The sequence below is a fragment of the Xyrauchen texanus genome, chromosome 37, assembly GCF_025860055.1.
Source record: "Xyrauchen texanus isolate HMW12.3.18 chromosome 37, RBS_HiC_50CHRs, whole genome shotgun sequence".
NCBI lineage: Eukaryota > Metazoa > Chordata > Actinopteri > Cypriniformes > Catostomidae > Xyrauchen > Xyrauchen texanus.
In genome coordinates, this window is record NC_068312.1 from 26,104,662 (window position 1) to 26,248,840 (window position 144,179).

Below are 144,179 nucleotides of genomic sequence, written 5' to 3' on the forward strand. Positions count from 1 at the left end.
ATAAACCACATTTATAGCATAATACCCATGTAATTACCAGTTTTAACCTAAATAAATGTCCTCGTAAACCGCCCACGCACACACGCATGGACACGCACACACACACTTTCTCTTAAATATCTGTTAGGGATAGAGCCTGTGAAGATCGTTTTTGTTACTTTCTCAATGACAATCCCCTTAAACTTCCTCTTGGTCAAAAACAATGATAAATAAACTTCTCAGTAGAAACATGACCTAATAAAATCTTAATTAGTGGTGCTTGCTAAGGCAAGCATCACTGTTAATATTGGTTATATGCAGTATAGGGTTGTGGAATTGAACAAACTCCAAACTTTTAAGTATTAAACTTTGGCACTTAATTCGTCCTGCATCATTTCTGCTATGCCATATGTGTTATTCATTTTCTAAGCAATCAGGCATACAGTTTTCACCAGGCTGATAATTAAATGACCCAATAAAAATCACATATACTTACATTAAAGGAGGACCCAAGCTATATCAACAGAAAAGAATATCTTATGCATAGGGATGGGTTTTTTGACTTGTGGAAGTGAGCTACCACCTGGCGACTAGACAGAACACCCTAACAACTGCATTGTAACGCCCTGGCACCCACCCTGAATAGCGTAGCTCCACAGAGGCTTTAATTTTGCATGGGAAAACACCTTTCAAGTTTTTGGGTGAAATTGTTAGATTATTTATTTACAGCAAAGCAAAACACCACAAGCAAAATTGCAAGCCACAAATTTAAATGAGAAATGGCATGGAAACAAAACACATTAAACTGCAGTATAATGGCAATAGTGTATGTTTGTGTTTGTGTGTGTGTGTGTGTGTGTGTGTGTGTGTGTGTGTGTGTGTGTGTGTGTGTGTGTGTGTGTGTGTGTGTGTGTATTTGTGTGTTGCATGAGAGATTCATGCTTCCCCCAAGTGCTATTTTAAATTAGTTGTGCAGAGCCTTGTATTAAATGTATTAGTTTAATACATGCATGGAAAGACATTGCGTCCCCACAGGTCTCTCCGGTTGCTGCTCAGAGATCCGTCCAGTCCCAGGAAAACAGGGGAAAGGTCACAGTGGCGGAGTCATGTCTGAGAAATATGAAAATCTCTCATTTGTAATTGCAATCACACAACTTTCCCCTTTTGCCTCCAAGCAGAGGATGGAATCACTACAGGAGGAGGCAATCACAACATGTCTGATTACAAATCAAACCTAATGTGGAAATAAGAGCCACCCATCAGACTTAATTATGTTCTCTAGAATGAAAGATACTAGTTGGTGAATGTGAGGTACTATGTCAATGATTATTGTTCTGTAGAGTTTCTATCAGGTGATAGCTGTAAACCAGTCACTAATCAAGCAACTATCAGTGGAAACCAGAAGCAAATTATTTAAGACTCATTGCAGGCCTTCCTGCATTGCAGGCCTTCCTGCATGTGCTATTAGACCTCTCCAAATGATCCAGAATGCAGCAGCACGTCTGGTCTTTAATGAACCTAAGAGAGCACATGTTACACCACTCTTTGTCTCTCTCCACTGGCTGCCGGTTCATGCACGTATTAAATTCAAGGCCCTGATGCTGGCATATAAAACAGTCACTGGGTCTGCTCCAGCATACCTAAAAACATTTATGCAGAGCTACATTCCCACCAGAAGCCTGCGGTCGGCTAAGGAACGTCGCCTTGTCGTACCAAAACAAAGAGGCACCAAAACACTTTCCCGGACTTTCAGTTTCATCATACCACGGTGGTGGAATGACCTTCCCAACTCAATCCGGAAGCTAACTCACTCTCTATCTTCAAAAACGGCTAAAAACACATCTTTTCCAAAAGCACTTAACCGGTCAATAAAAAAAAAAAAAAAATATATATATATATATATATATATATATATATATTTACATTTCTTGTTGCACTTAAATCTGTTTTGTATACTATTATGATGATAGTGAAACTTTGTAATATGGCACTTTTTGTACCACTGTCTCCCTAAGATGATTCGCTGATGTTCTTCCTCTTTTGTAAGTCGCTTTGGATAAAAGCGTCTGCCAAATGATTAAATGTAAATAAATGTAAATGTAAGACTGCATGTGAAGCCTGGCTTCCACTATATATATTTACTTTATATCAGTGGCGTGCAGCCCCTTCAAACCCTTCAAAGAATGGGAACATTATTCAGATAATGGGGTAAGTTTCATCATTACATCAATCTCTTCAAACAAATGGGTCAATTGATAACTTTCCTGTGATGTGCGCATATGTAATTTATTCATTTATGCAGCTCCCGAATAAAATTGTATGTTAGAAACACACCAGAAAATGTGTGACTAAAAATAGACCTACGTTGTCTACCCTGTCTACACTGTATGTTAGTGGTGCTTTTTGTCAAAAGCTAATATGTCCTGTAATAAATCTGAAGTGGTCAACACTGGAAGCGTCCGTTGCTGTGGAGCACCAACAGTAAATGGATGCTCCATTCCATTTTGCGCTGCACGCATTGGCGCTATTTCTGCCAACCAGAAAACCGGCTTGACAGTATAAATAAAGTTTCATGATAAACTTAAATAAAAACACACAAAGAGAAACACATACAGGGCAGCTGCCCATAGTTCTCTCTCTCCATTGAACTGCTGTCTCTGGTCACTCAGGCTGATTGGGGTCCGGGCATACGTCATTCTGGCCTGGCCCCGCCCTCCTCTACGCTACAAATTATAGCCATGCAGCCATCATACCACTCAGGAAGGAGATGCATTCTGTCTCCTAGAGATGAACGTAGTTTGGTGTGAAAAGTGCAAATCAATCCCAGAAAAACAGCAAAGGACCGTTTGAAAATGCTGGAGGAAACGGGTAAACAATTATCTATATCCAGAGTAAAACATCATCCACAGTCATAAATCAACATAATCTTAAGGGCTGCTTAGCAAAGAAGAAGCCACTGTTCCAAAGTCTGCCACCATAAAAAAGCCAAACTACAGTTTGCATGTGCACACGGGGACAAAGATCTTACTTTCTGGAGAAATGTCCTCTAGTCTGATGAAACAAAAATGTAACTGTTTGGCCATACTGTCCAACATTATGTTTGGAGGAAAAAGGGTGAGGCTTGCAAGCCGAAGAACACCATCCCAACTGTGAAGCATGGGGTGGCAGAATCATGTTGTTGGTGTGCTTTGCTGCAGGAGGGACATTTCACAAAACAGATGGCATCATGAGAAGGAAAATTATATGGATATATTGAAGCAACATCTCAAGACATCAGCCAGGAAATTAAAACTCGTCACAAATGGGTCTTCCAAATGGACAATGACCCCAAGCATACCTCCAAAGTTGTGGCAAAATGGCTTAAGGACAACAAAGTCAAGGTATTGGAGTGGCCATCACAAAGCCCTGACCTCCCTATGATAGGAAATTTGTGGGCATAAAGGAAATTGCATGTGCGAGAAAGGAGGCCTACAATCCTGAATCTGTTACACCAGTTCAGATTACACCTAAGACAGGGAATGTTTTCTATTATTAAATGTTAGGAATTGTGAAAAACTTGTGTAAACTTCTGACTTCAACTGTATATGTGTGTGTGTGTGTGTGTGTGCGTGCCTGCATGCGCGTGTGTGTGTACATATTGTGATGGAAAGACCCTCACCTCCCTCTCATCATCGTTGGCCCACCTCTGAGGTCCGTCCTTCAGCCAGGCTCACAATGGAAGTGGGCAGGAAAGAGGATAAGCATGATGGCAGGCTACTCTGTCTCACAGGCTCCATAATGTTAGGATTAGGATGGGGGCTGAGCCACCCTTCCCCTCACATGCTGTGGCCCCAGGGAAGCCGATCTGCTCAAAGGAAGCTGCTGCCCCTCACGCCCAGATCCAGGAGGGGTGCATGTTGCATCTCTCTTTACTCCCCAACTTCACATAGTTTAATTCATCGTGAGGGATGCAGATCCACCTTTATTTCCCCAAGGACATTTTATTCCCTTTTTGAAAATTTTAAGCATATACTGTATGATATGTACATATCGTACTATTGCAATGTTTTATTTGCTTTGATCTGTACAATTCTGTGTGTAGGATTCTGTGTTGCATTTTTTTCAGTTGAAAGTCATATTTTGCTTCTTCCACTAATCTAATAAGATTTACCTTAAAATTACAAAGAAAAACGTTAAATTGTTAGTATGGACATAAACCTTTATATATTGAGCTACTTATTTAATTACAGATAATTATTGTCATTTTTCATAAATTTGTCTGTAAATTTAGAAAACTGAAAAAATACAGTAAAATAATATAGTAATTTATCTGTAAAAAAAATTAGAAATACATGTAAATTGTCATTATTGTCATAAACTGTAAAATTCCATCGTTTCCAAGTCTCTGTCCATGTATACAACCACAGAGATCGTCTCTGTGTCTCTGTCTATGCCCATGACCACAGAGGTCATTCCCAAGGCTCAGTCCATACCCACAACCACAGAGGTCACTCCCAAGACTCTGCTCATGTTCACGACCACTGAGGTCTTTACCCAGTCATCTAGGACATTTAGTTTCGAGCCTCCCACAGCTCCATCTTTCATGACTTGGCCCCACGTCATGGCCGCCAAGCCCAATATTCATGTAACGGCCGCCAGGCCCAAGTTCCATGTCATGGCCGCCAAGCCCAAGTTCCACATCATTGCAGCCATGCCAGAGTCAGTTCCAGGCCATGTCACAGCCACGCCAGAGTCAGCTCCAGGCCATGGCACAGCCACACCAGAGTCAGCTCCAGGCCATGTCACAGCTACGCCAGAATCAGTTCCAGGCCATGTAACAGCCATGCCAGAGTCAGCTCCAGGCCATGTCACAGCCACGCCAGAGTCAGCTGCAGGCCATGTCACAACCACGCCAGAGTCGGCTACAGTCCATGTCACAGCCATGCCTCAGCCTGCTCCATGCCATGTCACAGCCACGCCTCAGCCTTAGCCTGCTCTATGCCATGTCACAGCCATGCCTCAGCCATGCCTCAGCCTGTTCCAAGCAATGTCACAGCCACGCCTCACCCTGCTCCATGCCATGTCACAGCCAAGCCCCAAACTGCTCCATGCCATGTCACAGCCAAGCCCCAGACTGCTCCATGCCAAGTCACAGCCAAGCCCCTGATTGCTCCATACCATGTCACAGCCAAGCCCCAGATTGCTCCATGCCATGTCATAAGCCCGCCTCTGCTCCACGGTCCAGGCCCGCCTCCGCTCCACGGTCCAGGCCGCCTCAGCTCCACGGTCCAGGCCTGCCTCCAGCCCACCCCCTCCCAGCTCCCTCTTGAACACTGTGTTTTTGTTTAGGAGCATCTAGAGCCGCCCCTAGAGGGGGGATGTGTCATGTCTAGATGTGTTTTGTTTTCATATCTTTTATTTTGAAATTCTAGTTCCTGTTTCATGTCATGTGGTTCCCTTGTCATGTGATTTCATGTTTCCCTCCATATTCATGTATCTTGTTTTCAATGGTTTATTGTCTTATCAGTTCTAGTTTGTCGCTGGTTTAAGGTTATTAGTCTTGTTATTTTGTTTATAGTTCTGTCTTTTTATTGGTTTTCTTGTTATTGTTTGACCCAATGTCTGTGTATTTAACTCTTTCCCCGCCAAACATGGAATTTTCCGTGTTTTATGAAAAAACGCTTCCCCGCCAAACACGGAATTTTCCGGGTTTCCGTGTTTTAGGTGTTATACGGTAAGGAAGACCCCTCCGCATGTTTTGAAAGAGTACGCAACTCTTTGATCAAAGAAACAGACTGTGATCGTCTCAAACATGAAGAAGTGGAGTATTGAGAAGCTCAAAATATCAGACATAAACGTGCTTTTTTTATCAGCTTTTTGTCTGAAATGTTGTTTTTTGACAAAACCGACCTCTGTTCAAGTCGCAATAAAACAAGAACAAATGAAGATAAAATAAAATCGTTTTTTTTTTGCCTAAAAGCAGAGGCTCAGATCTTTATTGTGATATATAGCATCTTCATATATTCATGGAAGAAAATATTCTGCGGGCCATTAAATTTTAGCGAAAATCGTCAAAAACCCTGGCGGTGGCTGGCAACTTTTTTTTAAAAACGCTGGCGGGGAAAGAGTTAAGCCCTCATGTGTGCCATTGTCTCTTGTCAAGTATTGTTAATGTAACGCTGTTGTTTTGTTCAAGTCAAGCAATATTCAAGTCATGTTATGTCAAGTCTAGTTCATGTTTATTTTCACGTTTTTAGTTAGGGTTTTTGGAAAATAAACTGCACTTAGGTTCTTCACACCTTCGTCATCATCTTCATCAATGACAGCACCAGCACTTCATTACAGTACTCTAGATGGTGTTTCCAGAACAGTTAAGGAGCATGGTTTACAATAGCGGAGGAGTATGTTGTAGAGCTGTAGTATATTTTAATCAGTGGAAGAGGAGATTTTAGAACTGCAGAGGATGGGGTTCTAGAATAGCACAGGAGGAGATTTTGGAACAGTGGTGGAGGATAATTTTAAATAAGATCCAAGCAAAGATTAGGAGTGGGTTCTATAACAGTTGTAGAAAGAGATTATTGATCAGTATTGGATAACATTCTGGAAGAGTGGAACAGCAGATCATGAAATGATTGTGGAGGGCATTGTATATCAGAACTTCAGATTCCGGAGCAGTAGAGGAGTAGGTCCTTGCACAGAGGTAGAAAGAGATAATGAATCATACATTGTACCTCTGAACTTGAGAAAAGGCACTCGGGCGGGCGATGGCCACCCTCGTGGTCCAGGAGCGCCACCTTTGGCTGAACATGGTCGAGATGCTCGACATTGACAAGGCTAAGTTCCTCAGTGCCTCCATCTCCCAGCTTGGCCTCTTCCACAACACCGTCGACGACTTCGCCCAGCAGTTCTCGGTGGTGAAGAAGCAGACAGAGGTGATTGCACATATCATGCCGTGGCACTGCCCAACCTGCGTGCCCCACGCCCCGCCTGCTCGCCGAGGGCGTCCCCCTGCGACCAAACAACAGCAGGCAGCTCCGCAACCTGGGCTCATCTCTCAGCCCCAGCGTCGAGCACCTCGCATCTTTAGGACCCCTTCCCGGACCATAAAAGCTCCGAAGCGCTCCTGAGAAGGGCAACCCAGGCAGTCGGATGTTCGCTCCGTGGTTGGTACCAAGACCACTCCGTCCCCTGCTGGAGAGCCAGGAGAAGATTCCTTGTTTTCCTTATTTTTATTTGTCGCACCCTCTCTGGGTTGCGGTACTCACGTGTTCAATAAAAGAGCGATTTCCCCACTCCCTGGGTCATCCAACCAGTGTGCGCCATTCTCACGGCACCCCGGCCCTAAAACTCTACAGCCCCGGTTCCCTGGACGCAGCTCCCTCGCCTGACAGGCCAGTGCTGATCCTCCTTAGGATCCCTTTCTCAGTCCTGCTGGGTGCGCAGAGCAAGGTAAGTGCTTTGAGTCTTTTCTCAGCACCCAAGAATTGGGAAGCTCTTTTGTCTCCCGACTAATTATTACCTGCCCCCCACCACGAAGCCCCACCTGGAATGTCAAAAATGATCGTCCCGTTAGTGCCCCTCACACGGAGTTTGGATGCGTGGCTCTCACTTCCCAATCTGTCGAGCTGGTTGGCCAGGACCATCTGACTCGGCTACGTGATTCAGTTCGCCCGGCTCCCACCTCATTTCAGCGGTATTTGCTCCACTCTTGTGGGCGGCCAACAAGCCAGTGCCTTACGAGCAGAGATCTCCACCCTGCTCCTCAAAGATGCGATAGAGCCCGTCCCTCCAGTCGAGATGAAGAAGAATTTTTACAGCCAGGTTGTGACCAATCTTGGACCTGCAAGTTCTCAAACAGGCTTTGTACAGACTTCCGTTCAAAATGCTCACGCAGAAACAGATTCTCACCTGCGTTCGACAGCTAGATTGGTTCGTGGCGGTAGACTTGATGGACGGTTACTTCCATGTCTTCATTCTGCCGTGACACAGACCCTTCTTACGGTTCGCGTTCGACGGCCTGTCATATCAGTACAAGGTCCTCCCCTTCGGCCTGTCCCTGTCCCCTCGCGTCTTCACGAAGTTCGCAGAGGCGGCTCTTGCCCTCCTAAGGGAAGTGGGCATCCGCATACTCAACTTCCTCGATGACTGGCTCATCCTGGCCCACTCTCGAGAGTTACTATGTGCCCACAGGGACCAGGTGCTCAGGTACCTCAGCCGTCTAGGGCTTCAGGTCAACTGGGAAAAGAGCAAGCTCGACCCGGTTCAGAGCATCTCTTTTCTCGGCATGGAGTCTCAATGTCTCAATGACAGCACGGCTCACCAACAAGCACGCTCAGTCAGTGCTCAGGTGCCTCGCTCGCTTCAAGCCCAGCACAGCGTTTCCTCTAAAACAATTCTGGAGGCTCCTGGGGCATATGGCATCCTCAGCCGCGGTCGCACCACTCGGGTTGATGCATATGAGACCGCTACAGCACTGGCTACAGACTCAAGTCCCGAGATGGGCATGGCGCCACGGCACACACCATGTGACAATCACCCCTTCCTGCCGTCAGACTTTCAACCCTTGGAGAGACCTCTGCTTTCTGTGGACCGGAGTCCCCCTGCAGCAGGTGTCCAGACGTGTCGTGGTAACCACAGACGCCGCTCGACAGGGTTGGGGCACCCTGTGCAACGGGCGTACTGCCGCTGGCCCCTGGAAAGGACCCCGGCAGCATTGCCACATCAATTGCCTAGAGTTGATGGCTGTAATTCTTGCCCTATGGAGCTTTCTCCCACTAATCCGAGGCAAGCATGTCTTGATCCGTTCAGACTGCACCGCGACGGTAGCATACATGAATCGCCATGTGTCCCTCCTGCCACAGCACTAGAACTAGCACTGTAAATGGCCGTGCTTCATTTTCGGCTCCTCAGTGCAAAATCCTGACTGGCATTCGCTGCCCTGCTTCCCATTATACCCTTATGTCGGGGCATGCAAATTCTGTCTGCCAACTTGACAGTGGCTTTTTCTCAGGTTCAGAGGTACGATTCATTGTCCAAGGAAGACCCCTTGTGTCACTTCATTCGACACAACGTCTCGTTCCCTCCCTCGGGGAACAGAGGTTACGACAGTAACCATGATGTTTCCGGTTGCAGATGATGTTTGCACCACTCAACATGGTTGGCAGACATGGGACAGATGTAATCAGTATATAGATCCAGAATTAATTAATAATTTTAGTTTAACATGGTTGGAAGTGATTGGATGATGCTAGCCATTTCTGTATCAGAATTAAATTAAAATGTATTTCCTCGCCAAGATCAAATGCTTCAGCATTGTGAAAAAGAGAGCGTTGAAATTTTATTGCCAAAGTAGAAAAAAAAAACATTGTAATATAAAAGTCAAATCAAGTCAGATAATTTGTATCCGTATAATTTTTTATTGTGCTTTTCCCAGTACACATTGGTCCCAAGCAACTTTACAGAGAATGAGCTGAAACATAAATAACCGACACTCATGTAAACATAATAAACAACTTTCTATAACTTGATATTATTTAAAATTTCCCAAATTAGTCTTGGTGTCCTCATATGAGGAAAACAATGTTTAGGGTAAATTATTTGCTCTAATTTAGTTATTTATTTGCATGTTTATTAGAGGCTACTCATTAAAAATTTTATGAAAAATGCACACAGCAGTCATGCTCATGTCTCAGGAGTATATAGCAACGCCCATATCTCTGAACCAGAATATCATAGAGACATTTGGGTGGGCTCGTTTGACACATGTATAGCATATAATTCTGTATTGTATTTAAAATAATTCGATTATGGAAATGATGGTAATTGAAATTAAATTTTTAACATATTTGAAATAAGATGGCAGACTTCTTTGTCTTGCTAAGGCTTATTTAAAGCTATCATTTTATGTATCCTATATAAATACAAATAAATCGTATTTTCACAATGTTTTGCATAATTTGGCAAAATCTTACTTGATTGGAAATTAAAATAAAAATATATTACTATAAAACTGTTTACCTTGTTTTAACTGTTTGTTTTTTTAAACATCGCTTAAATCATATTTAATCTCTAACATGCTCTTTATTGACAATTTTTTGGACTTAAATAACAAATATACTAATAGTAGAAAAAAATATAATTAAGGGCAAAATTGTTTAGAGTGGTAGAAATTAAAATTGTGGACCATCTTAATTTTTGACATTTATGATAATAAAGAATGATTATGGTAATATGTGTTTTGTGCATCATGTGTTTGAAAGATTGTATTTTGAATTGGATTTTCATAGTGTACTATTGTAATTGGGTCTGGGACAAGGTTAAACCAGTAAGTCTACACATAAAAGCCATTTAAAGGAACCTAAAATGAACGATGATGGCAGAAAGTTCTAAGTCAGTTTTAATGTGATCTTCATTCAACAAAAAATAAAAAAGTAGAAATCTGTTGGTTTTAATTGAGTGATTGAAAACTTTAATGATTGAGACAATCAAGACCAATCAATCCCTGGGACACAAAATTGGCTGAAGTTGAAACACCCATAAACTGTATAAATATCAGAACTGGATATTCTAAAACAGTGGAGATGTATGCTCCAGATCAGTGGTACGGAAGGTAAACATTTGTTATAGAAGAGTAGTGGAAGATATTCCAAAACATTGAAACAGTTGATTCTAAATCAGTGGTGGAGAATATAATACACTAGATAATGCGCTGGAGTGTGTATGTGAAGGACAGTCTCTGAAGCAGTAGGCCGTAACTGTCAGGAAGACAGTGAGAGTGACAGCAGCTCCAGGAGGCTGAAGGTATTCTGCGCACCATCTTACACCTGCTGTCCTCCACAGTGATGAGTACGTGGTCTCTGCCTGCATGATGACAATTAATAAATTAACAGCTGGAGTGTGTGGTTTTGTGATAGAGTCACTGAGCATAGAAGTGTGTAAAATGTGTATTTTTGTGTTTCTCTCACATAGTGTATCTGTGAGAGTGTGTGTCCTTTTTCAGGCAGTCTGGAGTGTGTATGCAGCTGTCAAGGAGTGGAAATGATGTGAGTGTGGCTGTCAATTGGTTTCCATGTTTAAATGTGTGTTGTGCCTGAGCAGAATTCAATGTATGTGTGTGAATAAAGAATCCAGAATGCGTGTGCCTGTAAGGAAGTATAGGATATGGTCAGAAAAGGCTTATATGAAAACTGTGGCATGGCTTTCTTAGGACAAGCAACTGGATGCAGAGAAAGAGAAAGTTGTAGAGAGAGAGAGAGAGAGAGAGAGAGACAGAGAGAGAGAGAGAAAGAAGAGTAAATTGCTTTTATGTTTTGTGATATTTACCTTGATTTTATCACACATAATTGCTTCAGCAGCACAAACAGATTGAAAAGATTTTCAAAATCTTTTTGTGTGTGTGTGCGTGTGTGTGAGAGTGAGCGTGTATTTATCACTTTGTGGGGACCAACATTTTTGACGTTGTAGGGACAATTTGTCGGTCCCCATGAGGAAAACAGCTTATAAATCATACTAAATTATGTTTTTTGAAAATATAAAAATGCAGAAAGTTTTTTGTGAGGGTTAGGTTTAGGGGTAGGGGATAGAATATATAGTTTGTACAGTTAAAAAAACCTTTATGTCTATGGAAATTCCCCATAAACCATGGAAACACAACATGTGTGTGTGTGTATGTTTGTGTGTGCGTGTGTGTGTGTGTGTGCATGTGTGTGTGTGTGTGTGTGTGTGTGTGTGTGTGTGTGTGTGTGTGTGTTTGTTGGAGAGAGAGAGAGCATAACAGAGGGACAAAAGGAAAGGTAGAAAGATGAGGCTAATACAAATGTTGCTGAGTAGGCATGTTAGTACCCTGGTCACAGGGGCCACTGGAATCTCACTATAAAGACTGTCAAACCACTGCTGCAGCGCTAATGAAGATCTTAGCAGTGGGCTGGTGGGAATGTAGGCAATAAAAATGCAATTTATGCCATTCTGATTCCATTATCAGTTTGCTAGTGTGCCATTTAACCTGCACATATTATCACTTACTTCTTTGTAGCAAAAACTGATCAATATATGGATAGTAGCAGACAGCAGAGCTCTGCTAGAAGTGTCCAGATTTAGTCCTCATCAAGCAACAAATGTGAGTAAAAACTGGTTTTGGCAAGGAAATAAAACTGGCCAGTGTCTTTGTTAGGATATTATATAATTTTAATTATAAGTCAGATTTTAAGAAAGAACCTTGCTGATGTAAATTAAGTAAGCAAATCAAAGGTATACAGACTGTCTACTAAAGAAAACCCTTAATCTGACTTGTACTTTCAACAACTTTTACCTTAGAGTTACCATAGAATTAGATGGGTCACTTGTATTAGAGGTCGACTGATATATTGGTTTAGCAGATTAGTCGGCACCGATAACAGATTTCTGCCACTATCGGTTATCGACAAAAATCCACACCAATAGTTTTTAGTACCACTGTGGTTATACAGTATGAGAGCGGCCTCTAGAGGCTAAATAAAAAAAATCACTTCACTGATGCCATGAGGTGTTTGTTTTGACATGTGAGACTACAATCTGCATGGAGAGGAACACTTCAGATTTAAAACATCAACAATGAAAAGGTATGTATAAGTACACTACGGTCATATTATTATAAAGTAATTAATTTGACGACACAATTCAGCATTAATAGAGAACAACAGTGTGTTTGCCGACAAGGCTGAGAGGATTCTAACATTAAAGCTCACGGCCACCACCCTTGTGTCCTTGAGCAAGGCACTTAACTCCATGTTGTTCTGGGGATTGTCCCTGTAATAATTGCACTGTAAGTCACTTTGGATAAAAAGTGTCTGCCAAATGCATAAATGTAAATGTAAATGTAAAGCTAACCTCAAGCGATTAGAACAATGTGACAAAAATTCACGAAAGTCCTACCCAAAAGTTTAAATGTCACGATTTGTACCATTTAGTACCATCTATTTACACCCAGCTTGTCACGTTTATGCATTCGTTAGCCAGCTAAATTGCATATTTAAAGCTAGTGTATACTCACTGTAATATGATGACTTCAGATCAATCATATTCTTGCGCTAAAAAAATGCTAGACATAGCGCAACAAATACAGTTTAACAGAAAGCAGGTGTCTCAATATGTTTTTAAAGTTCTTTTTAATTAGACATGTAGAGTATGAACGGAAAATCATGAACTCATTAATTCTGAATGCAATACACACATTCTTGCAAGGGTCCTAAAACCCCCACACACTGTTACTCTCCCCACACCCCCCTCCTTAGATGAGAAAGGAATGTGAGATTTTCTTAGACACACGTTCCTTTCATTTAAAACCCAGAAATGGCTTAATTTTAAGGAAATATGTTTTATTCCCGTATGCTTGGGTATTTCTGCTGTTATATCAAACTAGTTAAGATTGTTTAGTTGTGTAGTTAAACTCTGAGGATATATTCACTTTTAAAGAGTATATATTCACTTTTAAATGTACCAAATACAAGTTTCTTGGTATCAAATTAAACCTTACGTCTCAGCCCTAGCTGAATATATATATATATATATATATATATATATATATATATATATATATATATATATATATATCGTTACATTAAAATGTATTCTGCTATGTTTTACCATCTTTTGAGTGATTCAAACCACATCCAGGACCCTGTCATAAATTAGGCAAATGAGTAGCCTTGAAAAGACAAAGGGAATCACCTCGCGCCAAAACTGAGGTGTTGAATCGTCCTCTTTTGTCCTCTTGCCCTCTTGTTCTTTTATCTCTCTTCAAGCTCTCTTGCTTTTTCTTCCCTTTTTGTGTTACTCTCGTCAGACATGTCTTTTGTTTTATTTGGCGTTTATCTCAGTCTTTTTCTTGTCTTCGGACAAAGCTCAACACTCTACGTTTTTGGAGCAGTCCGATATCCTCCGGGTGAAAGGACTCTCTCTCAGTTTCAACCATGACTCCTAAGATGCTTTGCACTTCCCGCGAGCGATCCATGCTCCGGAAGCACCAACAGATATCCTCCAGCTCACGGACGCAACGAGGACATTCACGCACACATGCAGCCTTGTTCAGCGACACAAAGGTCCATTTTGCAAGTATTATTCCATCTAAATTCAAATGCGTTAGAGTGTGTAATTCCCTTGCTGGCTCTTAAGGTGTAACTGTTGTAACAAGTTTGCTATCTCTAAAATCTCTTTATTTTCCTTCCTGTTTTACTTTGTTTGTTCTATGTTAAATGTTTGTTGTTAAATGTGTTCTATGTTTGTTTAAGTGTAGTGATATATCCTAGTTCCTTGTATTAAACCCAATTATACGCTTGATTGTCTGTGTTTGTTGGTCATAAGGCAAAGCCTCTTTAATGTGTGATCTAAAGCTACGAGCTGATATTATCAAAGTAAGTTAACATGCTTTGATTTAGTAGGCTTATACTAAGAATAAACCTTCTGGAGAATTGATCAAGAGTACCAAGCAAAGTGGTTTGCTGGACGAACTGGTTGGTTGCGGTACGGGTTAATTCCATTAAGGTGTTCTGAAAATTAATACAGCCTGTCTGTATATGATGTATATTCCTAATTAATTATAATTCGTTGTGTTTAATTATCTATATATATCTGAAGCAGACTTTTGGGCTATATAACCCCTGTTTTGGGGCAATTTAGAATGTATTGGTATCTGGTTCAAACCGTATGATTAATCATTGATTACAATCATTAATATTAATTGTACATTCCCCAAACCTGAACCAAGAAACCCTACAGACACATCATCTAAAAACCAACGCTCCTGCACAAAATGCTGAAATAACAAAAGCAAATGGAAACAAAGACATTTGTCTAGTGCCTGTTTACATAGAAAACAAATGGATGCTTGCAAATGCATTCAGTGTGAACAGCCCTTTACAGTAGGTGGAGGTCTTTGGTTGTTGCGTCTGAGAAGTGTTTCTCAGATTAAGCAATCAGTTGTTTAAATTCTTTGTCTGGAAAGATGTTCAACTTGGAAATGTGTGTCTCGAGATCCTCGTTCTGGTTCCAGTCTGTTGTGTTCCATCTGTTTGAACAGCCCCTGGCCTGGGCTCATAGTCTAAGACAATACATTTTCATGGTTCAGTCAGTACTGTTTATTTTTGTAATAAAATTCAGCACTATTTTACTTTTTTACACTATTTACTAATTTATTTTTTGAATCAGTATCATTTTAAAAACTTTCGTTTGATTAATTGTTAATTGGCAGGTACTGCCCAACTTAGTTATCAGTATCTGTAAAAGTTGACAGTCAATTAACTTGAGAATGCACATGCAGATTAGGTAGAGCAGACTGGATTTTTTTTTATTTTATTTATATATTTTTTTATTTACATTTTTTTTTTTTTTTTTTGAAATTCATGACCTTTGTTGTCAGAGTGTAGAGCCAAGTAGAAACATTTGATCTGATTGTATCTTGAACAGTCATTTTAAAGATTTCTTTCCCCATTCAAGTAAACAGGAGCTGTACTTGTATCCAATAGTCAGACATAAAATAGATTCCTGGAAACATTACGAACATGACCACCAATTGATCTGACTTGTCTTAAAGGGATTTTATGGAGATGCTATATATATATATTTATCCCCCCACTTCACTCACTTTTAGCAGGGCAACAGGGTGTATCAAAAAATACATTTTGGACCCTGTCTGCTAGTGTCAGTCTGGCCGTGCATGTCTGGCTTTAGGTTAATAACTTTGTGGGGCTGTGGGGTTAATCGAAAACTCTATGCAGATATGTAACCAGATCTGACAGCAGGTATTCCTCTCATGCTCTCTCTTTTTCTCAGAGTCCCAGAGAGGAAGTGACCTGTCATAAGAACCAATCAGATTAAACCTTCCCAATCAGATGGGGACATCAGATAAGAGAGCAGATTTTGCCTGACAAACATCAAACTGTTAGTGCTCTAATAACTCAAACTGTGACAGATGTAGAGAGAAATGTAGAATAGAACAGAATACAATAGAATAGAACATTATTTTGCCATCTACAGTTGGCAAGATTCAGAATTGGTGTTTTGTGGCTTTTAGTCCATATCTATTAGCTTTGAAGCTATCTTTATGCTAATATACTCTTAAAATTTGACAAAATTTACTTTAAGCAAATATACAAATTTAAAATGTACAGTCATTCTCTTCTAGGAAAACAGAATAAAAATATTGATCTTGGACCATAGTGATTTTATCCAATCAAATGCTCTCTAGAATTAGAATGTTCTCCACTTAATACCACCTGCAACTGACTAGCAAGTAACAAATCATGATTAATGGCTGTGACATAATACTAAAGGCTGTTGGTTATTAAAAAAAATATTATTTTTTTCCATTGAAAATACATTGGCAATTGAAAGGAAACTGCACTCTTTCAACAATTTTATGGCTTCTTTATGGATAAATACAAGTGTGTGATGTTGCAAGATGTGAATGAAGGCCACAAGAATCTGAGCTATACCTTGAAGTTCCCATCGGGCACTTTTGCCTAATACCTCAAAGAACAACAAAAAGCATCTGCTTCTTGTGGTATCTATCAACATAGACAATATTTTAGCACTTTGTTGTGCTGATTTCATGACACAGTCCTTTCCACAATCTCTCTCTCTCTCTCTCTCTCTCTCTCTCTCTCTCACCCCTTCTCTCTCTCATTGTTTCTATCTCCAAATGTTCCTCGGGGAATTATGGAGTGTTGTCATTTTTCATCTCTATCATCAAAGAAACTCTGCTCATTAGGCTTTGTTTAGCCTAGTATTTTGCTAAATGTCAAGAAAATGTCACATTTATGGCAGACAGTTAAGACAAATATTACAGCTGTCCGTCTGTCAGCTCACCGGTAAAACCACTTTAATGTCATACTAATGGAGTAGGAGTCCTGGTTGTTTTGTTATACACCACTTATGCATCGACATCTTGAATATAAACACATCTAGCTCGATCAATATGAAAAAAAATAAAAAATGTGAGGACTACCAGCAATCATGCTCAATGCAATTTTCACAACTACATATAGCACTAGATGCTTGGAACATAAAATATTTTTGAAAACAATCAACAGTAATATGCCAGTATACAGTCATTTTCCTTTTTTGAATGACTTTTATTTTCAATTTCATTTCCCCAGTCCAAATAACTCCCCATAATCATTTTACAAACATTTGATGGTGTTTATAGAAAGACAGACCATTTCGTTTTCACATCTTATTAATAGCAACTTGAGAGAGTACTAAATGTACAGATTCATTCTGATGATGATGCATTTACAGTGGCCAAAACACAGAGAGCATAAGAACAAGAATCAAAATCAATGTCACCTGGAAATATAACTTTACCAATACCTACAAAAGAGAAAGAGACTCAAAGACACAAAATAAAAGTACACAGCACTATTTCAACACAGATACTGTTAGTTCACACAGTGTCCGTGTATGTTTTCATGTTTTTTGTTTTTGTATTTTGTGTTGTGTACTATTTTCATATATTTTATATAAAAGAAAAAAAGAGGAACTCATTGATATATCAGACACAAATATAAAAAATTTAAGGTACACAAAGTACAAAGTTTTTATTTCTATGGCAACAACAGGACAGGTTTCAGGTTTTGTATGGAATATGGAGCAATGTATTAAATTCTACCTGCAGCAAATCAAAAGCCAAAGACCATCTCGGATACTTCCTCACTAAGCCTTACTAAAGACTTTCCAGTGTCTATAAGTTTTAACTGTTTTACAGATCTCTGTCACACAAGGAGGAATTTGGCATTATCTTTCCCGACAGGCCTGGGCTTTTGGGGGGAAGTTTAGGAGTATGCTCTGCACCATATGAAACCTGTCATAGTGAAACATGACTCTGCAAATGTGTAATACATAATACAAATTAAACAAAGCTGAGGCAAACAAATATTTTTCTATATACTGTATATAAAATAACATGTTAATAGATAGATGGTGCCTGAGTATTGTACCACATGAAAACAAAAAATAATACTACACATGACAACAAAATAAGCCTTTACAGTAAACAGTGTATAATTTACATGTCAAACAACAAGGAGGGCTTGTATCAGGGAATTAAAAATATAAAACAGAGCCTGCTGAATCTAGTGCAATATATATATATATATATATATATATATATATATATATATATATATATATATATATATATATATATATATATATATATATATACTGGATTCAACAGGCTTTGTTGTTTCCTTAAAGACCCCTGAATGAATTAAAAGCACATTCAGGTATAATGCAAAGATGAAAATGGTCAATTAACCTTTTATTCTGCTTTTGAATCAATGTATTCTGAGCTCTGTGTAAAGACTGAACAAGAAATCAACATTCCACATTCAATCAAAGCTCCAGACATGTTTATCAGACTCACAGCATGAAATCTTCCCATCCTGTGCTGGCAGTCGTAAGGGCCAGTCATCTGTTTGTTTTTTATTGTTTGTTTGTTTTTGTTTTTTTAATTGATGTTTAGTTTATTGAGCTATCGACTGAGATACTTTGGAGCCTTCTTTATTCTCTGATTGAAAGAGAATGAGTGAACTTGAGTTGAATGAGCTGAACTTTTTTAATTGAACCCAAAAACGAGTCCTATCTCAAACAACCCATTTCAGCACACACTTAGACTCATCTCCTGATGAAGAGATGCCCATCTGTCACATTCTTTGGGATAAAACCCCTTCCATAACATACTAGATGATTATCTGAACACTGTCTTGTTTCCCAGTGCAAATATGTAAACATACTTAAAATAAATTTACTTTTTAAACTAAATTGCTTACAATGTTATGGAAAACTTGTTTTGAGAGAATATATCTTTAATGCAGTTTTTCTCTTGTTTTAAGAATAAATCTAACAAAATTAGTGAAGATTGCCAATGGAGAAAAAAAATACAATTAATTCAAGATGTATCCTCTGAAAATAAGTCTTCTTATCTTCCACAATTTTGCTTTTCAGGTTAATTTATCTTTATTTTATAATTTTTACTGGAAAACAAGACAAAATACTGAAATACTGAAAAATACAGCTTTATTTTTCCTTACTCAGTTATTCTATAAACCCATGAAGCTTCCTTGTTTATTGTAGTGATCCCATGATGTATTAAAATGCAATTCAACTGACCTGGGATTTCCTAATTAATATGAGAACAACAGCTACAGCTAAAACAATGTTTTTGAGGCTTGGCACAAGTAAGTGTACATTTCACTGTGAGTAACGTCTGCAGCGAGTTATGCAATGTAAACAAAAACTTTTTTAAATGTATCCACTGATTCTCTGAAAAATAGAGCTTAAAAATCACACAAGATAGAATAGAGGTAAAAATATAGAAAACACATTTACATGTACATAATACAGAGCTATAGAGATCCTTTAGTACATTTTTCTAAATGGCTAACATGATTGGCCAGCACAGTTCACATGATTCAGTAAATGTGTCAAAATTGTGATGAAAACAAAAACATAGAGTTTATGGAGCGAACCTCCAAAATGTGAACAAAACTTCTTTGTATGTATTGCTGTCTTCCAAGGATAAAAGTGGTTATAAACATTTTTAATCACATTTGACAAGTACAATCAAATTTACCCCAAAATATTTCACTTTTAGTGACAGACTATTGCAAACAACTAGTTTCCCTGTTCACAGTGTTTGCTTTTGTTTTGTACAGTATCTAAATGTAATCAATAAACATCTAACATTATTTTCAGTTTTCTGGATAATAAAATAACATTTCCTTCCTCTTATTTTACTTCATTTATCATTTATAGAGTAACTTGCCAAGTCTGTTCACATACTGCTACTCACACCAAAGCTCTTTGGTCTGGCGATGCTTGAGGAGTGGTGCAATCTCACACACACACACACACACGCACGCACGCACGCACGCACGCACACACACACACAAATTCAAAGTGTTATTTATATTGAGTGATGACAGTATCAATAGATGAAATTGATTGGCAAGTTTAGTGCTGTTTGTAAACTATAGCACTGCTGATTTTTATTAAATTGATTCGCATTCTGCTGATGGAAAATTTCTGATGGATTATTATTATTATTATTATAAGTCTTTCAGTCAGTTCTGCTTTAATGGATCAATCTATGAAAAACAGAAATTACTTATTAACTAGTAAACAACAATAAACTAATAGCTTAAATAAGAAAACAATGTCACACAAAAGAACATTCTTGATTATTGTATGTAACATTTTTGTTTCAGATTAAGTTAATTTCCACTATGCAAATAAATATACATTAAGTAAACACAAATTAAATCAAGTTGGCACTGAAACATTTCTAGGCACTGATATAAAGTAAACATTTTGTACTGTATTTGAATCTAAGCACAAGACTGATAACCATTGTCTGGTCATTCATCAAAATAAGCTTTGAAATGAAAGCTTAGTGGAGGTTTATTATTTTGTAATGTGGATAATGGATAATCAGTCATAATAGTATTATTTAAACATGACCCTTAAACCAGCTTTTGTCCAGAATGTTCTGGTATCAAACACCTTTCCGAGAGTCTGTGAGTCCGTAAACATGATTGAACCATAACTGTAATTTCTCATTAATGATGTCTATTCAATTCTTAAAAAAAAAAAAAAAAAGAAAGAAAGAAAGAAATGAAATGAAAAAAAGGACAAAAACATGGCTTTGGTAAATCAAATAAGATATGAATGAATACTGTATCTGAATTCTGTATGATAAAAAAAAAAAGTCTTTAACTCATCATGGAACCTCAGCTTGCTGATTAACAGTCCCAAGACTCCAGTTGAATTGGGTCTCTCTGACTCATAAGTAACCTTGTTTATATAAAAATAGAGACTATTTCTTTAAAATGGGGCCTTTAAGAATGTAGTGAAATTAAAACCTGGGTATACTATTCCTCAATAGGCTTATTTTTTATCTAACTGAATTGTGTTCCATATAAATATTTTCTGGATATTTGCAACACATTTCCTCAGCTATTTCAAAACATGTTCAAATACATATTCATACTTTTTTATATACAAAAACGTATGACAGATTGATATTTGGAGACAGTCACTGAAATTACTTAAAGTTGTGTCAGCAATTTTCCACGAAACTGAAAGCGTCCCATCTATATATGTAGTGGCACATAATGGCATTATTGGCACAAAGTTCAAAATAGTCTTTCCTCCACGCAAGCAGACGTATCCAGAGAGAGCGTCTTCTCAAAATATCTGCAGCCGAATTCCACTCCAGCACACCCACATGTGCAGTTATAAACGTATATAATATATCAGCTCTAGATATATCATCTCTAAATGACCACATGTCTATGGAAAATAATTTGGGATTGGCATCCATAGCATTGCAATCAGTCTAGAAAAATAAACATCTTCATTCCATTTCTGTTCATCTCTGTTCCCATCACTGTAATTGCTTGTTTGTTGTTTTTCTTGTGTTTAGCTTTTTTGTGTTGTGGTCATGTTCTTATACTTGATTCACAGGTTTTCCAGTGGGATCCTGTAAATAGAGAAGATTGAATTTTACCTCAAATTTGAGAATGATCGAAACAAAACCACATTTTAAGGGTTGTAAAAGAAATAGAAAAAAAAATTCCACAAAGGGAAATTGACTTCCTTAGATATATTAGCATTTTTATTTCAGATTTAGCTCATTTTCTTACCATTTAAAGAAATACAAATATATAAAGTAAACAAAAAAAATTGCTTGGCTCTGAACCATTACTAGACACACACACCACACACACACACACACACACACACACACACACACACACACACACACACACACACACATTTTGTCCTTTAACATTTTTAATCAATTAACATTAATTAATACAAGTTTGCAATTACTTCAATGATTATATCAGTGTTCTCATTATCACATTATGCTGTTAGTAAATTTACTATTTCAACACAATGAACTCATTTCAAATAAACGACTAGTGAGACCTCAGTGAAATATTCCTTATAAAGCCAGAGGAACTGTGATTTTCTATTAAACAAAAAAACACTAGAGAACTGTGTCAGAATTACACCATGTGAACTTCAGAGCCACCTGTAATATAATATTTACCAGGGCACAAATTGAAGATGTGGGCTCAACCCAAAGGTAGTAAAAGCGCCTCAACAGGAGATCTCAAACCATTTCTCAGACACAAAGGCCACGGGGATTAGCTGCCTTTCAGTGGGCGACGGTCTGAAATAGACAGACAAATCAGCTCTTCAATCTTGCAGTTATAAGCACTTCTTTCCCACTCCCAGATTCTTTTTACATGGCGGCTGTGTTATACTACAAACAAAAGCAGCCACAGTTGCATTTCCTGTCAACTCTCTCATCCAGGTTTTGTATTTAGAAGCGTAGAGCATTAAATGTAGCAGCACAAAAATTATTCATATGTCTGAGTATGATCATGCTTAAATTGAGTCAGACTTTTGTAACGGTGGGGTCAACGAATGGGCAAATAACAGGACTACACAACTTCACAACATTTAGCCTTAAAAATACTTTAACAGTTCTTTAGGAGAGGAGATTGTAATGGTTCCTTTTAAAATACACATTAAAGGAATTGTACACCAACAAATGAATATACTGTCAACATTTTCTCATCCTTAAGTTGTTCCAAACAGGGACTAAAAATGAACTGTTTTTCATTTCGGTTCATTCTGAGCATTTTTCGTTCCAGTTCAGAAGTTCCGCAGCCTCCTTTCCAAAAGGTTACAGGTTAGAACAAAATAAAATAACTGTTAATAATGTTCTTTTTAAAATGAAAGCACTCTGCGCTAATGGGTGGGTGAAATACCAATTGCAATGTTGCCAGATCTCGCTAGAGAAACAAGAAACCTGGTCCAGAAAAACAAGCCCAAAATAAGCCAATTGCCTCACCAAAATAAGCGAAAAATACCAAAAAATGTTTTCTTGTGTGGTGGATTTATTGGCATAGAAATTATATCAAGCAGTTCATTAACAGTTAAGTATACCTTTAATTACAGATCTGCTTCTCAGTCAAAACCCAACAGCATTAAATCTGTATTAATGCATCATATTTTCCAAAACTTCAGTGAAGACTTGGAAACAACTGAGAAAAGTATTTTTTACCTCTAATGTTTTCTTTGTATCTGGATTAACCATACATGTACACAGGGTTGGGGAGTAATGGAAAACATGTAACAAGAATACATATTTAAAATACAAAATAATTAATAATAAAAAAAGTAATTGCATTCCACTACAGTTACAATTTAAATAATTGGTAATTAGAATACAGTTACATTCAAAAGTATTTTGATTACTGAAGAGATTTCTTTGCATTTTACTGTCATTTGTTTAATTTATTATTTAGTTCTTTCAGATGGAAAACATTTATACTTCTAAATAATGCGATTCAAAGTGCATTTGAACAGCAGTGAAACACTTTCTTATGATGTGTTACATTCATACAAGCAGACAGAGAAGAAAGTTTGGAGCAGAAGAAATATAAATAAATCTTGTGTAAATTGTCAGCTTTATGCTAAGCTAAAATGCTATTTCTAGCCATTTTACATGCACATGTTACCAGTCACGATCATATTTTTTTATCAAGAAAATTCACGTTGGATCATAATTTCCTATTTTCTAGTAAGAACTTTGATAATAGGGCAAAAATTGTATTCTAATTGTTGTATTGTTTCCCTGTAAAAATATCTAAAAATCCTTAAAACAAGATCAATTTGATTTATCTTGTTTTAGAAGCAACACTGCATAACATATTTAGGTTTTTCAGAGAATGTATTTTTAATTTGTGTATTTTTTCTTACTGTACTGGCAGAGTTTTTAATAGTCAAAACAAGTGAAAAAATCTACCAGTGTTGAAGAAGTAATCAAAAACCTTGAGTAATCTAACGAAATACATAAAAAATGTCACTTTACAGCATTTATTCTGTAATCTGTAGTGGAATACATCTAAAAAGTAACCCTCCCAACCCTGCATGTACAGTATACTGTATGAAGTATTTATACATAGTTGTTAAAAAGGTTTTCATTCACAGAATGCAACATCCACAATGGGCAATTAAGCAAAACAAATTATGAAATGTATTTCCTTCAGAATCAAATTTTTTTTAGGCAACATGAAGTGGTGTAGTTCCATAAAAAATACTGTAATAAACCCTTTGGCCTTTGGTATCAGGAAAAAAAAATATCGGAATAAAATTAACAATAATGTTTTCACTCTGGAACAATTGAAAATCACTTTGTTCCAGTTTTCGGTTACTTTCTAACAAATATTTTTGTTTTAATTCCTTGAACCATTTTTAGGCCCCTGTTTCCATACCTGTATGACATTCTCTCTATTGTGCTGGATCACAAATTGTGAATTTTTGAAGATTGTCATGGCACTATTCCATATAATAAAAAGTGAATGTGTGCTGGGTCTGTCAAGCTCCATAATAAGAGTACACTAAATTTCTAAAGCCAAATGATAGCTTTATGTGAAGGACAGTGACATATCTTTGGTCTGTTTGTCACCCAAAGGTATTTTATGGATGAAGAAGACTTGATAAATCACATGGTACTTTTATGGTGCTTTTTGTCATATTTGGAGCCAGATAAACCCAGTCCCCTTTCAATCCACCAGCAAAAATCCACCCACAGAAGAAAGTCATTAGGGTTTGGAAATTATGACATTCTTGTGTGACACATATGCAATTAACATGTGAGTGAGAAACTGTTTTATACATTTTTGCATATTTTTTCCTGTGCTCTGCTATGGACCTGAGTTCCAACTTTACAAAATGAACACAAACAGTATATCCTACAGTTCTAAACCATTATCTTGTGTGCTTCAATGGAAGCAAAGGTACCATTTGTACAGAGGAGTTAACATGGTCAATTACCCAAATTTGCTTATTTGAATAGTTATGTTTTAACATTTCTTTGTTTAAAAAGTAAAAAAAAAAAATTGCAGGTAGATTGTGAATCCCAGATTTTCAATGTGGTCTCAGACATCTGGACCACATTGTATTACAAAACAGCTATTTAAAAATTATACTACAAACTGGTTTAATTTTTGCCCTACAAAACTATTATTCCTGTAAGTTAATGTGAAGTCCACAGAAGAGTATATGTAAAATCTAGAGAAATATTTGAAATCTCAGATTTTCTATGTGGTCTCAGATTTTTGTACCTTATACTATACTTTGAACATATACTTTAGTATAAGACTTTGACTCTTGCCTGTTTCCATTATAAGAGGTCTGGTAGATTGGTGTGTGCTGGATCATCTCATCTGTGTACACTGGTATGCCGGCTCGCACACACTCGTGCGAGCACTGTAAACTGTTGTTGTAGGCGGTAAAGATGTCCACCTTACTGGGCACACGGGCAGGCGTGAAGTCGGTCAGGTTCTGACAGCTCTCCTCCTGCTGATTGATCTTTCTCTGGTGGCTGCTGTGTCGGCCATTCCCCGACTGTGCACAACTACAAAAACACGTACCAAATTCACAAAGCCAAAATAAAATCATACCTTGAACCGCTGTGTCTGTATTAACATTTAACATAAACTGGGAAGACAGACATAGACATGGTGTATACATGTGTCAGGATTTGTTGGTGCGATAATGTATTGGGAAGATTGTCCTTACTGATGAAAAAACAGAATGATAGAGAAAAAGATTGAAAGATGATAAGGCAGACAGAGGAAGAGGAATAGGGAGAGGCAGACAGAAAGAGATAGACAAGGATAGGGACACTATGGTCGAATGTATGTAGGCATCCAAATATAACACCCATGTGTGCTTGTTAAACACATAGTTTTAAGATTTGTCTGCACTGGAATTAAAGGGCCATGCAAAACCCATTAATTAGAAGGGCTAGTCCACATACTTTTGGCCATGTATGGTTGACAGGAAGTAATTGACACATTGCTGAAAGAAAAGAATGTTTCCTACCAGTTTTTAAGGACTAGAGTAGTGATCAAGGCGGCGACGATCATGATGAGGGACACAGTGATAGTGATGATCTGGTGAACAGCCAGACCTAAGAGCAGAAACAGCAGAGAGCATGGTTATCAATGTCTCCATGACAACTACTATGGCTTTGTTCACATTCCACACAATTCTGTTTGTTTTCAAATCTGGTCTTCAGTACAGACTGTTGTTTTGCTAGTAATAAAACCAGGTCAGTTTGTGATGACAATCAATATCTATATCAGTTGCCAAAGTAATGACTTAAGCGTCAGTAGCACGGTGTCAAGAGACACAAGAGAGATGATAATCATTGCCACAATGCTGAACTCATGAGGCGCATCAGACAACATAAGTCTCAGAGACATCAGTGTATTTACACAGTCATGCATATGCTGTTTCCAAAATCGCTCTCTCATTCGTTAATTCACCATTGCATAGCGAATTACAGACACATCTGAGTGTAAATGAGTACATTTAAGCAGCTGTAGAGACTGCAGTATGTTGTGTATAATGTCACAGTCACGGTGAGTCCTGAATGACCAAAAAATACTTAAAATCTGAAATGGCTAATCAAATTGAAGCGCATTTAAAAAAAATTGATTTTTTTTTTATAGGATTTAAAAAAACATATGGATGTAGATTTGATCAGATTTTTGTATTTTATTTTGTATTTATTTTATGGATTTTGCTTTTTAGACTGCGAGTTTGACATGTATATTTTTTTTATATTTTTCCTGTCTGTACAAAGCCAAGCATTGAATTCCTTTGTGAGGTTTTTGATTGCTATAACATTGACACACTATATCTTAATAGTAGCCATCAGTGCGCTATCTGTGTCCATGTGGCGTTTTGTAGCCTCTGTCTGCAACCTATACAGTATATCCATTACTGTAATTCAATCATTCCATTTATTTGGCAATTTTTACGAAGTCTGGACTATGAAACAGTTTTGACTGAAAGCAACAGGACAGAGATGGCAAGCATGCCAGTTGGCTAAAGGTCAATGGCCGACAATTAATGCAGAACAAGGACTCTCTGTTCTAGACAAAAGAGTGTCACAAGAACTATGAGCTATGCTGTCTTTCTCACCCTTGTACTCTCGACTGGACAAAAATGAGACTCTGTGGGAAACCACAGTTATCTATACTTTTAGATATAAAGAGTGCCACAATTCTGTTTCTTGGTGGAGCTGATAACAGTGAAGGAAGCAATTTTATGGATTTTCCCATCAATATTTATGAAGTGTGTCTATCTTTGAGGAGCAGCAGCATCCATATTACAAATCTGGACTCCTGAGCGGAAGAAAGAATCTGAGACCGCTGTAGTGGTTAGTGCATTTACTTAAGTGAAAAGTTTACAGTATATAAGGCAATTACATAGTTTCAGCTTAATTTATTCTGGGCACCATTTCAGAGTAATAACAATCTAGTTAACCTTACTGCACCTGGCACAGAAGCTTCACAAGTGTAGTGTGGCCAGACACCCTGTTTTTCCCGGGACAGTCCCGTATTTAAGCACATTTTGTACTCACTCAGTCACGTGAGTATTCTTATCAAAGGTAGCCAAGGATATGGCTTGTAAAACAAGTAAAATCACACATGTTATTTGAAGTGCATGATTGGATTAAACTATCCAATCACAATCCCCTATCAATAGATGTCCAATTAGTGAACTGATTGAAGAGTCTGTTTGAAAGAGCACACAGATGAAACTGCAGCTGGAAAAATGTAAAGGAAGTGTGAATGTACATTTAATGAGGATCTTCAAAAAGAGTTTACATTTCTAAAAAAAGGAGTCACAGACAGAGCCTAGTAAATTGAGGTGTGAGATTTGTTGAGCTCTCATTTCCATCGCCCATGGAGGCCGCACCGACATTGTGCAGCATGATCATAGCTTGTGGATGCTGCTAAAAATATGTGCGCCACATCAAGTGTTAGCGATTTCTTTGTGAAGCAAAGTTCTGAATCTGACGTGGTGCATGCTAGTGAAGGATTTTTGCTTATCATTCTGTTGTGCACAGCCATAGTTTTGCACATTCATGACCTGAGAAATTCTTGCAGGCCAGGCTGGAGGAATCATTCATAACCTCTGATATTAAAAATCAGTTGGATATCCTGGTTGAAGCTGGTGACATGCAAGCAGATGATTTCTTTTGAGCAGAGAGAAACTTTTATTCGGCATCGGTTGATTGCCTCCAAAATTGGAGCCATTATTGGAGTATACAGAAAAACTTGAGTGTCCCTACTGAGACATCCCAGAATCAAGTCAAGTCAAGTGGGTTTTTATTGTCATTTATGGTTTATTTACATTGGAATGAAATGCCGTTACTCCAGAACCATGGTGCAACACAGAAGAGTATGCAAGACTACATAAAGTGCAATACACAACAGTGTGAGATGAGTGCAGGACAATAATTTCTCAGAACAGAACATGGGTGAGGCGAGGACTAACCACCGCCTCAATATTATGCTTTTGTCCCTGGAATATTACCATGACAGTCACTATAGGATAATCATGAATATACCCATGCACACACCTCACCTTAACCCAATATTTGCGTTGCTGGACGAAGCAATCCAGCTGGCGGAAGACCGTCTGGCAGCATATCTGTGAGCTGGCACATCCCACACCCTTTCTCCCACTAGTGTCTCCTAACTTGCCACTCCCCGCAACCGGGGAAATGGTCTTGGGGGAATGTTCTCCCTTTTTGTGGAAACACTAGTGGGAGAAAGGGTGTGGGATGTGCCAGCCCCCAGATATGCTGCCAGACGGTCTTCCGCCAGCTGGATCGCTTCGTCCAGCACCGCTGGACCCACTAGGTCATCCCCTTCAGCAACCTGGAGACTAACTGCTCCAGCACCACCAGGTAGATGACATCCTTGCCGTCACTGTCCTCCTTGGCCAGCACCCACCACTGGCAGGTGTCACAGAGCTGCTGGGCAAAGTCAAGTGTGCGGCCGACCTTGCTCAGCATCATGGAACAGATACGCTGGCAGTGTACTTCTGGGCTATTGCCAACCCATTGCAAGATGGACTTCTTCAGTACCGAGTAGTCCAGGAGGTTGGCAACCAGAATCTGTTGCACTGCTATCTGTGCTTCCCTAGTCAGCATCGACAGAAGGTGCACCACCCAATATTCCGGCGGCCACTTCAGAGCTTCGGTGGTATGCTCGAAGAGCTCAAGGTATGCCTCCCTATCATCTTGAGGCCCCATCTTTGTGAGCAACACGTGGGGATGTGCTGCTGCCGGGGATGCGGCGGCCACGCACTCCTGGGGTACTAAGCTCTGCAGAATGGATCTCCTCCTGGACCCGAAGGAGCACCTCGAAACGATTTTGCTGCTCTCTCCGAAGATCCAGGAGAGCCTGGTGTTTTCCATGGTGCAAAACGAGACACCAGAAAACTTCCTCCAGCGCTGATGACAGCGTATCCTTCTTCCTCAAATCTTGGGTTTCGGCACCAGTGTAACAAGGTTTAAGGAATGAAGGAGGCGGGAGATGGTGAATCCAACTAAAAGGTAAATATATTAATAATATAAAACACATTTTCTTGACGGCATAATGCTAATGCTTCACAGATACACTCAATTGCTCTAGGAATTGTGAACAGAAACAGCAATTACCAGCAAAAAAAAGGTGAAAACCCTTACTGATTCCTCCTCCCAGACGAACACTCAACCATGCCCTCGCCTCCGCAGTTAATTCAATAGTTTAGTAAAGAAAGGGAAGCGATAGGATGGCGAAACTTTCAAAGGGGTGCATACCTCTCCAGTTTTGGGTAGTTGCACCAGTTTAAGATCATTAGAAACATTGAAGTCATGTGCAGTTAAACTTTTAATGTATTATTTAATTTTAGTATTTTGTTTTATAATATAAATATTTTATTCTAGTAATTTAGTATTTCATAAAAATAAAATTAAATGTATATGTCATTTTAAACCAAAATACGAGCTAATATGGTGCAGCACGCACTTTGTTGAATGTTGTTTACGATATGATTAAAGCCATTGTCATGGATATTTGAAACTGAATCATATTTTACATTGACAGCTGTTGACTGTAAAATTCTGCCAGAAATATCTGCTTTTATGAAGACATCAGCTGCGTCATATCCAGGAATCTGTACAAAACATTCCTCCTTGATTTGATTTTAGGTTTATTTGGTGTGGACACAAGACTTGGCAGTAAAAATACACTAAAATACACCTTGCAGATAAACAAGATCCATTCCACCACAGCTAAATACCGCATTAAAGCAAATGTTGAGCTGTTTGCATTATTCAAAATACAGTAATAAAAGCAATGTATCATATCAGAAATAGCATTCCCAAACATCCTTTCTAAAGCATTCATTCTTTTTATCTAACAGGGCATCATAAATAAATTATTGTTGTGCTGTTTGTGTGCGGGTGTCAGTTTGCACATAATTTTTCTTTCAAGTGTAATATATCTTTCATTATTTACTTGTCTTTATGTAGTTACAATCTCAATTATTATTTTTTTTTTTTCTGGGAACATAAATTTTAAGAATCTTCAAGCAATTATTTTCTATACAATGACAGTGACCATAGTGTTCACAGTGACCACATCTGTCAAGCTCCAGAAAGGGAGGGGCACTTTTTAAAAAATCACCATAAAAGTAGTCCATATGGCATGAGCACTGTTTTCCAAGTCATTTGAGGTCATTTGACAGATTTGTGATGAATAGACTGAAACTTAAGTCATAATGCACTGAAAATCTTCCCCTCCGCTGTAGATTTAAAATAAAAAATGGCACCAACACCACAGACCTGATGTCTATGGTGTTCAAACAGTGCCAATGCTTAAGGTGCTTTTATGGTTATTTTGTCATTTAAATTGAACAATTGTAATTGAATGGTCACTATGAACATTTGTTGTATGGAAAATAACTGTAAGAAGGTGTTTGACTGTCAAAATAAATGCATACAGGTTTGGAGCGACATGTGGGTGAGTAAAATAATGGCAGGTTTATTTATTTTTTTCTAAACTATTCTTGTATAAGATCTATTTTTTGCGCATGTGTCCGCAAGTGTGGGTGACGTCAAGCATCTGTGCCTGTTCTGACAGATTACATCAGCCTCCAGGGCTGCTGCTGTAATACTGCAGTGCTGAGCTCTGCTCTTAATGACACTCTGAGAATGTAAGTTTGTTCATTCCCAGCAAACCCCTCAGATTAACCAGGCTTACATCAGCAATCACTGAACAAGCAGTATAAGTGCCTCTGTCCAGGAAAATGTGCACTAAATATACTGTAATGTGAAACTTAGGTGCTCCAGCAATTATGTTTTGTAATCGGGTTAATGTCTTATTGCAAAGATTAAAAAAAAATATATGAACTAACACAAAATGGATTCACTAAGAATGAGAAAACACTGAACAGCATTTATACTAGCAATGCTTCATTTTAGTTTTAATACATAAGAAATTATCAGTACAACTACAAAGTTATCAAAAAGGAGCAGTTACTAAGTATACAAGTCAAGTGTGATGGCTAGATGCAAAGACTGAAAGGGATAGTTCACAGAAAAAGGAAAATGTTGTCCTCATTTACTTGCAGTAATGTTCTTCCAAACCTGTATGATGTTTATTCATCCATGAAACACAAAAGGAGATGATAGACAGAATTACTGCCTCAGTTATCATTGACTTTCATTTCATTGAATGCAGCCAATATCTTGCCTTACATCTCTCTTTGTGTTTCATAGAGCAAGAATATTCATAAGGGTTTGTGTAAATGAGATTGTGTAAATTATGTTAAAAAAAAATATTTTGGGGTGATCTATCCCTTTAAGGTCAGATGGGACACAATGACATCAAAGTATAACACATTTACGGAGGAAGCAAAGTTATTGACGGCAAGTCCAATGACGAATTTTCCTAATTTGTAGTTTTTTTCAGTCTATATGTTTCCGGTCTTACTCGACCCACCTGAGCGGGATTCGAACAGGCGATTCCCGCCATGGGAGTCAGATGCACTAGCAAGGAGGCTGTAAAAGCTATGGCCTCTAGCCTTTGTCGCTAGTGCCCCTAAACCTCACTCCAATCCAGGTCACAGCACCAGTGTCACCGGTCCTACGTGACCGATGCCCCAGCATGGAAATCGGATGTGCTAGCAAGGAGGTTATAAAAGCCATGGCCTCTATCCTTGGTTGCTAGTGCATCTCTTAAGGTAAGGAGAGTGAGGTTTACACACTGCACAGCTATCACGTACCAGCTGGCTACCATCGCATATACATTTGAACAAATATATATATAGATATTTTTTTATGATTTCAATACAACATTTCAGAATTTGTGATCATTGCTTCCTTTTAATATATTGTTGTTGTTTTTTTTAATGCCAAAAATAATTTCGTTCAAAATAATGCATTCTATCACTGTGAAGAACTGACTCTGGAAAGATCTGTTTGTTCCAATGCAGTCTTGATTCACTTGGCAGTGTTACCGGTTGTTTGATTGACCTAGAGAGGAATTAGGTTGAAGTTGTTTTCACACGGTGCAGTGTACCCTTAGTCTTAAGCAGTGCAGAGGAGTTCAGGCACTCGCATATTTCATTTTGATGTTCTGACCCTTCCTGATTGCTTAGCTGGCACTATATGACTGATGGAAGCATGCAGATGCATCTGGGAACAGCTCGCATCACTTTCCCTCCCTGTCCTGGGTTTGGATCAGAACTGGATTAATTTTATCTTTGTCCCTGGTTCAAACACGGCTTGCATGGAGTCCCCCAGCTAAACCAACACATAAACATATCGGACAGCTATTTAAATTTCTCTATCTCGCTTTCTGTCCCTCTTTCTCTGAGATGGAACTAGCAGATTTATTTGAGAGAAAGAAGGGCAATATATTCAGGCGTTTATGAATCTGTGAAATTTTATGAGATGAGCTCTCTGCCCTCAACCTTGCTCAGAGTCGAAACTCTTGTTGGCTTCTTGCCCTGATGTTTTATGTATTGATTTCAGGTTGAAAGATTCATTTTCCCCATTCTGTCTGACCTAACCCTTCACATTTGTGTAATATAGAGCTTTATAATACCATAGTAGATGAACGTTAATGTATGCCCATTATTTTCTTATTACTGCGGCCCAGGCTGTGAGAACAGGAAGTATATCACCTTGTCTCATCTAAATCTGGGATGAGAGAGATAGGCACACCAATTTCAATCAGGGAAGGTGTCACAAGTGTAAAAAAGGCTGGCTCTGTGGTACTAGACACCCTCCTTTCTAACTCTGTCAGTGATGGAGTCACCTTGCTCTGTGAGCTCGGGGTGAGCCGTTGTTTCCCTGGGCGCCTTGCCAATAATCAGGACAAAAGAGCCCAACCCTCAGAGGACTATAGTTCCAAAAATCCCCAAATCACAAAGACATGCAGTCCCTGCTCTCAGAAAACATCTCTAACAGAGCAAGTTGAATTTACATTGGGGGTCTTCTTATTGTTTAACGACTACAACTGCTAGTTTCAGCTATTTTGGTGGTGTCTTTTAAAAGACAATTTGAAATCAGTTGCGTGGAAATCAACATGTTTCATCAGTGCATGTTATTCAAATGAAATTAAAGTTTATATCCTTTTATTACAATTTAATAACTGTCCTCTTTCTGAAAAATGTTTATGCTGAAATAACCAAGGTCGTGTATGCATGGAAAATAATATTAGACAATTATATCATGGCCACTTTCATGATCCAATCAAATCATGATGGATAAAAAAATATCTCTCCCACTGAATATTCTGTTCTTCTGAAATGCCACGACACCAAATTAAATGCAATGTGAATGCTGTTTCATGTTGTCTTTATACATTTATAGAGAAGGACTAGAACTAGTGGCCATGGCTAACTATTGCATAAAATAGCATAGCAAAGAACCATTTTAATGCTTAGTTTTTGTTGCTTTTAGCAAATGTGTTTTAGCTTTAAAGCCATCTACATGCTAGTGCACTCATAAAAGTTTACTTAGCAGATCCAATGTAGTCTTTTTCTTCCAGGAACTTGAACCAATATTTTTGATAACATAATTTCCTGCTCAAATTTCATCCAATCAAATCCTCAAGAATGAGAACATCCCGTCCCCTTAATTCCACCTTAAAGGCATAGTTCATCCAAAAAAATAAAATCAGTCATGGTTTACTCACCACTGTGTTGTTATAATCCGGTGTATGTGTGACAGACCTCCGAGAAACAGTTGGTAGGTGAAAGATTCTTAGCCAAAAGTAATTTTTAACCAGTTAGTGAGATGCTGGCTTCAATACACTGTTATGAGAAAGATTTTGGACCTGGACAAGGAGACCAGAGGAGACACAAATCAAAACAACATGATCAACAAAATGTCCCGTTGCTCATTGCGGCTGGGTAGGACAAAATCTCTGACACTATGTGGACTGTGACTGCCTTCAGCCTCTTCCCCTCATTTTTATTTCTGAGTTCTCTGTTTCAAACAAATAAGGCTGGGTATAGAAATGCATCTATATGTCAACTTTAAACTCTTCAGACATGTTTTGTAAGTTCTGTTCTCTGATTTGTGTGTAGCTGTGTTGTGTTCTATTGTTAATATCACAGTGGCAATAGAAAAACAAAACGAGCTTACACTTACACAGCAGGGCTGTGTATTCCATTACATTTTGATAAGCAACAGTCAGTGAGCATTTTCAAACAAATAGCTCATTATATTTTCATTTGTTTTTCACCAAACCTTATCATATGCCTTAATAACAAGGCATGAGTCGCATACAATAATTTATTAGACTTCTGAAGTATTGTGTCTTTTATGAAGCTTGAATAGGTAGTCATCATAAACTGCCATTGTATGACATCACTGAGCACAATCCTTTCAAAAAGTTCTCCCTTTGTTTTAAGAAAAAGAAAGTCAAATGGGCTTATAACAACATAAGTGTGAGTAAACAATGACTGAATTTTGGACTAAACCTTTAATAGCAAATCATGGTTTATGGCAGCGTCAAACTGAAGGCTGTTATATTTCCTGCCTACAATTACTTTTTCTATAGTACTTTATTTTAACATAGGAAAGAAAACTGCTATTGTCAAGTGATTTTATGGGGTCTTCAAAATTAAACAGTGGCCAACAGTATGGAATAAACTGGTCTAGATAACAAATTAGGCCCAACAAAGTAAAATGTCAAGAGACTGCCATTAAAATGGGACAGTAGTGGAACGAAAGGAGATTTTAAAAAAATCTAGGACAAATATGGAACCCAGATAAGACAGTTTACACACGACAGACCTTGAGAAACTAATACAAAGGAGATGCACTCAGGGGGCAGTATTTTAGCTGAAGGTTATAGTCTGTGCTGGGAAGCGCTGAACTGCTGGGGCCCCATTGAGAAGGAACCTCATAGATAGACACTCCTATCCATCTAAAGAACATTTAAGTTTGGAGTGGGTCATAGGCTGGATCTGTCAGCAAAAAAGTTATATAGTGCAGTCCAGGCCTGGCATCTGCAGCTACAGATGGCTGTAAAGGACTAGTGAGATGGAGTGGAAAGAAGATGCCTTCACTGAGTGCTTTCAATCATGCTGTGTTTTGACTGGAGTAATACTGCTGGAGGATTATGGTAAGGTAACAGCTTTCATTGAACATTTAAAATTCCAGTACACTAAAAGAAAAGAAAACAAAAAAATTATTCTGTCTAGGGGTGGGTGGCATGATGAAAATCTTATATCATGGTATGAGTAATTTTCTCTCCCATGTAAAACGCCTATTGACTAATAGCCATGTACTGTAAATATACTACTGCAGTAGTATCTGACATATTTTCACCATCGCAGTGTTTCATCAAACTTCTGTCCATCTAGAACAATGCAAAACATCTTCAGAATTTGTATGCAAGAGTATCACAGATCCAGCATACTAGTAATAAACTACTGTGTGGCTGCAAAGTTTAAATTTACTTTACAGGAGCAGCACTCTTACCAAAAATTATACCTTGGAATTCGTTGTATCTTTGCTGCAAATCCCAACACTAACACCAGAGATTTTTCACAGTGATCCATGTCAATTGAGATTTTAATGGAGTGATATAATATTATTATAAGTGAACTCTCAGAGACAGACAGACATATTGTGCAAAGACAGAAAGTCTTAAAAAAAAATGAAAAAAAGTTCCAAATTATTAGTCTGAGTTTATGCATATGTTTTCTGTGTATGCAGAAACTCTGGGATTTAGAAATCTATTTTTAACTAATTTTCCAAAAGCAAATTATACATTTTCTGTAATATGGGGATTTGCCCTCGAAAGCCAACTTCAGAATCTAAGCCTCTTTTGCAGCCATGTTTCTAATGAGTATATAGTCACCATTGTGGGCATCTTATCTGCCCCTTTGTCACATGACGATCAAGTTTTTTCAAAGTGACAGAATTCGTAATTGAAAAATGCTGAGCAATGTCAAAGGATTGGATTTTTTCAAATGACCAAAATTCACCCAAGCTGTTTCTTGGACTTGTTATCTGTTAGCCAATCAGCTTGCTCACATGAATGAATGTTACAATTATATTGCACTTTTCTGACACTTCACTCAAACCACTTTACTTGGTGAACATGGGATTCTCCTCAACCACCACCAGTGCGCAGCATCCACCTGGATGATGCAACGGCAGCCATAGTGCGCCAGAACGCTCACCACACCAGCTTTTTGTGAAGAGGAGAGAGTGGAGTGATAGAGCCAATTAATGTATAAGGATTATTAGGAGGCCATGATTAATAAGGGTTATGGGGGGAATTTGGCCAGGACACTAAGGTTACACCCCTACTCTTGTCTAGAAGTGTCCTGGGATTTATAATGACCACAGAGAGTCAGGACCTCAGATTAACATCTCATCCAAAAGAAGGTGTATAGTGTCCCCGTCAATATACTGGGATGTTAGGACCCACACAGACCGCAGGGTGAGCACACCAGGCGGAGCAAGGCTTGGATGGACACCTGGAGCAAATTATCCCACCCAGCCGTTGGTGACTGCGGTGTTGACGGGCGGAGGATAAAGCTACGAGAGCTGCAGTCGAGAGAGACTCCGAGAGAGAGAGATGCAACAAAGCTGTGTGTGTCTATGTGGAGTTAAAAAGCACCAATTTAATAAGGGTTCAAATGGGCAAGGAGGAGGTGGGAACTGGATGAACAGTCAAAATAATATAAAATGAAACAAAAAGACAAAACATAAATGCACACAGTGCAGCTCCCTCTCTCCCGAACTGCTGCATTCCACTGCACTTATCCCTCTCCTTGGCTGATTAGCCCGATTGGAGGCTAGGCATGCTTATTCACAGCCCGGCCCCACCCTCCTCCTCATCACACACCTCTTCCAGCAGCAAATTTAGTTTCCCCCAAGAGGTCTCCCAACCAGGTACTGACCAGGCTCAACCCTGCTTAGCTTCAGTGGGCAACCGGTCTAGAGTTACAGGGTGATATGGCTGCTATGGATGCACATGTGACATGTTAAGCTAATCGGCTTTCATGTTGTAAGCTGATTCGTCCTTTGACTTGTAATCGGGTAGCCAATCAAGGGTCTCTCTTTGTCTAACATTTAAATTGCATAGTTTTGCAGGTAAGCTGGTTTCACCCCAGTGCAGTGCCTCCACCCCAGCTTCCCTTGTCTAGACATGCTACATCATTTGTATGTCTAAATATTTGTCCTGGAGAGTCCTACATGCTTGATGCAGCATGTCTTGTGTTTTGTGCAGTAGCAGCATGTTCACATGCTTAACTCAGTATGTCTGTGTTTTATCTAGCAGTAGCAAGTCTCAGTAATTGCTCTGCAGCAGTTGCAGATGCAGAATAGCAGGCCTGTTATGCCAAGACCAATACCCTATCAATATGTCATACCCACGTTAACATGCCAATTCTTTCCAAGAGTTGTCATGGCTGAACTTCAATATCTAAACAGAACTAATGGAGTGTAACACACAAAGCCGGAAATGTTAAAATGATGCTCGAATTCAGCATAAGCACTGAAGGTGTCTGTTATGTCCTCCTTTTAGCTGTCTAGGGAAATAAGAGCATGTAACTTAATTGATAACATTTAACTAAATTAAGAGAATAAAATGAAAAGAAAACTGGTTCAGCTACCGATAACTTGCATGATGGAATGAATCAGGCAGAGACAGATATGGGTTACTGCTAATTATAATTATTTTTGAAACAAAATCATAGCAATACACCCAATCATAATTATGGTACAAACAGTGAAACAAATTTTTACAGTATATGTACAAATAGTAAGACAAAGTCAAACCAGACAAAGGAGTTAAGGACAATGATCGGGGCTAAATCAACAAAACAAAACTTATATCTTTCATCTTTCAAGTCTCAAGCTAACAAAGAAAATACAAATATGAAAACAATACCTAAACTACACTAACTAAACAAACATCATAAATACAGAGGGTAGCACCCACTCCTTACTAGTGTGTTTAGACAAACTCAAATGCTACGTAGTGTAGTGTAGATCACGTGACATGCTACCCTATCCCTCCTCTCAAAGTCCGGGAAGTTCGTTTTGAATGAGTGATTTAAGTGAAGCAATGTCACAACAGATAAACCAAGTAACAAACTTGGAAAGGAAAATTAAACCATTATGAAATACAGCTTTAACAACAAAATGGTTGTCTCACTAAAACATCAATCAGATAGCTATACTGCCCTGCAAAAGCAAAAGACCTTAACACACTAGAGTGTGAAACTGAGAAAAATGACTTTAAAGTTTCTGTTTTGTCCAGACAAAAGTATTATAGGTAGGACTCCCAAAATTTCACAACTAGTTGCTATACAGAAGAAATGTTTGTATGCAAAAAATCTTGAGCTCAAAATTGACCTTTGACCCTTGTTTGGCAGTTAATGTACTCTGCCTTTGTATCATGTGCCAAAAATCAGGAGTCATGCAAAGGCAAAAGGCCGTAACTGACATATGATCAATATTTACTTGCTGTTCACCATACTTACATCCATTATAAGAACACCTAACCAACATCTAGTCATCATGGTATTTGTTTTAAATTATATAGAAGACCTTTGGTTGTTCCTATTTAGTGCTATAATGATCAGGATAGTGCGGCAACACTAACACAGTTAAACAGTATAACAGATAAGTTACTTTGCAGTACAGTATGTACAGTATGAATAAATACAATACATATTTTCACAATAAAGATAATTTAATTATAATTGAATACAAAGGTATATGTATTTAAATGCAAGATATAGAGTAATAATTAATTAAACATTAGACCAATACATTAGAGATTAGAGACTGCTCATTCCAAGTTTTTTACTGCTCCAAATAAAATCTTACTGAAAGCTAATTTTTTGAGATATCAACCTAAAATTTGGAACACAACTTGTCCATAGGTATATATGACAAAGCATTCTTGAAATACAACCATTTAAGTTTGGATAGTGATTTTCATGTCTATGCTGAATAAGGGGAGGTGTGACAGTTAAAGGGTTAAGGGCCACCAAACTGCTCAAGATGCTCAGTCAACGAACTTGACTTGGATTACTACTTTTTAATTCTGAGATAATATAGACAGAGTATACCGAAAAAAAGTTGGAATTACTTTTACTATTTAGGTTAGCCTACTTTGTACGGACGTTAGCGATAACCAGCTGTAAAATCTGACGTGAACACCTGCAAGAAGGAAATATGGCTCAAACACGTATGGATTGTTGTGGATACAGCAGATGACGTGCATTGCTATGGATTATATCTTCTATGGATTATATCGGATTGCATGGAAAGGTAGGATGCCTCTGTATTTAATATTTGGTTTTCAGCATCTGATGTGAGGCGAGTGTCAGCGTCAACGTTATCGCTAATTTACGTGACACCGATTAAATTTAGCAAGCTCCGGGCTGTCACTGACATTGACAGATCTGAACCATCCCCCTATCACATCGCTATCACAGAGTAATAATACAAACAAGCAGTCGGCAGTTCTACACTTTAATTCAAAGATGTGTCGTGTGTATGTTACGCGGTTTGGTGACAATAAAAGAGCGGTAATCTTTGACAGTATGACAAAGCCAGAGTACAGTAACATCACAGCGACACCGTAACATCTCTCTTGATGCCAGGCGAAACAAAGTCAGAACACCTTAAACTCAAATTCAGCGTGCCGGAACAAAGGCTAAGAGCCGTAACAACTGTTACGGCGTTCTGCTGTGGTTTCTCGTATGGTTTTGGATGTTACGGTTGTCATAGCCCTTTAATTTCTCGTTAAAACAATCAAATTGACTCACGATATTTGTTCACATGATAAAGGAGGTCTTGAATACCCCAAAAATGACATTAACTCATTTTTGACCAAACATGATGTTACGGCTTTTTGCCTTTGTAGGGCAGTATACAAGTCCAAAGACAAAAGAGAGATAAACAAGCCTCCATCCTCTTGTCACTTCCAGGTTTTATAGAGAGAAGGAGAGTCCGGATTGGTTCCTTGAGGGGGGTGTTGTCACGTTAACTAATGATGATTGACAAGATGAATAACCAATCACTGAACCTAAGAATCATGACAGTAAAGATGAATGAGAGGAAAGAAAACACAATCGAAATATGCTGCAGAATGTAACAGTGCCATTTTATACTTTGTCATTCAGTTTTATGGCTTTAAAAGTAGCCAAATTTATTTTGGATGTAGTTGGATGTGAATGAGATGGTTTCACTTATGAATACAACCATTACTCATGCATGGGTGATAATTTGAATAGCAGCACATACCTATTTGCTCAGTATATTATTTAAAAAACTGTTTTTAGTTCTGCACCAGTTGTCCTCTACAGACCATTGACTGAATGCTTATTATTTCCATTCTGATTGAGAAGTGTAACTTGGTAATTTTATCCACTGTTTGAATCTAGTCAAATTTATGTTGATTCAGTTCCAAAGGTTACATTTTAACATTAGTACTGGGGAAACATCCGCAATGCAGATATCAGTGTCACTCAACTTATTCTGTCTATTATTTTTAGAAACCTTAACTTGAAGTCAACTTAAAATCAAATTTATTTTCTTACTGCCTATTCTCAACCTGAAAATTTCAGCAGTGCATTCTTATCATAATGTAATCTTTTGCTATTCTTCTGAAATTAAGGCTGTTTGTTCTATTAGATAGCATTAACTAACAGACAAATAGATATGTAAGCATTGGTTTAGCAAACTCTCTTTCGATAACATCACTTTAACAATCCAATCAATTCCTTATTATGTCCCGCCATGCATTTTTTCTTGTGGAATATCCTTTTTCGTACAGAAATACGTCACATTATGGAAATAAAATGGGTTGCATTCGGCAACTAATGCTGAATTTAATTATTAACTCTTTAATTTGTGATTATCACAATTACCCATATTAACCCATTGAGCAAACATTAAAAGTTCAACATCACATTCATGACACTTGAGTTGTTTATCAGGACACTGTCTACTGCTTAATTAAACAGTATCTCATACTAATTTGTGTTCAATGTTGATTTAAAAACTAAAGGTCCGCCAACCATCCCCAATCTATACCTTTCACTTGATCACTGTGGTTTTCTGTTTATAAACATGTTAAAACCTACTGAATGCCTCTCTCTCTCTTTCATTTATGAAAACAGGCCTGATGAAAATCTTTCCAACAAACTGATGCCCACAAGCTGCAAACACCCAGTTACCAGCTCTCATTTTTTAATGAATTGGAGCTGCAGGAGTGGAAGGGGTGCAGTCTATTCTCCTCTGAGTTTTAACCTCCTCACCTCTGCTCCCTTTGTTGTCCTCCCACATGCTCCACCTGGTCCAGGGAAAACTCTCATTGCACCTGCTGATGGTTTGTGATTTCCAATTAACGTAGATGTCAATATGTCAATCACACTTGACTTCCCCTGAGCTACAGCAATACAAAACTCTTACTGCAAGAAGACTGAGAGAAATAGAGAGGAAAACAAGGAAGATCAAAGCAAATTATTCTAAATGCCTTTTTTCCCAGTGTTAAAGGCTTCCCTGTATAATTCAATCACTCTGTAGTAAGGGAGGGAAAGGTGGCCAAACTACTGACTAGATATCATGATTCTGTTACTTAAAATATAATGATGTTGCCCTGGATGGAACTACTACACTGCTGTCTGTCAAAGCAGCCATGTGAGCTTATCAAGTGTATAAAGGTTTACCTCGTTAAAACTGAACAGTCCTATTGAACGAACAGTTTTGGGAAGGACAGTCCTTCTTACAACAACCAACCAGATGAAGGCATCTTAGTACACAGGATGTTGAGCAAACATTGGATTCGGAAATGCCTTGTGGCCTTCCTCCATAGAATGGCTGCAAGAGCAGCATTTTTCAGCTTTCGGATACAGCCTACATACAGTATTTCATATTACAATGAGGAGAAGACACATCCCTAAGGGCTTGTGAGTGAATTTAGCACAACTTTGGTTGGGAAAATGTCAGTCTTTTATATGAAACTGGAACACATAAAATGCTAACTGAAAGCATTAACAATTTAACAGCAACTTCAAAATTTAACAGCAAAAATAAAAAAAAAATTGTATTAGAACATATTGCTAACCGGGGAGTGGACTGTTGTTCCGAACCCGAGACTACCTGAAGGAGGTGGTCTGAGCTCAGTTGTAGTTGTCTTCTCCTGCACATGTAAAACTTCTGAATTACGGCATGTGACGCACTGAGTCGCAAGTTTCGTTTACTCTGATGTACGTAATGACACCAAATTAATAAATAACTAAGGCTGCCAATCAATTAAAATTTGTAATGGAATTAGGTATGCTTATTAATTAAATGAAATAATCGAAATTAATTGCAAATATAAGTATTTGCTGAGAAATCCCCTCAAATTAATATAATTCAATGTATAATGACTAAATGTGTGTGTGTATATATATATATATATATATATATATATATATATATATATATATAAAAATTATATATATTCACATAATTAAAATGCATTACATTATTGTGGCAGACGAGGAGTAAAGCATTGATAAGACAATGCAAAAATATTCTTAATATTCCGATTTGTTGTTTATTCCCATATTATTGAACATAAGCCAATCACTGGCCTACAGTTCACAGCAATCCATTTTGATATTGAATTCATCAATTAGTCTGAGATCTATAATAAAGGCTTGTCTAAGGACACGTGAATGTACACCTGCATCCGATTTGGTTGCATCGCATCATAAACATAGTTTTTAGGTCATTGTGTCAAGTTTAACTAAGTTTGAAACTTTGAAAAACACATGTGCTGACACGAGTTGATGATGGAAAATCACCAGGGTTTGACAGAATCATGAATGATTCTGAAACCTGACGCACAGACTCAGACCCCAGCAAGCGTGCCCAGTGTGAAAAGCAGCATAATGTCTTATAGTACACTGTTTGGGCACCTGAAATTATGTATTTTTTTCAGTGGCCTGAAAACAAATGTCCATTTATAGGGTGGATTGACAGTAATGAAAGATCATTACATCTTAAACAGCTGTGAATTAGCTGTATGAATCTCAACAAAGGTGTGGGAGACCGTGGTCAGATATTCCTCTTGGGGATCAATTAAACAGATCTGACTGTATTTTTGCAGCAAGAATAAGGATTAGTAGTTAAGATGAGAATTTGCATTTGAGTGGAATGTGTGAATGAAATTCCCTGTAATTATTATAATTATCATATTACCATTGAACCACCTTCATTGAACAGAGTGTCTCGCTAGAGTTATTAGGATGTCATAACATAATTTCACTAAATTAACCAAAAATTTGCTTTTCCAGCCATCCATGTAAGGCATTTTAAACAACTTACGCATGTCGTTATTCTGATGGCTCCATCAGTGATCTTCATGGTAATGCTAGTATCTTAAATAGAGACAAAGGACACACAAACACTTACCAGCAGGATCCAAACTAAACACTAGCCAAGCGCCAAGTACAAGTAAAAACTGGCTTCAGCAAGTAAGCCAATAAGAGTTATAAGCGAGTTGTTTGTTAACTTTATTAGGAACTCCAACATTATACATGGTTCAAGTTAAAAAGTAATAATGATATTCTATTCATGGCTGATATAAGTGACGTTGGTAAATTAAATCACATACAATTGACAGGTACAACCCATCTACTATTAAATTTTTTTATAAAAAAATGTCATGTCACACAAATTTTACCAGAGTGGACAATTTCCCATCAGATGTTTATCTGAAGATACCCATTTTTTTCTCCAGTGCTACATGTAGCAACAGATACTATGTAGAATTTTCCTTGTATTAAGCAACATGATCACAGGAAATAGACATATACCTCGAAATCAACCCCATTCAGCCAAATTACTGACAAGCGGCATCACCAATAAGACATTATAAGATCAAATCAAGTATGAATATTATACATTTCCCTCTACCAATACTAATAGCACATTGTGCAAGCAACACTCGAGACACAGGTTCTGGTCTCGTAAGAACCAGGATGTAACCTCTTTCACTTGAACAATAGTGAGTGCAATTTGGAGGTTGCCTTTTCACTCTAACAAACATTTTTACTCCACCTACAGTTAAGTTTATGGTTGGGGCTCAGATTAGGGGGTAAAGTTAATAACATGCATTTCTGTTTACAGTATAACATTTACAACTAAAAATACAACACATTTTTGATCTCAATTGTCATCAGCATATCATTCATGTGTCTGTTCTAAAACTTAGTGAGCTCCCTCGCTGTCTCCTTCCTACATAGGCAGCTGTCTTCTATGGCAGCATCCTACTTTAAATGATACCTCATAAGAGAGCGATTTGAAATGCTCAACATAGGCGGGAGCTCCGAACATCATTTAAATAGCAATCCACACGCAGCGCACAAGACTCGACTCACAACTGATTTGAATGCAGTTGACGCGAGAGCCATTACGCGATCCTCTAATGAGTATAAATGTACATGGCACATACACATTTTTATTAAAATAATTGTTTTTCTTATCATATAAAACTGTTATTTATTGATACTTTTCAGTATTGAATGGGTTATATGGGTATAAAAGGAGCTGGCTTGCAACCACTCAGTCTGATTTTTTCTTTAGAGCCGAGCGGTTGTGTTTCAGTGAGCTAAATTTCTCTGCCGATCCATTCACGCCCCTGGGCGCTTCAGCAGCCTAAAAGAGTATATTCTTCCTCTAAAAGAGTATATTTCCCTTCTTAAAGAGTCACTCACGGAGAGCGTTTTTTTAAAGATGCCTTTCCGTTAGTGTATATTTCCTGGTTGCGATCGTTAACTCTGCTACCCGCGGCCACGATCGCTGCCTCACGTGCCATGTGGGGACAGTGTTCGTGGACGGGTTTCACTGCAAGAGCATGATTATGGCAACATTGCGGTCATGGTTTTCCCCAGAACCCTCCATCCCGCCCTGAACCCTCGCGGCTGGATGATTGGTTCCTGGGCCTGGAGTGCCGCTCACGGCCGCAGGTCCCTTTCTTCCCGGAGGTGCATGAGGAGCTCATGAAGTCGCGGCGGGCTCCTTTTACTGCCCGGACATGGTCAGCCCCCACACGCCCCACTGTGGCACAATCACGCCCATGACAGCATGATTGCGACAGGCCTCGAGGACAATTTCCCTCCTCCCCTGTCCCAGACCGCTCTTACGGTGGGTACATGGACCAGGTAAGTGCTTCAATGTCCCCGGACTCAGCACGGCCACCAGTGGCACCTCAGGCTCCACCCTGCCACGAGTCCCCACCCACCGTTGCCCATAGGTAAACCTATGTAGTTAGCCACGGCACTCAGGTTGATGCATAGGAGAACGATTCAGCACTGGCTTAAGACTCAAGTCCAGAGATGGGCATGGCACCACAGGGCACACCGCGTGCTCATCATGGCTCAAGTCGTTGAAAGCCACTCACATCCCGGGCAACCTCAACAGCGCAGCAGACACACTGTCGCGTCAGGTCATGCTCAGGGGAGAGTGGAGACTCAACACCCAGGTGGTCCAGCTGGTTTTGAGTCGATTCGGTCAAGACCTGTTCGCTTCCTGGGAATCCTCCCACTGCCTGCTCTGGTATTCTCTGACCGAGGCTCCCCTCGGCACAGATGCGCTGGCACACAGCTGACCCCTGGGGCTGCGCAAGTATGAGTTTTCCCAAGTGAGCCTACTTGCACATACATTGTGCAAGGTCAGGGAGGACAAGGAGCAGGTTGTCCTAATAGCACCCAGGTCCACTCAGACTTGGATCTCGGACCTCACGTTCCTCGCGACAGCCCCTCCCTAGCAAATTCCCCTGAGGAAGAACCTTCTTTATCAGAGCTCTGGAACATCCATGTCTGGCCCTTGGATGGGATGCTGAAGACCTAAGTGGCATACCACCTGCAGTGGTAGACACAATCACTCAGGCCAGGGCTCCCTCTACGAGGCGCCTGTATGCCTTGACGTGGTGTCTGTTCGCTAAGTGGTGTTCTTCCCGACTCGAAGAACCCCAGATATGTGCAGTTGGATCAGTGCTTTCCTTCCTGCAGAAGAGGCTGGTAGGGGACTTCCATCAAGAGGGTAGGGGACCTGCAGGCGTTCTCTGTCAGCAAAATGTGCATGGAGTTCAGTCCAGGCTACTCTCACGTGATCCTGAGACCCCGACCGGGCTATGTGCCAAGTTTTCCCACTACCCCGTTTAGGGATTAGGTAGTGAACCTGCAAGTGCTGCACCAGGAGGAGGCAGACCCAGCCTTGGCGTTGCTGTGTCCGGTGAGTGCTTTACACACATATTTGTATCGCACGCAGAGGTTTAGAAGCTCAGAGCAGCACTTTGTCTGCTTTGGTGGACAGAAGAAAGCGAGCACTGTCTCCAAACAGAGGATCACCCGCTGGGTCATTGACGCCATTGCTATGGCATATCACGCCCAGGTCGTGCCGCCCCCCATGGGTCTACGAGTCCACTCTACTAGGAGTGTGGCGGCCTCCTGGGCCCTGACCAGTGGTGCCTCTTTAGCACATATCTGCAGAGCAGTGGGCTGTGCAACACCCAACACCTTTGCAGAGTTTCTCCGGGTTGAGCCAGTCTTGTCTCATGTGTTGTCAGGTATGAGCAGGAAGGTTATGGGACAGCTGGCCAGGTGTAACGCTTGGGCATAATGCCTTTCCCCTCCCTGAGGTGAAGACATGTGCTTTTACTCCCAGTCATGTTCACAATGTTGTGGAACCTGGATGACCTTCCTCCTTAGACATGTGGCAGGTGAGTTTTCATAGAAACTCGCTTCTGGCCCAGTATGTGTTCTAACTTGGCCCTGTACTGGGGTAGGTGCTCCAAATGCGCCGTTTGCCCGTAGGTAACCCTGTGTGATGAATCTTCCGCTAATGGTTTCCCTGTTAGTAAACCTTCCTTGGTCCCTCTGCCCCAGTCACCATGTTTGTAGAGCTCCTTCCCCTCGGGTAGGACCTACTTCTTCCAACAAGACTTGCTAAGACCATGTGACATATTTCCATATGTCACATGTTTTGTATAGGGACCCCTAGTGTCACTACATCGACACAACATCGAGTGAGTGACAGATAGGAACCGTCCTGGTTACTTTTGTAACCTCCATTCCTTGATGGAGGGAATGAGACATTTTGTCACTCCTGCCACAACACTGAACTACCCTGCTGAAATGGCCGGGACCTTGTCTCGCCTCCTCAGCACATAACCTGAATAAGTGGTTGCAATACAGCTCCTTTAATACCTGTATGTCTGGGGGAGTGGCATGCAAATTATTTTCTCAAAGATCAGAGGTGTTTGGGGCTTCCAAGGGCGACCCCTAGTGTCACTACACCGACACATCATCTCATTCACTCCATCAGGGAACAGAGGTTATGAAAGTAACCATGACGGTTTGGAAAAATGCTCCTTTTGGACCCTGTTTTTGAGCAATAAAAATAAACACTCTTCTGCACATACACACACATTGACTAGTAAACAGCTGAATAACTGTTGTCTATAGCGATAAAATCTTCACTGTACTATAAGAACAGGCTGCCAATGTACAGGCTGTCACCAGCAGGAACAATATGTGACTCTACAATATAGTTTAGCCAGCACTCAGCTGATGGAGAGAAGCTGCTATGTGATACATTACACGAAGTAGCGATGCAATGGTCCTTGGGGGAAATCCAGATATAGTTCATCATTAAACTGAGTGAGCAGTTTCTAAGCTGTCTCAGATGCCCATGATTAAAAGTAAATTAGGGCAACTCATCAGAATGTTTGGGTTAAATGACGAATCAATCTGTCTTCTTTGTGTTTGAATTGCTTCAAATAATTAAATAAACAAGAACATCAACTTTCTATTTAGAAGTAGAAAAAAAGATGGGTAACTCACCAGAATATATGGGTTAAATAATGATTCAATCAGTCTTCATCTTTTGATTATTTGCAGCACAGATAATACACAAGGACATCGACATTCTGTTTAGAAGTAAAAATATATTTCCAAAAACATAATATAATAACAAATATAATTAAAAAAATATATTATATTTTATTGTCATTTTACATGGTAAAGAGTTATTTAAGCTTTCTTAAATAACAAAAGATTTGCAAGCTCCATTACATTTAATGTGTTCTATGCATCTGCCCTCAACCACACAGATAAGTGAGGTATTTATTTATTTGTACAAGGTTAACAAAAGCTAAACTTCTCATCAAATATTACTTATAGGTCCTGCAAGTTTTACAAAAAGATTTATGTCCAATAGCAACATGTTCTGTTGATGGATATCTCCATTAGGAAAAAACAAATGCTCCTTCTATTTAATGTTGCTGGTGTTCTAAACTTAAAAGAGACTTGTGAATAAACAGTTACACAAATCCCCTTGCACTTCACATTAGGGATGCACCGATACCACCTTTTCTCTTCCGATATCGAAAATCTCAGTATCAACCGATACCGATACCAATCCGATACAGGTGTTGGTTTTTTTGCATAATCAGTTTAGAATATCTGTACATATTGGGTGTGCTCTTTAATATATAAAGAAACACAAACCTCTAACTACACATTATTTCAATATAAAGGTATAGCTTATTAAGAAAAACTTTATTGTTAACTAGTATACAAGATAATGTAGCAGCAAAATTAACAGTAATTCCAGTATAAGTAATCAGTAATTTATGTATTTTTTATTTGTTTTGTTTTATGTTTTTGGGCAAAAAAAATGTCAGCTTGTATCTGGACTTTAAAGGATTCAGATCTCTTTTTTGTTCAATTTAGTTGTAAGACATCAGCTCACTTTTCATTCACACAGTTATTTTTTGGAACACATTCAACTTAAATATTATTATCATTTGTAAACAAATGATAATAATAATAATAGTATAATATAATAGTAATATATCTCAGTTGCGCACCTTAAACTTTTAAACCCTCATGCTTTTATTTTGACATTCTAAACTCTCCAGGATGTCCTGTAACTGTGTGTGTTGTAGGCAAGTTCACAATAGTTTAATTAGCTTCTTATTCAAATTCTGGTAAAATGCACCTCTGGTGCCGTTCTAAATGCATATTATAAGTGAACCGAACTATTGATAATCTACATCTGAGATGTTGTTAGTGAGTAGCGCTCAAATGTTGTGCACCGCTGTGAAGGCAAAAAATTGTCGTGAGTGTGTGTGTAAACAGAGCAGCGCCATTCTCTGACACGCTGGAGCTGTGCGTGCAGTTTATATATTTACTTATTAAACACAGCCTTTTGTGATTCACAGAGCTATCACACGTCTTCAAGTGGCTTTGATTAAAATGTACGAGTCATATGAACTACTTTAAATGTGTTTTAATGGTTCTTTTATGTCATTTTTTGAGCTTGGCAGTAACGAACATGACTAACACATAGTATCAGACTTTGATATAGCTTGTAGGACCGATACCCAACCCGTCTAAAAGCTTCAGAGCCAATACTGATCCAGATGCATCCCTACTTCACATGCTCTGACATGAACTCAGCCGAACACTTGCTCGTGCGCATACCTAATGCTCCAGTTTTGTATTCATGGCCCATGGTTTTTTTCCCCATTACTCTACATGTCAGAAGCAGTTTAGTGCTGGTGCAGGTGTTTGCGAGAGGCTAAATTGTCGCGAGATGCTAACTGAATGGAGGCACATAACCTTAATAGGGATTTTGTTTCATCGGACCGATTCGGTTCTACCTTTGCAGATATGAATAATTACGGCATGCCTTGAACCAAGGCAGTACTACATTATACATCGAGATCTAGTGCAAATCTAAAGCTTCACATGCATCAGTTGATTTCATTAATCACCTTCCATATTTACAGTGCAGAACAGAGTAAATGTAAGCCATCAGGCTAACATTCCCTAATCATTATCAGGGAATTTCCTTATCAGCTATATATTTTTCCATCTACAGAGCATGATTAACTGTCATTCAAATATTTTCCTGCTCAGATTTTAATATTCTGATGTTGCTTGTTATTTGTTGGCGTCATTGACGAGTGACTTTCCAACATTTCGTTTTTTCCTTTATGGAAAAATACCACTTAAAAGAGAGCTATGGACTGTGCAGCAAACATATTATTCAATTTTCATGCCTCGGTTGTATTAAAACTGCAATTAACACTGGTATTCCTCCTATTTACCAGATAATTAAAATCTGCAAAAACATCACAGCATTGTCTAGAAGATGAACCACTTACACTTGCTTCTACACAGGAGCAAAATAAAAAAAACACAAACAAGTCAAATTAATTTAGTGGCAAATATTAGATTAAACTGCTTACTGCACATGAATAATATAACAGTGCTCTAAGAATGTGAGCCACTACCTTGGGTCTACCTCAGGTCAAGATTGTGAGCAGTCAATTTAGTGCCTTTGCTATCTTGCATTCACTGAGCTCTTATAAAGATCAGATGAATTGAAGAAGAGGAAATGAGGAGTGGGTAATTGGAACAGCACTTTAGAGATTAAGGGAAGCCTTGCATTGGTCTTTAGATGTAATGACACCGTTCTCGTCACTCCAGATAGACTTAATTTAGCTAATAATTTATTTGTTTAATGAGGCTGTGACATTTGATTGGAAGCTGACCTTTGTGTTGAAATATAATTTGACATGAATAGATGTACATACGTTTGCCCATTCAGGAAGTCATAAAATTGTTCTCACTTGTATATTACTAACCATGAATCTAATTTATGGCAGACTTTATAGTTAATATCCCTCTCAGCTAATTTAATCCATGGCATGTGCAAAACTGGTAAAGATTTCACAAAGTGAAAATGTGTAAAACAAATTTTTCGAAATTTGCTGTCTTCTGCCGGTTTCCATTCAAATGGCCTTTTTTCGATAAGATGGTGTGCATGATGAAACTTTATCGTAAAAGAACTCCAAGCCTTTAAAGCCCTTAAATCATTTCCATACAGACATTTATTTTTATCATTCCCAGATGCCCCTATTTTTTTCCTCCAAAGTTTTGGTAAAATGGGGAGAGTATTGAGACAATTAATTGAAATTAGACAGCTTACTGTAATTTTAATTTCACAAATAAATGCAATCAGAAGAGGAGGAATTGCGATCAAAAGGGAGCAGTTCCTTTTCTTATAGGACTGTAATATTGGTCCTGATGTTGCGCCTATCAAAGGTTGCCACCGGTTCTGACCCTAAAGCAAATCATCATGGCCCTGTTCAAGCTGGCAACCTGCACCAAGTAGTGGATGAAACTTTCAGTCTTAGTGTGCACAGCTACTGTATATCTTATCGTCATGATTAACACAGATTAAACTCTGTCACGTGACACTACATTTTTGCGTTAATGCCAATGCCAATCAGTTCTTCGTGACATTTGAAGTATCGACATAAAGTTTATGCACTAGATTTAAACGGAAAAAATATTATGTCGACACTTAGCGAATTTTAGAGATAATTTGTGTTTACATCAGCTTTATGAGCTAAAACTTTTTTCACAAAAAATCCTTGGATGGAAACGTAGTTAGTACGTCCGAGTTGATTGTAATGTTAGTCGTATTTTACAGTATATAATACATCTGTGGCTGTATATGGTAAAACCTCTTGTGCTAAACCTGATTGGGCTTTAAACTTTCACCCAGTTTGCAGATTATAACAGACCTCAGTGCACAGCATACACAGATAGAGTCAAACCAATTTGTAGACAGTGTCAAGACAGTCCCCCGTTTTGCACAGAGTTTTGGAGCACAATATTTGATCTACCCAGAGGGCATTGAATGAAATGGATGACTAGCTTAACCCTTTGCAATACCAACCAGGACATACTGCAGCCTGGTGGCTTACATGAATGCTAATGGTAATTATCATCCTTCTAGAACAGAGAATATAATATTCTTCAGATATTAAGGTTGCTATTTGTAGTCTACTCTGTCCACACTGTAAAAAAACAAATCCTGTTAAATCTACGGTAAAAAACTGGCAGCTGTGGTTGCCAAAAATTCACAGTAAAAAATATGGTAACCACATTTATATTATTAAATGATAAACTTGATATTAACCTTCTGAAACTGTAAAAATCTGCTTTTTACTTAATAATGTACTTTTTAATCACCGTAGAAATTACAGAAGGGCTTGATGACATGAAGTTCATCGATAGTGGCCCTTCCAGGTGCAATGACCAATAACCATATAGCGACAGTGCTCAGTGTCACTCACACAAACAATAAACACCATCAGGGTAACACATGTGAAATTGAAATGATACAATAAACATTTATTAAACTACATCAAATATAACACAGAACACCCCAAAGCAGGGCCGTAGCCAGGGTTTGAAAATTAGTGAGGTCCACGTTGACTTTTACCAAAATTACACCTACAAACGCAACATATTCTATACATAAAATTTAAATTTAAAAATTTAAGAAAAGAAACCAATAATAATACTGAAATAATTTTTACTCTTGAAGAAATTAATTATAATTTTGAAAAATATGTATGAAATCATTACCACTCACATGAGATGAGGACTGTAGGCATATCAGTAACCTTATAAAAGCTGTTTTATTCTACATGGGGCAGGGGTTCCCTCATGGGGGCTGCTATTTTAGAATGATGTTGCATCCACACAAGAGTATATGAGTGGAGTGGAGCGGCAACAATTTCCCCTCCACGCTCAAAACATTCTTTAATCACTCCGTTCCAGCTCCACTCTTGGTTGTCCATTTCCCATTCCTCACTCAATCTGCACTCCTGGATGAGAGAAACCCCACTCCATGTTCGCTCCATGACAAAATTAGCACCTAATTCAGGCATGAAAACTGGTCAGGGGTAAAAAAAATGTGAGAAGGATATGCCAGCAAAAAATCCAATCAACTTCATTTATCTAGCATATTTTAAAAAACAACAAGGTTAGCAAAGTGCTGCACAAAGAATAAAAAGAAAATATAATACTACATAAAACACATAAAATATGGGGGCCATTTTAATGTGTGGAGGCAAGTCATTCCACAAAACACACAGCGTAAGAGGGGTCTGTTTTTATTTTTAATCTAAACCAGACTCTCAAGGGCCCGTTTTCTCTGTTTAGCAGCATGTCTCAGCCTTGCCCTATTCTCCTCTTCAGCTGCCTGTTTTTTGAGATCCTGAGCACTACTGGATACTTTACAGCCACAGTTGAGTCTCTTTTCAAGCAGACTCTGCTGCTGCTTGCGTTTGTTAGTGGTTCCTGCTGAACGGATGTTCTTGCAGAGTGTGCGATCCACCTCCCCATATTTGACATCATCTTGTCTGAAGAACTCTACTGCCATCTTCTCCCTGGACTGGAGGGTGTACTTGACGGTCTGAATGGCTATTGAATGTTACACATTATGGGTAAATATACTTTCTTATGGCGTTTGCCTAGTACCATAATCGCACACATAAAAATAAGGTACGTGTACGTAATACGAGCACACAGAACCGTATCCGCGGGTGTAAAATCGTCCTCTCGTGGGAGCATTTCTGCTCCAAGTGCGCGCAGAACGTGCAAAACGGAAAAGATTCCGACACGTTTTATCCTGTTGTTGACATTAGCCTACATTACATCCAGGTTGCTGCCACTCCTCTCCATAAATGAACAATTAGCTTAGCTAACATTATTGGATAATAAATGTGGGTACAGTAAATAATGAAAATGGCAAAATCACAGTATCTGACAGGACAGTTAATATTGTAAGCTAACATAATTACCTCAGGCTTGCTTTCCAACGTGCTGTTCGTTCAGCAGTGTGTCCAGTTGTGAGACTCACGGTGTAGCAGACTTGACCCCCCCCCCCCGTCAGGCTGTCAGGTTTCGGAATTAGGAGTGATGATTGGTTAGGCAGAGCCTAAAGTTGCGAAGTTTATGGTAACTATGCAGATATAGCAGGTAAATGCTGGCCAAGCACATTCGATGACTGCTGCACGTCAGGTCAGCAATAGAAAACACCCTTTCTACGCTGGCCGAGCTGCTGAGGTTGCTAAATATGCATCTTGCAATTTGTGAAAGTTGGGGCAGTATAATAAAGTTGTCCTTCCAGAAGCGAAGGACGTCAACATCGGGGTTCATTCTTGGCATTGCGAGGTATTGTTCAACTTCTCCCTTTACGTCAAGTGATGCAGATGAATGTGTCACAGACGCAGTTGCGTAGGACTGGAACATTGACTTGCCTTTTTTTGCGCTTGATGGCTCAGTGTCAGTGACAGGGGAAGGGGATATTACTGTTTTATTCATACTGCAGAGAAGTTGTGTTTGATGAACTAATAACTCTCAGATCTCAATCTATTTGCCTTGAAACTTCAAGAATAATACAATTATGTTATTGTACATTTACGATTAGTGTACCCTTTTATCATTATTTTAATAAATTATTATTTTCATAATAACCAATGTATTGCAACATTTTTGTTGATTTGTGAATGTGGCTTTGTGTAGACTGAATTACTTGCGTTTTAATCTCTTGCAATCCACTCATTCTTAAAGCGTGGGTCTAGCAATGCAGCCAGAATAACGTCGGTGTCTTCATAAAACCTTTTATAACGAGTCGAAAAGTTATCAGCTAGAGTTTCTGCGAATGCAGCAATTTCCAGTGGATTTGAGACACCAACCATCATTCTGTATATTTCTGCAATTGCCGGCAAGATCATCCCCAGGTTTCCCAGTCCCATTTGTAAACTATCTATCAGTTCATCAAATGGTGTGTGTACTCTCACTAAGCCTTGAAGCATGAGAACATCATTGCATGTGATTTTCCCATCATCTGGGATTGATGTCAGCCTGTTTTGCCACAGTGCGTCCTTCTCAAACGTTGTCAGCACCGATTCGATCATCCGCAACTGACTGTTCCATCTGGTTGCGCATGCAGTTGTGGGATGAACACCTAATTTGTCGATTTCCTGTGTTCAGTGTGCTTTTTCTGACAGTTTTGACTAGATTTCTGACCTTGTTGATTATTGAATTGACTGCACTATGCCTCGCAATCGCATCTTTAATAGATAGTTGGAGTAAGAGGATCGGACATCTCAGGTGAAGATTTGATTCTATGACTTATTGCTCTACCATCATGATCAACTGGATGGCCAGCTGGTCTGCATGGAGCTGCAGGAGTGTATCAGTATCTGGAGCATCACCCTCAACATCTGTCTCCCTGACATATTGATCGAGCAGATTCCCAAATTAATTGAAACCAGGCCTGTTGAATGCTTTCACCATATTGCTGGCACTATCAGTATCCACTCTGTTCACAACACACTGGACATTCAAGCATCTCAGGACCTCCTCGTATTTTTCATAAATGTGCTTCGCTGTCCCTGAATGTGTTCACAGCTGAGAAGAACAGTGTGGCCTTGAAAGTTTTCATCAATAAAACTGCCCACAATACCCAGAAAACTGTGACCTCGTCGGCTTGTCCAAATATCAACGGCCAGTTAGAGACCACTGCAGTGCTGTAGCAGAACGTGCAGCTTATTCTCCAACTCTAATAAAGAATGTGGCATGAGTGTGTCACGGACCGTGCTTTTGCAAGGTAGGATGTAGCCAGGCTGTGCAATGTTCGCAAAATAATGCATCCCTTCTCTTTCTCCTTTGGTGAGTGGCTCATTGTCCATGTAGACCATTTCAAAGAAGGCCTGGTCCAGGGTAGGGCTGCACCAGCTATGTGTAAGTTCTCATGTAAATTCACCTTCTTTAAGGTAGCATTTCAGGAAATCCATCTTTCTGTTAGTGGCGTTTAACTGTGCTTAACACATTAATTTGTTGTGCTATAATGCAGTTGCATTATGGGCCGTTAACATGAGTTGTGCACGTGATGGAGCGGTAGTGGAGCACTCTTGGCGTGAGAGAAAACCACGATGCTCCGACTTTCGAAAAATCCACTCCTCGCTCCAGGCATAATCACGCCGCTCCACTCCCACTCCGCTCCGCTCACATTGTCTGATCCACACCACTAGGTATCACTGTAAGTCCAAGATGAAATTAACAAAGAGTTACTGAGTGTAAGCTAACTTTAATTCACATTTTTCAATTAAAGTTCATTAGAAATAAACATATTTACAAAGGAGAAAAAGTCATAACTTCATAATTCATTAGTGTCTAGTCTTTAACCCTCTGGGGTCGACGGACGAGCCAGCGCGTCCTGCTGGATTTTTTCGTCATTACAGCGGAAACAACATAAAATTCTCCGTCATTTTGGGGCATACAGATAAGTGTAAGACATCATTAGAGACTATAAAGTGTCTACTTTTATTTGTGTACACTCACAATAACAACAAAATCTTGTGCTTTTGTAAAATAAAGAAAATAAAAAGGGTGAGCTGTAAGCAGTCTCTGTGTTCACGAGCATATTTCTGAAACAGGTCACAAAAATGAACTGAAACTCTGCGAATACTTATCACACAAACATGAAACATGTCTAAAGAAAGCTTAAAATGTCTACTATTAAATAAACCAATTCAAATTTAAAACAAATATTCTACTGCAATGTAATCTGTATGAAACAAAGTGATGTACAGTTTCTCCTGGCTCAGCTAATAATCCCTAATGTGATCACACCCACGGGCAGAGGGCGCTATTCATACGGTAATGTGCTGAGGTGATCAATGCAAATGGTATACGCCCCGACTGTGCCTTAAAAACATCAAGTTCATTGACTTTTCTGTGCATTTGGAAGATGGCACGATACACAGGCGAGGTAGCTCCTGGACAGTGACGAAGAGTTAACATTTTCCTCAGAAAAGGAGGACTCTGATGAATGTTTGTATTTTGAAGAGTGACTTGATCCAGCCGAGGATACAATTTCGGATGAGTAAGTCATTTAATTTTACTTACATTAGTTGACATGTTATTTTATATAAACATGTACATATTTTACTAGTGGGTCTGTTTCCAGACTTGCCAGCAAGGATTTAGAGTATTGAAATTTGAAATATGACTCCTAATAAGCAAATTTTAGTTACATTTAAATGTTGTTTTTGCTAAAACAGGTATTTAAATTGTATGCTGTATGATATTAATATGATATGTAATATGGTATAAAAATAATATGAATGTTTAGATTATATTTTAACTAGTGTTTATGCTGTCTCATTATTATCAACAAAGCTTGTGCTTACAAATATGTGTTCAGGTGTAAATGAGTAAAATGCACTTTAAATATGCCCATATTAGAAAATCACCATCTTATAATGATTTCTGAAGGATCATGTGACACTGAAGACTGCAGTAATGATGCTGAAAATTCAGCATTGATCACAAATTGCATCCACTTCAACACCATCCAGCTGCCTGATGCTTCTCTCAATTAGCCCATTAGCCAATTAGACTGGGCAATCTGACAAACTTTCAAAGCCAGTGTAACCGGTCCTGCTCGACCTGCTCCCAGTGGGATTCGAACCGGAGTCAGCTGGCATGGGTGGCGGGCACATTAACGAGGAAGCTGAAGGATACAGCCTCTATTGTCAGCTGCTAGTGCGCCTCTTGAGGACAGGGGAGTTAGGTTTACACATACCATACAGCTATCACAAACCAGATGGCTCCCATTACACTCACCCCCTAAACTTCACTCCCTTCCAGGTAACAGCACCACTATAACCAGTCCTGCTCAACCCCCTCCGAGCTGGATCCGTATCAGCATCAGCTGGCATGGGTGGCATGCACTCTAATGAGGAGGCTAAAGGCTACAGCCTCTAGCATCTGTCGCTAGTGCACCTCTTGAGGCCAGGGGAATGAGGTTTACACATACCACACAGCTATTACGCACCTGCAGGCTCTTTTTTGTTCAGTTTTTGAAAACTGTATTCATTTAATAGCAAAGTTTTAAGAGAATGACAATATTTTTACCAAAACAGTAGCTAGATGCATGCTCTTGGCTTCTCGACAATTCACCCACCTTTTTTGCTGTAAGTTCTCTGCCAGTTGTGTGCCAAGTACAGCTTTGGGAATGTATTCCACCCTCGTATTTCTAAGACAAGCCCACACAGTATGTTTGATGCACTGCACTATGATATGAGTTCCACAAATCTCTGCACCATGTTCATGCACGACCTTAAACCAACTGACGTCCAAATTCCTAAAAATATCTTTGCTTGCTTAAAACTGATGTGTAATATTTTCGATGTTAAAATTATTTCTTCTATCCCAGCTTAATATGCAGAGGCAACTGTATGTAAACAATTCATAGGTTTATTTCTGTAAAGACCGTGGCTTTGTGGCACTTCCTCTGTTTATTAAAATGGTCCGTATAGACCGACACAGCAACATGGGCTCAACCAAAGCTCCCATCTCTACTATCTGTTGGGCTATCTGTTTGTTTGACCAATGGAAGACAGAGAGTCAATTCCGAAATATGTTTGAACATTTTTCCGTATGAGACACTAGTGTCAAAGAAATTACACACTTCAACTTTAACCTCCTCTGAAATGTAAATATATGATCAAACTTCAACTGATTTAGGGTCTATTTACACTTAGTCACTGCATGTGTCTTGACATAAAATTGGTATCCGATTGGAAATGTACATTTAATTTACACTTTTCAACATACTGTATATGTGTTTCAGACAAATGAATATAAATCTGATCTAGTATTACTGCATATGTACAGTATATGCAAATATAATGAAGTTAAATTTCATGATGATGTTAATGCTGTGCAACAAAACTTTGCTACACTGTATGTGGCCCATAAAAATCAGAGGAGGCTAAATTTGCTTTGACGATTGCTGTAAAAAATGCAACAGCTTTTATGTACCCCATTTTCTTTGTCATCTTTTGGCTCCCAATTTTCTGTATTTGGACATGGAGTAATGTTTTACATATGTGGCCTAAACAATCAGATGCATTAGCACTTGGTCGAGTCAGGATCGGATTGCTATTTGCCTCAAATACATCTTGGAGGGCATTGACACTTGTAATTTTCATGAACAGCAGAATCAAGACATGTATGACAGTAATCCTTCAGATTTCTCTCCTACCTGGTGTGTCCCCAAAAGGTTTAGGTGATTTGGCAGTCACTCTGGAGTTAGCGCTTGGCTGTGTGGTGCTGTGCCTCTTAGGGTGCACGGTTGAAATCACCGCATGCGTCCTTTGGGGGCTCCGCGTGGTAGTGCTAGTTACACTAACTGTGGTGGTGGAGGGAGGTAATGAGGTGACAGTGGTGTTTGGAGTCACCCTTGCATCCTCCTCAACTCCCTCATCAGCCCCTGTTGGGCCCCAGTCAATAAATCCTGCAACTGTGGTGGTCCTCCCCTCCAGGGTGTCATAGGCATCCCCTTTCAGCTGCCTCCGTGAGCGAGATAAATGCAGATTTAAATCAGATTTACTCCCCTCTGGTAATGCAATTGACTTCCCTTTGTAAGAGGGGGTCAATTTACACTCTGCACAAAGTTGTTGTTTCTGGAGAGACCTGCGGTTCCTTTGCCCCCATAATTTGGTGGCCCCCAGCTGTAATGGCAAAGGAGGGGGAAAACCACGATACAAGGTGCCCCGAGTCCTCAAGTGCTGGCCATTGAGCATTTCCCGATTGGGCAGAAGGTGTGGCTGCAGGTAGGGCACTGTTCTGGGCAGTAGTTTGAGCATGAGGCTCTGGCCTACTGGTGCACACAGAGACAGATCCAATGTAATATGGACAAGGATGAAGAGGATACACATTCTACATCCCAACATTCCCCCAGGTCTCCAAACAACCATGGAACTGGAGAGCAGAGAAAGAAAGAAGGAAGAAAGAAAGAGAGAAATCAGCAAAATTTAAGCACCTTAATCAGAGTGATTGATTTTATTCTCCAAGATCACATCACAGTGAGAGGATGCCAACTCACCAAGATTTACACAAGTTCTTTACCTTAAAGACTCCCTTGTTAGATCATTCAAGGACTGAATAGATAGGCCTGTGCAGCACTCTTTGTAACGTCCTTTTTTCCAACACCATTTTCCAGTCTAGCGATTTTCGCTTTAGGCTTCGTTCTGCTCTGTGGCTCATTAAATTCTCATAAATTGAACTCCAATATTAATTAGATGTGTGATTCCACCCTAACAGCTAGACGCTAAAAATGCTCTTCAATGTTGTTTTCAAAGACTTTGAACTTTCATGCCTTCATATTACTCTCATGCCCTCATATATTGTGTCTATAAACCAAGGATCTTTATTAATCAATACAAAGAGAGTTCATCAAGGGATATCTGTTATCTTTACTGTCCTTTAACAAAATTGGTCATGGTCGAGCACTAATTTTGTGGGATTAATAACCTCAACCATGTGCTAATGCGATGCATAATTAGTTAGCACACATATACACACGTTTTTCTTTTTCTATCTTGGTGGTGACTTTCATTGACTTCACTTTTTTTTTTATTTTAAGCTAGAAAAACTTCCTATCCTCTTCCTCTAAACCTAATCCTCTTAAAAACCTTATTGGATTATTTTTTTTTTTTCCTTCATTAAGTAATCATTTAAGCTGTTTTCCTCAATCATCCCCACAAAATAGGTGCTTTCAGAGTTTACTATTTTTGTGTGGACATTTGTTTACCCACTCATGTTTACCTAGCTGTCTAAATAAAAGCATGCCAAAGACTTCTTATATTTTTATATAAAGTTAACTATAATGATTACAGACTAACTTGTATGCCTTAAAATTAAACTTACTGGATTTTTGGAATACAGTAAAAACTTTTTATTTATATTTGGGACAATGACATGATGCTATTTTTTGCCCAGATCTATTAAGTTATATATTATTAAGTTACACAAAACAAAAATTAATTACTTGAAAACACCTCTTCTATGAAAATGTTTTCACTTAATGAATTAAAAGTCAATTTATATTTATTTCTAGGGCTTAAAGTAAATAAAAAACTTAATATGGTGTACTCCTTAATTAAATTATTGAAAAAGGAATGTTAGCATGTGTAGGAAAATAATCTTTTATTATTATGTCTTTTTAAAAAGCAGTGAAACCATTAAAAAACAAATATGATTAATATTTTTGAAAAACATTTGTCCACCAAATCTAAGTTATGTGGTGTAACCAACATAAAGGTCGCCATTCTACTGTCATATGGCAAAGAACATAAAACATAGAAAACCCTAGACCATCAAAACTGTTTATGAAGCTTAAATTATTATATTTAATAGATTATTATTTTTTCAAATCATTTTTATGAAAATACTTTTTGTTCTAGTCATTTGGTGTAATCCTGAGAAAACTTGTTAATATTCCTGACTTACCTTGTGTAAAACCAAGATGCACCCAAAGACTGTATTTCTATGAACTTGACAAATGTGTTTTAAACTAAAATATTTTTTATTTTATTTTTTCACATCAGATAAAAATATATGGTCTGCACTCTGAAAGTGCCTCTAGAAAATGTGTCTTTTATTGATTAGCAGCAGTATAGGAAGAATAAAACAGAGGAAATTATTACAATGAGAGGCATTTTGGATGCTTCATTTACAGACCATGTCTCTTGTTTTTGATTTTTGAAGAATTTTGATATTTCACCTTTTTTGTTATTTTCTTATTTTTATGATGATGATTATTATAATGATTTAACTAGCATCAGGAAAAAAAATTGTTACCAGTCTACACATAAGTAACCCCTATTGTGTTAATATTGAGTTTGCTGAACCATTGTTGAACAAATGCAGAGACATAGATGGTAGGATAGACAGTTGAGTTTGAAGCTGAGACTGAAATCAAATGACGTAAAGGAGGAACTACGGAGGTAGGAAGATGCAAAAAGAACTGTCAGATGGAATTAGTTATACAGTATATCTGTGATTAAAATAATAATATGAACATCAGTGAGAGAAAGAAAATTGTAATAGCATCTGGTTTCTCTTCAGAACCTGGAACAGTACCACACTTCTGGCTGCCACTCAAAATAGCTGTCACGAACCCCGCTCCCTCGCTCCGCCCCCTCGAGCTTCCTCGCTCGTTTTGCTCCCTCGGGCTTCCACGCCCGTTTTGCTCGCTCGAGCTTGCAGGCTCGTTTTTGCTTCTACGAGCTCACATGCTCGTACACTATCTCCCCCCTCGGGCTCACAAGCCCGCTCCCAATCACCAGAACATTATGTACACCTGCACTCGTCTCAATCACCCCTTTATTCGTTACACCTGCACCGCTCGTTAGTTCCCCTATTTATATCACAGCACATTCGTTTCACACCCGTTGGTTATTATATTTAGTTTCCCGTATCTTTGCCCCCCGCTAGTCTCGTCTAGTTTTGTACTCCTCTGGTTTACCCCTTAGCATGCCAGCGCCCCTTGTTCCCCTGTCTTTTGCTCCCACTAGTCCCGTCTAGTTGTGTCTGATTCCCGGCTTCGACCTCCCGCTCTCATTGACCACTCTCTCCCGGATTTGCCCCTTTTCTCTACTTTGATTCCCCGGCTTTTGACCCTACGCTTCCTCGACAATTCTCCCTCTGGATTTTCCCCACTGTACCTTCGCCTGCTCTTTAATAAAAGCAGTGTTTACTCACATTGTGACTGTCTCGTCTTGTGTGTGTGTGTGCGGGTTACAGAAGCAATGCATGGGTTGGAAATCATCAGTTCATGAGGAATTTTATCAACTATCATTCCAAAGAAGAATAAACTGTCTTTCATCTAAAGCACACTTCCATTTACCTATACTTAAGAGCACAATTACTTAGAGCTTGTTCAGCATGCTGCTTCCTCTGTTCACGGATAAGATGGATTCTTCAAGCACACTAGGAGAGGGCCCTTGTCTCCATTTATCCCCCTCTTCTAGCCTCTCTTCACATCTCTCTCCCTTGCTATTAAAAAAATGGACTTGTGGGATCTGGTTTGACTGAACTGGGTCAGGACATTTGGTTGACCTTTCACCTGACAGATATTACTTCACTAATAAGGTCCTTTGGTCCCATTGGGTGGGGCTTGGGGGGCCCAGACTCACACTTCTTCTGCTAATGTGTTCCATTAGAATGTAATTCCTGCCAAGAACATCACTGTATTTACTTAAGGGGATGTATCAAACAGGATGTGCCATTAATGAGTACATCTTTCTTAACAACCCCTTTTTACTTATAACGCATTGCCTATGATTCAGGTCAGTTCAGCTTAGTGGAGCACATTTAGATTTTGCATTCTGATTCAACACATCATACAAAATTCTAAGTTAGATTTTCAAAGTAAACTATTTGAATTCACATCCTAAAAATGGAAAGACACACAGAATATTTTCCCTAATTCACAGCCTGTTTTTCATAGATTTATGCAACTGTGTAATACATAAAATGTATGCCAAGTGTAAAAACAAATAAATAAATAAATGAAGAAGCAATAAATGCAATTAATTAAAACTACAAGACACAACAGGAATAAATCATCCCCCTTTTGGATATGAATTACATATAATGGTCACTATCTTTGCAAGCTTGCGTAAGATTTGTGTTTTGATGCTTAGATTTAACAGCAGCACAACTACAGACTCAGTGGGAATATAAATTAGTTCTGTATTCTCATTATAGTTTTCTCATTCATTATCATAATAATACACTTTGTATTTTTAAACGAAAGTACTAAAATAACAAATTTCTGGACACATACAAGTTAAAAGAAGTGGTTAAAAATAAAATGGAAAGAATGTTCATTATCTGTCACTCACTCAACATTGTGTCGATGTAGTTACTCTAGGGGTAGCTCTTGGGAGCCCAAACACCTCTAATCTTTGAGAAAAGGCCAATGGGAATTGGTGAGTGGAATTTGCATGCCTCTCCCCCGGACATACTGGTATAAAAGGAGCTGGCTCGCAACCACTCATTCAGGTTTTGCGCTGAGGAGCCGAGACAGGGTCCTGGCCATTTTGGTGGGTAGTTCAGTGTTGTGGAAAGAGGGACAAAAGGTCCCGTTCCCTACATCAGAGAACAGAGGTTACGACAGTAATCAAGATATGCCCTATCTGTCACTCAATCGCGGTTGTTTCGATGTAGTGACACTAGGGGTCCCTATACAAAATGCCACAACTAGCCTAACTGTGAATCACAGAGAGCTGAATTCCACTGAGATTTAAGGCGCATTACAGCGGTTTCTCCCCCTTGTGCAAGGACTGAGTGCAGAAAATGCCCCTGGGCGCTTCGACAGCCTAAAGGAGTATATATTCTTGCAATTAAAGCATATATTTTCTCTAAAGGAGTGGCACTGATGGAGAGCGTCTTTTCAAAGTTGTCTTTCCATCTGTTTTTATTTCCTGGTTGCGGTCCCTACCTCTCTGCCACTGATGGCCACGATTGCTGTCTCACCTGCATGGGCCGCGCCCACTCTCACTGCGAGAACATGACCATGGCAATGTTGTGGTCGCGGCGTTCCTTCTTCAGAGGGAAAGCCACTCCAGCTGCACCCTGCCCCGGTCCTTCTACCTATGGTATGAGGCTGTGTTGGTTAGCACTGGGGGTGATTTGGAGACCCTAATGGGAGTGGTTTTGCCGGGTAATCCCCCACGGACATCCCATTTCCAGTACGCTTGTTTGCCCTGGTCAAGTTCTGGGATGAGACAGGTGACTCGCCCCATTTGCTGTCTAATTCGGGGCTCAGGAACAGGATGAGCTTACCCCATTAGGAGAAGTGGGCATTTGCATCCTCAATTATCTCGATGACTGGCTGATTCTAGCTCACTCTTGAGACTCATTGTGTGCACACAGGGACCTTGTGCTCAGTCACCTCATCTAGTTCGGGCTTCGAGTCACCTGGGAAAAGAGCAAGCTCTCCCCAGTTCAGAGCATCTATTTTCTCAGGATTAACTTAGACTCAGTCTCTATGATAGCACACACAGTTGCTGCTGAACTGCCTGAAGTCATTCAGGTGGAGAATGGTGGTCCCACTGAAACAATTTCATAGGCTTCTGGGGCATATGGCATTGTCTGCGGCGGTTACGCCGCTTGGGTTGATGTATATGAGACCGCTCCATCACTGGCTTCAGACTCGAGTCCCAGGATGGGCATGGTGCTGCAGCACACATCGAGTGGCCATCATGCCGACCTACAGCCACTTATTCAGCCCTTGGACGGACCTTGAATTTCTGAGGGCAAGAAATTCGTCAAGTCAGCTTATGCTCACATCGCATGTCACAACTCACCTGCCGTCTGCTCCTCTGGAGTTAGCAGCGACTCAAGTAGTTGCGAGCCACCCACATCCCGGGCGACCTCAATGCCGCAGCACACGTGGTGTCACTCAGGTGAAAGTGGAGACTCCACCCCCAGGTGGTCCAGCTGATGTTTAGTTAATTCGGTGAAGCACATGTAGACACTCTGGCACCCGTGACCTGGAATCTCCATGTCTGGCCCTTGGATGGAACACTGAAAACCTAAGTGGCCTACCACTGCTGGTGGTAGACACAATCACTCAGACCAGGGCTCCCTCTATGAGCCGCCTGTATGCCTTGAAGTGGCATATATTTTGCTTAGTGGTGTTCTTCCCGACGTAAAGACACCCAGAGATGTGCAGTCGGGTTGGTGCTTTCCATCCTGCAGGAGAGGCTGGAGGGGTGGCTGTCCCCCTCAACCTTGAAGGTATATGTGGCCGGTATTATGGCGCACCACAACACAGTATATATTAAGTCCCTTGGGAAGCACGACCTGATCATCAGGTTCCTTAGAGGCTTGAGGAGGCTGAATTCTCCCAGGCCATGCCTCTTTCCCTCATGGGATCTATCCATGGTCCTGCAGGGCCTGCGGACAGCCCTGTTTGAGCCCCTAGAGTCAGTTGGGCTAATTATTGAACACTGCCCTCCTGACTGGGCTCACATCCATCAAGACGGTTGGGGACCTGCAGACGTTCTCTGTCAGCAACACCAGCCTGGAGTTCGGTCCGGCATACTCTCACGTGATCCTGAAACCCTGACCGGGCTATTTGCCCGAGGTTCCCACAACCCCGTTTAGGGATTAGGTGGTGAGCCTGCAAGCGCTGGCCCAGGAGGAGGCAGACCTAGCCTTGTCATTGCTATGTCCGGTGCATGCTTGGCACAACTACTTGCAGAGCTTTAGGCGCTCTGAGCAGCTCTTTGTCTGCTTCGGAGGACAGCAGAAAGGGAGGGCTGTTTCCAAATAGAGTATCGCCCACTGGGTCACTTTGCAAGATTCTACAATCTCCAGGTTGAGACGGTTTCGTCCCGTGTGTTGTCAGGTATGAACAGGTAAGTATGTGGGGCAACTAGCCGGGTGAACCACTTGCGTACAGCACCTTTCTCCTCCTAGAGGGGAACACGTGCAATTTTGTCCCCCCATCCAAGTTCACAAGGCTGTGGACCCTGGATGTCCTTCCTCCTTAGCCCTGTGGCAGACGAATTCAGCAGAGAAATTCGATGCCGGCCCAGTACGTGTGCTAGTAGGCCCTGTACTGTGGTAGATGCTCCACATACGCTGGTTGCCCGTGAGTAACCCCATGTGATGTATCATCCACGGTACGGTTTCCCCGTTGGTAAACTCACGTTTTCCTTGGGCAGAGTTCCCTCTGCCACCAGTGGCCGTGTTTGAAGAGCTCTGTCCCCTCCAGGTAGGACCTATCACAGAAACTTCCTCCACATGCAATGCTGCAGGTTGGTAAGTCCATGTGATGACCACTTTGAATGACCACAACCTTAATGAGTGGTTGCGAGCCAGCTCTTTTTATACCCGTATGTCTGGGGGAGTGGCATGCAAATTCCACTCGTCAATTCCCATTGGCCTTTTCTCAAAGATCAGAGGTGTTTGGGGCTCCCAAGAGCTATCCCTAGTGTCACTATATCGACACAACTTCTTGTTCCCTCCATCAGGGAATGGAGGTTACGACAGTAACCAAGACGTTATCTGCTGAAAGCCTGAAAGACAATGAACAGGCTCTACTGGTGTTAACACTTTTTTACTTTTTTTATTAGATGACATGCATAAAACGTATTAATTACCTATCAGATATCATTTAAATAGGTACCATGAAATTTCACCTTAGACTCAGTAAACAGAAGACTTTCTGACTGTCAACCATTGTGTGCCTTCACAGGGTAGCGCATAAATGCTTGTATAAGAGCCAGTATGGTGTCCAGCTACCGTGAAACGTTCTACTTGATCTAACCTTATGAATGACTTTAGTTGGTGAAATCCAATGTAGTCAAGTTGAATCAGTCATACTAAATATTTTCCCTTAAATATAAAAGTTAATATTAGATGGTACAACATGAAGCACATTACCCTGACAAAACATTTTTTACAGTGTATCCTATCTTTCTTTTTTCTGTCCTCGCTCTTTTCCAAGTGTCTTAGCAGCAGCTATTACCAATGTGTAGAAACTTAATGAATTTCGTAGTGGGATTTAACATGTTTTGCAAAATTTTAAGTATCCCCACACATTCCCTGTTCACAGTGTGCAAAATCTCCACATTTTTCTTTTTTACATGTTGCTGAAAATTAGTAATCCAGCATTGGAACACAAGAAATCAACAGTTTAATTCTATAGGACTGAAAATCCATGTCTCTCTGTGCATTTCATTATCACCTCTCTCCATGCAGCGTAGTCTGTTTAACACGCATGTGCTCTTGTAAAGGGACAGAGCGCAAGTTTTATTCCCACTGTAAAAACCAAACACAATTTTTCTCATTAATTTGCCTTTAGACATGAAGCACTGAATGAGACGTAATAAACTTTGTTAAACCCCAGTTATGCACGTGTCTGGCATTTGATATGAAAAGAATCAAGATCACTATGGCTATTAGACTTTTATTGTCAGAGCTGTTCAGCTGCAGGTTGAAGATACATATTTAAAACAGTGTACTTTATATCATCCTCATAAAACACCTGTTAAATGTCTAATTTCTGGACCATACAGGTACTTTTGTTTTTGTTCTTTGTATATCAGTCAGTGTTGGTCTTGTTTGGGTTGTCTGATTTCATGTTATATACATTGTTAATTCATAAATCATGACTAATATCTACCTATTGTATATTGCACATCACAACCGATTTAGTAGCAAGTTTGTTCTCTCAGCCAATAATCAAATCTTAAACTCTGTGAATAATCTTTGATCCTTCTTGTGAAAACACTACACATGTGCAAAAGTTGCATGACAGCATGACTAAACGGTGACAGAAAACCCATCATCTCCTCCACAGAACGCTTTGCTTAAAAACACATTTATAAATGGCATGATGGCTGAGGTTAATATGATGTATTTATTCATTTATATCTGTAAAGTGCACATATGGGATTACATAAGGCATAAATCATATCTTGCAAATTATAAATGTGATTCAATTTTGGGGGACATTGTATTTAAAAAAAAAAAAATTCTCCACTTTAACTCCCTAATTTGGAATGCATAATTCTCAATGCACTCTAAGACCTCGTGGTGGCGTAGTGACTCAATCTGTCCTCAATCTGGATGGCAGAGGACGAATCTCAGTTGCCTCCATGTCTGAGACCATCAATCCATGCATTTTATCACGTGGCTTGTTGAGCATGTTACCTCAGAGACGTAGCGCATGTGGAGGCTTCACGCTATTCTCCGCGGTATCCACGCACAACTCACCACATGCACCACCGAGAGCGAGAACCCCATTATAGTGACCACTAGGAGGTTACCCCATTTGACTCTACCCTCCCTAGCAACTGAGCCAATTTTGTTGCTTAGGAGACATGGCTGGATTCACTCAGCACATCCTGGATTCTAACTCGTGACTCCAGGGATGGTAGTCAGTGTCTTTACTCGCTGAGCTACCCAGGCCCCTGGGGGAAATTGTATTATAAACATAAGATATGTAAAAAAATATATATCTTTGGACATATTTTTTAAATCATGATGGTAAAAAGAGCTGTTTGTCATTTTTGTGTTGACAGTGATCATTTTTCAAGGGCCAGTAAAAATCTGAAGCACTGTCCCAAACGGGCCAGTAGAAAAAATCCTTAGCGTTGAACCCTGTAGCATGTCAAATTAAGAATTTTATAAACACATCTCTAACGTGTAACATTTTTTGTGCTATGTTATGCAGGAGTGTAGTTGGGTGGGGTTCAGTCACGGTGGATTGTCAGGCTGCATTGACCGGGTTATGTGTGTACATTGGCATAGAATTGGGGATGTGGGTGAATTTACCCCCTCCCCCTAATCATGCGCCTGTTCTTGTTTATATACATTTGTATCAATGCTAAAAAAAAATTTGTATGAGATACCTTGCAATTGAGTGACTGTGAGTCTGTCATAATCAGACAAAAAACAAAAAGTCCCTCTCCGTTATACAAGTTGGTATCACTATTGTGCAATCCCCTATAGCGTAGATGAATGAATGTCTGAACGTATCACTATTGTGCAATCCCCTATAGCGGAGATGAATGAATGACTGAACGTTACATTTATGTAGCACTTTTCTGACACTACGCTCAAAGCACTTCACAAAGTGAACAGGGGACTCTCCTCAACCCCCACAAGTGTGCAGCATCCACATGGATGATGTGATGGCAGCCATAGTGTGCCAGAACTCTCACCACACACCAGCTACTGGTGAAGAGGAGAGAGTGGAGTGATAGAGCCAATTCATGAAAGAGGATAATTAGGAGGCCATGATTGGTAAGGGCCAGTGGGGAGAATTTGGCCAGGACATCAGGGACTACTCTTTTTGAGAAGTATCAGGAACTCTGAGAGTCACAGAGAGTCAGGACCTCGGTTTAACATCTCAGCCGAAGGACAGATGGCTGTATCATTTGGTGCCTGTTACTTTTCTCAGCACTGGCAAGGATGGGCCAATAACAGTCTTTTATTAATACTGAATGAGGATTTTTAAAAACGCTTTTTTGATAATGCTGAGGCAGATTTCCATTTATGAATCCTTGCAATTATCAGTTTTTATTCAAAAGTACTACCCAGTGTAAAAATGTCTCCAATGAGATATAAAATGTTTTGAGATTCAAATGTAAGTAGAGAGTCTTTCTAGATTCATTTATCCGTGTTTTTCACTAGCAACTTCTGCTAAAAAGATCAAATAAATAAATAAATAGAATTTAGATTTTATATGGAAAAGGAAAAGTCATTATAAATGTAAAAGTGATATGATTAATATCGATTTAAGACGATTGACTTTGACATTATGAATGAGACTATCAAGCTTAAACGGTTACAATCTGTTTTTTTTTTTTTAATAATGAGTGTGTGAAATGAAATGTGGTGGCATAAGTTTTCTGTTACAGTGTGACTTTTAAATTTCTAAACTATCTGTAAAACTTTTTCCTTTTCACCAACAAGTACTATTATATTGGAAATTGATTTTACATCATTCTAGCCCACATAACATGTCAATCTGGAATAATGTGTATAACAGTGAGCAGAAAATCTTTGTTTATTGATGAGTTGTGGCAAAAAGGCATATGGTCAGTGACACATGTGATGGATAACTTTGGGAATATAATGAGTCTCAATCATTTTTGTGTTAAATACAATATAAGTTGCTCCCCTAAAGTGTATGATAAAATTATTAAAAGTATCCCATTGTCGATGATTAAATTAGTTAAGGAACAATTAAAATATTCAGTGGTAAAACCTAAATTGCAAGATCTCATGATAGAAAATGAAAACTTTGCAGATAAAAAATGCTAACAGATTTTTGAGAGATGGTTTACAACAACAATGTTTTCCAGGTCCTGTAAAGAGATCTTACATTTTTTATAATTTGGAGAAGAAGTGAAATTAGAACAAATTTCTTTTCATTTCCTATTGCCCCTTAATGTAAAGAGGTGCACTTCAAAATTATTAATCATATTTATCCAACTAAAGAATTTAAAAAAATAAGATTTAATGTTGGGGACTCAAATCTGTATCAAATATACAAGTCAGATACAGAAACAGCTGAACAATTGTTTTTTCAATGTAATTTGGTGTATTCTTTCTGGAAGGATGCATTTAGCTGGATGCAACAAAAAATACCTGCGAGACTGATAATTTCATGGGAAATTGTTACATTTTGTTTATTAATTAAGGATAAAAATGTATCTTTTGTTAATAATTTATTGCTTTTGTTGAAATTGTACATACACAAATGTAAATATTTCCAAATTCCTCCCTGATTACTTTTAAAGAGGAATTTTCAATTGAGTGGGATGAAAAGTTCCAAAGCAAAATATTGTTATTCAATTGTTATTTGTATTTTTGTTTATTTTACTTATTTACTTTTTAAATTTTTTTATTTATTGTTTGATATGTTGTGGAGAATGTGATGTGTAAATTGAATTGTAATCTCAGTCTTTATTTGTAAATATTTCAGGTATGACTGCCTTTCTGTTGATGTTCATACAAAAATAAAAAAAAATTAAAAATAAAAAAATATATAAAAAAACAGACTTCCGGAAAAGGGTAAGTAACCAATGACATTTGAGTTTACAATCAAAAGAGCAAAGCCCACCCCACGGCTGCCAAAAATAATAGTGTTTTAGCGCGCAAAAGCAGCAGATGAGATTAGATAGAGTGCGAGACTTTGGGGAATATTCTTACGCTTAGTTTATTAATTTTAAACCATGACTTTAACTATACATAATAACATTTACATTATATTCATGATGTTAGCCACAGGGGAACTGGCCCCCACAGTGAGTCTGGTTTCTCCCAAGGTTATTTTTCTCCATTAATCAACATCTTATGGAGTTTTGTGTTCCTTGCCACAGTCGCCTTCAGTTTGCTCACTGGGGTTATTAATCCAACTATTCATTAATTACTTATTTTTAAACACGATAAACAATCGTATTTTATCTAATTACACAATGATGATTCATCAACGTAATAAACATTACAGTTTTATTGTCTGTTAATGCCTGATCTTCTGTAAAGCTGCTTTGAAAAGAAGTGTGTTGTGAAAGGTGCTATACAAATAACATTGACTTGACTTATGCGTGCTGTCAGTGTAACGAAGCGCTGTTGAAGACGATGATGTGAAGATGAAGAACCCAAGTACATACGTGAAGTCAAAAACCCTAACTATAGACATGAACTAAACTAAACATAAACACGAACACAAACAATTAACATGACCATAAACTTGACTTAAACTAGACTTAGCAAACAAGGTCCATAAACAATACTTGACAAGAGACAATGGCAAACATGAGGGCTTAAATACACAGACATTGGGTAAAAAAATAACAAGAAAACCAATGAACAGACAGAGCTATAAACAAGATAACAAGACTAATAACCTTAAACCAATGACAAACTAGAACTGATAAGACAATAAGCCAATGAAAACAAGACACAAGAACATGGAGGGAAATCACATGATAAGGGAACCACATGACATGAAACAGGAACTAGAATTCTAAAATAAAAAACATGAAATCAAAACATGAACAAAATACATGTAGACATGACAGTCAGTAGGGCTACCAAAGATTTTCCTAGTCGACATGTAGGTGTTAATTTAAGCCATTAGTTGACTAGATGCATGTTTAAGATATTAATTTAATTACTTGAATATATATTTTTATTTGGGGGGGTGGGGTGGTCAGAAAATGGTTTGAGTTCCAGGGCTGAAAAATAATGTTATATAACATTCTTTGTTTTAACATTCTTATATGTTAGGATGATATTTGTCTCATTTCCTCGTGTGGCAATGAACTACTGGATGTGTCTCGTTTCGAAGGCTGCGTGCTAGGTAAGATGCATACTTGCTTTGAAGGCTGCAGTATACCGAGCGTCCTCCTATAAATAAATCTCATTTAAACAAAACGGCCTTCATAGGACAAATGGAAAAGGAAGGGAACATGGTTACTATGACAGCACGGCACTCTTTAACAAGCTCGAGTGCTTTGAGTGAGACTGTAACAAACTCATTTTTAGTAGAGTTATAATGATGTAAAGAGAAAATAAAATACATTTTACAGGTGTACTTTTAGTCAAATACTTTATTTTAATTATATATTAACATAATTATACATAGTATATACTCTGCACCCATCTACTGAGGTACTTCAACTTGGGAATTAACATTACTTGCATTTGAATTTTGTTTTAAACATTTCCTTTGAAGCAATGTATTATGGGTTGCTACAAGTTGTAGTTCTGACTTCAAGATGCAATCCATTGCACTTTTCCTAGTAGGAAGTTGTAAAATCCGACTTACCGAGTTGAATGGAAATCAGCACTATTTTTCAGAACTTGATCAGACACTGAATGCTCAAGCAGCCTAATTTACACTTAAAACTTCTGATGTTGCTATAACAATGCAAAAAGCGTTACCAATTTGCTTGAAGTGAAAATCAGTCCTCCTTTCATGATTAATAAATTAAGGATCTCTTTCTCAACAAAAATACCAGCAGTGATGACAGCCGACTCGTCAGCAAGATCTCACGCTCTTCGCTTTCAAAGCATGATTACGTCAGTCAAGGCCAGCTAGAAGACCTCGACCGGGACATATCCTAAAGGTCACACCCACCAAGAACAGATAAATTGGCTGATGAATCTGACAATCTGACATTAGATGCCAATTTGTTTGCACTGTTGAGGGATTCTGTGGAAATTCTGAAGGCCTGAGGGGGTGGAGCTCAAACTCACCTGCTGCTTCAGGCATGTGATTTGTGAAACAGTTGTCATGCTTTGCTTGTAAGCATCAAGGCATAAATTAGATACACTTTTAGTTTTTCTCTATTTGTTTGTAAATTAATTAAGAGTGGAAATCATTTAAAAATACATAGGCAAAAATTTGATTGAGAATGAAAGGATGAAAAATATTTATTTATTTGGCAGGTTAGGCCAGCAGAGAAGGCTTTGCTGGCCTCACTGATAAATACCATTACCCAGTATAAATCCTTGCAATTAAATTTTTTTATTAACAGTAGTATAAAGTGTAAAATGTCTCCAAGATATTAAACGTTCTGAGATTTAAATGCAACAGTGCACTGACGGTGCCGACACATGGTACCTGTTACTTTTCTCAGCGCTTGCTAGGATGGGCCAATCAAAGTCGTTCATTATTACTGGATGCAGATTTTTATAATAGCTTTATAAATACTTCTGAGTCGGATTTCCATTCACAGGTATGATTTTTTTCCACTTTCACTTTTACATCTGAAAGTCACATGTTGTGCCTGTTTAGTGTCACTTTCACATCTAAAAGTTAAGGTTAATGTGGAGATTTAGAGTAAAAAAAAGGACTTTATGATGTTTATCTGTTTCTCACCCACCCCTATTATATCACTTCTGAAGATATGGATTTAACCACTGAAGTCTTGTGGAGTACTTTTATGCTGACTTTGTGATTTTTTTGCAGGGATGTCATGAGTAAATCATGAGAGAATTTAAATTTTTAGATGAACTATCCCTTTAATTAGCTATTACTACTTGATCTAACCCTTAGCATTGGTTTTGTTGGTGTAACCTAATGGTTGTAGGTTTATTCAGTGATGTTATTTTATTTTATTATGTTACTACATGAAGCACATTTTTAAGGTAATTTGTTTTTCATAGTATGCCCAAAACCTGCTGAAAAACAACATATGCCACAATAATGAATATCAAATAATAATTATATAAATATGCATAACATATCAAGATATATATCAAGAGGAATTAAGATTTGAACTGCCCCATTAATTATTATATTATTATAAATTAATTATTAATTACATTGGAGTTTAGGTAGTTGAGCATATGGTCTGTGGTACATAAAGGAACATCCAGTACTGTGCATTACTCAGACGGCTTCACAACCATAAAGTTAACATCTTCACACAGGAAAATCAAGTGCTGTGCTCTCGTTCGTTCCATGACGAATCATCACACATCCTCTACGGACAGAAGTCAAAACCTTAGAAACCCAACCTGAATAGTTTATGAAGGGAAAGCAATTGATCACTGACATATGACTTGATATTTCTTTCAACTGAATTAGGGAAGTGTTGCAAATAAATATGGATTTCATGTATTTTGTATACGCAAGCAGCTTATATATGTCAGTTAGTCGGATCCTAGTACAGTGATCTAAATCCTTGGATCAGATGGTTGGTTTATCCTAAGCGGAGTAAAAATAAGGAAATGTAATTGAACAGAGGGAATAATCAGTATTTAAAATGTTTTTATACTTCAAATTATTTTATAAAACAACACATGGGAGGGTGATATAATAGTTCCCATATTATGTCATGTATAGTTTAACATTTACTTCTAACTGACCTTTATAATATTAAAATAAAGCAATGAGCCCAAGAGAGGCCATTTTGTACTACGGGTAAAGGGGAGTTTCCACTACACATTGTGCTCCATTCACTTCCATTCAAACGCATCTGAACTTGGGAGGCCAGAAATGCAAGATCATGTGAAGAAATACCAAAGTTAAAGCTCAGTGAACTCTAAACTACGAATCAGGATGACGAGAGGACACATATTTCAAAGCTGCATGTTTTTATTGTTGCTGGAATGTACAATGTGAGAAAAAAATTATATGTAATATTATTTGTTATTTTATAAGTGTTATTGATTAAAACCAGAAGCCCTTCAACATGACATAGTTTCCTTGCATTGCATTGTCTGAATAAAATTTGTGTGCACAAAAGTGTTACTGCTCCTTAAGGGTTGTTTTCAAGGCATGACACAAAGCAAAGTAACACAGCGACAACAGCAATATGATGATTGATACCAACTTTCAATAAACAGTTACATTTACAGTATCATAAAAAAAATTACATTATCATAAAAAATGATGGGAATAAAACCAAGTAAGTAATATAGTTCATTATCTTAAATGTAAGCTGCTACAGGTCAAACAATATAGAAATGGTGCACCAAAAAGGGATATTCCACTCAAAATGCAAATTCTGTCATAATGTATTCACCCAAATGTTGTTCCAAACCAGTATGACTTTCTTTCTTTCAGTGGAACTAAATAATGAGATGCTCTGCTAAATGTTATCCTTAGTCGGCATTCACTTTCATTGCATCTTCTTTCCATACAAAAAAAATTAATGGTAACTGAGACTAACATTCTGCCTAACATCTCGTTATTTTATTCCATTGAAAAAAAGAAAATCATATGTGTTTGGAATAACATGAAGGTGAGCAAATTATTAAATAATTTTTATATTTGGGGTGAAATGTACCTTTAATTCAAAATGCATGGCTCAACCAATTAGAATTTAGCATATGAAACTATCTGTTAATAGCATAGCATAACATAGTATTTTAAAACAATAAAAATCAGCAGTTACAGAAATACACCAACACACACCCAATGCCTCAAAGAAAGAACTGAAACACAAAAAACAGTTGTATACTGTATTTGTATGGATAGCAGTAGTGAGGCAGCAGTGCAGTGCATACAATTATGCATATGGGTCAGGAGCTTCAGTTAATTTTCACATCAACCATCAGCATGGGGAAATATAGAATAAAGTCCCATCTGAAGCTGGCTGGAGAGACATGACAGGGGTCTATGTGTTAATGAAGCTTAGCCAAAAATAAGGACAAGTCCCTGCTCTTTAGTTGGTGTCATTGCAAAGCCCCACCATTAACGTGATATAGGAAAGATTTCACACAGTAACTGCTAACAGGTCATCGGTAATACAGTGAGATTATCTTTACAGTTATTCTAATATATCCTTAAGCACTTCAGCATAAAAAATGTATTTCGCTAAACGGTTTTGCACAGAATCAGCAAAAAAGGTACCTTACCTGCAGTAGTAAGACATAAAGGCACATTGGGATTACATTGAACAATAATTTCACGAATTCATACAAAGTTTAAGAGACAAGGTAGACAGTTGAGAGACAGATGAGGATGTCTGAAGATGAAACTGAAATTAAAATAGGTAGGTAAAGTGATGAGACAATGTGTGTTCTTTTGTGTTATTACGTTCTCGTGAACTCGTTCAACGTCATCAACCCTTGCACAAGTTTAATTCCAATCCTCAATAATGCAAGTACCAAGAATGCAAAAAAATACCCAAATGTGATCTTGATCAGGCCGAATATTAAGCATGCATTGGATGGTGACTTGTGGGCAAGAACCCAATTCTACAGTGGCAAATGTATGACATTTATCGTTGTGGTTTCCCTCAAGAGTTTCCCACTGTAAGGTTGCAAAAGTCTTGATGTCTCATGTGAGTCTTTAAACTCCGTCTTTTGGGGTGTGATTCTAATAGAGTAATAAACACATGGAAACAAGTGTTAACAAACCTCATTATTTTAACGTGTTACTAGTCCTGCAAAGCCTCACGGATGTGTCAGTTCAATGGGCGGTCATCTTTGGAACGCTCCTGGGCAGCTATTTTTCCATGTAAACAAGCAGTTTGCAAGTGCATCTCAAATCTACAGAATGTTTGATCATCTGTTACAGGAAAACTGTAGATTGGATCATTTAGAAACATTATTGAGAGCTGAGTCAGAACAGACTTTAGGTCTGTAACAAGTTTGGTTTGAAATACTTCAAGCCAACATACTGATCTAAGGGGGGAATTGGAAAGAAGATGTCTAAAGGAATGGCAGAGGGTGAGTTAATTAATAAATTAAAGTATATATCTGTAATTAGGGAGACAGTATGTTATGAGTCTGAGAGAGAGAGAGAGAGAGAGAGAGAGAGAGAGTAATAAAAGCTGCATGTTTCTCTTCAGCACCATGGACAGTATCGCAACTTCTGGATGGCAGTAAAGACAGCACAAGAGTGGGAGATCTCAGCACAAGGCATGGGTTAAACTCATTACAGTTCCTATTGTCTACCAGAAGCTCCACCACAACAGCATCTATCTATAGTGATGGCCAGCGTGCATGTTACTCCACTCCCCCTATATGAGCCTGTACATCTAAGGGGGTTGTAACAATATAATAAGCCCAAAACTTTAATAAATGTTTTGTCTGGTGCTTCGTGTCGTAAAAATGTTCTTCATAGCAAAAAAATTAGGTGCTCAAAATTATTATATATTTTTTTTTTATCTGACTACATTGCCCTAAAAATTTAGTTACTGCACTGAAAGTCATTTTTTAAGTTAGAAACAGGCCTCTCTAGAGCTGGGGAGGGGAACAAGGGGAGGGAAAAACAAAAACAAAAAAGAGGAGAGGGAAAGGGCAAGGGCAAGGTGAGAGAGAGAGAGAGAGAGAGGAGAGTGAGAAAATAACTTGCTCGCCGGTTCCCAGACATGCTGTCGCCTAGTCCTCGATCACTCTCTGGTGGACGACAGACGCTCCTCCCCGGGCGGACTGGAGCAAATCCTCCGATACTTGGCGGATGGAATGCCCATCCACGTTTTGGCGTTCCTCCAAGTCCAGGCAGCTGGCAGAAAATCCTCCATCCCCCGGCGACTGCTCCTTTGGGTGGATGGCAGTGGTGAGGACTCCACGACAGCCCATTCCTCCTCCTTCCCGGGTTTCGGCACCAGTGTAACAAGGTTAAAATAGGAAAAGAGGAGGCTTGATCCGGCTGAACAGTCAAAATAATATTTAATGAAACAAAAAGACGCACAACACAAACGCACACACGGCAGCTATGTGTGGCTCTCGCTCTCTTGAACTGCTGCATACCACTGTACTTATCCATCTTCTTGGCTGATTAGCCAGTCTGGGGGCTGTGCGTGCGTAGTCACGGCCCGGCCCTGCCCTCCTCCTCGTCACACATATATATATATATATATAAGAGAGAGAGAGAGAAGAGAACTTATGAAAGAGAAGAGAACTCATAAAATAACTATTGATTGAGGTAATTTAGAAAACAGCAGCCTAGTTATAAATTATGTGGTGTTTATACCTTGTAGGGGATTTTTGATAAGCTCCATAGCTTGTGGCTCAAGAGAGTGTGAGTGAAGAGACTGGATTGAGAAGCCTTGAAATGATGAGATTCTTTAAGCAGTCTGCAATGACTGAGATTTTACACACATACACAGCAATACATGCATGCATGAACACACACACGCACACACTTCCTGTCCATTCAGCCCGTCTTTTCCAAGATCTATACTGAGTATCTCCCAGAGCAAGTCACCATACTGCTTTTCACAGACTTAAAATAAAAAACTCATGAATAGCTCTGTCTGGGTTCTTTGCTCTCCATCTTTTTCTGTTATTCTCTCCCTCTCTCTGTCCCCCACGAATCTGATCAAACATGTCTATTCATCTGACTGAATGGATTAGCCTAAATCCAAAGACAGAACAATGCAACCCGATCTCATGAAAAGTCGTACATGATTTACGATTTCGCTATTTCATATGGTCTCACACAATGTTGTTTGCATAAACTTGTACGACTTCATCACATGCCAATTCCCGGATGTCTAATGCGGAAGCGTGAGTTCCGCACACGAGGAGATAAGGACATACTTATTAATATGATGTCCTTACCCAAATCCCTTATCTAAACTTAACCAATCAGTAGAGTGTGTAAACATGATAGGAAGCTGTTGTGTTGACAGAAGCAATTAATTGTCACGTATTATATGGAAATTTTGTCCAGCAACATCATTGGCTGTAATGAAAGTCGTAGGAATTGAAACGAGTGCAGTCACACGACATCATATATAGAAAAGTCGTACAAATCCTGATGATTTTGCAGTGAGAGTGTGTTGCAAGTGTGTTGGAGAGAGAGAGAGAGAGCATCAGTCATTCTTCTCTTTATCTGTCAGCAATATATGCTTTATCTAACAGCAGAACCCTCTTTCTTTGGTCTGATGGAAAACAGATGGATAACGGATGACCTACAATACATTTGCCTCATACCTCTCTCCTCTCACTCTTACTGGAATAAGTACATCAACGAATGTGATTTTAAGGTTGTGTTTGGCATCTTCTCATTGGGACAGTGAAAAGGATAATTGTTTTAGTGCCTGACAAGAGAAATATTGACAATCACATCTCCAAAGCAAGTGAATGAGAAAAGATGTATAGTCAGGGGTAGTGATGTCAAAAAAGTACCGGTACTTCCAAGTCGATAATAAAATAAAAAAGATGTCATGATACTAGTGTTTCTACAGTACAGATAGCACTTATTTAAGCTCTCTGACTGATACACCATTACTTTTAAATGCTCATACGCTTATTTGACCATGTGCTCTGTTACACATTTTAATAAAATGCACAACTAATTAAATTAAAATTGGTTTATATCCTAGTGTGATTATTAAACCGTGAAAGGCTGAAATCTAAGTCTGTATGAGCCGCGTGCTTTAGTTTAAATGACTTTGTGAAACCGAACACTCATACATTTGAAACTCCACAGACATTGAGAATCATTCACATTGTATGAGAGATGATGGAGCAGAGCACTCATACACTGTGAAGTGTGCAGCACACTATTCTGTATATTTATCAAATTAAACCACACCATTTGCCCTTTAACAAACACACTGGGCCATACAGTGAACTGTTTATCTGTCAAAAACACACATCAAAATAAAAGCTAGATGCCTGAAATTGAAGAAATCATAACAGAAATGTATAGTATAGTATTCCCAGCTCGCTCGTTTGCCCCCATCGAGTTCCGAGATGAGACCAGCTTGTCTCATGGCCAGCTTAACGTCTATTTCGAAGCTCACGAGCAGAGTGAGTTCTCGATCATCAGAGAGCACGCTGTCGATATCAGACACCAAGAATTCGACTGAGATACCACAGCTTACAACCATCATTATCACAGTGACAGGACACAGAGCACATGCGACTTGGATGACGCAAACGCGGGCCCCCCGCCTTCGCACGCCCAACTGCACCACACTCACACACACGGTCAGGTGGTTGTGACGAGCTACGAGGATGGTCTAAAATTTATGCTACTAGGTACCTTTTTTGGCAAAACGTAAAACAGCATCAAGAAAAGGGCAGCAAGAAAATTGTTTAATATAAAAAACTCTATTGTGCACTATTTGTAGAGTTCTTTATATAGAATGTTCCTCCCCCATCGCCGACCCCCCGATGCCAGGTACATGGAGTGTGGTAAGTGATCTGTGGGCCCCCTCAGAGTGGCCAAAAGTTTGAGATGAAGCAAGCCATGAGGTGGCCGGGTGTATCACTTGCATACAGTGCCTTTCCTCTCTGTGAGGCAAAAATGTGCTCTTTCTTCTCCCATGTGAGTTCACGTGTCCGTGAACCCTGGATGTCCTTCCTCCATAGCCCTCTGGCAGGCGAATTCGGTGGAGGAATTCCTAGCCGGACCAAGTACGTGTGCTAGTGTACCTGTACTGGGGTAGGTGCTCCACACGAGCTGGTTACCTCCGGTAGCCCCCTGTGATGTATTTTCCGCAGTATGGTCCCCCTATCGGTAGACCCACGTCTCCCTTGGGCAGAGCCTCTCTGAGTGGAGTGGCATGCAAATTGCACTCGCCAATTCTCATTGGCCTTTTCTCAAACATCAAAGGTGTTTGGGGCTCCCAAGAGCTACCCCTAGTGACCCTCCATCAGGGAACGGAGGTTACAACAGAAACCAAGATGTTAAACGAGATTTGCGCATATTTGCAGATGGTATATATGATATTAGTTTTATTGATATTTGCCTTTTATCATTAGACATGACAGTTAAAAGTTACAGTGAACTGTTGAGGAGAGAGAAGGAGAATGAAATAGGTGAGCACTTTAATAGTATTGGCTCAAACGCGTCTGCCTCTGATATGCAGACTGTGTTGCACACCTAACATTTGCCCAGTAGTCCCAACTGATTTCCTAAAAGACATGATAGTGGGTGCTGACCATAATAGGAGGATTTACCACTTACCATTTTTGCATTTGTTCAGTCCACTGCCAATTCAACTGACAAGCTTCTGCTGTTGTATGCGACTGGCTACAGTTTTATATATTTTTTTATACTGTAGCAAAACAAATCAATACTTTTTAAATGCAATAGATATTTCCAAAGAAAATGTAATTCCCATGCTGGTTTAGGCTATTTTATGCTGGTTATTGCTTGTGTTGCTGGTGGTACAGCTAAAGCTTGGTTGGGAAACCAAAATACCAGGATTCCATGACAGGGACCAGCACCCAAAACACAACATAAGCTGGTAAACAGTATTGCTCGACTTTTCAACAGGTATGATAAAATAAATGCTATTTATGTGGCAACAACACAGTCCACATGTCCGGACTTACCCTGGATCATTGTACACTGTACCTGTCTATAAAACTGTCCTCTTTAATGTTCAGCGATGCAACATAATTGTAAATGACAAGCATCAACATTTGTTTTATTCTGACCCTAAAACCACAGGCTCTATCTGCTCTATTAATAATCTATGCTTTCTGCTTGGCTGCACACTGAGGTCATCTCATGCATGCAGGCACTGGGTCTTGGGAAGCAAGACAGGGAAAGCGCTGTCTCGCCTGCACAGGGCCTCACCTGTAACCTGCCTGGGATGCCCACAGGCTTTTCTGACAGTTGCCAAACGGTGGGCAGTGAGGGAATGAGAAAGAAAACATACAAATAAATATATAAATAAATAAACAAACACCATGCCAGTTTAACAAGCCAGTGAACAGAAAAACAAAATCAGAAGAAAAAATGGAAAAGACAAGAACCTTGTGATGAGGAGGAGGGCAGGGCCGGACTGTGACTATGCACATGACTACGCACGCCCGGCCCCCAATCGGGCTTATCAGCAAAGGATAGGGATAAGTGCAGCGGGACGTGGCAGTTCAGTGGACAGAGAGCCACACGCAGCTGCCATGTGTGTGTTTGTGTTGTGTGTCTTTTTGTTTCATTAAATATTGTTCAGCCGGTTCCCGCCTCCTCCTTTGCCATTTGAACCTTATTACATTGGTGCCAAAGCCCAGGAAACGAGGAGGCGGGAACCGGCTGAACAGTCAGAGTAATATTTTAAGAAACAAAAAGAAACACAACACAAATGCACACATGGCAGCTGTATGTGTGTCTCTCTCTCTCAAACTGCAGCGTCCCTCTGCATTATCCCTCTCCTCCGCTGATTAGCCTGATTGGGGGCTGGGCATACATAGTCATGGCCTCGCCCTCCTTCTAATCACAAACCTATTTTACAAAGATGAGTAATCACCATGGTCACTGCATTTAGATTCTTTGTTGAATTTTTTTTTTTTATTTATTTGCTGTCTTCTACTTCACTAAAGAAACAATTGCTGCACAATTATTTGAAGAAGAAAAAAACGATTGTGGTAATTAACATGTTGATAAATATTAAAATTGATTACAGCATTCCAGATAGGTCTACTCTATTATTTTTGTCATGATCATGCAGCCCTAAAATAAACAATTTTGCTTGGTTCATGGTATCAGTGCTCTGGACTCAAGCAAGTGACACAAACTCACAAATGCCACCCTAGAGAAAGAGAGAGATACCAGAAAAAAAGGATTCACAATAGATAAGAATCATTGGCATTTTCTTTTTGTAGCCTTTAATAAGAGTTTGTACCTTTAAGGCAGATGCCCAGAATAATAATGGTTGTAGAAGAGAGGTCAATACTGCTGCACTTTATTGCCTGAAGGTCAGCTCTGGCTCAAGTGTCTGAGCAAAATGCCTGTCCCGAAGATCAAACAACAAATTATGAGCAGAGCTTTAAAGACTAGAGTCCATTTTTCTTCACGCTGCCTGTGTGCTCTCAAGACGTGAGCCAAGATTAACCCTGCCAATATTCTTCACAAGTCTTGCACCACACATATGCTGCATTAAATTCAAGGCACTAATTATAGGAATAGTTCACCTACAAAAGAAAAATATGACATTACTGTCTCTCCCTCATGTTGTTCCAAATATGACTTCGTTTATTCTGAACAAAAGATATTGGGCAGAATGACAGCATCGTTTACTGTTCACTTTGGCCACACTCATTTAGCAGCAGAACGGTTAGAATGCCCTCTATTTATGTGCTTAATATGGTTACGTTTACACACAGGTTGGTTATATATGAGAAGTGACAACCGCATTCTATAACCGAACTGACACCATCACATTTTCAGGACTCGTAACTGCATTTTCGGCAAAACCTTTGTTGTGTGAACGGAACCTTACTTGACAACTAGTTGTTAGTCAAGTCATATAATGTGAGAGAGCCATGCTGCACTGTAGAAGAATATGTTTCATGTGGGTTTTCGTTAACTCGTGGAGACTGAGAAATGAGTTGCGAGTCATCTAAATATCCAGACGCTGTCCTCCACCGGAGTGTAAGTTGCGTGACACAAAAGCTGCTATCTTCAAGTGGTTAAAAAGCATTCAAAGCCTCTGTCAGATAATTATATTCTGATGGATGAACTCGCTCCTCGATTAGACTTATTTAATAATGAGGCATCAATTGTGATATGACATGACAGTGTTATGGATGTCACCATCTTTGATATTTACTTTAGTCACTGTCACTATGGATACAGCTGATAAAATACCAGGCTTGACTTTGTTTGTTCATTCATGTAGCCAGTATTCACACCTTTAAGTAAATCGGCCAGTGGTGGCTCAGCGGTTAAGGCTCTGGGTTACTGACTGAAAGGTCGGGAGTTCAAGCCCCAGCACTCATAGGCGGAAATTGCGGCCCCCCTATCTGAGGGTTGTCCCCCCTAAAATATCATTAAAATATGTTTATTGTAAATAATATAATGATATATTCTTAAAATAATTGTTTAAGAAATAAAATAATACAAATGCAAACGGGGCAACAACAAAAAAACCCTTGGTGTCCCCTTCAAAAATTGCTCTTGAGAATTGTTATGTTTATTGTCCCCCCCAACATTTTGATGAAATTTTCGCCCCTGCCAGCACTGTCAAGATACAACTGTTGGGCCCTTGAGCAAGGCCCTTGACCCTATCTGCTCCAGGGGTGCTGTTTCATAGCTGACCCTGTGCTCTGACCCCAGCTTAGTTGGGATATGCAAAAACAACTGCATTTCATTGAGTCTGTACCTGTACTCTGCACAATGACAATAAAGTTGAAGAAAAAAAAATGCGGTTGTCAATCTCAAACACATACATTCATGTGGGTGAGTGATTGTCAGTCCATATAATTCTGCCTGTCATATGGGTTTGGAACAGCATGAGGGTGAGGAAATTATGACATATTTTCATTTTTGCGTAAACTATCCCTATAAACAACAGAGAGAGTTAAAGTTAAAGACAGCCTAGTGAGCTATCTTGCTGCCTCCTGTCAAAATAGACTGGAACATAATAATAGGATGATTTGGAACATCTACATAAAAAGAACTCTGTGCTTCATACAAATAGAGCACAATAGAGTTTTTTATAATAAACAATTTTCTTGCTGCCTTTTCTTGATGCTGTCTTAGGTTTTGCCAAAAAAGGTACCTTATAGCATACATTTTCACATATCGGGTGTGCCTATGATCCCTTAAAATGCTACTGTAGGTAGGCAGCTTACTACATTTTGGAACAGTGAGAGAGTAAGAGATCCCCTGCACGATACTCAAAATATTTTCAAATAAATCATAAATCATAGAGCAGCCCCCAGATCAGTAAAATGAGATTACTGACCTCAGATATACAAACTGGCAAACAGTGACAGAAAAACCAATAAGCATACAGGAAGATCAGTGTAGGCGTAGAAGCTTGAGAGCTGCTAAGATGATAAATGTGTATCTGTGAGTGTGTGTAATGTGCCCTTATCCCACAATGTGATTCTGTGGTCAAAGCAATTTACGACTCTGAGCAAAATCTCCATTCCAGAAAATTCATTAATACATTAATAACACACAAACGAGTGAGCACAAACATTGCACAACTCAAAGTAATCCTGAACAATAATCACTCTTCTGACAGAATTCCCTCAGAAGCCTGGCTCAGATCTACTTTGACCTTTAGAAGGATCTTTATATGCTTAAATACTCTAAAGCATTTTTAAATGAATAGATCATCTGTGGAACACAAACAGTTTACTTTCTTAAATGAAGATCAGTTTATGATAACATAATTGTCATGTTTGGATGAACTATCCCTTTAATTAGTTTGAAATTGTCAAAGTATAATTTGAATAATAGAATAAATAAGAACATTTTTTTTTTTATTTTTTTTTTTTTTTAGCTAAGTCAAGCAAATTTTGATCTAAGAAATAGAAACATTTAAGTTAATATCATAATAAAATTAATGTTGTTTATAAAGTTATTAAATTCCTACTTGGGGATATAAAGCATTTATTTGCATGGCATAATAGAATTAGTGATCTGACAGATAAATTATTCATGTTTAACATGCCACATTGCATAACTGCAGAAATAGTGAGTAAATAACATTGACTTACAATCCAAAAACAGCAGGGATGCAAAAAAAAAAAAAAAACACAAGAAAGCATTGCATAAACATACACAACTTCAAAGAAATTAGGAGAAGATAGCGTAATCAAATAATAAAGTACTCATTGTGCACCAGCTAATGGACTATTAAAAATTAGGGCTTAGTATCGATACAGATTTCTCGATTCGATTTGATTCTGTTTCACAAGCTCTCGATACGATGACGATGAAAAATCTATTCATTTAAAAAAAAAAAATTTAGCAATATCACACGAGCAAGACTGTGATATGGCCCTACATAAACACTGCTGTGATTCAGCCGCAGGCACGAGGCCACAGATCTTAGCAGCTTAGCACCGGATCTAACTGTTGTATTGTTTTTATATATACACATATGTGTGTGTGTGTGTGTGTGTGTGTGTGTGTGTGTGTGTGTGTGTGTGTGTGAGCGTGTATTTATCACTTTGTGGGGACCAAATGTCCCATAAGGACAGTAAAACCCGAAATTTTTGACCTTGTGGGGACATTTTGTCGGTCCCCATGATGAAAACAGCTTATAAATCATACTAATTTATGTTTTTTGAAAATGTAAAAATGCAGAATGTTTTCTGTGAGGGTTAGGTTTAGGGGTAGGGTTAGGTTTAGGGGATAGAATATAAAGTTTGTACAGTATAAAAACCATTATGTCTATGGAAAGTCCCCATAAAACATGGAAACACTACGTGTGTGTGTGTGTGTGTGTGTGTGTGTGTGTGTGTGTGTGTGTGTGTGTGTGTGTGTGTGTGTGTGTGTGTGTGTGTGTGTGTGTGTGTGTGTGTGTATGTGTGTGTGACCTGTCCTGCTTAACCCGCTTCATGTGGGATTCAAACCTGGGCCATTTTAATTCAAAAGTAATCGATTACAAGTTTTTTGTGAGTACTTGACTACAATATCACTAATACTGTAGCTGTCCCTAAAATCCATATTGCTTAAGGCCTTGAAGCTAAACCAGAGTTATTTTTTTAAGAAGGACAGAAAGATGGTATGCTCTCTTCCTCTGTCTGGCAGGCTCACTGGAATGTGGTCAAAGCTGAAACAATTACCCACTCATGGCCAACTGCTGAACAGAAACCAAATGCTCTGATGGAGCTCTGTCAAGGATCACTGCCATCTCATTTTCCTAGAGAGAAAAATCTATTTTGCCCATGTGAGGATGTTAAAATTTTTCTCACATTGAAGTCTTCACTAGAAAATATATTAGTTAACCAAGCATAAAGCTGGTTTGATGGAATCATATTTCAACTTCAATTATGGAGCAATGTGAAGAGGGCCATGGGAGGGCTGAAACCACCAAAACTGAATTTTGGCAAATGCTGTCTGGTTTCAAGGTCAAAACAGTGGAGCAGGGCTAAATCTTAAGCAAGTTATGAAGTTTCAAAGTAGCACGATTCATCACTACATTTTAGAACATTTTAGAATTTCTGTGTCTGGAATATCACTAAAAACAGGATCAAAGCATATCAGACTGCTATTGAACCCAGAGCTGACTATTTTTTACCACAAAATTGTCCATCAGATGACTCTGCATGTTCCTTGGACATGGAGTGTCAAACTTCTGGGCAAACTCATCTATTTTCTCTACATCACACTCTTCTACTACTCCCATCTGCCACACGCATCCATTTTGTCATTACTGTTCATGTCCAATCAAATATGATGTCAATCAAATCTCCATAGAGATATTGTAAACCTAATACAAGTTCTCTGAATGCATTTGAACTTGCTAATACAGATCAAGTCTTAACCTAGTGTTTAGTTTTACTGTTTTAAGCATATATAGAGAGAGATATAAATAGAGAATGACTACTGTACATTTAATCATGTACAAAAGTTAAAAAATTGCTAAATTGAAGGATACAGTGAGGGAATGCTTAATAGATAATACTTTTTTACCTTTTTTTTAGGTATAAATCTTTTCAAGCAGAACTGTGGTAGTTCACTCATTTCTGTGTTTGTTTTGATATTTGCAACACATTTTATTTATGCAACACTGGCAACATACTTTACTTCAATCAAAAAATCAAGGATGTCTTTTATTATAGCTTTTAATTTTCATCCAAACCAGGACAGACCGCACTGAACCCACCAGATTTGCATCTATTTCCTATCCGTTAAATGTAAAATTATGGCTTTATTGGGATATCCATACCTCTGAGTGCAAAGTCTCTGAGGGGGGATAGCAAACAACTCTTTGCATACCTCCTGAGATAGACTACTAGGATTAACAGGAGCACTGCAAATCTAATACCAACAGAGGATCATGTTTGTACCAACTTGATATATTGCATTCCGTCACAAATTAATGCCTTGTCATGCTAAATAAATGATCCCTGCTTGACCTCAATAAGTCACAGTGTATATGTAAAACATCCACCGAGCTTACAGAACTCTCTGTGGCAGTTTATGTGTCCCTGGTGTCCGTATTGCTGTCAAGCATAGTTAGCAATTACACTGTCCAATTACATTTCTAAACTATCTGAGAATTGTAATTAGCATGTAAGCTAAAGTTCACCAGTCTGTTTCCTCTGATGTGGTGTTAGGGGGACTCTGGCATGAAACATGAACCAGAAAGACAATCGCAAATAAACAAAGACAGGGTGATCAGGACCCCAACGTGAAGTATCAGCCTGAAGGGGTTTATTTTGCAATAACAACCGACAGACTGTACATTATCCCACTTATTATATGGCTACAAACCAAATAAATAAATACATGGACATAAAAAACTGATTTGAGTTGAAATTATGTAATTGTTGAGAGTGTGAGAAGAAAGAAATCGTCTCTGTTGGTGTTTATTTTGTAATAAATAACTGTCGAAGTGTTCGTTAACCAGTTAATTTAAGGACTACTTGCCAAATAAATAAATGCATATGACATTTTTTTTTAGTTGAAATAATTTTATTAGCGTAAAGTAGTAAAGATGGCTCTCAATACCCGGATGAGTGGTCTGATATGTGGATGTGCTGCTGTTAGTAAGAAATATCAGACCACAAGATAGCTCCATTGACCAAACAGAATTTAGTACTCCAGTGAGCTGTGTGGTGCAGGTGAATAAAGGGTTGGTGATAAATAATGAGTGAATTTAAGTTTTTTGCCAGTACAACTAGCTTCTACCTCTGTTACTGCTAGATTCTGGAGAACAGATTAGTGGACAAAATTAGGACATAATTAGATAGTAATACATTTGATGGCTTTCTTTCCTACTGAGTGGAGGAATAATGGACTGATGCCACCAGCATCTCCCCCAGGACAGCCGTTTGGCGGCATCGTGAAATATCATATTTCTACATTCTGTTTACTTCCATTAAATTAAAAATGCCAAGACAATGCTCAGAACTGGTCCAGCAAATTGTACAGCAAATGCCAAACAGCAACCTGAGGAATTATCGAAATTTAAATCCAATAATTATGATGATTGGCAGATTGAAACCACTGAGCAGATTAAATTGGTTGAAATTGAGATCTACCAGACATAAGTGAAAAAATAAGTGGAACTGTGGAATTATGTGGGTCTAGCTTAATGAATTTTAAGGCTTTTGAATTGATTTTAAAGATACAATGATCTTTTCAGAGTATAAACAAATTTTTCTTAGAAAAGTAATTACAGTTTTTTATATCTAAAATTGTTTTAATTAAATAGTGAAGACTGGAATATCTTCAATTAAAATGCAATTTTATGGTTTTGTCAAACAGCTGCTCTGGTGGAAATGTTGCTATGCCAATAAAGCAATTTCCACAAACAGGAGGAATACTGTCATTAAAACATTATCAGGGTTACAAGAGCCAGTCTAAAATGGTTTAAACTGCATTTAAAGTAAACAGGGACTGCATGCCATCCCTTCCTTAAGGGACTATAACAGATTGTGTCCAACACTAGGTCAAGTTAGTACAGTGAAGTCCCTCTTTGACACTGTGTCCGAACACACACACACACACACACACACACACACACACACACACACACACACACACACAGGCTCTATCTCTGTCTATTACAGAACATGCCTTGGAGGAAAGGATCAGCTGTTGTTATGGTTGAAAAGAACTGGATTGGATCTGAGAATCGTCCCAACTAAAAGTTTACAGATAAAAGAGCCTCAACAGCCACAGGCAATTAAATCACAATCAGCACAACTGTGTATACATGGCCCACAGGCTCAGTGAAACATGCACATTAATGTAAAAGATGACAAACCTCTTTACTGAATGTGTAACTTCATTAGATATAAGTGTTTGCTTTCTCTCAGGGCAAACCTAGACATCCTGAATGCTTGGAGCCGTAAAGAATAGAAATCCCTAGAGTCCTTTTAACCTCTTTTAAATGTGTTTACTGTTCATTTTCGAGATGTCTGTGAAAAAAGTAGAGGGAGAGAGACATGGCCCTTGAGGGCTAGCAGGCACTGTTGGTCTTGTGCCATGACGGATAAATTTGAAGCTTTATAGAAGCGGTATTGATTGAACAAAAGGCACCGCATGAATCGTGTGGGTGGGTGGGAGAGTGAGTGTGTGTTTATGTGCGTCTGTGTGGTTCAGGTGTGCCCTGTTACACAGGCCTCACTGAAAGGTACAGGGCACTCTGCTGCCATGGTGACTCAACTAGAACAACCAAAACTTGCCATGTGATTCTTAAAAAGTCTGCACATTAAATACCGCTTTACTTGTTCACAAGTGTGACTTTGGGAGGAATTCTGTCGAGATGCTATATAATATTTTATTGATTCCAATCAAGCCTTTGAAGAACACTCTGAATGTGCAGATGCTAATGTTGGCAATTTCCCCTGTGAAAGGCACAAGTTGCATAACTACAAAGTGTTGAGCTCCACTTTTAAACACGGTCTCAATTTTATTCATGACTTTGAAGTACTCAAAATCTTAGAATGACTATTACTGAGCCGAATTGATGACAATTTTTAGAACCAAATACCCCTGGCCCTGAAAAAAGAAACGTTGATTAGTACACTTCAGCTTTACTGACATTTACACCATTAGCTTCTGTATGAAGTCATTTGTGGCTTACTGAACCCTTGAAGACTTTGTTACATAACAGTTTAAGTGGGGGTGGGTAAAATCAAACTGTCCTGCCATTATTTAAACCATCAAGACTGTCAAATAGAGAGCAGAAGCATTCCTTGCACTAACCAGGCATTACTGTGTGTGAGGCGAGTTTACATCCCCAAAAAATAGAGGTATAAAAATAACACAAGTGTCATGCTATTACACGCTACAGTGTACATGGTAACGAGATAGTTGTGTGCTGCCATTTAAGACGTTGAAGGCTGTACAGTGTTCACTTAGAGAATCTTGCCTGTCAGGGAGACAGGACCACTTCGAGAAGAAAGAATAAAATGTAAAAATATGATAAAATAATTGGCAAACAGCTTGTGTCAAAGCAAAATTAGCAATTTTTTTTCCAGTGACAGACTCTGTAATGAACCAGCTGCTGTTCATTGACCAGCTGCTGGTCACTGTTTACTCTATGAGCTCGTAACTGCTTCCAGGCTAATGAACTGGACACTTAGAAACATGCCCAGTCTGTTGTATCTGGATCCATTTGCCAAGCTGTCTTGTGAGAACATTCAACCTGATCATGGATATCCACATTTGAAAGGTACACTGGAGAATGCAGCCTCTCAAGAGAGCTCTGAGAGGATAAATAACCTTGATGTGATGATATTGAAGAAGTTGATGTATCAATTAATAGATGCAGCTAATGATCTTCATCAGGGCTGTTCTGCCTACTTGCAATAGTGAGGAATTTTCCAAACAGATAAAATGAGATCCCCTGCTGTCTCAAAACCTGATTCAGCTTGCTGCTATAATGTCTTAATAAACTCAATGAAAAATTCCAAAATATGGGCATGCAATTCTTGCAGGAGATTAAATTAATTATATGTTAGTTTTCTGTTTTATCCTTGTGTGACCCTGCGTCCTCCTGTGTGGACATTGTATTTTGTCTTCGCTATATGAAATGCATAATTTAATTTAAACCATCTGATTTCAGTTCAGAACACTCTGGGCTATAAGTAAAAGGTTCAACTTTTGACGCATCTAGTCATGTGATAAAACAATATGCTGCCAATCACAGCAGAGTAGGCGGAGAAACGCCAACAAAACTACAGTAAGTTTTTACATTGAAACCTGTTTGAGTCAAAAGATTTCAAATTTCATCAATATGCCATTTTGAAAACTATAGCCAATTATCGTGAAACAGAACAAAAAAAAAACACGATGACTACTTACGAGGACTAAAGCATTTTTTTCCCTTAGAAATCCTATATTCACTAAATCCAAAAATTCAAAAGCTGAAGAATGTTGCTTTCAGAGGCATTATTTGGAGTTAGGATGAAAATAAGGTGCATTTTTAACTGTTCTGAGACCAGTGCCGAGAGACAACACACTGGAGGTTAAGTCATTCACTATATAGGGAGCAAGGGAGCATCCTATAGTGCATTAATTTCTAACATCCGGACTAAAGTTCAGTTTCAGTCTGCAGATGATGTTTGGATCACTCATCATGTTTGGCAGACATGAGACATATCATTAATATCAGTATATATACATATATTCACAATTTATAATGATACATTTTATTTTAACATGGTTGGCAGTGATTGGACGATGCTGGCCATTACTTGTATAAAAATTATTTATGCCCATTTCTGATTGGTAAAATGCTTCTGCACTGACTATCACTTGTTTGTTTGACAGTGCAAAAAGAGAACATTGATATTTTGTTGCCAAAGTAGAAAAAAGAAACATAATATAAAAAGTAAAATCAAGTCAAATAATTTAGATTTGTCTAGATTTTCATTTGTGCTTTTCCAAAGAAGCTTTACAGAAAATCAGCTGCAATGTCTGCAACGTCTTAAAAACATGAATAATCAACACTACTGGAAACATAATAAACAATGTAATTAAACAAAACCTCAAATTCTATAGCTTGGTATTATTGAAAATTTCACAACTTAGTCCAACTGTCCCCATATGGACATCATTTTTTAGGAAAACTATTTGCTCCTTATTTGTTTATTATTATTTATTTACATGTTTATTAGAGGCTATTATTCCGCACTCTAAAATGGCTATGTGACTCTATGTGTACAGATTTGATCTAAATACATTTTATGGTATCACTTTGGTAAGAAAGCATCTGCTGGTAGCCTCAATATTAGTGTAAGATGTGTAAGATGTTTCATCTGACTGAAAATGAACACTGATATTGCTTTGGCTCCATCATCATTCTCACTTATCCATGTTCCTGTCTATAGAACAGCTCTTTGAATAAATTAAATTAGGTCAGAAATGTTATGTTGATTAGCAAACCAAAGTTACAAGTACCCAACAAAATTTTGTGTTTTATGGTTCTTGCCTAACTTGTTACCTACAATTTAGACAGTCACTTTTATACACCTCGTTACTCTCCATACAAAGTGTATAGCCTTAGTTAGTTACATGCATATATGTACTGGATTTAACCCGTGCGCACCTTGCATCTTGCTTTCCACTGGCAGTTTCCAGAGATTTAAGCCCTGACATCAAATATCACCTTTACGGTGTTGTCTTTTGATGTCATTAATTACATGATATTACATTATTTTCCGCACAGACATATATGTTCCTTGCATGGTGTAGTCAATATGAGAGAGTGTGTCGTGTTTAGCGATACAGTTGCGAGCGTTAATAAGTATTTTCTCAATGCAGCGCGGTTATTTGGCGACCCCTAGCGAGCGCAGTGTGAGAAAACAAGCACCTTAATCCGTAATTTTGTTAATTACGATTCCTCTCGTTTTGCACACAAACCATCATCACTTAAAAACATCCTCAAGAATATGAAGAACGCCGAGCTTTGAGCAAGGATTAGGTAAGAACTCACATTCAAAAAAGCTCATACTAGAGAAAACAGGATGGCACGCATTAACTTGCCAAAAACTCTTCACAGACCACACGATGTAGAAAATGTGGGCGTATAAAACATTCAGTCGCTCATAGCTAAAATGTGTCAAACTCTTACATTATAGAATTAAGAAAGGGATATTTATTACCTGCGTGTGACACACCGCTTCAGCCACATTTTTCCCGACAACAATTCCGATTCAGTCTTCCTGGTATTCGTCCATTTATGCGTTCCAACAAACGTCGACGCTCGAGCGTAATGGTAACATTAAGTTAGACGCTTACTCCAAAAGGTACTGATGCTAACATTCTAATGTTATATATCCAGAGAAACAGCAAGCTTGAAATAGCTCCAGGTCTATCCAGAGCGCACCAGCGAGGATTGGGCAAAATATTATCGGGAAACAAGGACGCGTCTTGCCCCCCTTTAGTTGCTCGCTGTTTTCTCCTCTAAAGTGGGCAAGGATGTGCTGAGCGACCCAGCGGCAACGTGGGCAGCTGGACGGTTCAGTTGCTTCAAGTTCATGAAAACGCCAAATTATACTCCACTGGAAAATGTCAAGAAGCTGTGGGAACAAGAAGGCAAGGTGACAGCGTCAACATCGCCCGTGCGCTGCGCTCTCGGTCACCGCGCACTTTCTCTACATTGTTATCATGTCGCGTGATGGCAAAAACAGGGGGAAACGCAGGACAAAATTTCGAAATTTCCGTGGCGCACAAGCATGTCACGAGAGCCGTCACATTGAAGAATATATTCGATAGTTATCGGATCTTTGCAGAGCTCAAATAAATCAGTGACGCTAAAAGAAAAGAAGAAGAGTCAGGGATGAAGCACCACTTCGGAGTTCACGGACGCACAGTTTCCATTGCGTGATGAGTGAAGCGCGCGAAAGGAACGCTCGTCATTTGGATAGATAGTGTTATCACCCCTGCGCGCGCTATCCTCCATCTCTCTCTCTCTCTCTCTCTCTCTCTCTCTCTCTCTCTCCTCCTCCGTCTGACTAACAACCTATCCGTCCTGCTTTAGCTGACAAACCCGTGACGTCATTTTAAAGTAAAATATGTAACATGTAAGACATCCTTCCCCAACTCTCAAAGGAGTTCACCCGAACCCAATTCTATCCCAATCTGTGCTTGATGAGATAAACGAGTCTGTATCTAAAAAGCTCTATCAAAGCTCAACCAGTGTACAGCACTTTCCACATGGGGGAAGATCAGTTTCTCATTCCAAGGTTAATACATTGTCTGGGGGGTTGCTGAACCAATAGACCCATATAGAGCTTCCAAATTACATGAGAATATTATGCCATATTTTTCTTCCTTGTGAAACATAGAAACTTTTTTTTTTTGCTGTTGTTAACATAATTGATCTGCTATGCTAATTGACCCTATGAGACAGAGAAAAATTATGCAGAGAGAGAGGCGAAAGTGCATCTCCACACATAAGATATGCTGTAATGTTGAATTCCTGCTTATTTCACAAGATCAGCCCCACATTACTAGTTTGCCTGATTGAAAATGAATAAAACTCTAGTCTGTCAGGCAGCAGCAGGAAAGCTCATTAAGCCTGTGTGCTTGAGTTTTTGCTAAATTGAACTAAAAGACCTTGATAATGCTATTGTGGCTTGGGTCTGTGCAGCATGTATACACATCAATTGGACCACAATAGGCCTCTGCATTATGCGCATGCTCTTGTTTAAAGTGATCTTACAGCACGGCTATCATGATTGTTCTCCATTTGGAGTGCCCTTCAGAGGCTGATATATCCCATTTGGAACGCAGGGACACATGGCAAATGCTATAAATGATCTGTCTTTGATGGGCCAGCAGTCTGTAAGCCATTCACACCTGTGACGTAATGCCTCTAACTGTTAATCTTTTGTCTGTATTCTGCCCATTGACATATTGTCATAGTAACACTCATTCATATCATACATATAAATGTATCTCTCCCATCTCTGCACTTTTTCATGATCTTATATGGAATATTTCATATTCCATCATAAAATGCAATAAAAGAGCGTACTATGGACAAGGTTGGCATAATAGCATTATAATTTTCAGCCATGACTGCAGAATGTAAACCTACAAAGTAGCCTACAAATGACACATTATTTAGTGCATATATCAATTCTTACATTTAATTATCATCAAGTAGTTAGAACAGCTTCTTTTACTGATCTCATGTGGGTTCAATTCATGGAATGAAGCAGAAAATAAGATTTTTATTTTATTTATTTTTATTATTATTTTTAATCTTTATTAACATATTCATGTTTATAAACTTATGCATATCACTTTCTATATCAGATAGCCAGAGTTTAAAGACATGCAGTATTTCTGAATTGAGAATTGATGAACATATGGAAAAATAAACCTGTTTCTCCCTTTGAATCAAATAAATTGATGTATATATATATTATTATTATTATTATTATTATTATTATTATTTTTAATTAACCTCACAAAATTTTGTTCGATTTCTTTGTAAACGATTTCGATTTCTTTGTAAACAAGACTCATATGTAATTTTGCCTCTCAAGTAAATCTGTCTAGTTTTAAAGGATGTTTAGATATTTGGACAGTAAGCCAAATATGTTTACCCTTTATAACTGAAAGATTAATTGGTCAGATGAACTCATGAAATGTAATATTTGATCCAATTGTAACATCTCACACTCTGTCCTTTTTCTCTTTCAATTGAGATTCATGACAGATGTTACAATTATCTCAAGAGTATCCACAGTTTACTGCTCCCTGACAACAGGAACTCATATTGCGTACATAGTGTAGATGACCTCATTACAGGTTGTTAGAAATGCAGTTTCTCCTAAAAGCAAGAATGTAATAACAATAAGTTGTCAAGACTTCTGGAATCTGCTGAACATCTGCAGTTAAGCCTGGATTTGTTATGCTGCACTGCTCTTCAATTACTCTTATTTATCTCTCCATTTTCTATTTCCACATTCACTCGATTTACACAATTTAAAACGGTATTTCTTAGTTGATCGTAGTGTTACAAATATTCCATACCATGAAATATAGTTTTTCTTACATTCGAAAATAGTTTTATCTTGGTCTAAGCATAAACCTAATTGAAATTACAACGATTTATCTGAAAACAAGACAAAAAAAACTGTGTACTACCTGTAAAACATGAAAATTGAGTGGTGGTGGCGTAGTGGCTAAAGCACAGGGCTGTTAATCAGAAGGTCACTGGTTCTAACCCCACGGCCACCACCATTGTGTCCTTGAGCAAGGCACTTAACTCCAGGTTGTTCTGGGGAGATTGTCCCTGTAATAATTGCACTGTAAGTCACTTTGGATAAAAGCGTCTGCCAAATGCATATATGTAAATGTAAAATCTAGTGGAAACTGCAGTTCTTTTGCAGTTTTGCTGAGTGAGTTATTGATAACATTATGTATATATCAGGCAAGGTATTTACTCACAGGATTACTGTGTAATCCTTACACTGATGATTTAAGCCTCCAGTGTAAAGACCCTTAAACGCTGACTCAAAATTGCATGTCGTCAATGACAATGGCCACAGCAGTTCCAAGTTCAATAACAATTTGGACACAGTTTAGATAATTTACCTCAGTGATTTCCAAATTCCTATAGATGGCTGTAATTACTTAAACTTGTCAAGAAATTCCCTTATCTCTCTTGCTTTAATTGAGCTATTATTTTGGCTTCAGACAATTATATTATCATATGCAAATAAATAATAATTTTTAAAAAAGAGTTTTTTCTTTGGTAATTTGCTGAACCACACCACATTCATTTAGCAGCTCATAGTTTGAAAGGCTGAGGGTAGAGGTCTTCTGGGGTCCACCCTATCCCGAGGACCTGAGACCTCTATGGGTTCGGATCCACGTTTTGTACAGTCAGCCTTGTCGGGTCCCATTCTATCGCTGCGGGTCCTGGGTCTGTTTAACTTTTTGTGTAATACCTGAGTCGATCCGAGAAGACCTAGCGCTGATGATGAGGGTTTTGTGTGTGTGTGTGTGTTGTAACTTGTAACATTGTAAAGTTAGGATGAGAAAGTGTGGGCAGCAAATCAGGTGAAAAACGGAGTGGAGCCACAGCGAGCTGAGTGACGTCAGAGACAGAGTGGAGTTAAGGTACATGATAGCAAATAAGCAATGCTAACATTATCAGTCGTGGCAATGAATGAGCAATCATTATTATAGTTGAAAAAGGCAAACAGTCAAAGTTATCTTATGCAAGATGCAAAAAACTGCAAAGCTGATTCTAAAGAAGTTGCGTATGTCATCTGTCTCTGTGAAAGCAAGTGGACTTTTGAAGCTGAAATAATGAGTGGATTAGCTATGCTGTTTCAATCAGCAAGAGAGGAATCACAGAAAATCTGGATGTATTTTTACCAACTTTCTTGGCTAGGAGGATGGATTATATGTGTTACGGCCAGGCACATGGGAGAAGACTACTAGCATAACATTAGGTAACTTGTTAATAGCAATCAGATGTGAAATCTGTGTCGATTGGGTTGATCATGTCTGTGTATCTCGGCAGGGTCCGGATCCCTGCTTTCAAATAATAGGCGGGTCCGGTTCAGGTCCGGGAAGGACATTTCCGGGTCTCTTTGGGTTCGGGCATGAATTTTTGTACCCATGAAGACCTCTAGCTGAGGGTCAAGACCACTGGTTAGTCTGAGTCAGTGTATATGGTCAGTAAGGCCTAAGATGAGGGCATGGACATGGACTGATTATTCACTACCTTTTTCATTAATTTTAAGAAGTGTTTATGCTAATGATTGAAAGTTTAGTGGATTTAGAGGGGCTACATATGTAGTCTATGTTGAATTAATTGCAGGGCCATCAACTTCTTTTTAATACATTTAGCCTGATTTCATAAACATTACGAGACCATGGCAACATTTTTGCAAAACAAAATGATGTGCTTCATTACTGCAGATCCCCAGTTAGATGTCTAGTGGGGGGTGCCAAAAGCTGGTAAAATAGTGTCATAATCAGACAGGGCTTTTAAGGCAAATTTTAGATGGAGGTTTTAATGTGAAGTAAATGATCAATACAGAGAACATGAAAGAATTAACTAGCAAGGCTAGGTATGGTGTATATTTTATAGGGTTAACTCACAAGTTCTGGGACTGGGATGAGGATCTCACAAGGAAACCTTTCAAAGAAAACCTGCTTTAGCTCTGTGTGGAAATTCAGAGGGTCATGCTGATGGTTTAAGTTTGTGGAACAAAGAAGGATCTTCTTTATTGGTCAGCTCTGTCACTACAAATCCTAGTTTGAAATTAAGCATGCATGGAAGAGACAGTCTCCTTCAGCAATTTAGGAGTCATAGATTCGTTTTTATGACTCTCTAATAACTCGGTGGGGGATCTCTCTGATCTGTGGAATGTGATGTTCATTTGTTGATTTTGTTTGTGGATAATCCTGCAGCATGGGTGCATGACTTGCTCATGTGAAACCAACAAAAATATCATTGTCAAGCAGCCTTTTTTAATGCTGCACTTTATACTTAGTGAGACTTCAGTTCAAAAGAAGCTCAGCACTAAAATTATATCCTTGTGTATTGTGAATATTCAGTATATCTATGTAAGAAGCACAGCCCATACAGAGGTCACAGCCAAATCAAACAACTTCCTGTTGGTCAATGCGGAGATTTCGCCTGTCAAAGTTCACCAAACTTGTATGGGGAACTTGTTTGCCACCGGAAGTCCATCACGTAAAATTCACATTACCTTAATGTTAATGAGCACAACATCCTGCCAGGATTTAATGTGACAGACACTGAGCTGTTGACAATATTCAATCTACCTTAGACAAGATGTGAGCAAAAAGAGAAGTCATCTTTGACTATTGTAAGCTAATTTTGTTAAACAGATTTTACATTTTGGCAAATTACCGAGATTCTATTCTTGTTCAAAGAAACACTGAATGACCAATAAAATCTCATGCACAACCACCAGCCAAAAAACTGAAGGGGAAAACAATACTTCTATGTAATAGCATAGATCTAATTTCATAAACAATGCTGATGTTCTTTGACTTTTCCATGTTTTTGTTTGCCCATTATATTGAATTTAGATAAATTGTGATCTTTGTAGCATATCTGTTATATATATATATATATATATATATATATAAGATGACCAATTCAACAGTGTAGTCAGAGAGGTAGCACAAGCTTCTGAAATGGTTCAGGTAAGATCCTATTTGACACTGACCTTAAAGCAGTGTTTATACTTAACAGTATAAGTAAATTAACAGCATATTTTCTATTATAAAAAGCTTTATTGACTGATGTTTCTTAAAAGTTCAGTTGTTATGCTGTCAAATGACATCACATATTCTTAAAAACATATCAAATATTCTATAAAGGAATAATATATTCTTATAACATATATTCTTAAAAAAATCAAACTGTCATATTGTGAAGAGGGCGACTTCTCTACAGTTCTTTACCTCTGCTATTATCTAGCTGCACCTAGTTGTTAGCATTAAAATCTTTATATCCCAGACCTCTGTTCTCCAACTGTGTCTGTCACTTTTTTAATAAGATGATCAATAGCACTCAATACATCAATAATTTTGTTTAGACTTTGAAGGATTAATCAATGCTCTATTTTGAACTTTGACAGCAAAGAGATAATTTATTGATCCTTTAACAGAATCTGCTACAGTAAATTATTATTGGAATACCTTGAATCCAGGGTTAAATCATTAATCAGTTTCTGGATGAACAACCTTTTTTCAAAAAGGTATATAAAGATAAATTATTTTGCTTTGAATACACTTTTAATTTAACACCAATGTCCTTGGCTGTCCCACCATATTGAGTACTTAGAAGCTGCATTATGGATATAAAACCTTTATTGTTTAATTTATGTCTCCTTCCATTTAATGTTGTCAGATTGATTTTATTCTTTATTCAAAACAAAAGAACAGTGGGTCTTGGATATTTTGAGGACCACTCTGCATGGTGTGCTCAATATTCTCAATATTCAGAGCTGTTAATAACCCCTTGAAAGGTGGAATAATTGCAAATCACTTTGAACACAACATGAGATGCAAATAGCTGCCACAACAATAAGACAGTGACCATGACAACAAGGCTGAAGAGAGGACATCTCCTCTATCTGTTGAGATGCTGGTGATGAGAGAAACAAGAGGGCCCATCTGAACACAATGAGCTGTCAGACCAAGATAGTTAGCAGGACAATGGACACCCTAAAGGGCTCATTTGGTAGCTTCAATCATTACTCTGATGTTCCACAAACTCTTTAAATTTCAGTTTAATAGATTGGTCTCCTGTCCTTCCAGAAGATGCAATATGTTTACAAAGGTGTTAGATATAAGATTATAAGTGCTGTAAGACTTTTTTTTTTCTTTCTTTCTTTCCTTTTTTTTACCACAAAGCATAAAATGCTCCTACTACCTGACACGCATCAGTAAAATAGGGGTCATGAAAAATCACACCTGTCTCTGTGACAGCCCTAGGCTCTGTAAACAGGGGGCAGAAGTTACCAAAACAGCTGAAATCACTTACAAAACATTCAAAGGTGACCTCAGTGATTATGTTTCCTTATTTAAATTTTTTTTTTATGATTAGTGGATAGTGCATTAATAAATGAAAAAACTTTTGAAAATATATTTATTTACAAAAACAATCATATTATCATTTATTTCACAACACTTTTCAATATGATTGTATTTGTTAACATTCATATGAATCTTGATTAATGCTATTTTCAAACATATAATTAAATTAAACATCCTATATGGTCATTTTAGTTAATGAATTGTGAATTGCATGAACTAACCATGATCACTTGTATATTCATAAGTTACATTTAATGAATGCTGTTAAAAAATATTGCTCATTTGTTTATACCTAAAACATTTACTAATGTAATAATCTAACATTATTGTAAGGTGTTCTCATTTATTACATTTACATTTTTATTAAACTGTTGAATGGAACCTGATGAGATCACATGACCAGCCGAATCCTAAGCATTTTATTTCAGCAAATTACATTTTTATATACTTCATTATTTTATTTTGCTTTCAGTGTTTAATGGCAATAAATGCAGAGCAAAAAAATGGTTTCACTCTGAGTTTGAAGTGTTTGAGACTCTCTGCTGCTTCAACTTCAAGAAAGCTTCTTTTACATCAGTCATTCTGTGAATGATGAGACTTTAAACTGCACTTTCAGTTCAACAGCCACTTGTCATACAAAGCACTTCAGACTCAAATTTGGGTTTTCCCTCCAGGCAAACACACATACTGTACACTCATAAACTTGCACCCATGCATCCTCTAACGCATCCAAACACAAGCACGAGACCCTTTTGATATTTGATGCACAGTCTTGCAGGGCTCTTGTGCAGGCTGTTAGAGATTTCTGTAAGTGGATGTTGGGAAGATTCATAGGTGATAGGCAGAGCATGAGAAAATGAAATAGAACAGCAGGGACAGCGAGCACAAGAAAGAGGCGCCAAATGAGGAGGTGTAAGCCCTGGCCTTGTGCATTAATTCTCTGCTCATCTTCACTTTGAAGGACAAGACATGATGTATAATCACTCCACCCAAACACATACAGTACACACACACACTTGCCTTAATAAACTTGCCTTGCCTCGCATCGACAGATGCACATACACAACATTTGCTGTTACAGAGCGGCAATGTTCTCTCCTGCACAGTTCTTATCTGCAGTTTGCTCGCCTTTTCAGTGATATCACAAAATAAAATGCATACAAATGCACACAAACCCTTATATACAGTACATCAGTTGACATACAGCCAGAGTCGGCACCAGGATGATATACGTAGGGGGTATGTAGAATTTCATAGGAAAATATCATTTACTTGCACAACTTCTGCTTGTGTGAACTTCACTACAGAGTGATAAAGAGCTTTCTACAGTCAATTATTTCTTAATTGATTTTAGGGGTAAGAAACTGCATGTCAGTGTATGAAAACTGTATGCACATGGGGCACACCTTATTTTGTGATTTGATTATCTTTTGATTATCCCTTTTTACTGTAAGGCACTATTATTATCTGTTCTACTTTTTTCTTTTCTTTTTATTTTATATATATACAGTATATAAAATATTTTCTATTGAAGAGACTTTTTCATGGGCAGGCTGTTAATTCTAAGCAGGGAAGTTTTTGATATATTTGCCTACATTGTGTAAGGGACCGTTTGAAAGGTCCACCCACTGCACTAAAACTTTGGTGGTTGAAATGTGGTCACAGTGGTCAAAGTGCCGCTGACACTGCATACAACTGCAATTCTTTTTAAAGTTGAAATATGTAACTTTTTGTTTTAAAAAGTTTCAAAATAATTTTTCCTATCCCAGCCTAATATGAAGTGACAACTAAAAGTAAACCATTCATAGGCTAACTTTCTCGAAAACTGTGAACACTGTGTATATCTTTGGGGCTATAAAACATTCTCTGTTTTGAGTGACCCATGCATCAAGACAGAACAACATTGATTAAAATTAACATTGTCTCAACAAATGAGTTGGGGACAGGACTATCTGTTTGATAAATCAACAGTAGATGGGGGGGGGTATGTTTATGTTTATTTTTCACCTATGTTTGGTGGTGCAGAAATTACACACTTCAGCTTTAATTTGAAACCTGGACTCCACACACGCTGAGGCTGAACATTGATATTTAAATATCAACATTTCCATCAGCATACATGAGGTCTGGTGTATGTTTGATATACAAGTGGATCTGAGTCCTCATGAAACATGTTGACACCAGTATGTGCACATATTAAAGACCACCTTTAGCCATTTTAAAGAGGAGATCTTTGCCCAGACAATTTCAATAATCTCATCTCCAGGCAGTGGAGGCAGATCTAACACCTGATGTTGTCTTTTATTAAGATTCCTGATGAGGCCTCTGGAGTCTGTGTAACACAGTTTTCACCTGGGAAGGGTTTGAACAGTGAAGTACAGAAAAAGTCATCACTATGGAAACAGGGATAATACTGAAAGAGAAGAAACTCACTTGAAAAAAGGAGGCAGATTACATGTTGCGTTCGGGTCAGCACAGTCTTCGGGAGTAAAATATATGAACAGACCAAGTGCAATTCCAAATGACCTATATGGTCACCAAGAAATACAGACAAATGATAATATCAATAACACTTATCCAGGTCTGTCTATGATTAATGTGCACAGGTGGCATGACACTTTGATACTCATTTGATCATAATGTGCCAAATTTCATATAGAAATGGAAAGCTGTTTCCTGGACATAGTTGAAGAGCAAAAACAATTGGTAAACAATTTGAAAATTCTCCATTTTGTAAAATTTTGTAAAATTTAAAGAATAAAATAAGAAAATCTATGACCTGTAACTATGTAGACGCAAAGTATATTTTAGGGTAATATAGCCAGTGATTATAGAAAAGTAAACTATGGCACAATTTAGACTGATCGCACAGAAAAGTAGGTGCTGCTTTACCTCAGATTACTTTCTAAAACCGTTGACCATTGGGCACTCCAATTTCTCCCATTAATTTTTCTAGAAGTGACACATCTCTGCTAAATAGTCTCTGTTTAGAATCAATGAATCCATTTGATGAAGCTGTGTCAGTCTGCACAACCCGTGAACAAGGTAAGGATTAATTTTTTTAATGATTAAAATGCTTTTCTCGTCTCTTTTTCCGGGTAAATCGTCTGCTAAATGACTAAACGTCAAAGTATATGACTTGAAAGCTTAGTAATCGTGTGAAATAAAGTAACTTTGAATGAAGCTCCTCATGCTGTTGTTTTGAATTAGGGAGCGTTCTATTCAGAAGTAGTCATCACTATGCAATTTGATGACTTTACCATTCACTGAGAGATCTTTCGAAAAGCTAAAAGGTGTGGGGCCCAAAAATAAGTGTAATTTGGAACTCACAATTTAAATAAATTTTTATAGGAAATTCTGTTTGAAGCATGACTGTCATGATTGTTCTCCCTTCAAGTTCTCTTTGGAGGGTGATTTATCCTGTTTGGAATGCACAACTAACAGGAAATGATCAAGGAACAAAAAAACATCACTTCCTTAAATTGTTTTAAAGCTCTTAGTTCTAATGTGAATTTCCATTTGGAGGGTGTGGATTCAATCTTGCATACTGTGAATTGGATTTCCAAAACCACTAATGGGTCCACCCCTCTAAGTCTCATTGGTCAATTGATGCACATCAGAGTGCGTTGCAGCAAAATTGTAATGTTCTCAATATTTGGTTTCATGACAGAACTGTCACGTTAAGATAAGGACCCAAATGCAGATGGAAAAATTCCATTGAGGCAGGTGGCAACTGGAGATCACACAGTTCATATTGGAGAATGTAGAAAACAATCCAGTTCAACATAAATTATCAGGAGAGTATAAACAGCAGCAATCAAAGGTGAATTTCAGGAATATAAATTATGCTGACTTGACTGTAATGAAAAAAGATGATGAGGATGACTATGCTTGACTGAAGAAAAGTGAAGACTTAGCTAAACAGGAGCAGAACAAAAACTGGAGGAGATTATAAACAAACAAGACAGACAGACAGACAATCCAGCAACAAACTGCACATAGGAGGGGGAAAAATATAAAGGGAAAGGTAACAAAGTACATATGGAGATAATTATCTGATGGGTGGTGTCAACGCTGATCATGCTATTAAAGTGAAACACAAGGGTAAGGAAGGCTCACCTGACAAACACACAGGATGTACAAGGAAGAACTAACTATTCCTGTGACAGGAATGTCACTTTCTCAAACCGTTACATTTACCCTACTCTGTCCTTCTAATGTACCAACATATCAGCAAATGGGAGTGTTGAGACATTTGTTTTTGTTAATGGGCTGTAATTATTGCAGTTACACATCATAATTAAAATTTCTCAGACACACTAGGCTCTACTACAACAACCTGTCTAGACAGCATCTGTCCTCTCTCCTCTAGGCCAGCATGTATGACACCGCCCTGCCCCTGGCTCTTTGATGTTCCTCGTGAATATCAGACTGACCTCAGGGCGGCTGAGAGGAAATGACGGAAATCTTAAGATCCAGCAGATCTGAGTAAGTATCAGTCTCTGCTTGCATTTTATTTCAGATAATGTTAAATCTGCAAAAACATTCTATTACTAGGACAAGATCCTTAGCTCCACAGACACTCACATATTATTTAAAACATTCAACACACTTCTCTGTCCTCCACCTCCACCACCTGACACCTCACTGACAGCAGATGTCTTCACCAAATTTTTTTACTAATAAGGTTACAGCCATCAGCAATACTTTCTCAGAACCACACACTCTCAATCACCGCTTCCTGTATGCAGCTCTTCGGTCTCTATGTTCTCTCATCTGACTGACACTGTGGTCTCTAAACTCCTCCTCTCCGAACACCCCACCACCTGTCCCTTTGACCCCATTCCTTCCCACCTTCTCCAAGCCATCTCTCCATCCATCCTACCTGCACTTACATACATAATTAACACTTTAACACAACTCTACTTACAGGCATTTTTACCACTACATTTATGCAGGTTTGAGTAACCCAAGTGCTTAAAAAACCTGCTCTTAACCCAACACAAGTAGAACACTACAGACCAGTCTCTCTCATCCCATCCATGGAAAAAACACTTGAAGGGGCAGTTCTCAATCATATCTCTGCCTATCTCTCGCAGAACAATCTGCTGGATGACAATCAGTCAGGCTTCAAAAGTGGATAATCCACAGAGACTGCCCTGCTGTCTGAGTTGCTGAGACAGGAGAGAGCTGGATCCAGATCATCCGAGAGGTGAGGTGTCCAAGTCACATCAGCTACTTACTGGGGTACCTCAGGGCACAGTGCTTTGGCCACTTCTCTATATACACAATATTACTGGGACCTATCATTGAAGCACATGGGTTCTATTACCACTGCTACGCCGATGACACACAGCTCTACTTCTCTTTTCAGCCCAACAACACCAGGGTGACTGCTCGAATCTTGGCCTGTTTGACAGAGATCTTGCCCTTGATGACAGAACACCACCTGCAACTTAAATCAGTGAAGACTGAGCTCCCCGCATTTCCAGTCAACCTTGCTGTTGAAAACAACATCCCCTTTCAACTGGGTTCAACTACAATAACGCTTTCCAAAACAGTCAGAAATCTAGGGGTAACCATCTATAACCAACTCAGTTTCACAGACCACTTCTTAAAGACAGCATGATCATGTAGATTTACACTACAATATCAGAAAAATAAGACCATTTCTGTCTGAACATGCCAAATAACTTCTTGTTCAGTCACTTGTCATAACTAGACTGGACTACAGTAACACAATGCAGGCCTCCCTGCATGTGCAATTAGGCCCCTGCAAATGATCCAGAATGCAGCAGCACATTTGGTCTTTAATGAACCAAAGAGAGCACATGTTACACCACTCCTTGTCTCTCTTCACTGGCTGCCGGTTGGTGCACGTATCAAATTTAAAGACTCTGATGCTGGCATACAGAACAGTTACTGGGTCTGGTCCAGCATACCTAAAATCATTTTTGCAGAGCTACAGTACATTCCCACCAGAAGCCTGTGGTCAGATAATGAGCGGCACCTTGTTGAACCATCACAAAGCGGCACCAACACTTTCACTGTCCTTCAGTTTCACCGCACCAGATTGGTGGAATGACATTCCCAACTCCATCCATGAAGCAGACTCACTCTCTTAAAAATATTTTCCATGAGCACTTAACCATGCACTCATAATATATATATATATACACAGTATATAGGAGGAGATTGCCGTTTCAATAGTGAAAGCCTCTTGCGCACCAGCTACCACGAAACATGGAGGAATGCCCCTGCTTAGACGGCTGTATTTCCACTGAGAAAATAGGATGAATTTCAATATAAATATATATGTGTGTGTGTGTGTGTGTGTGTGTGTGCGTTTAATTTGACAAAAAATTATGCGTTAAAAAAATTAACGCAATTAATTGCAACATAATAAGGAAGATTCCTGAGAAATGCAAGCTTGTAGTACCACCTGTTTACTCCAGAGGGCAGTAAGTGAAATTTCAGCTGTATGAGCAACACATAGTTTTAGTTAATTTGATTACAATTTTTTATCGATTGACAGCCCTAATTAAAATATGTAAAGATTTGCTCCCATTCAAACACAAGTGAATCAGTGAGGATAAGCCCAGTGTAACCAGCATTCCATTTCATCCCAAACGTGTTCAATAGGGTTCAGGTCAATTCATTAATTACTGTAGAAGGGGTGTCCACATACTTTTGGCCATATAGTGTAATTTTCAATCACACAAATGTCTGAAAATGAACACAAATAAATCATGTTGTGTCTAAAGCATCCCTCGTCTCAATTAGAATAAAATGCATACTTAATGTGATTTAATTAAGGGTTAATAGGTGAAACTTGATTATGATCAGGCACTGTACATCCAAAACTACATGTGTCATTGAAATGATTGACAGAAGCTGATATTGGCAATCTGTATGAGTATGTGTTTGATGTGGACTTACGCCAGAGACTATAGCACTGAAACAGGGGAGGAATAAATCTGTTCATCTATTTTAATTCCGCTAAAGGGAAAACACCCATTAACACCATGACTTGTCATATCATCTCTTCTCAAAAATCTGACAGTTTGCTTGTCCTTTATCACCACAAAAATAAAACTGAAGTCTGTACTGTAGAACTTTCATTGCAAATAGTTCCATGAATTTTAGGTATATTTGCAAACTTAAATAGGTCATTAGTGACATTTTCATTTGTTTGAGGTAAAAGATAATGTGACAGATAGAACGAATACATCACAGTAAGAGAGAAAGACAAGTCTTTCAAATGTATGTGAGTTTTCCCTGAACTCATGTTCTGAACATGTGCTCATATCGGTGTTGTTAATGGGCTGTATAGTTCTTCTTATTCCTCTAGTGGCACCAGCGGTCAGGTTCAACACACCGGCAGTGGCTGCTTTATCTGTGGGCTCTGCACAGGCTGTCACCTGAGGTCTGGTTCCTGTACTGACACTTTATAAGATCTGAGTGTGAAAACACCAGCACTGTCCCACATGATCCCAAGTGAACTCCTGTCCCTATCAGCCCTTGTCTTATCATCCGTGTAAATGCCAGAGCCCCTCAACAATTTTTGTCATAGAAGGTGCCGGCTATTTAGAAAAGAGAGCATATCCACAATATGCGAATGTCCAGTTTTTGGACTAAACATACGTTTTGGACTAAAGTAATTATGCATTATAAATGTTTTGCAGGCTTTTCTGAATGAGGTCTATAATAACTGGAGAACACAAACTATCAGCATTCACATTCATCTCAATGGCTTTGCCCGAAGAATGGTGGAGATACTGCATATATCAGCGTGGGCTACTGGCACATGCTAACCAGCCAAACCTTGGTATCTCAGTTCTAAACGACTGATACAACAGGATTGTTCTCTCTGTATCCCCTCCCTGCTTTGGAGCACCCATGGTGTTTATATTATACCACAGACTGACTTGTTCTCAACATAGGAAGTCGACGATCTCTAGAAAATATTTGAGGTTAAAGTAAGTTTGTTGAATTTGAACTTAAACTGTTGAATTGTTAATTTTTTTTCTCTCATTATGATTAGTTTCATGTAAAATGTGAAATTTTGAAATGAAAAAATTTTACTTAGTGTTAGTGTCTCTAAATAAAAACGTAATGCAGCTCTACCTGTCTTTCTTTAAATTAAATAAATAGCTGTTGCTTTGAGCCTATACTATGTATCTTATAAAGCTGTCTCTCTAATAGATTTTAAATGCATGAAGCTTTTGAAAGTTTAAAGCAATTAAAGGGAAGAATAGTAGCATTTCAAAGTAGCCTCACACTATGCATTTACAGTACATGCTAAAGACCAAGAATGTGGTATATATATACTCTCTTATTATGAGAGAGTATATATATACCACATTCTTGGTCTTTAGCATGGTCTTTAGTGTGGTTGTGCGCAGGTCTTATTTTATGATGATGATGATTTACGAGTTTGCATGTTCATGTAATCTTTGAATGGAAGAGAAGGTACACATATTTGGCTAGCTGTCCATAATGGAGGGCTCAATCTCAAGACTCGACCCCTTAAGGATCAATATTTAAGTACTTTTCAATTATAATCCTACGCGAGTGTAAGCTTCACGAGAGCGAGGAGTCCAAGCGGACTCTCATGTAACGTATTCTGTTGCCATGATACAGAAGTAATCTCACGTTCTCCACTTGGTTGAGACATCCAGGAAAAGCACACAAACACAACATTGTGAGTAAAGAAACAGATAAATACAGCTCTAAACCAAAACCAACTAAGCTACTATACAGCGTTCCTCCTTCTCACTTGTAAACAGCGCTCGCTGCTCTTCCCGCTGTGACGCACATGCCTCAGTTCTAGTGTGTTTCATATGCTAATGTGATTACATCACACACACGTACCGCTCCTGACTGGAAGCATGATTTAGATTAAAAAAGTACTTAAATATTTTTTGCACCAAAAGCAATCCTGTCACTTTAGAAGACATTCAATTAACAGCTGGTATCGTATGGATGAGATTTATGCTGACTGTATGTGATTATTGGAGATTGAAAAGAGAAATTGCACTTGCATTTTAAGGACCTACTGAGCTAAGATATTTTTTTTATTTTTCTTCAAATGTGTTCTGGTGAAGAAAGAAAGTCATACACACCTAAATAATGAGAGAATTTTCATTTTGGGTGAATTAACCCTTTAAGAACTCCATTATGTGTAAAAAAAACTTGCCAGCCATCCAGGGATTTAAACAAAAACAAGAAATATCATACTGCAATACTACTAGTCCAAAAATAATAGTCTTCCTTAGTGAATTCCTTTTACATTATCAGTCCTTTTAGTTGAACATTTTGACAAAAGATTGTAATGTTTAATACCCTTTAACCTTCTAAAAGAGTAGTTATGCTAGTCAGTGCTGGTTTAGTTGGTGGACCAGCATTGCCGTGCTTTCAGATGCTGGAGAAACTGGTTGACCAAGGAAGTTTAGCTGATTAAGCATTCAAAAGCATTTTTTTTATATATATATTTGTTTGTTTCTTGAGTCATGTTTAGTCTTTGGTTTAATTTTGCCTGCTATTGAATTGATACATTTTGCTAGTGCTTGTCCACTAAGTACTGTGAAGGGTCACTCTATGGGTGTGCTCCTCTGTTTATAAATGCACAATGACAGTGATCTTCTGGGAAAGAGTCTGATAGGTGGAACCAGAATTTACTGGCTCTCTATTGAATATTAATCAAGAGAGGGAATCTGCCCAGTTCTGCCCAACAGTCCAGGTTAGAAGCACTTCTTTGAACTCACAGGATGTTTTTTTTTTTTTTTTTTTACAAAATTCGAGATTTAAATTAAATTTTTATCCAAGGATTCAGAATTTAGTTTATATTTGGGTCCCCAGATTTCACTCTCATATAGAAGAGTGGGTTTGATGACATTTTCAAATATTTTCAGCCACAGTTTGATTTGGGGATTTAAATTTGAATAATATTTTCCTTACACAAGCCTTGTCTGTAGGGTCCAGCCATGTCAAATTGTCCAGAAGCCGAGATTGTCAGACTTAAATAACTGTAACTGGTAACATGGCTAAGAATTTCTCCCTTAAATGTAAAAACATTTCTCTGTAGTTTGAAGGTGTAAGTTTTGACGAACTCCATGTCTCAATTCCTTTTATGATATCTAAACTATATATAGCCTACTATTTGCAAAATCAGAGTTCTTGCTTTTTTCTCCAAAGGCAGTAGAAAACATACCCTGGATGTTATAGCATATGATTTTAAGTGATGATATTGTGATTTTACCAGAAATAAGAATGTATGATTCATGACACAATCATATTATGAAATACAGAATTAAATGAAATGCCTTAAAACGTCAATTGTATAACAAAAATATACAGTAACATAAATGAAGAAATAATATATAAGGACCATTAATTCACCTAATAGACTGTCACATAAAAGTTTCAGCATGTTTTTAATCTGGCTGAAGTCACTTGTGTCTGCAATACCTCTTCCTGACACAGCAGCAGTATAGGTGTCTGTCTGCCGGCATGCTGTCTTACCCTCTCCTCACAACAAGGGGGTGTGTTATGGGGGCTTTTCAGTGTGACTTCCTTGATTGTATTAGCAAATATTCTCATGCCCTCTTGCTGAATGTGGAGACAGTCATATAGGTGCTCATGAGTGATGCACTGATGCTTTGCTATGCGTACATTTGGCACGAGTGCACACACATCGGTTATCTCCGCATTAATGGCATTGACGGTATATTGTGGAACATCTCTGCAAGGCAGAAGTGTAGAGATGATGACTCTGGCACTGGGGTAGATACCTCTAGCTGTTTTCACCACGTCGATGAGAGCTTTGGTGAAGTCAACTCTCCTGATCCTGAGGTTATTTGTCATCACAGTATACAGTATGATGTGTGAGGGTGCACCCAGATTCACCTTCTCTCAGCAGCTTTAAAGCAGAGTGAGTGGTGGGACACCAAAATTTCCTCACATTTCTCCCTGGAAACAGTTGTCTCTGGTCGAGGTGGTTGCCATTAGAATCACAGAGAATGATGATGTTGTGTTGTCTCTTCTCTGTTGCAGCAAATAGATGTTGTTGTGGTCTGTGGACAGGGTTGGGAGGGTTATTTTGAAATGTATTCCACTACAGATTACAGAATACACGCTGTAAAATGTCATTTGTAACGTATTCAGTTAGATTACTCAAGGATTACTTCTTCAACACTGGTAGATTTTTTTATCTTGTTTTGACTATAATAACACAGTACAGTAAGACAAAATACACATGTTAAAAATGCGTTCTCTGAAAAACCTAAATATCTGATGCAGTGTTGTTTCTAAAACAAGATAAATCAAATTGATCTTATTTGAAGACTTTTTAGATATTTTTACAGGAAAATAATTATCAAGAATATGAGTTTTGCCCTGATATTAAATGTCTTACTAGAAAACACGAAATTATGATCCAACATAAATTTTCTTGATAAAAAATATGATCGTGACTGGTAATGTGCATGTAAAATGGCTAGAAATAGCATTTTAGCTTAGCGTAAAGCTAACAATTTACACATTTTTATTTCTATTTCTTCTGCTCCAAACTTACTTTAAACTTACTTCTCTGTCTGCTTGTATGAATGTAACACATCATAAGAAAGTGTTTCACTGCTGTTCAAATGCATTTTGGATCGCATTATTTAGAAGTATAATTGTTTTCCATCTGAAAAGACTAAATATTAAATGAAACAAATTTGACACACTGCTGGTGTTGTGTTGGTGATGTGTTCAGGAGCAGAGGTGTTGAGTGTTTGTGTCCTGGCACACTGTTGCTGTTGGTCTGTGGTTGTTATGTGTTCATTGCTTGTATGTAGCTATTGTCTCATCCCCACTAGTTGTTGTTTCTCCAGCATATTGCTGTGTTGATTTCTCTTGATTAGCTCCTCTCTTACCCTCCTCAGCTCATTCGCAGCTCCTGGTTGTTCTCCAGCTGACTGACAGCAGAGCAGAGCTGTTGAAGTTGTTGTATGCAGAGGTGTCTGGTCTGGTTTTGGAGCTGGCATCTAGGCTGTTGGTAGTTTCCTCTTTAAACAGGAAGTATTCCTGCTCCATCTCAGTGTTATTGTCTCACAAGGCCTTGATCTTTGGAGATGCAGGAGAAACAGGGTGTCTGTGTGCTACAGGGGTGCTCGAGCTGAGGTCAGTGTTTGTGGTGGTATGAACGATTGCTGTTCCACCGACCTCCTGCTAGGGGTTTCTAATTCAATTACCTTTCAGCACACCTCAAATGGGAACACCAGCAGGGGTACCGAGCTGGCAAAATTTGGGCCAATCAGAAGATAACCAGGGTACATGAAGGAGGCAAAAGGTACACATACACACTCAACAAATGTCTTTGGTGAAATAACTGATTTATATTGAATAACTGGATAAATGTGGTGTACAGCTAAAGATACAAAGTAGAGATGATCACTTTCTTTCCCACACATACACACCCTTTCTAAATGTCAGCCTAAGAAAGGATATAGTAAGAATAAGAGTGAAAATGAGTGTGGTGCGTAAAAAGAAACAGAGAAGGAGAATCAACGTGAAAGTTCATGCTAAGAGTGTGTTAAATCTGTGCTGTGACATTTTTGATAGCTTTATGGGGAATTATTTAGTCAGAACCCAACTGGATGACCCATGGACTATAGCAATATATTTTAACTAATTTAGTCTGCATGACTGTCCCTCTCCTCTTCCCGCAAGACACAGAGCTGGAGAAACCTACTTCTGCCCTTGGTGAGATCCTTGTAAGGATCTAGACTAGAGAACAAGTATACACACAGTTAGTTCATGCCCAATGAGGTTTGGCTAAGCTATGGGCTGTAGAGCAAATGGAACTGTGATATTTAGGACAAAAAGGCAAGTTGTTAAACCATCCGTGCTGAAAAGACCAGCATATGTTGTGCTTTGGATGCTGGTCCCCAACTATTTGATTCTGATTTGCTGGTGTTCTCACCAGGCTTTTTAATTGTATAAACCAATAAGCTACAATAGATCATGCTGATACCAGCTTTACCAGCAACCAATGGCAGGCCTTGCATTTATAGTCTAGGCCTTCAGTGTGACTCATGTCATTAAGAAAACACAGTTTCACAATGAATACATCCTGTGCCTTTGGGCATCATTGTCGCAGATAACTAGTAATACCAACTGACATTTTAAAAACGCAAGCCAGAAATTACACTTAATGCTCAAGTATGCCTAATTTTAACTGCAGCATGACTGTTTTGTGAAATTAACATCTCCTGAACAAACATTCAAACATCATAATTTTGCATATGAATCAACCAAGGAGGTCTATAATACCTGGAAAAATCTATCTAATAATATTTGTGATTGAAATGTTGCCTGCAATAAATGTTGTTTTGTCAAGGTACATGGTTATGCTGCGTTTCATTTAAGTTAGATGTGGGATATTCCTACTTGATATTAAATGCATTCCATTCCCCGATATTCGGAACTGCAACACTCCCTTTAGCTTAGCAGGGGTTTGACTCTCATTAGAGAGATCTCCTACCAACCCAACTGATAAACAATGCTGCAGCGCTAGCATTTGTGCTTCAGGTGTACGATTATCAAAAGAGATTATAATGTTTCATATACCCGTTTCATTTGTTTTGCATTTGCACAAGCTTTAATATCACGTCATGTGGAAACAAACAAATAAATTCAATATTACTTAATAAAGTGAATGTTTATCACTTAATTAATATCTCCAAGAGTGTCGACATGTTTGTGTGACATCATGACCCTGCATCTCGGCAAAATCGGAGTTGAGAATTTCTATACAAGATGCTTTAAGATGCATTCCATTGCACTTTACTAGTTGCACTTTTGCAAGTAGGAAGTTGTAAAGTCTGACTTTCCGAGTTTAATGGAACGCAGCACTACATGACTACAAAACTTTATCCAACACTGAATGCTCAAGCAGCCTAATTTACACTTAGAAAACTTCTGATGTTGCTATAACAATGCAAAAAGCACTTACCAATTTACTTGAAGTGAAAATCAGTCCTCCTTTCATGATTAATAAATTAAGCAATCACTCGATCATGCAGAACATCTCAGGTTTTTAAATCCATAAGGATCTCTTTCTCAACAGCAATAACGTCTCGGGTTACATGTGTAACCCTTGTTCCCTGAAAAAAGCAGAACGAGATGTTGCGCTGCTAAGCGCTACGGGGAACAGCTTTTGCTGTGAGCCGAGCTGAATAATGTGTGGAACACGTCAATGAACATTGACCGGAAATTATAGCCTTGGCTGATGTAATCATTAGATGCACCTGAGGCCAGGCTATAAATGGATACGTCACCAGGTGTCGTCAGATACTTCTTTTTGAAGAGCAGTCCTGGGACGTCCCAGTGCGGCAAAGCAGGGAAACATCTCGTTCCGCTTTTTTCAGGGAACAAGGGTTACACATGTAACCCGAGACGTTCCCTTTACAAAAAGCTTCACTAAGATGTTACGCTGCTATATATATATATATATATATATATATATATATATATATATATATATATATATATATATATAAAATTTTTTGGGGTTCTCCATGAGCGAGAAAGCTCTTCATGGAGGTTATCAAAGAAGGGAAGGGACCCATGAGGCATTCCCTTTCTTAGACTGGAAGATAAAATATATCCCCTAATTTGGAGCGTTTGGGGGTCTCTTTTTCGCGTGGCCAGTCCAATCTGGCAACCGCACAAGTAACAACATCGAGCAATTTCCTCCGTAGATTTTTTTATCGCGGACGGAAAGCTCGGAGGCGGGAAGAGAATCGCGATCCACCTCATGACCCGAAGAAGCGTCGAGATCATGTGTGAAGGACCAGCTGGGTTTGGGGAGAGAGTGAGAGAAAGGGATCAACCCGTTTCTTGCTCCTCAGCCAAATCCATGCAAGAGCCCCACGAACGATTTTTTTTTTTTCGTGAGTGCTGACTCCCGGAAGCAAGCGAGGCGAGCACGACGCACTCTGCCAGTTAAAGCAAATCGCAGTGCTCGCACCCGCCCTGCTGCAACGCGAGAGCAGCGTGCTCTTACCCCCAAACAAACAGAGCAAAAACTGATGTGTGTCGTCTTCAGCTATAGAGCGGAAGAGGGGAACACGCACCGTTTGCGGCTTTCAGTCATTCTCTCTTTTTCTAAACAGAAGAGAACAATGTTCACTGCACACTGCCTAACTGATTCTAACTTCTAACAGAGGAAAGAAAGTTTTGACAGGGTTTGCGAAAGAAACAGAATCACTCTGGAAAAACGAGTTTCTGACGACACTTGGTGACGTATCAATTTATAGCCTGGCCTCAGGTGCATCTAATGATTACATCAGCCGAGGCTATAAATTCCGGTCAAAGTTCATTGACGTGTTCCACACATTATTCAGCTTGGCTCACAGCAAAAGCTGTTCCCTGTAGCGCTTAGTAGCGCAACGTCGTAGTGAAGCTTTTTGTAAAGGGAACAGCAGTGATGACAGCTGACTCCACAGCAAGATCTCACGTTCTTTGCTTTCAAATTATGTACATCACTTAAAGCATGATTGCATCCCTCAAGTCCAGCTAGAAGGCCTCGACCAGGACATATCCTAAAGATCACACTCACCAAGAACAAATAAATCAATCTAACTGGCTGATGAATCTGACAATCTGATTATAGTTGCCCATTCATTTGCACTGTTGAAGGATTCTGTGGAAATTCTGAAGGCCTGACGAGGTGGAGCTCATTCTTCATTTATCTCTATTTGTTTGTAGATTAATTAAGAGTGGAAAGCTATTGAAAATACATAGGCAAAAGGTGATTGAGAATTAAAGGATGAAAAATATAGATTTATTAGGCATGGTAGGCCAGCAGAGAAGGCTTTGCTGGCCCTGAGAATCACCACTCCCAGCAACTAGGGGTGGGGATTTCATTCCTTTGTTTTCAACAGAAACCAGATTATTCATAAAATTTCCTTCAAATTACAGTGCTGTGTAAAAGTATTTGCCCCCCATCCTGAATTCTTCAGTTTTATCTCATACTAAATTGTTTCAAAAATTCAAACAAAATCTAACATAAAACAAAGGAAATCTGTATAAATACAAATGATAAAAATATTTATTGAAGCAAAAACTGGGTCTGTGTGGAAAAGGTGTTTACTCTCTTCATTACTAAATCCCCAAATCTATGAAACTGCATTCATAATGGATTTCAGCTCGACTAGACACACCCAGGTCTAATTACTGTCAGCCCTGTTCAATCAAATCAACACCTAAATAGACCTTTTTCCAGCAGCGTGAAGTTGGTTAAATGGTCTCAACAAGTAGCACACTGTGCGAAGGTCAAAAGGATTGATGAGTGGAATTGTTTGGAAGACAGGGGTCCTGATACATCTGGTGTAATTCAAACACAGAATTCCACTAAAAGAACATCATATCTATGGTCAAGCATGGTGGTGATGGTGTGGAGCTACTTTGCTGCTTTAGGGCCAGGGCAACTTGCAATAATTGTGGGAAACATTACTTCTGCTCTCTACCAGAAAATCCTAAAGGAGATTGTCTGGTCATCAGTCTGTGAGTTAAACCTCAAGCGCAACTGGATTATGCAGCAAGACAATGATCCAATGCATAGTAAGTCCACCTTTGGCTCAAAGGAGCTAAATTAAAGTTTTGGTGTGGCTTAGTCAATGTCCTGACTTGAACCGTTTGAGATGCTGTGGCAGGACCTCAAATGGGCAGTTTATGCAAAAACCCTCCAATGTGGCTGAAGAAGAGTGAGCCAAAGCACATTGTGAAAGACTGATCTCCAGTTATTGAAGCATTTGGTTGAAGTTGTTGCTGATGAAGGTGGCACAATCAGCCATTAAGTTTAAGGGGGCAGTTAGTTTTTCACATAGGTGATTATAGGTGTTTGAGAACTTTTTTTTGCTTCATTAAAAAATTGATATATTTGAAAAATGTATTTTGTTTACTCGGGTGGCCTTTGTTTTGTGTCCTTTGTTTTGTGTTCTCTCGATTGAAGATCTAAAACAATTTATTATAAATTTTAGATGCATATTTATCAAGTTTTAAATATAGTGCTGTGGAAAAGTTTGCATGTTGACTGAAAATTTTTGGAATTCTGTATTAATATGGAAAGTGCAACTAGATTGGCAACTATGAACACCCTACACAGTGTCTACAACAGATGTTGGTGGCTGAAGAAAACCAAATCGCTCCCATTCGAACCAATAAACTTGTATACAAAGTTTTACATTTACCTTCAATTACAAATTGTCTGTAGAGGAGTTAAAAAAAACTAATCCCAATGCAAGAAATACACTGACAGCCTAAATTCAGGGGCAAAGAGAGACCTCCCTTAGGAGGTCCTATAATGGAAATGTCACTTTGTTTCTACATCATGTGTTTTCTGTGAGTGCTTGACTCAATTAACAAACTGCCTTTAACCTAACAAAAATTTGTTGAGGCAAAACATTGACATTTAGTCTGTAAAGTGTATTTAAGGTTTATGCTCCAAGTTATGTTAACAAAATCCCTCTTTGTGTGCTAATGATGATCTTGAGCTACATTACCTTAATTTCTAACCAAGCTTTAAAAACACCTAAATGTTTTTTTTTTTTACATGCAAAAACTTTGTTTGCATCATGCTGATTCATACATCTCTGAAAAGCTTTAAATAGTTGAAAGCGAAATATTCACTAAACTACTAAAGGCTGTTTTTATTAGAAACCACACTGAGGTATCCCTGCTGGTCATTAAGCTGTTAGCTAAACAGTGATAGTAGAAAAATTTTTTTTTTTTTTTTTTTTTACTCATATCAGTTTCTTTGTACTCAACTTCAAGAAGTCTCCACAGAGCTCTAGCAAAACATGATACATAATAGCTCATTAATCCAGAATTCTGCAGTGCTAGAAAGGCACCAGAGTTTCCTAAAATATTGGCATTAAACAAAAGAGTTGACAGTGTTTCTGTGCATGCGTGTGTGCATATTTGTTTGTGTGTACAGTAAATTTCAAACTTTAGTGTAAGTACCTTACTTTAGTAATTTATGTTAAAGAAATTGTTCACACCAAAGTTTAAATTCTGTCATTTACTCACCCTAATGTTGTTCCAAAACAGTATTGCTAAAACTGTTGAGCTCCAAAATGACAATAAAGAATCATAAAAGTATCACAAATGTGTTCCAAATGACTTTTTAAGCCATATAGTACAGCTTTGTGAGAGGTGGCAGACCAAAATGTAATTAAAGGGATGTTTCCTGCAAAAATGAAAATTCTCTTATATTTTACTCATCCTCATATTTTACTCATCCTACAAGCCAGAGGTTGTAAAGGAACAACAACACAGGATACAAAAATATCTTTTAGGGTTTTATTCTGTTTGCTGTTTATATATATATATACACTTGCGGTCTGGGTAGGCAAACTAGGCACTGCCTACCCTGCCAAAATTAAAAAATAAAATGTTTATTAAATAATAAACTTGTATTTGTATTTTTACTTTTTATTCTTGTGATTTATATATGCAATATGTGTGTTATTCCAATTGTTTAGACGTTATGATGACAAATGTAGCAGTTACGCATAATCAACTAAAAACATATGGTAGAATAAGCAGTGCTTTTACGGTCCATTCATGCAGACGACAAGCGGAAAACCCATGTTGCGCATGCACACTTCGATCCTGTATTCTTTAACATGTACGGCAAAAAGCACAAATCTGCTGTGCCTTTTGACGTAAATATGTTATGCCCGTAATCATCTCCGTTACGTATCAGACATGAACCAATTAAAATCGAGATATTCCTGGACATTTGCGTAGCTAACGTCATTACACCACAGCTAGCGTACATGCCTAATCCCCGCCAAATTCAAAATCAAAATGACAGAACACCGGCCGTAATCACGGAATTAAGAAATTTTATAACCAAATATGAGTTAATTGCAAGAGGGAGGTCTACGCCAGCCTTAGATGGACTAGCACAGCAAAAGGGCCCAAAAATTATCCGATCATTTCAAACTGATTGGTATGTAAGAAAAGATTGGCCATGTGGCTGTTCTAACAATCAGCGGCTGTACTGCTATCCCTGCCTGCTTTTTTCAAACAGTCAGACTGTTTGGACTTCAGCAGGATATTGTGATTTGAACAACCTGCCAGCGACCAAGCATGAAAAGTCGTCAGCTCACATCCAGTGTCAAATTACACTGAAAACCTTTGGAAAATCTCGGATCAACCTTGCACTTGACGAGCAAAGGAAGCTGAATATAACCTACCACAATGAAAAGGTAAAGGAAAACCGAGAGGTTTTGAAGGATCTGATAAATGCGTAACGTTCACCGTTTACGCTGTGTGTGTGTGTGTGTGTGTGTGTGTGTGTGTGTGTGCGTTTGAGAGAGAGAGAGAGAGAGTACACGATAGACATCCTGATTTGTAAATTTCTTGATATGCTGCGCTTGTGCGTAACGTTCACTGTTTACGCTTGTGTGTGTGTGTGTGTGTGTGTGTGTGTGTGAGAGAGAGAGAGAGAGAGAGTACACGATATACATCCTGATTTGTACATTTCTTGATATGCTGCGCTTGTGCGTAACGTTCACTGTTTACGCGCTGTGTGTGTGTGTGTGTGTGTGTGTGTGTGTGAGAGAGAGAGAGAGAGAGAGAGAGAGAGAGTACACGATATACATCCTGATTTGTACATTTCTTGATATGCCGCACTTGTGCGTAACGTTCACTGTTATTACGTATTAGCTTAAACAATAAATCAGGTAATCTGGCTTTCATAACTCAGTGCCTAGCCTCTTTAAGACATCACCGCACGTCACTGTATATATATATATATATAAAAAAGGGAAAACCAGTGGTTGATGGGGCCATATTGTATTTAAAAAAATATAAGAAAATACAGAAACTGAAATAGAAAAATGAAATCCAGTTCAAAGAAATGCAAAAAAAAATAAAAATACGATAGAGGCTAATGTCAAAAGAAAATACAAACCGTCACTGTTACTGTTGAAACCTTCGTTCCCTGAGGGAGGGAACGAGATGTCGTGATCGAATGAAGTGACACAAGGGGTCTTCCTTGGGAGCCTCACGTACCTCTGAACTTGAGAAAAGGCCAATGAGAAATTGGCAGACAGAATTTGTATGCCCCCGCCCCCCATCACTGTAAAAGGCACAGCCATTTACAGTGATAGGTCTAGTGCCGTGGCAGGGAGGTGACATTTCCCTTCTGTCACTCACTTGACATTGTGTCGAATGAAGTGACATAAGGGATCCCATTCAAATGCGCCACGCACTAGTCCGTGTTATGTGAACTGCCGACACAGATGCAAGCAGGCTGCTGCGTGCTAGAGGCAACTATATCGCCTGCACATAGCCCTCCCCAACACCCCAAAAGAGATGTCATATACAGACCTTAGGTTCCCAGTACCACTGAGGGGGAACAGGTGCTACATGACTAGCATGGGAGCAAGCCCGTCAGCGCTAGCATTTGTGGCTGGCCCTGAGAATCACCACTCCCAGCAACTAGGGGTGGGGATTTCATTCCTTTCCAGCCACGGCCTTTTATGTCTCTATTTCTCTCGCATAGAGTGCAAAGCGGCTGGGGCTATCTTAGCGCTATGAAATGCGTCGGTGAAGGCGGTCTTTCCCGGTCCTATTCTTTCAGGGGGAAAAGACCCTGCGGAGGCCACATCCTGCCCAGACTAGGGGGGAGGTAACATGTGGCAAATACACCACAAGGGTTGTGAAGCCATACGTGGGAGCGGCGCAGTGGTAGGTCCTGCCTGAAAAGACCCTGCGGAGGCCACATCCTGCCCAGACTAGGGGGGAGGTAACATGTGGCAAATACACCACAAGGGTTGTGAAGCCATACGTGGGAGCGGCGCAATGGTAGGTCCTGCCTGATGAGGGAGCAGCTCTACAAGCACGGTGACTGGGGACAGTGGGACTGCCCAAGAGATGTGCGGGTCTGCCGACAGGGGGACCGTACCATGGAAAATACATCACAGGGTGTTGCCTGAAGAGGGAATTAAGCCTGTGGAGCCCTACCCCAGTACAGAGCACCTGTGGCTCGTAGTGGGTCTGGACGCGAATTGCTCCGCTGAATTCGCAGACCAGAAGGCTAGGGAGGAGAACATCCAGGAAGCGACACTTAGTGGCTAACCTGGGAGAGAATGCGCACTGGATCAACTTGGTGAAGGGCGCTGTGTGCAAGTGGAACACCCGGTAGCCTGTTTACGGCCAGATCTCTGCCCGTAAAGCTTTGGCTTTCTCTCCGCATACGGAGGTGGAGTTAATAAAGCTGAAATAATGCGGGAGCCGGGGAAATGAATCGTGTAGCCGAGTCGGATGGTCCTGGCCAACCAGCGCGACTGGTTGGACAGCGAAAGCCACGTGTCCAAACTCCGCACGAGGGGCACTGGAGAGACAATCGCTTTTGACGTACCGTGTGGGACTTTGCAGCGGGGTAGAGCAGGTAATAGCGCGTCGGGAGGCAGAAGAGCGTCCCGAGGCTTGGGTGCTGAGAAAAGACTCAAAGCACTTACCTTGCTCTGCGCAATAGTGTAATAGTCGCGGATCCGGAGGCGAGGAAGCTGCATCCAGGGAGATAGGACTGTAGAGTTTTGGAGCCGGGGTGCCGTGAGAACGGCACCAACTGGCTGGATGACTCAGGGAGTGAGAAAATCGCTCTTTTATTGAGAATATGTGTACTGCAGCCCGAAGGCGGTGCGGCAAATGAAGTTCCTAAATTTTATGAATTAGTGTTACATGCTATGTTTGCATTGGTAAATACTAATTAATACTTGACGTTTCTAAATGGTGTTACAGTTCACCTATATTTGACAGTGTGATACACATTTGATTGAGTGTTTCAAGCTTTTGTGTACAAGAATTTTTTTTTATTTACTCACCTTCATGTTTTTCTAAACCTTTGTGATTTTTTTTTCCTTGCGTGGAACACAAAAGGGGGTGTTCCCTATGAAAAGCTACACTTTGATGATGCTCTTGATTTAGCGCTTTGGGAACGTCTTTTTAGGAGTGAACAGCTGTGAATATGTGTGCAACACGTCAATGAAATTGACTGAAATGTATAGCCTCTGCTGGTGACATCATCAGGATGCACCGGTACCAGGGAATATAAATAGATGCGCCACAGGTGCATCATCAGGTCTTTTGACTTCAGACCATTCTGTGTGTGCTGTGCTTCTCTAGCCTGTCAAACTTTCTAGTTTCCTTTGAGCAATAAGCAAGGCAAACAATGTGTGTTTCCGTGTTTACACCATATGGCTGAAGCAGACACACACCAGGTTTGTTTTGTGTGTTTGGAGGAAGAGCATGCTGCTCTTGTGTTGGGGCAGAGCGGGTGCGAGCATTGCAAGCTGTTTACAGTGAAAATTCTTTGTACTAGTCTCGCTTACTTCTGAGAGCCAGCGCCCACCCCTCCATCATGGGGCTCTTGTATGGATCTGGAGAGGCGTACCATGCTGATCAGCATGGTATTACAGGCGTACCATGCTTATCTGTTGAAGGACCTGAGTGTGGGCAGTACGATTGATGGAGAGGCTTTTTCAGAGCTTCGTTGAGCCACGGATCTGTCTCTCCATGCGAACAAACAGATGGCTTGCGCCATTGGTCAGTTGATGACTGCTTTGGTTAGCATGGAGAGACATTTATGGCTGAACCTTTCAGGCATCAGAGATAAGGACAAAGTGTTCTTTCTTGATGCCCCGGTTTCACCTTCTGGCCTGTTCTGTGACTCGAATGAACACTGTCATTACCAGGTCTCAGGAGGTGAAGTGTCATGAGGAAGCTTTCGGCCAATTCCATCCTCACTGTACTCAGGGGGAGGGGACGCCGGCCACCCAGCCCCACCCCGGTCCTTCTGGAAGGGAGGCTCAGAAACAAAGTGTGGCGGATCGCGCTCCCCCTCGGAAGGACTGGGGACTGGTTCGTTGCCCTCAGCAGCCTCCAAAGCAAGACCTCTGGATCATTTTCTCCAGAAAGAGAAAGTCCTGATGGTCTTGAGCCCAGCCTTGTGGGGGTAGCCCCCCTCGGGACGGGTCACGTGAAACATTCACCTGCACCTTCCCAATACCCCCACAAAACCTCTCCATTCCCGCTGCCTATGGTGTTTCAGGAGTTAGCGGTTTCCAGCTAAATGTTTGGGTGTTCCGTTGCTTCCTGCCATTGTCCAGGACGTGGAACACTAGACATTCCCTCAACAGGAAGTGTCAAAATTTATACCCATCTCAGAGAACTTGGCAGCGTGGAAGCTACTGCCGGGTGTTTCTATGTGGGTCCTAAGCACAGTAGAAAAAGGCTACAAAATTCAATTTCTTCGCCGTCCTCCACATTTCTATGGCGTGGTTCCGACTTCCGTGAAACCAGAACAAGCACATCTACTGTTGAAAGAACTGCAAAATCTCTTGGTCAAAGGTGGCATTGAACATGTTCCACTTCCAGAGGGAGATTCAGGTTACTACAGCAGAAACTTCCTGGTTCCCAAGAAGGATGGGGAATTGCATCCGATTTTAGACCTTCAAGGCTTGAATCGCTCAGTCAAGGCACTCAAGTTCAAGATGCTAACTGTCAAGACAGTCATGTCTTAAATCCAACGTCACAATTGGTTGGTCATGTTCGATCTCATGGACGCATATTTTCATATAGAAAAGCTTTCCAATATCAGGTTCTTCCATTCGGCCTAGCGAAGTGCATGGATGCAGCACTGGCTCCTCTGTGACTCCAGGGCATCTGCATTCTGAATTATATAGATGACTGGCTGATACTAGCACAGTCACAAGAAAAAACGTTCTCTCTCCTACTCACAGAACTACGTATCTGGGGATTGTATGGAATTCGATCATGATATGGGCACAATTGTCTCCCGCTCGAATCAAGACCATTCAGAAAACCCTGAGCAAAGTCAAGCTAGGCCAAGGTTGCACTGTTCTTCAGTATCAACGAATACTAGGTCTCATGGTATCTGCGTCCTCTGTGATTCCTTTGGACCTTCTGCGCATGAGATTCAGTTGTGGCTCAAAGCCAGGGGATTTCATCCAATGGCCAGACCCCTAAGGCAGATAAGGGTTACGCGCCATGGGCTACGTACCCTCTCTATGTGGTTCAGACCCTGGTTCCTCACCTTGGGTCCCACTCTAGGTGTGTCTTGCCGTCAGCAGATTGATAACAACAGACGCCTCCCTGTCAGGCTGGGGAGCGGTCTTAAGTGATCGTGAATGGGAGGGTCATCAGCTTGATTGGCATATCAACTGTCTCGAGTTGATGGCTGTATTTCTGGCTCTGAAATACTTCCTCAAGCATATGAGAGGCTGCCATGTCCTGGTGTGGGTGGACATTACAGTGGCAGTCTCTTACATAAACCATCAAGGTAGGTATCAGGTCTCATTCTACCAGGGGGTTGGCTTCCTCTAAAGCTTTGACTGGAGGTGTCCCTCTACAGCATGTTTGTAATGCGGCTGGCTGGTCCTCTCCACATACATTCATAAGATTTTATAGTTTGGATGTTCATGCCACTCCGGGCTCTTACGTACTTGAGTCAACATCACAAGCTCATGTCTGAGACCTCTCGCATAAATTAGGTTTACAAGGGGATAATTGTTGATTTTGTTAATTTATATTGTGCTTTATTTTGTATTTGTATGTTGGAAATCAATAAAAAAGTGTTAATCATAAAAAAGAAAACACTGTCTTTGCATTGTTGTGTGGTCTGGGAAAACGGATATTTCTGAAAACTATTATGTATTTGTTGTCATGTGAAGCAGTCATGTGATCCATTCAACCCAAAAAACTCCAGAACAGGAGTTTCTCCAGTTGATTTCATTGATTTCCAGGAGTTTCTCCTGTTCTGACAGATTTTCCATCATATGTTCTTTAATGCGTGTTGTAATTAAAATAAATCTTACTTTACACATCACACCAGATGCACTGGAGGACAGATTATATATTGTCAAAAATATAATGTGTTTTTTTAGATGTTTATAATGATAGATAAAATGCGATTGCAAAAACATTTGCAGCTATGTGCGCCTCCATATTTTCATTGCAATGCAAGATGGGAGTTTGTATCGTCAAAATCATACAAAAGGAGGAGCATAGAAGGTTCTAAAATCTTAGCACTTTTCTCCCAGTGGTTGTGATGGACAGAATGGGAGAAGTGGACTGACTAGGGCTGTGCCATTTTTATGCCCTTCACTCGCTAAATTCCCTACATCACATGGACTTGCATGTACGTAATTGCATGTGCATAAGTACCCGCTACTGGTGGAACCCGTGCAATGGGTTTAACTGGAACACCCTAAACCCTTGATAGCTTGGAGCACGTTGAAGGCTGATATAAATTTGTGGAATTATTAATTGATTTTTGCACCTGAGAAATCTTTTTTTTGGAGATTGATGCAACCACAGATTCAGGTGAAGTTTAGTTTTAATTTCAGAGGCTTATGTATAAAACTCATATGTTTAATTAATTAATTTTGTTATTAGAATCAATTGTTAGAAAGGATTAATCAAGCTTTACAAAAAAAAAAAGTGTTGAACACTCAGCTATAACGGTGTGACAAAACAGATTACAGATTAGCTATAAATATTATGGTGTTAAATCCCAATATCAATTTTCTAAACTTCTTAATTGACCTAACTTCACATCCATCTTACATTAGAGTTGTGTGGGGGTGGGGTTGATGAAGCACGATATGATGTCACATCACAATCGAGTTGCATTGTAGGATATGGAGCTGCCTGAAGTGAACGTCAGAGTAGGCTTGCTCCCTCAGTCAAAATGGTGGGGTTAAGGGTCTGCCAACAGAAACGTCTGGTACGGACTTCCAAAATGGCAGCGGGGATTCCCCTGAGGGGAAGTGCTTAGGGGAGTTAGTGAGTGGATGTTAAAAGTGAAGTGGAACACAGTCTAGTTTGTATATTCTTTGATGTCAAAAAACGATGGTAACAGATTTATACTTTTATTTAGTGATTGTTTGAAAGTTTGCAACATAAAAATAAAGATATTGCAATGTTGAAAAGATTATTTGAGCAGCTGGTTCATTATGACAACTGCTTCAGTCATCCTGACAACTGATTTTACTGCTAAACATCAGCATGAATGCAGATTACACTGGCTTGATTCTCCGTGAATGAGCTTATGCAAGTGTAATGACACTGGTTTAATTGTATACGCGAAAGGGTTAAAGATAAATGTTACTTTGCACATCCTTCACATTGCATTCCTTCAAAAGCAGCAGGATGTTTACTCATAATTGGTGTTTGGCGATGGAACACAAGGACAATTGCGTTTCAGACCATACATGCAACAATTATTTTTCGCATGCGCGGTAAGGGAATTTAAGCATTTTCATACATTTCAGTGTGGCTGAGCAACTTTTGAAAAATGTTGTATTCAAAAACTAAAATGCCGTTTTCAAATGTATCCGGATTATTGCAGACGTAGCCTTACATGTCCACCACTAGATGCTCTATTCCTGCCTAAGAGGGTAGTTCTTGGAAAGAATAAGCTGCAATGTGGTCCAGACATTATGCTGAATCAGGGGTAGTGTTTCTTTTGGTGGAGTGGTGTCAGGAACATCCGCATCAGAAGCAGTATCTAAATCACACACTCTGAACTCACTTTCACTGTGCCGTTGCCATGGAGGGATGACAGTTTGATATGTATGTGATGCTGAGTGCAGTTTCTGTGAATGACAACAGCATTTGTCATCCAGATGAGAACAGAATGAAGACAATTTAGAGCATCTAAAGCAGGGGTCGGCAACCTTTTTGACATGGAGTGCCATTTTATTTTCCTGGTTAATGTATCTGCCGATACCCACATCCAAAAAAAAAAAAAAAAACGAAACATGCAAATGAATGCTATTTTCCAAAGTTTGGGTCCACTTGTAAAAATGTTTCTAATTAGCATTTTTATTAAATCAAATTGTTTATTTTTCATTACAAATGATATTATCACCATAACAGTTTTAGTAAAACTGCAAACCCCGATGATTATGATGTAATTATGATTCTGCATGTGAATTTTCCCTTTTGTCCTTCTGTACAAAATGAGTAACAGTTAATGTCACAAATAATGTATTTATATATATTTATAATATTTATAAATATAATTATATATTTATTTATTACAGAAACTTATTTGATTACTGATCATGAAATTGTATGGAATTTCTTATATTATGTCATACATTTTTCAAAATCACAAAGAGTTGTAATCACTAGCATGCAAGCAACAGTTTTTCACACCTGCATTCCAATCTACATCTTGATGTAATCCTTCCTCATGATCACGCTCGTGTTTTCATTAGCTGAATGGGAGACTTAACACTATTAAAGTGTGACGAGACTTGTGCTCTGCGTGCAAGCCATTCGCGCATCAAAAGCCGATCAACAATGCATGTAACATAATGCAGGTGTCTCGAGATGCATTTTTAAAAGTTCTTTTTAAGTTGACATGATGTCTAGAAAATGCAGTGAGATGCTGAAAAAACAGTAAGATGCTGCCCTAACATCAAAGACAGCCATTCTAAGGAAAGGAGGTCACTGGGACAGAAAGGTTAAGGTCTCAGGTGAGCGTTGTAATCACAAACTTAGGGGTATCACAGCCACAACTGGCACAGTAACTTCTTCAGCTTCATAAACTCTTTAGCATCACAGGCTCCTAGTCACAGTTTCTTAATCATCACAAAGTCTTTATCATAACTCGTTAGCATCACGAACGCAGCAACTTTACAGTGAGACTCTCGTGCCAGACTCTCTCTCTGTTCTGGCAGTGGCATGGCTGTGGCATGTTTATATGGCTGTTTATATGCAACTCTCTAGCCATGACCCAAGTGGAACCCCAGGTAGCGTACCTCCACCCCCCCAATCGCGCACTTCTTTGGTTTGCTGTGAGTACCGCCCACCGCAGCGAACTCAGGACCAATCTCAGATGCTGCATGTGCCACTGTAAAATCATTAATCTAAATGACAATGTCGTCTAGATAGGCAGCGCCATAAGCCGAATGCGGTCTGCGTAGCTGGGGCCACAAACAAACCGAACAAAAGCGTCAAAATTTGGTGCAATCCAAGTGTGTTCCAAGTGATTTTCATGGGAAATTGGTGTCAAGGGGATATACCAATAACCCTTTGTCAAATCCAATGTTGAATAAAATTGAGCATTACCTAACTGATCAAGCAACTCATCAACGCGGGCATCGGGTATGCATACAATTTAGACACTGCGTTGACTTTCCTACAATCCACACTGAACCATACAGACCCCTGCACTTAGGCACTAGAACAAGCAGGCTGGACCCATCGCTGTGGGATTCCTCTATTAACCCCATATCAAGCATCGCATCCAATCCTTCCAGAACTATTTTCTTTTTGTGTTTGGGCAAGCGATAGGGACGACTACGTACCACCACTCACGGTTCGGTCTCGATGTGGTGCTGTATGGGGTTCGTATGACTCGAAAGAGGGGAGAACACATCTGAAAATTCTTGTTGAAACTTGGCGTGTACTAAATATACCTTTCTTGGTATCAAATTAAACCTTACGATTTGTCCGAGCTGAATTAGAATATAAGATCTCTGTAGAATGATATTACGCGATGTTTTACTATCTTTTGAGTCATTCAGCCCAAAATCTCTTACTGTCATAAACATGCAAATGAGCCGTGACGGAACAAAGGAATCATTCTCCTGCCCAGAGTAATGGAGGCCTTTACGACCTCCAAAGGAATGTTCAGAGAAGTGCTGACCCTCCCTTCATTCTCTTACTGAGAAAGAGAAATGAACCCTGTTAATCCTATATATATATTCTATATATCCATGTGATAAATATTGACATGTATCTAATGTGCCATCTCACATTTTCCCTTAAATGTGCTTGATCTATGTTTTCTTGCAAACTAATGGGTTAATGTTTCAGACTTTGCATACTATGGTTAACCAAAATCATATGTGTGGCATATTTGGTCTCTATAACTTGGTATTTTGAAGATTGAAATGACTGTGTACATGATATGTCGATAACAACAGCATATTAGTATTACCAGTATGTTTCCTATTTTCTTTCTTGCACATGCAATGGGCAATTTTACAACAAAGAGCAATAAACCAAATTCCCGCCTAGAACTCAAACCCTTCTTATTGGTCGAGCCAATGAGAGGTGGGACCTGTTTCCCGAGGGTATAAAATTGCTGCGCCCACTTCCTCTATTCTCTCTCTTAGCTCGCTCTTAGCCCTGTCGCTTATCTCTTGCCCTCTGAGCCTTGTGCTCTCTCACTCTCTCGCTGAATCATGCCACACTAGAAGGCCCCAAGGACTCCCAAGCGTGTGCCAGGCTACGGCCTCGACTGCCCATTCACCAAGATCCTCTGACTCTCACTGGTTCTCTCTCTCATCAAGACAACATCATCAAAGATCAACTGGAGCCTCAACAAATTGCATCAGGACAGTTTAACTCAAATGGGACATGCAAGTATCAAACTTAGTCTCATTATTTGATACATTAAGTATCCTTAACCCCTTTCTAAAAAGGGCGTGTCAGAACTAATATGATGGTTTGCTCAGGCTGTTGATCTGCTGAACTTCAAACAATGCTATAACTTCTTGCCTTCCTGTATTCTGTTTCAGCCCTCTTTCCCTTGGTAAACTGTATGAATGTATGTATATGTATGTTAGAGTAGTTTAAATGTTTAGTCTAGTTAATAAAGTCTTGTTCATGTCACATGTAAAGTTGTCTGTGTCTCAAGCTCATATCTAAAGTCACTAATCATAGATTTTGACTACTTGCTCTTAATACTTAGTAAGAAAGACATTTCCCTTGCCCCGGAAATGTACATTTCTATTAATTAATTAATTAATAACCAAAATTGAGTGTTCACGGGATGAACCGAGTATTTGGTTGTAATGTTAATGTAGCTACATCAAGTTAACCCGATTAACTGATCCAAATATTCATAATCGATTATAACAAGTTATGATTGATTATTAATATTTCATAGAGCTGATTCGCTACCTAATGGTGGAAGAATATAGAGCTGATTCGCTACAAATCCCTGCGAGCTGATACAGTGAGAGGTTGTCTCCGCAACTGAACGGGGTACTATGATTAGGTTTTATATTCACCTCCGACAAAAGCTCCGCCTTCTCCAGAACTACCATAGCCAACATCACATGGACCGACTCCCTCTACCATTTCAGGAGGTTGAGGAAATATATTTGACGTGCGACCTCTCTATCGGTTTGCTTTACCTCAAAATCGAGATCTCCCAATTGTCGCATGACCTCAAAGGGTCCTTGCCACTTGGCAAGTAATTTGGAGCTCGATGTGGGTAGCAATACAATTCCTTATCTTCCGGTGTGAATTCTCACAGCCGAGCACCCCTGTTATACAGTCGGCTCTGTCATTCTTAAGCTTGGAGAAAATTCTCCTATGTTAGTTGTCCCAAGGTGTTGAGTTTTGCTCTAAGATCAAGAACGTACTGAATTTCATTCTTGCTATCTGAAGGTCCCTCATCCCAAGCTTTGCAGATGACGTGAAGCACCCCACATGGGCACCACCCATAAAGCGGTTCGAACGGGGATTAGCCAGTGGAGGCCTGCGGGACCTCGCATTCTGAAAATAATAGGGGGTCGAGCCATTTATCCCAATTCCTAGCATCCTTGTGCACAAACTTACAAATCATGTTTTAATGGTTTTATTAAAATGCTTCACAAGGCCATCTGTCTGAGGATGGTAGACACTGGTGAGTATCACCTTAATGCCTAATAATTTGTAAAGCTTGCTGTAAAGGGGGTTAATGATGGGCAAGGAGGAGGCGAGAACCGGCTTGTCAACATAAATCATAATTTTAATGAAAACTTAAACCAAAAGCATAAACAAACACACACGACAGACATGCCCGTAATTCTCTCTCTCTCGAACCATCGTCACTGGCCGCCTCTATCCCTCGCGCGATATTCCGCCCCGCCCCCCTCCGCTCCACACTTGCGTAGTGCCCATGACATAAAGGTTGTGCCCTGATCGGTGAGGATTTCTTTCAGAATCCCCACCCAGGAGAATATCTTGAAGAGTGCCTCCTCCACACTGCATGCTGAGATGCTGTGCTGAGGCACTGCTTCTGGGTACTGTGTTGCATATTCCACTAGGACTAATACAAAGTGATGTCCGCCTGATGACTGCTCTAATGGCCCGATGAGGTCCTTGCGAATTCTCTCGAAGGGGACCTCGATGAATGCAAGGGGGCGCAATGGCACTTTTGACATTCACGGTACACAGCACACATCGGATGTGCATGTGGACATCGCCGTCAATGCCCGGCCAATAAAAATGGGCTATTAAGTGGTTCAGTGTCTTCCTTTCCCCTAGGTGTCCCACCATTGGATTACAGTGAGCCGCCTGGAATAGCAGACGCTAGTGCGCCTCTTGAGTCCAGGGAACCAAGGTTTACACACTGCATAGCTATCACAAACCAGCTGGCTCCCGATACATGTGGGCAATCCCCAAGACACAGGTCTGGTCATGTGGGAACCAGGTGAAAATCTTTTTGACAAACAATGGTGATTTGGAGGTTGCATTTTTGCCCTAAAATAAAATATTCACTCCACATACAGTGTTTCACTTTCACACTTCAACATGTTAAAGGTTGAAGTTTGGGTTTGGGGGCACAGTAAATAAATGTTAAAATGGTAAATGGTCTGCATTATATAGCACCTGTTTTAACCTTAGCGGTTACCAAAGAACTTTACCATTCACACACACGCTCACACACCAATGATGGCAGAGCTGCCATGCAAGGTTCTAGCCTGCCATTGGGAGCAACTTGGGGTTCAGTGACTTGGCCAAGGATGTGAAGTCATATGGGCCAGGGATCGAACCACCAACCCTGCGATTAATGGCCAACCCGCTCTACCACCTGAGCCACAGCCGCAAATAAAACTTGCATTGCTGTTTATTGTAATACACAATTGTAATTTATGCCACTCTGTGGACATTTAAACTGGAAAATGGTGCTCACACATGCCCATATGTTAAACAACACCTCCAGCTGAGGCCACTGGTTACAGTGATTTGAATTTGTGTAAGCACAGACCGATTTGAGCTGCCAAACATTTGATCTACTGTTCCCACATTCATGAGATGATTTGTGAGATCAGTCTGTTTGTACTGTAATTCCAATTGGTTACAGTACTGACGCAGAAATGACACACTTCACCTTTAACTAAAACATAATATCAGAGTTTCTGTCAATCCACATATCACAAGTCTGTATCAGAAAACTCTTTTTTGTTTATGAGGAACATATCTACACGTCTATTAAAAACAATATCAGTTCATGAAACATGCAACTGATAATTTATCTGTTACAGCCGGCTGGAGACAGTTGCAGCCGAGTAGAAATTAAGTTTTTGGTGGGATTGCAGAGCTTCAAAGTGATCCCAGAGTTCCTGATTTCATTTGGAAAGTGCCTCTGGCAATCTCAATAACTGCAGATTAGCAACAGGGGAATTTCTCTAGGGAGGAGAGCTACAAACAGAGAAACACCTCTGTCACATGCCTCTGCAAATGCTTTCTTTTCCAAAGGCCTCATTTCAACTGCTTCATTGTCCTATGTTGCCCGGCATACACACAAATTGACTCCCACCAATCTCTCTCTCCTTCTCCCCCACCTTCTCTGTTTATCTCTCTTCTTTTACAGCTCTTTTGAGAGATCATTTGCACGCTCTGGCTGGGAGTTTTATTTGTTGGTACTTGGTGGAGGCAAGAGGAGGATATCAAATGAAAAACATTAATCACACGGGTGTCAGAGTGAGATGGGGATAGGCAGAAGAAAGGAGAAATTTTTTGTGGGGAAGTCAGGGAATTCCAAAGATAAAGTATATAACAGGGTGAGCAAAACCATTACAAATTAAAGTGTTGTGGTGTTTTATGGAGACACTGTATAACACCCCTCACTCTGGTTTTAACCCAGTGCAATCATAATTGTCAGTGCAGACTACAGATTCTCACAACACAGTGGCCCAGGGCCCAGAATCAAAAGACCATATCAGTCATATATGTCTGTATATGTCTTTCAGCTCACACTTTATCCATTTTAGCAAGATCACCTGCTCAGACACAAACAGAGTTCAGAGGCATTTTATTGGTGGGCGGTGCAAGATGGGCAGAGCTCTGTGTGCCTTGTAGACAGTGCACCAGGCCATCATGTAACAACCTCCAAGTCACTCGTTGGCATTACATGGTCCACGTCTCAAATGGAGCTCCCCGTAGGCCACCAAGGACCACTGAGAGGTCCCAAGAAGAACGAGGCGCAGCGTGGGGCTGGACTGGAACCCTCCATCCTCCCCACAGCCATCGCGGTTGGATGACTGGTTCCTGGGGCCTCCGGGCAGCTCACAGCCGTGCCCCCCCAGTCCCATTTTTTTTAATTGCATGATGAGCTGACGTCTTCATAGAGGTGGATTCCCCAGGTGGACAGGGCAGTTGCTCTCCACCTGTGCCCCGAGAACCCTATCACCTGGCGGAGTCGCCCTGTGCTCCCCTCCAAGGCCTGTAGGACAACGTCTTCACTGACTGCCAAAGCCTAAAGCGCCACCGGACACGCCGCTTCCACCCTGCATGCCATGGCCCTCTTGCAAGTCCACCAGGCCAAGGCACTTAAAGATCTGCACGGGGGTAGCCTTGATCCCGATGTGCTGCAGGAACTGCGCTCAGCGACCAACCTCGCCCTCAGAGCCATGAAGGTCACAGCGCAGTCACTCGGGCAGGCGATGGCCACACTCGTGGTCCAGGAACGTCATCTGTGGCTGAACTTGGTCTAGATGCATGAGGTTGACAAAGTGCGCTTCCTCATCGCCCCTGTCTCGAAGACACCATCGAGGACTTTGCCCAGCAGTTCTCCACAGTGAAGAAGCAGACGGAGGCCATCTTGCGCATCCTGCCCCACTGCAAACCAGCCGCCATGGGCCATGCCCCATCTGCTTGCTGAGTGCGTCCTCCTGCGGCAAAGAAACGTCCTGCTCCACCTCAACCAGGGCCCAGCTCTCAGCCCATGCGTCGAGCACCCCGCAGGAAGCAGACGCCCCCCTTCTCACAGACCCCCTCGAGGACCCGGAAGGCTCCCAGGCACTCCTGAGACGGTCGACCCAGGGACCAAGACGTTAGCTCTGAAGCGGGTAAGCAGACCACTCTGTCCCCCGGTGGAGGGCCGGGAGGAGAATTTATTTCATTTGCCCTAGATGGGGCTGTGGTACCCACATTCTCAGTAAAAGAGCTATTTCCTTTGTCTCTGGGTCACCTGGCCTGCAAATGCCATTCTCAGAGCACTCTGCCGCCACACCTCAACAGTCCCGGCACGCTGGACGCTGACCAGTCGCCCTCAGCCCCACGACTGTTCCCTGGCCGGCCGATTCTGACACCTCTACTGGACCTCCTCCTCAGTCACTAACCCGCCCCTTGCCGGGAGTGCAGAGCAAGGTAAGTGCTTTGAGTCCTTTCTCAGTACCAGAGCCTCAGGACGCGTCCTCGCCTCCCGACGCTGTACTACTTGCTCCGCCCCACTGCGAAGCCCCGCCGGGTACGTCAAAAATAATCGTCCCCTTGGTGCCCCTAGAACGGAGCTTGGATGCGTGGCTTTCACTTCCCAACCCATCAGAGACCCCCCTTCGAGCCACTAGAATCAGTTGGACTCAGGACCCTCTCTCTAAAGACTGCCCTGCTGATTGCGCTAGCCTCCATCAAGAGGGTCGGGGACCTGCAAGCGTTCTCTGTCAGCGACACTTGCCTGGAGTTCAGTCCGGCAGACACACATGTGATCTTAAGACCATGACCGGGCTGCGTGCCCTTCAGAGACCAGGTAGTGAACCTGCAAGCACTGCCCCGGGATGAAGGCAGACCCAGCCCCTTCGTTGCTGTGTCTGGTTACGTGCTTTGCGTACCAACTTGGACTGCACGCAGAGCTTTAGACGGTCTGAGCAGCTCTTTGTCTGCTTTGGTCGACAGCGGAAAAGGGAAATCTGTCTCCAAACAGAGGCTTTCCCACTGGGTAGTGAATGCCATTTCATTTGCCTATAACCCCCCCCCGTGGGTCCGAGCACACTCAACAAGGAGTGCTGCGTCCTCATGGGCACTGGCCAGGGGCACCTCCCTGGCAGACATATAGCAGCGGGTTGGGCAACACCTAATACCTTTGTAAGGTTTTACAATCTCAGGGTTGAGTCCGAGCCAGTAGAACTCGGTGCATGCTGATGGACTGACCGGGTGGATCGCTTGCACCTAGCGCCCATTCCCTCGGCCGAGGTAAAACTGTGTGCTTTCTCTCCCAGGAGATCCCGTTCATTCGGATCCCTGGATGACTCCTCCCTAACCCTGAGGGTCCGCAATTCAGCAGAGGAATCGCCGACCCAATCCACTGCGGGTACTCAAATCTACCCTGTACTGGAATAGGTGCTCCACAGGCCGGGACTCCAGCGTGGACTCCTCCTGTGTGTATTTTCTGCGGTACGGTCCCCTTACGAGTGGACCTGCATCTCCCTTAGGCATTTCCAGCTGCCCTCCGGTCGCTGTGTTGTAGCAACTCCCCCCTCCTTGAGGCTGGATCTACCACCGCGCCACTTCTCACATGCGACTTGAGTGGCCCATGTGATGTATTTGCCACTTTACCTCCCCCTTCCTGGGCAGTTGTAGTCCCCGCAGTGTCTTCTCCCCCTGAATGAATAGGAAACTGGGTAGGACCCCTTTCCCACGATGCGTGTTAGGGCCCCAGTCGTTTTTTGGCTCTATGCGAGAAACATAGAGAGAAAAGAAGTCCGGCGAGGCTCGGCCCATTCCCAGGTTGGCGAGCGTCGCCTTGTTCCCCTGTTAGGGTAACCAGAAGGATTCCGATGACTTTTATGGGGCATTGGGGAAGGGTACGTGCAATCTGACACAGCTGGTCGCCTTTGCACGTGAAATACCTGCCCGCTCCTGTGTCAGCAGTACATGTACATGGCTCAGCGCATGGCATGATTTAAATTGGACTACTAGTGTCACTTCTTCGACACAATGTCGAAGTGAGCGACAGACGGGGAACGTCTAGGTTACATATGTAACCTCCATTCCCTGATTGTGTCCTCCCGGCCACGTCGCTGAGCTGAGCCACTGTGGTGGCCAGACTATTTCCGGCTCCTCAGAAAAATCCTGAATGAACTCGACGTATTTCCCCGCTTTTATACCAGTATGTCTGGGGGTGAGGTATGCAAATACTATCTCCCTACTTATTTCTCATTGGCCTTTTTTCATAGATCAGAGGCATATTCGGTGCTCAAGAGAGACCCCTAGTGTCGCTTCTTCGACACAACGTGATGTTCCCTGATGAGGGAACGGAGGTTACATACGTAACCTAGATGATATATATATATATATATATATATATATATATATATATATATATATATATATATACGTAGCAATAAATTGTTCACAAAAAGACCAGGAATAAATCTGAAGCAGATAAATGATCAATTTTGATCTCATATAAACTGTAGATGAGTGTTACAGGTTCAAAACAAGTTAAGATCATAATTTTGAATATAACAATTTAATTTAATAATAATTTAGACAAAAATAATGCAGACTAGTCCCTTGTTTATTTAATAGAAAAGTCAAAAACCACAGTTACAGTAAGGCACTTACAGTGGTGAATGGGGCCAGTCTACAATCATTAAAACTGTTTAAATGTATAGCAACAAGACATTATATGTGTTAACATGAATAAATGATAATAATATCAGGGATTTACAGGTGTTACGGCGTTTACAATATTACAGGGTTTACCAGAATTTTGTCATCATGACAACAAAGTTTTAATATTGTAATAAATCTTTACACAGATGAGGTTCGTAAGCGATGGTATCACCCTAAAATCATTCCATCAACATATCATTTAATGTTTAAATCTTGTGGCTGTAGTACAATGTGTATTTTGATGTTTATGCAGTGGCCCCATTCACTTCCATTGAAAGTGCCTTACAGTAAACATGTTTTTACTTCTTCTGTTTTTTATATATATATAAACGAGAGACAAGTTGAAATATTATTTTAGTAATAATCAACAAATTCTGTTGATTGAGCTTAATATGTTTTAAACCCAGAACATTCCTTTAAAAAAAAAAAAATGTCAGTAAGCTTAATGCACTCCATGTAAAGATGTAAAAAGACACAAGAATTCGATATTAGGCACAAACATAACCAAGAATGATTATAAACTTATTTTCACAAGTATATGTTTCTATATTTATTTGTGCTTTGAGAATCCTAAAGATATTATTTGCTGTTTGTAATGAAGGCGCTCAAGCACAAAACTTGATTCAACCTCCCAGTTCACTCTCCTGGACGTAATTATAGAAATAACGATGGAGTTGGAATGGTGGATGTATGCCTGAATAATTATCACAGAAATGAGTTAGGCAGCCATTTATACTGTATATCATTAGCATTTTGATTGACTCTATTTATGACATGCTCCTTAACAGAAATATAATGGATAATTAACATGTTTCGTAATTACTTTAATGCTCAGGACTCATCAGGACTTTATAAAGTTGTAATTTAGGGTTAATTTGGGCCATAACCTGCATAAAAAGAAGGATTTCCCATTTCCACTTTCATTTCTCTATATGACATGGTGCTCCATTTGGATGGTAAAGGAAGAATTCCACATCAAGTGAAATGGATTGTGCTTGGCGAGATAGTCTTGCATGCTCCTAACCAGATACTGCTTGATCGTAGATCATTACCAGCAGAAGTGTCTGTTTTCGACTCTGCTCAGTTACTAAATGTTTCAGCGACCAATTTAATCTTGCTATATGTTGTATCTTCTGATAGGATGAAGACTGAAATAAAAGATTGAGTGTGAAACAGAGTCTTCTAAAGACAGCAGAGAAGATAAGTGTTCAACACCTTTTTTTGGCCAATTAATTTCTGACTTTTGCAGTCATTTATGCAGTGGCAATTTCTCAGGGCCAGCAAAGTCTTTCCTATTGGCATAACATGCTTAATAAATAAATATTTTTTCATTCTTTCATTCTCATTGACCTTTTTGCCTATGTATTTCCAATCTCTTTCCACTCCTAATTCTTCTACGAAGGAATAGCAAAAAACAAAACGTTTATCCAATCAAAATGTATGTCTCGATACTTACAAGCAAAGTGTGACAAATGTTTCACAAATTGCATGCCTGAAGCCGAAGCAGTGTGTGAGTCTGTGCTCCACCCCGTTAGGCCTTCAGAATTTCAACAGAATCCCTCAACACTGCAGTTAATAGGCATCTAAAGTCAGATTGTCAGATTCATCAGCGAATCAGATTGATTTATTTGTTCTTTGTGGGTGTGGTCTTTAGGATATGTCCCAGTCCAGGCCTTCTAGCTGGCCATGAGTGATGCAATCATGCTTTAAGTGATGTACATAATTTGAAAGCGAAGAGCGTGAGATCTTGCTGAGGAGTCGGCTGTCATCACTGCCACATCACCACTGAGAAAGAGATCCTTATTTATTTAAAAACATGAGATGTTCTGCATGATCATATGATTGATTAATTAAACAGGAATGGAGGGCTGATTTTTACTTCAAGCAAACTGGTAAATGATTTTTGCATTGTTATAGCAACATCAGGAGTTTTCTAAGCGTAAATTAGGCTGCTTGAGCATTCAGTGTCAGATAAAGTTTTGAAAAGTAACCGTGTACCATGACGAAACTAAATATATTGCAAATATGAAGCAAAATTAAAATTGCAAATATTTTTAGAGATCTTTTCTGCATTAGACATCCATGGTTCTGGCTTTCGTGCGTGGACGTGTTTTTAAAATGTCAGTTGGTTTTATTAGTTGGCTGCGACGTAATGTATGATTATGTAAGTATTCATTGTGAAACTGTGTTTTCTTAATGACATGAATTGCACTGAAGGCCTAGACTTAAAATGCATGGGCCGCGGCTGCATTTGTGACTACTGAATATAGATTTTCAGACTGATCTTACTGTGAAATCAGCTACAGTAGGTAAAAATGTATTTAGCTGAAATCCGTCTGTTCCTGCTGAAATTCAAACCAATGCCTCCCAGTGGCCGGAACTGGAAGTGTTGTTCTACACAGTGGTGTGAAAATGGAGAAAAAATGTCTGATGGTGATGGTGCTTGGTACTTCATTAGAATGGGGCTGATTTCAGGCTACTGAAACATTCAGTAACAACATGTTCATTTCCCATGTGATCATGTTGCAGTTTCCAAGACTTCCTGTCATACATCATTGCTGGATAATGATTAAAAAAAATAATTTTATCACAAAGAACAATTTAAAGCCGGTTAAATATTTTATAGCGGAGGATTCCTAGAACATTTTATATTTACCATAGATATTTCCATGACTTTTTAACATCTTAGTAGTTTCCATGAATTTTTCAGGCCTCAAACACGCAATTAATAAATATGTTCTGACATTTTCTGGCTTTCCTTGACTGTGGAACCCTGGAATTAAAAAATGGTATAAAAAGTGGTACTCAAATAAGACAGTCTGGTTCGTGGCTCTCACTTGAAATGTGTGGGTTTTGTGTGATATGCAGGCAGAAGCTCTGACTAATGTGTGGTAACACTAGATACAAATGCCGGATTTGAATGCCCAAATTCTGATCTCATACAGGCAAACATCAGTCTTAATAGTGCCCAATCATATCATCAATATTGACGAAAAACCCACAAATACTCCTGTACTACTACAACCTACATCTCTCTCTCATTCATTCTCTCCCCTTCCTTTTTTCACGTTAATTTCCTTTTCTATTTCTATTTATGTACTGGTTGTTCTTTTTATTATCTTTTCCAATTTGTGTGTGTCTTTGTGCAATTGGTCAGGATAGGCCAGCTTTATACAGTAACTTCAAAACAGTTAGAAAGAAGCCACAACTATGCCATATAATGTTATCAATAATTATCAACAATGACCAAAAGCACAAGTTCAGACACCAGTTTGTGTGCTTCAGAATTTATTAATTCATCACTCAGACCTCTAAAGATGTTGTGCAGGTTTGGAGCAGTGAAAAGTTATCATTAAACTTCTGTTGTATCTGGGATCAAAGTCCAAGACCGAGATTAGGTTTTTATGCTTCTTAATTTGTACTGAGGCACATAAAAGCAAAAATCTGTTGTGTAGGCCAATTTCTAACCCTCTCTGGTAATTTTGAGATGCAATGAGCATTGCTGCACCAATTGGTCCTCATTATGAATGGAGTGATAATTGCACACATGCAGCTCCTGTGACAATCTGTACTGTAATCTCCTTTTTCACACCTGCTGCACTTTCTCACCACAGATCTTTATCAATACTAACACTGGCCTTCAACAACGCAATGCTAACGTTTCTCTAATGCTTCTCAAATGCTCTCGTTCTATGGATCAATGGAGCCTGCCATTGCTATTGCAAGCAGTATTCAGCTTAATTGACCCTTTTGAGAAATTGAGTTTTGCAAGCTGTGCTGCTATTTGCTGGAGAGTTTAATAAGACTCTTGCTTCACTTTGTTGTGTAGAATGCCCTTTGAGTTTGCACAAACCTTTAGTAATTTCTGTAGTAAACCTTGAAATTATGAGTTGTATAGGGATGTCTGTGAGTAATGAGTTTATTTAGTTAAAAAAAAATGTTGTTATAAAAGTTGATATTATCTAGATATCATTCAGTTTGGGTTTAAAACTAGCATTATTATTAGTATTATTAGTATTATTATTATATAACAAAACAGTTTATAAATAGCCTGAGTTATAGCCTTTTTCTGGTAGTGACAATGTGAAATCAAAATGTAGTTATTTATTTTCTTAAATAATATATTTTGCATGATTCAATTGATTGGCTAAATGCAATAACTCTGTCTATGAGCAGGGATGGGAAACATAAGGGATTATTTATTTTTTGAGGAAGAACTAGTAAGAAATTAAATTGATGAGGAATTTTTGGGAAATGAGAAATACAATTCTTATTGCAGTTACTGCTCTCAGCAGCCTGTTGCCAAATGATGAAATCATTTCAGATGCTTTAGATTCAGTAGCAGAGCAGAGCTTCCACTGAACTGCACTGCAGGAAACACTGTCCGCATCGGTTTAACCATATGGTTCCAGTGTTTACATTTTTTTTTTACTTGTTACAAACAAGAACTGGTTCTTAGTTTCCAACCCCATTAATGAAACAGCTTTCCATAACCAAAACCATGTGAGCCGATATACAACAATACCAATAATATCATATCCATATCCAATAGCATGCTAATCAAATCCTAAAGGTTAAAAACAAATCCTGCTCTTATTATTTCCCAATAAATAATAAAGTAACAGAACTTAATTGTGTTGCATTGTTTCATGTTGTCTTTAAGAATGTTTAACTCTGCAGAGATACTAACATGCATTGCAGATTTCACTTAGTTATTGACAAAAAAGTTGATGTTTTTTGATGAACGTCCACTGGTGGTTCTACACAATGGCACATGGTGAGTCACCAAAGACCGAACACAGACAGGCTGTTACAGAGAGTTTGATTTAATGTCCAATTAGCTGAAGAGAGCATGACCTGGAAGAGACTCCCTCAGCTGAACACACACACAAACACACAGCTTCAGCTCATCAATGCAATGTGTGAGAGACATTTGCTGTGACACTAAAACCCTTTTTCTCTAATTGACATCAGTAAAATACTTTTTTTAAAGGCTTATTTTTTTATATAATTATATATATACTGCCGTGGCCAAAAGTATTGGCAGTGACGTCAATTTTGTGTTTCGCAAATTTTTCTGCTTCAGTTGTTGTGGTGTTGATTCACATTGTTTCTAGATTATTGTGCAGAGTGATCTGATGCATTTTAAATAATTGCAAAAGCTTAATTGGCCAAAAAAATAAACTTTATCACAAAAACCCAAATTTCACAGTTTTTTTGGTCCAGGCACAAAATTACCAGCCAACATCATTCCACTAATCATATCAGCAGCACATGGGAAAGTGTGAACGAGTTCTAGTCAGGTGAAATCACTCTGATTGGATTATAAGAGCCGACTGATTCCTATAAAAGGAGGGAAGAAGTGCTTCCAATCATTGTGTTCTTGTTAGCAATGATTACCTCTAAAGAAAGACGTGCAGCCATCATCTCTTTGCATCAAAATGGCCTCACGTGCAAG

General features: G+C 39.4%; 1 protein-coding gene across 1 annotated transcript; it reads right to left on the minus strand.

The window, feature by feature from the left end:
- Positions 1-20,543: 20,543 nt before the first annotated feature.
- On the minus strand, positions 20,544-94,992 carry LOC127631096 (adherens junction-associated protein 1-like). The gene is made up of 6 exons (XM_052109071.1): positions 94,561-94,992; positions 59,339-60,057; positions 25,900-25,987; positions 25,187-25,429; positions 22,049-22,171; positions 20,544-21,472 (listed from the first exon to the last, which is right to left on the minus strand). Exons 1-5 carry the CDS (start codon positions 94,587-94,589, stop codon positions 22,099-22,101), a joined length of 1,152 nt encoding a protein of 383 aa, XP_051965031.1. The 5' UTR covers positions 94,590-94,992; the 3' UTR covers positions 20,544-21,472; positions 22,049-22,098.
- Between the last annotated feature and the right edge of the window lie 49,187 nt (positions 94,993-144,179).

Coding starts and splice junctions, on each gene's coding strand:
- LOC127631096 (XM_052109071.1), bottom strand. CDS start 94,589: ATGTGGCTGAAGCGGTGTGTCACACGCAG. Junction 60,058..94,560: donor AAGCGGTGTGTCACACGCAG/GTAATAAATATC, acceptor TCTGCTCTCCAG/TTCCATGGTTGTTTGGAGAC. Junction 25,988..59,338: donor ACCTTTTGGGGACACACCAG/GTAGGAGAGAAA, acceptor TTCTGCTCTTAG/GTCTGGCTGTTCACCAGATC.